Source organism: Scyliorhinus canicula, chromosome 4 (genome assembly GCF_902713615.1).
Source record: "Scyliorhinus canicula chromosome 4, sScyCan1.1, whole genome shotgun sequence".
In the NCBI taxonomy this organism is placed as follows: domain Eukaryota; kingdom Metazoa; phylum Chordata; class Chondrichthyes; order Carcharhiniformes; family Scyliorhinidae; genus Scyliorhinus; species Scyliorhinus canicula.
Window position 1 is genome coordinate 199,503,049 of NC_052149.1, and position 126,294 is coordinate 199,629,342.

The window sequence follows — 126,294 nt, forward strand, 5'->3', positions numbered from 1 at the left end:
TTCATTCTGAAGATAGATTGGAGAAGTTGGGACTATTTTGCATGAAGTGAAAGCTCAAAGGAGATTTGATAGAGGTATTTAAAGGCATGAGGTGTCTGAGCAGAATAATGAGAGGGACAATTTGTTTCCACTTGTGAAAATATCAAGAAGGAGAGGGCACAGATTCAAACTAATTAGCCAAAAGTGATATCAGAAATAACTTCTTCATACAGCAAGTGGCTAAGCCTGGAATACACAGCCCGAGTATGTAGTGAAGGCAGGTTCAATCAAAACATGCCTTTTGAATGCATCTGAAAAGGAAGAATATTCACGGTTACAAGGAGAAGACAGAAGAATGGTAATAAGGGAATTGCTAATTCAGAGAGCTGGTACAGACACAATGGGCCGAATGGCCTCCTTCTGTATGGTAGCAATTCGGTGCTTATTGTTTCAATAAACAAAATGGTGTCAACTTGAAGAAATGGGTGGGTCAGCACGGTGGCGCAGTGGTTAGCACTGCTGCCTTACGACGCCGAGGTGCCGGGTTTGATCCCGGCCCCATGTCACTGTCCATGCAGTTTGCACATTCAACCCCATGCCTGCATGAGTCTCACCCCCACAACTCAAAGATGTGCAGGTAGGTGGATTGGCCATGCTAAATTGTCCATTGGAAACAAAAAGGAATTGGGTACTTTAAATTTTTTAAATATTGATGGCGGGTGAGTGGGGTGGGGGAGGGTAGGGGGGTGGAGACAGCAGACCAAGGTTGATAAACGTTTTGCACTTTTGACTAATGTTGACGATCTTTCTTGGATTTTGTGGAGTAAAGGTCCATGAGGAGTGTAGCTCAATTCGTCAGCTTTGACAAAGAGTCTTTAGACTCGATACGTTAGCTCTTTTCTCCCCCTACAGATGCTGCCAGACCTGCTGAGATTTTCCACCATTTTCTCTTTAGTTCAGTTACAAATTACAAACATTTGACTATTCCACATTTTGCTATCTCAAAACACAAAAATAACTCAAGCAATTAGAAAATTATTCCGTTTTTGTCTTAGTAAGGAAATCTCCCGGGTCTGGGCCACAGAGGGACCTGTTGGGCCAACTGGGCTGTTTCTCCGCCGTAAGTACAATTTAATTTGAATAAATGCACACACTAGATTATTTCACAGACGACACACCCACAACAGGAAAAACAAGACTGGCATATTTCAAGGCTGCTTCACTTGAGTAGGCAGTCAAACAATATGCCAATGTCAGCAATAGCCAGTATTTTAGAACAAACGGAGACCTAGAAATCCGTCAGACTTGATGCATCAAGCGTATCAAAATAAAACTCTGCAACTGAAACTCCAAGTCCCTTTTCTGTTGGAATGGAAACCAGTTACTGACAAGTACAAACTACAGTTCTGGCATTGTTAGATGTGTACAGCTTTTATCATCAAAAAGGGCAGCACAATAGTTGTTCAGGGGCAGATCTCTTTATGATATACACAATGTCATTTGTGGAACAACTGGCTTTCTACTAAGTTGTCCACTGAGTTAACCCAAGAAAGGCAAAGATAAATCTTTTTTAACATTACAGCAATTAATTACCCACCTTATACAAACATGTTCAAAGGCACCTTGGATACGGAAATAGTAGGAATCAATTCCATTTGTTCAACAACTAAGCTACACATTACAGAAATACTGGATATAGTGCTAAATATTGGAGTTATAGTGCTAAATATTGGAAATAAAGAAAAATATTGGAATTATACTGAAGTTCTGACCTTATCAGAATTAATCATTCTGTTCTGATGACGTGTCAGAATTGAAGCATTAACCCGTTTTATATTCATATTCGGCACATTCCAATTTCATAAAAGGCATTCTGTGAGGTCCAACATAAAATAATGCACATGTCATAGGCTCATGGAGTTGAGGGGTAAGATATTGGTATGGATGGGGAATTAAGTAACAGACAGGAAAAAACAGTAGGGATAAAGAGGGCATTTAAGGTTGGCAGACTGTGATTAGTGGAATGACACAAGGATCAGTGCTTAGCTTCAGATTTTTATAATCCATATGTTTGATTTAGACAAATAGACCAAAAGTAATCTATTGAAGATTTCTGATAGTACAGAAACACAGAGGCTGTAAATAGATCTAAACAGGTTAAGTGAGTGAGAAACAAGGTGGCTGATTGTGTAAACATCGCCATAGTCCCAGATGGCCATTTGCTGCGTTCCCCTTTGAGGGGGAGAGCTGACTAGTGGTGGTTTAACCCCAGGATCAGCACACTTTGGTCGAGGGACAAGGTTGAGAATACAAAACCTTCATGAATAACCTCAGCCAGTATGGGAATTGGATCCACGTTGCTGGCTTTGCTCTGCATCACAAACCAGCTGTCCAGCCAGTAAACTGGCCCCCTGACTCTGTACAATGGCAAGAAGTGGCAGGTCTCTTAGCTTTTATTTTAAGAATAGAAAAATAATATATTTTTTAAAAGGCATAAAACTTCTAAATGTTGATGTTTGGAGACATGAAACAAGGAGGCAGGTACAGCAAGCAATTGGGAAGGCAATTTACTGTAAGTGGAATGGAGCATTAGAATAAGGAAGTCTTGCTATAATTGTGCATGGTTTTGGCGAGACTACATCTAGAATTCTGTGCGCAGTTCTGGGGCGCAATTCTCCGACCCCCACACCGGGTGGGAGAATCGCGGGAGTGCCGGGTGATTCCCACCACACCGCCCTGGCACCCGCACGCGATTCTCCCACCCCCCCTAAAACGGCATGTCGCGTTTTACGACAGGCCGCTCGGAGAATCGCCGCTCGCTGTTTGTAGCAGGCGAGCGGCGATTATCCGGCCCGGATGGGCCGAGTGGCCTGCCTGATCCGACGGGTTCACGCCGGCGTCAACCACACCTGGTCGCTGCCGGCATGAAAAGCGCGTGAAAGCTGCGAGTGCGGTCTGTGGGGGGGGATGGAGAGGGAGGATCGAGCACCAGGGGGGCAATCAGTAGGGGTCTGGCCCGCGATCGTGCCCACCGATCGGCGGGCTGGCGTCTCTAAAGGACACATTCTTTTCCTCCGCCACCCCACAAGATCAATTCTCCATGTCTTGCGGGGCGCCCGAGGGGAGGACGGCAACCGCGCATGCGGCTGATGTCATTTGCGCGGTTGCCGTCCTCCCCTCGGGCGCCCCGCAAGACATGGAGGGTTGATTTATGTCATTTATGCGGCCACCGCTTTCACGCGGCACCAAGGCCCAGCTCGAGTAATTGACGCAGCGCCGCTCCTAGCCCCCTGGGGGTGGGAGAATAGGGGGCGAGGAGCGGCCTCCGACGCCAGAGTGAAACACTCTGGTTTTCACTCCGGCGTCGGCACTTAGTGTCCCGATGGGAGAATTTCGCCCGTGGTCTCCATATCTCAGAAAGGATACACAAGTATTGAAGGCTATATACTAGTTTGGCTCCTGGGTGGGTTGTCCTATGAACAGGCTTCGGAATGTGGCGACTAGGGGCTTTTCACAGTAACTTCATTTGAAGCCTACTTGTGACAATAAGCGATTTTCATTTCATTTCATTTAAATTGGGCCTATGTTCTCTGGAGTTTAGAAGGTGATCTCATTGAAACATGCAAGAGGTTGAGGGGCTTCACAGGATAGACACAGAGAGGTTGTTTCGTCTTGCTGAGGAATCTAGAACAAGCAGCGTCAGGGGATAATCATTTAGAACTGTAGTGAGGTGGAATTTTGTTACGCAAAGGTTTGTGAACCTTTGGAATTTTCTATCCCAGATGACTGCGGATGTTCAATCATTGATTATATTCAAGATTGAGATGGAGAGATTTTGCTCTCTCAGCAAAATCAAGGGATGTAGGGAGCAGGCTGGAAAGTGGAGTTAAGGGGCATCACGGTGCCGTGGTTAGCACTGCTGCCTCACGGCACCGAGGTCCCAGGTTCTATCCCGGTTCTGGGTTACTGTCCGTGTGGATTTTACACATACTCCCCGTGTTTGCATGGGTTTTGTTCCCACAACCCAAAGATGTACAGGGTAGGTGGATTGGCCACACTAAATTGCCCCTTAATTGGAAAAAAATGAATTGGGTACTCTTAAAAAATTTTTTTAAAAGAAAATGAAGTTAAGGCAGAAGAAAATCAAGTACGTGAGCTTTGAATGGTAGAGCAGGCTTAAGAGGGCACATGATCTACTCGTGATCCCATTTTTTATTATATGACTTTAGATTGCCAGCATTTTCTCCTTACTGTCACCATTTTGAGTGTAGTCAGGAGCATTAGCATAAAACAGCTCCAAATGCAATAATATAAATGTTGTAATTGTTTAAAGAATTTGGGGCACAATGGGGAATGAACATAATGCAAACAGCAATGTTCTAAAATCAGAGCTAAAGTTGAGATATATAAATAATTGATCTGAACTTTTTGTAGTGTTTTAATCCATTTTACCTTTTCCCGGTGACTAATCCCAGATCTCTAAAACATGGAATTGCACTAAGAGTCTGTATTTCAAAATGTTATTACAGTAAACTGGTTAGCCTTCTAAAGTCACATTCCACCAACGTTTACAGAAACATTTTTCATTGGGTATAATAGTGCGCTGACTAACAAATACACTTCGCAAGAGCACATTCCTGAAACCACAACCAATTCAAAAAAAAGTGATTTAAGTGAGATAGCCTAGTCCCAGACCACAGAAATGCCTGTTCACAGTGCCTTCAATCGCTCCTGCATTGTTATGCCAGCGTTAACATGCAAACTGCAAGCCCGGATGAACAAGCACCACCCAAAGCACAGCAGCTACTATGTCAATATTACAATGCAACAGAATACATACTGGGCACAGAAGTTCCTGCCATTCAATAACCTTAAAAATAATGACTAGTCCTTTTGAGGATTTCAATAGCAATGAAAACTTTCCTTTGTATCACCTAAACTGAAAAGAAATCACAGCAAGCATAAAGAAAAACAAACTGAAAATCCAAACCTAAATGAAAGAATGGTATGAATTATTTATTTGAAAACAATAATTTGTTTTTTAAATTTAGAGGACCCAATTCATTTTTTCCAATTAAGGGGCAATTTAACGTGGCCAATCCAGCTACCATGCACATCTTTGGGTTGTGGGGGTAAGACCCACGCAAACACGGGGAGAATATGCACAATCCACACGGACAGTGACCCAGAATCGAACCTGGGACCTCGCCGCCATGAGGCAGCAGTGCTAACCACTGCACCACCGTGCTGCCCCATTTGAAAACAGTAATAGGAGTGGATTCAGATCTCGTTTTCAAATTCATGGCACAGTCATTTATGATTCTGGAGCCTTGTCTGATACATGGGGCCTCACGGTAGCATGGTGGTTAGCATCAATGCTTCACAGCTCCAGGGTCCCAGGTTCGATTCCCGGCTGGGTCACTGTCTGTGTGGAGTCTGCACGTCCTCCCCGTGTGTGCGTGGGTTTCCTCCGGGTGCTCCGGTTTCCTCCCACAGTCCAAAGATGTGTGGGTTAGGTGGATTGGCCATGCTAAATTGCCCGTAGTGTAAGGTCAATGGGGGGATTGTTGGGTTACGGGTATACGGGTTACGTGGGTTTAAGTAGGGTGATCATTGCTCGGCACAACATCGAGGGCCGAAGGGCCTGTTCTGTGCTGTACTGTTCTATGTTCTATGACATGGAATCATCTGAATCCCTCAGTTTGGTGTTAGCCTGTAACCTACTCGGGGTATTTGTCAATCTTTCTATATGAATCACAAGGTTTCAGTCACACCCAGCCATCCAATATTCTCCCATTTATCAAATTGCTCTTGGTTCTATTTTGACTTTCCTCATTTGATAATTTTTCACAACATGAAGCCACCAACCTTTGGAAAGCAAAATGAAAATACCTTTTCTTTTTTAAAAGTATTTTTATTGGATTTTTGTCGTTTATATAAACAGTTGCAGAATAAGACAAAGACAAAATCAACACATGCTTCAAGACATTACAACACCATCCGTAGTTTCAATTATCATGCACAGGGTATGCAGTCTTGACATGTAAAACATATATTACAGGGTGCGCCTGTTAAGACCAAAAGAAAGCCGATAAAGGATACAACAGAAAATACAGAAAGAAAACCAGCTGGGTCAGGCTGGGGACAAGGAAGGCTCACTAGTTCCTGTGTGACTGATAGCTGGCGGTGTTCCCCTGATAGGGGGCTTTTTGTACGGTTATGGTTATGGGGGGGGGTGGGGGCGGCCTTGATGAGAGCCCCCAGTGGTCAGCCGTTACCCCATACAGCCTTGCCCTACCACCTTGGCTGTCTCCTGATGCTGAGCCCTGCTGGTGGGGGGAGAGGGGGTGTTTCTGCAGGTGTGTTCGCCACTGTGGTTGCTTCTACTTATTGTCCTTTGTCCCTTTTAATTCTATCCCTCTAAGTGCCCTGCATTTCCCTTGGTGTGCTCCCCGCCCCCCCCCCCCCGCCCCCCACCCCGGGCTCCCTTCCTGTCCTAACGGGAAAAGTTCCACCCCATCCCCATAACCCTGGACATTGTCTCAAAGAAGGACGTCCAGTACCCAACAAGTTTGGGGCAATTTTAGAACATGTGGGTATGGATGGCCGGACCTCCCAGGCATCATTCATACATGTGCTCCACTTCCGGGAGGAACCCGTTCATTCTTGTCCTGGTTAGGTGCACCCTATGCATCCTTTAACTGGTTTAGGCTTAGCTCTGCGCACGTAGAGGTGAAGTTTGCCCTGTCCAGAGCTTTGCTCCAGAATTCTCCTCTCATCTCCCTGTCCAGTTCTCCCTCCCATTTCTTCCTCATTTCATCGAGGGGTCAGTGTACCACCTCTGGTAGTCATCCATACATGCCCACATAGTTCCCGTCTCATAGTTGGTCTGCGGTCAAGAGTCTATCCAGTAGGAAGTGTCCTGGTGTCTGGGGGAATGTCATTGTCTCCTTGAGGAGGACATTTTTGATTTGTTTGTACCTTAGCTCAATCCCTTTTGGGAGCTGGAGCTTGTCAGTGAGTTCCCCCAGGATTGCTACTCTGCCTTCTACGTACATGTCTCCTACCTTCAGTTTCGTCCTGTTTCCACTTTTGAAGATGTCCATTATTGCACAAGTGCACTTGTAGTTTTTGCAGATGGGGTTCATAATAGATATCTCAGTCAGACCAAAGTGATGTTGCAGTTGGTTCCACGCTCTTAGCGTGGCTATTACCACTGGGCTTTTTGAGTATCTGGCTGGGTGGGGGAGGGGGCCATGAGAGTGCGGCCATGGCCAGTACTCAGAGGGATGTCCACGTGCAGGAGCTCTCCTCCATTTTGACCCATTCTGCTCCTGGTTTCTTGACCCATCTCACTTCTGCAGTAGCCACCCAGTGGTAGAACTGGAGGTTTGGGAGGGCCAGGTCCCCATGTTCCTCCTTCTCTGTTCTTCCTAATCCTCAGGCTCCTCGCCCGACAACAAAACGGCATGATTAGCAGGAGTGTGTCCCACCTTTGCAGGTCTGTTTTTACTTTTCCACCAGACACTGTTCCACTAGACGCATCAGGTTCTATTGTGGGATCCATGTCAAGTTGTGGGCTATTCAGATCCCCAGGTATCTGAATTTGGTCTGTGCCAGTTTAAACAGCAATCTCCCTAGCTCATCTCCCCCCACCCTTGGGATCACAGGACACAGTAACCAGAGGCGGCTCCAAACTGCCTTAGGAGTTTCACTATTCCTCCCAGGCTGGCCAGAGGGTTTGAGACACAGCGGAGCAGGTCATCCACGTAGACTAAAACTCTATGCTCTCTGTCTCCCCTATGAATGCCTCTCCACCCATTCGCTGCTCTAAGAGCGATCGTTAATGGCTCAATTGCCAGGACAAACAATAGCGGGGGCAGTGAGCAGCCCTGCCTTGTGCCCCTGTGCTGCCACAAGAATAAGTATCTAGTGCTGGTTTGTCTGTACGTTCACCATGGGAGCACTGTACAGTAGTTTCACTTCACCCACGAGGTAAACCCTGGCCGAAACCCAAACCATTCCAGTACTACTATGAGGTACTCCCATTCAACTTTGTCGAAGGCCTTTTCTGCTTCCAGGGAGATGATCACATCCGGTGTCTCCTCCCCTAGTGGAGCCATAATCATGTTCAGCAGACGCCTGATGTTCGCTGTTAGTTGCCTACCCTAAGCAAAGCCCGTCTAATCTTCTGCAATGACCTCCAGCACACAACTCTCCAGTCGCTTCGTCAGGGCATCAGTGTTTAGGAGTGAGATGGGTCTGTATGACCGGAAACTCCATTGGGTCTTTGTCCTTTTCAGAAATCAGAGATATTGAGACCTGAACCAGCATTGGTGGCCGGATTCCTCTTCACCGAGGGTCAATGAACATCTCCCGCAGGTGCGGGACCAGTGCTGGCGCGCGTTTTCTGTAGGGTACTCTTTCAGCTCCGCCCATTCCCCGCCTACACCGAGTTAATATTCTCCATGTCTTACCCAGTTGTAGTGTTACTTCCAGGCCCCTTTTCTTTTCCTTCACCACAACCGGCGTATCCAGTCGGTCGAGGAACCACTTTATCTCCAAATCCCTCTCCGGGGGCTCGGAGTTGTACAGCCTCGATAGAACGTCACAAAGGTGTCATTATTCTCATCTGATGCTGTGACTAGTCTGTCATTCCTGTCCCTAACCTGTGCTATTTCCCTTCTGGCTGCCTGCTTTCTCACCTGGTGTACCAACTGGCAGCTGGCCTTTTCTCCATGCTCGTAGAAGGTCACCAATGTCTGGCAGAGTTGACTTACTGCTCTCCCAATGAAGAGCAGGTCAAATTCCAGTTGCAGTTTTTCCCCTCTGCCAGTAATTCCACGGTCGGGGCTGTGGAGTACCGCCGGTCAACTTCCAGTATGGAGTCAACCAGCTGCTGCCTAGCTGCCCTCTCCTTCCTATCTCTTGGACACCTGTATGCTATAATCGCCTCTCTTATCTCTGCCTTCAGTGCCTTCCAGAATGCAGAGGGTGAGACCTCCCAGTTCTGGTTGCAGGTCACAGTCTCATCGATGGTTTGTGATATTTTCTCGCGAGGAGGGCTGTGTCCAGCCTCCATGGGGGGGCACTGGGCCCGCCCGTTTTCAACCCATATCCACGCAGTGTGGAGAGTGGTCGGAGATTACGATTGTAGAGTAGTCTGCCCCCACTACCCATGGAAAATGATTTTCCCACTACATAACCATCTTTGTTGCTCCAAAGGCCGTTCTCTTTTTGAGCAGTGTGGCCACCCACCTAGCCCTCATCCGCTGGAATGTCCGACCCACCGTCTTTCTTACCCTCAGTGGCTCCTTCTCCTACAGGTGTGTCTCCTGGAGGAAGATTACGTCGGCAATCAGGCTTTTCAGATGGGTGAAGAATCCGGATCTTTTCACTGGGCCACTAAGCCGCCTCACATTCAAGGTGACTATTCTGATGGGGTGTTTCTGCTCCCGCCCTTCCTGCGGGTTCAGTCATACTCACCATGTGGAAGTGCCCCTACATTCCATGGATCCCCTTTATCCAGGAGGCCATCCAAGATGGCCATCATTGCCTTATTGCCATGTGGGTTTGCACTCTGGGGTTTCCCTTTGGGGCCATCAAAATGGCCACCTATGATGTCTTTGTTCCTGTCGCCATATGCGACCATTTGCAAACAGCGTTCTTCCCTCCTCCCCCAACTCCTTCCCCCCCCCCTCCCCGGAGCCCATCTATTTCTCCCGATCCCTCCTGCCTGCGCCCCTGTGGGTTTCCCCCTGCTATCTACTCCTCCCGACCATCCCCCCTCCTTACTCTTCCCGATCATCCCCCCTCCTTCCCGCAAACTAGTGTTGTATCCCCCCCACTTCTGTTAGGCATGGGATACTTGAATGAAGCAACGAGCCCGCGGACCACCCACTGGCCCTACCCTACCCACGCTCCCTTCCTGCCTCAAAAAACTCAGAACGAATGGGAACATGTGGATACTGTAAAGAGTTTGCTACTTTTTGCTACTAAATGTCAGAAATGTATGTTCATCAGTTTTAGTAAATGTCACAAGTAAACTGATTCATGTCAGAAACAAAAGTAGACATCTTCAGATTAAAAATGTTAATTTAAGAGAATGCTTTTATTTGAAACATTCAAGTATGCTAGAAAATCACAAGTGTTATTTTCTCTTACATCCATTTGAATAAAACAAAATCAACATGAATCTTGCGTATAAAACTACATTATTGCTCGCGTCTATGAAAACTCATGCCATGCATGAAGGTATTTGTCGGAATGAGGGTACAGGTGTGTTTTTTTACATGGCTTTGACCAGTGCCATTGCACATCAGTGATACATTTTGGACCAACCCATGGAGCACAATGACCACAGACCACATTTTTGAGAACCACTGTTCTACGGTGTTTTAGACATGGTTTTATTAATGGAACATGTCTTCTGATTAAAACAAAATTAAGACAATTTAAACATTAATGTACCCACCAATGCTTTCTTCAGCCTAAGCATTTGGCAATGTTGAAAATGGCTAATGGCAAGTCATATAACTCCTCCCCACAGCAACATAGCTAAAATTGGTTGAGGAATTAAATGGTGCAAGAACCTATTTTCCATTCACAGCTTTGGGATACCTTTAAGCTGTCCTAATTTGCAGCAATCTTCAAGTAATGAATTTACTGTTTATCTTCCACAGCGTTGTACATGAAGAATCAAGACCAAGTGTTGTCTTCAGGCCACACAGAAGACAATTGGACAAGGATACGCAGATACACTTCCCATTTTGAACTCATACATTTGGTTTTTATTTTATATAATAGTTTGCTTTTATATTGTTTATAAATAAGCATCAAAATTGATCATTTGGCAAGCAATCTGCTCTGCAGTACTGAGCAATGAACTGTGCAATGCAAAACAGAAGTGCTAAAACTACCCAGCACAGAATTACAAAGTGAAGACAACTTTCATTATAATATCAACATAGGAACTTGATAATATAAAACGCATGGCAAAATTGTGAGAAAGGAAGTAAGTACTTACATCCAGGAAATGTGTGTCAACAACTAGGGACCCAAAACACACTTTCAAGGGGAGCTAAAATCTCCACCAAGACGTTTAATGTATGTTTTGGAGGAGATTCTCTGGCCTCCCCAGGGTGTATTTTGTGACGGGGAAGGGGGGGGGGGGGGGTAGCCCGCCATTGGACAGCAGCAGGATCTCCTGGTCTCACAGCTAGTCAATGGGAATTCCCAATGAATTCACGGCATGCCGTGAGGAAACGCGCGGTGGGGATGTACCATCGGTGGGACCAGAAGATCTCACGCTACGTATAGTTGGGGACGTTCACTTGACAATGGCAGATACTTCGCTTGCCTTTATTGTCCTGGCATTCTACAAACCAAACGCAACTAAGGCAACATAATGTTTCATGAACCAATGGCCAGCTCTCAGGAACAACGACAAGTCTGTTCGCGCTGCATTGTTAGGTCCAAATTTTCTCGTTACAAGCGATACTGCAGTGATCAGAGAATTGGGGACAACCAAGATCAAAAATAACTTTATGTTTCATCTGTGATCCTAGTCTTTAAGGTCATTTTTTTTTAAATTCAGGATTACCTATTCCATTATTGCTTCTAGTCTAAATGCTTCTCACCTATTAAAGTGTTCAGCATGTCTCCAGATTGCATCATATTTCATCCTGAAACTTTTCTTTTAAAAGAAAGCATAAAGATAACTAATTTACTGAAGCAGCTGCCTGTTCGATGAACTTTGCCAGCTTGACATCTTTTTTGGAGAGTCCACCACAGTCGTGTGTCAAAAGAGTTATCTGCACCTGGGGAGGAATGAAATGTAGAACGTTAACATGTGGGGCAAATTCACTTTTCCACCTGCATTTTACAGTGGGCGGAGCGAAGTTCAGAATCTCCTTTCTGCTTGTCTATTATTTTCGTAGGAGCTATCTCTTTTTACAGTCTTGCACGTGGACAGTTGTGGTTTTAAAAACTGGAAAAGAAAACAGAATAGGCGACGAAAGGTTGATGATGGTTTTTACTGCAAGCAGCAACAAGAGGATTCTCACCCAAAGAGAAAGAAAAAGACTGGAGAAATTTCTGGAGTAAGGAAATGAGGTCTGTATTAAAAGATCTAATTTACCTTTACAATTTTCTTTTATGCTGGAAGAGTTAGTGACCAATACTCTGCTTAATGTGGGTAAATGTCACCCCTTACAATCCAATAATTACCAATAAACAATTCAACTGATCTAGAGTAGGACAGAGAGGGAGCAGAGTGGGACGGTGAAAGGGAGAACACAGCTGTAACAAGTAGTTCTGCACAGCAAATGGAACCTTTAATTTGGAAGATTATATGGTTTTCCTGTCAATGTAAATATAGAAATAAGCAGCTATCTAGCCAGAGGCCAAATTAGCTCAATTGTCTGGGCAGCTGGTTCATGATGCAGAGCGAGGCCAACAGCATGGGTTCAATTCCTGTATCAGCTCAGGTTATTCAGGAAGGCCCCACCTTCTCAACCTTGCCCCTCGCCTGAGGGGTGGTGATCTTCACCACCAGTCAGTTCACTCCTCAAAGGGGAAAGCAGTCTGCGGTCATCTGGTACTCTGGCGACTTCAGTAACAGAGGGCATCTTTTTTTTAAACTAAAGGTTCAAGTCTGTGATTGTATCAGTATTAAATTGAATCAGTATTTATAATAAAAACGTGAATTTAATATATTCCAAATGTTACAATTTGTGATTATGATCCAGTGCTTTGGCCCAATTGCATCTAAGCAGTATTTGACCTTCAAAGCAAATATGTGGCTTCAAGCTCTATTCCAAGTCTGAAAATGAATTTAAATAACCTTTAATTTAAAAAGATCCCCTGCCAATATTAAAAGCAGGGGAATTTTCTTAATGGTTGTGCGTTCCAAGGCAAGTGATTCCCGCTTGTCGATGGGGATGTAGCATTTATTCAGGGAGGCTTTCAGAGTGTTCTTGTAGCGTTTCCTCTGCCCGCCTAGTGATCACTTGCCATTGCGGAGCTCAGAATAGAGCACTTATTTTGGGAGTCTTGTTGAGGCATGCGGGCAATGTGGCCCGCCCACTGCAGCTGGTCGAGTGTGACCAGTGCCTCAATGCTGGGGATATTGGGGAGAGGACACTCCTGTTGGTACGGCCTATCCTGCCATTGGACTTTCAGGATTTTGTGGAGGCAGCGTTGGTGATATCTCTCCACGGATTTAAGGTGTCTGCTGCAAATTGTCTGGGATTCTGATGCATAGAGGAGGGCAGGGATCACGTCTGCTCTGTATACCATGAGCTTGCTGCTGGATTTGAGGTCTTGGTGTTCGAATACACTGCTCCTCAGGCGTACGAAGACTGCTCTGACCCTTTGGACTCGATGTTAGATTTAGTTGTCAATGTCTGCTCGCACCGAGAGAAGGCTCCTGCGGTATGGGGAATTACCTACATTGTCCAAAGGCTCACCGTAGATCTGGATGGTTGGGGGCAGTTTTGTGTGGCAGGAGCGGGCTGGTAGGGAACCTTGGTTTCCCGGATGTTTAGTCTGAGGCCCATTCTCTCATATGTCTCGGTGAATGTGTTGACAATGGTTTGTAGCTTGGCCTCTGAATGTGTGCGCACACAGACGTCATCTGCTTACTGCAGATCATGAGGAACTCTTCAGCAACTCAGAGGAGGCAGTTGAAGAGTATTCTCGCAATGACCTTTCCTGTGGTGGCGAGTACGGGAATCCCTCTGTAATTTCAGCAGTCGGACCAGTCTCCTTTTTTGAAGATGGTCACATTTAAGGTGTCTCTGAGAGGTTGGGGCGGTCTTAGTTCTGGCCTGGAGGCAGAGGTTGAACAGTTTCCCGCTTGTCCGGTAGGTTAGCTTCACTCCAGCGGGGAGCTTCAGGGTGACGTGATACAGCGTTGCTGCAAGGAAGATGGAGCAGACGTTGGTGCGATGTTGCAGCCCTGTTTGACCCCAGTTTTCACACTTACTGGGTCTGTGGTGGTTCTGTTGGTGAGGATCAAGGCTTGCATGTCATCGTAGAGCAGGTAGAAGATGATGACGAATTTCTGCAGGCAGCCAAATTTCAGGAGGATGCTCAGCAATCCCTCATGGTTAACAGAGTCGAAGGCTTTTATGAGATTGAAGGCGGCCACGGACAGAGGTTGATGCTGCTCCCTGCACTTTTCCTGGATTTGTTGCGCGCTGAAGATCACGCCCATTGAGCCTCTTGTTGGGCAGAAGCCGCACTGAGACTAAGGGAGGAGCTCTTCAGCAACTCAGAGGAGGCGGTTGAAGAGTATTTTCGCAATGACCTTTCCTGTGGTGGTGAGTAGGGGAGTCCCTCTGTAATTTCAGCAGTCGGACCGGTCTCCTTGTTATTCTTCAGCTGTCGGATGGTTTTTGAGACGTCATAGCGAGCTGGGGTTGGGCTGAGATGGTGGTGGATAGCATGTTGCGGGATGGGATCGAGGATGCTTGTGTCGAAGGCTGTGTCTTGGTTAAGGAAGTCATCGAAGTGCTCTCTCCAGCAGGCATTGACTGCTCTCTTGTCTTTGATGCGCGCCTCATCACTTTTGGCTCTCACTGGGGTGGGCCCCTGGGTTCTCGGAAAGAAGATGGTTTTGATTGTGCTGAAGGTGCCATGCAAATCATGATTGTCAGCAAGTTGCTGAGTCTCCTGTGCTGTTTCCAACCATAATCTGTTCTTTAGGTCACTGGTTCTCTGTCGCACCCCGACCTAAGTTGCCTGTAGGCTTGTTTCTTCTCAGTGGAGTTTTGGTGGAGCTGCCCGTTCAGGACGCCTTGCGTTTGCAATCAAGCAGACCCTGGATTTCCTGATCATTCTCGTCAAACCAGTTTTGGTGTTTCTTGTTTGAGAGCCCGAGCGTCTCCTCGCAGGTGCGGACTATTGTGGCTTTTGAAGGGGATGAGGCGCTGTGGACAATCTGCGGCTCTGGCTCGGTGGTTCTTGTGAGGTTAGCTGTGAGGGGTCGGCTGAGTAGCTCTTTCTTCTTCGGGTCCAGCAACATTGAGTCTCCCACGGCAGAATTTCTTCTGCCTGTGTCGGTTTATGGCCGGAGTGATGAGATGGTATAGCGGATTGGTCGGTGGTCAGCAAAGCCATCGTCGGTTACGGTCGTGGCACAGGTCATGCAGAAGTCTTTGCGGTCTCTTGCCCGGACGATGATTTAGTTTATTAGGTGCCAGTGCTTGGAGCGGGGGTGTTGCCGTGAGATTTCCTGCTCGTCCCTCTGACGGAACAGGGTGTTCATGATGACCAGGTCATGTTCTAAACATTCTGTCAGGAGGAGAACTGCAGTTGGTGTTTGTTTTCCCCACGCCTTCGCTGACTAACTCGCCTTTCCAAAGGTTTGTGTCTTTCCCAACTCTAGCACTGAAGTTGCCGAGGACAATCAGCTTGTCTCCCTTTGGGATGGGGACAGCAATTCGTTGAGGAGGGAGTCGGCGTGAGGGAGTCGGCGTGAGGGAGTCGGCGTGAGGGAGTCGGTGTGAGGGAGTTGGTGTGAGGGAGCTCTCCTCAGTTTCCTGGTCAATATTTATATCTCAGCTAACATCATCACACTGACAATTGGAAACATGTGTAAATTGGCTATGTGTGCTTTCTTATTGAACAACAGACTAAAGATTCAAAAGCGCTTTAGGAAATCCTGAAGCCATGGAATGTGCTTCATTTTTGTGCTCTATCTATTGTACTTCTCTCACCTTTTGCCTTATGGCATTATAACTCCTATCATTTCTATACCTAATCTTTTTAAAGCTTATTATTTTTCTTTATTTGTATGTGTTCCTCACTTTCCTTACTCTGTTCCTTCTTATGCTTTTCATCTCGATCTCCTGGTTCGGATGAGGGACTATGCCTGAAACATTAACATTTGTTCTTTAGGGCAGCACGGTGGCACACTGGGTTAGCACTGCTGCCTCATGGCGCCGAGGTCCCAGTTCGATCCCAGCTCTGGGTCACTGTCCGTGTGGAGTTTGCACATTCTCCCCTTGTTTGCGTGGGTTTCGCCCCCACAACCCAAAGATGTGCAGGCTAGGTGGATTGGCCACGCTAAATTGCCCCTTAATTGGAAAAAATTAATTGGGTACTTTAAATTTATAAGAAAAAAAACATTTGTTCTTTCATTTCAGTCGCTGCCAAACTTTTGAACATTGAGGATTTCATGTTTTTACTTCGGATTTCCACCATGTGCAGTTTTATTTCTGTTTTATATTATAATTCCAAACTAAAAGTTATTCTTGGCAAAAATGCATCTAGTGCTTCCTGATTTATATATATTTAATCTACTCTGGAGGTTAACCACACTGATATCAAAGTAAATATAGGAAACAATAGTGAAAAGGTAATGTGCATAAGCGAGAAGTGACTGCCCAGAAGCACAAAAGTATAACCAAATGCGTTGGCTTGGTGAGGACAATGAGGACGGAAGGAAGAGGGGGGGGGATGGGGGGGATGAGTAGCGCAATGTAAAATGCGTTCCAACGTGAGCACTTACTCTGATCTCAGTTTAAATTGGTGATGGTCTGGATGGACTAAAAGCAGCATTAACTGCACACATAATGTTGTTAGCTACAGTGCTACTAATAGCTGAGGCTCTTTGATCCTCCTGTGCAGATCTCTATAACAAACATCAAAGGAAAGATTCAGGGCCAACCAGCAGTAGCACATTAACCAAGATAGCAATGCGTCTGAGAGCACACCAGTAAAGGTTTGTAGTAGTTTACAAGTTTTATAACCAGCTATATGTGTCTTTTTGCAACAGAAAAAATGACCACATTACTTTTGGAGTGCGGGAGACGTGTGGCGTGCCTGTACACACACTGCTAGTGATGCAAAAACTGGATTCACAAGGGTTACATGTTGCTGCAGACTGAATGATTTACACACACAGAACGTGCTACTTTTATGCTGTCAAACTCACCAGCATTCACATTACCTTGTGGTACACATTGAACCATTCAGGGTGATGATTCAGTTTCTCTGCCTGTAAGGCCACACGTGTCATAAATCCAAAGGCCTGGAAGAGATTTTATTTAAACAAAACATTAACACCTTCAAACAACTATCAACAAAGGGCCGATTGAAGATATAATTCAAGTTTTGATAACCTTCTGGCGAGTAGCAGGGCACTTAGGATTACCCTCCAAAATAACATGCCCAGTTTTTAGATGGACCAGATTTCCCACCGTGGCAAATGCGGTGAAGCTTGCCGCTGGTGATGACTGCAACAGCACGGCAATTCCCAGCGATTGGACTGAAGCAGAAACCTGGAAGTTTCTGAGTACTTCAGTGGGCCCCAGAGGAACACACATTCAAGCAATAGCGCTAGACACTGACTATTTGCCCACAACTTCCACCGATTTTTACTTGCAAGAAATTAGAGCCTCAAAATTTAGTTTTACATGGCAAAGGAATGAGGATGAAGCATTACTCCACTTATTTGGAGATTTTTTTAATCTGAGCAAACTCCAATAAACTGCAGACAGGAAAAATAAAATTACCCGGTCTCTTTTGATAAAGGCCATCTGGGGCCTAGTAATAATCCTAAACATCCCATCTGCTGGGGTCTGTCCCTCGGATATCAATGGCACAAAGCTCCTCTTCCCCATCCCCAACCAGCTCCTGTTATAAGAGAGCATTAAAAGTTTCTAACAGTTTTTTAAAAATGTGGCATAACTGTTGTAAAATATTTTTTAAAACATCACGTGCCATTGAGCTGAAGACTGACCTCAAGGGACAGGTGGTCAGCTCATGGCATCATTGGGTACTACAAATGCTGGACTTTATAAGACGGCAACTTTTTAAACTGCTTCCTTTGATTCAAGGTAAAATCAAAGGGACCCGGGACCTCCGAGGGAATCTGCCAAGAGACAAACCCATATGGCCCATGTTATGAAGACAGAAACTCAAATTGAAACTTATTCAGAAGTCGGTGCAAGCTTTAATACTTTGACACAAAAGGAGGCGGCAGCTGGTCATGTTGCTGCCGGAGCTTTCAGACTTTGAGTTGGTCGAATGAGAGATTTAGGAGAAAATGGCCCACATTAGATACTTCTTTGCCAACCAGAGAAAAGGACTGGTCTCAGGTTAACTACCAAGCAGAGATTTGGTGAGGAGGAGTACTCATTTTGAATGGGCAGCACGGTAGCACAGTGGTTAGTACAGTTGCTTCACAGCTCCAGGGTCCCAGGTTTGATTCCGGCTTGGGTCACTGTCTGTGCGGAGACTGCACGTTTTCCCCATGTTTGCGTGGGTTTCCTCTGGGTGCTCCGGTTTCCTCCCACAGTCCAAAGATGTGCAGGTTAGGTGGATTGGCCATGCTAAATTGTCCTTTGTGTCCGAAAAAAAGGGTTAGGTGGGGCTCTCCCCCCAGATTATTGTCGGCCTTTGGGGCCGTCCCCGGCGTCAAGCGGGGCCGGTTTGAAAACCGGTGAGGAACCCCGCGTGGGTGTTGGGCGGCTGGAGCTCAGGCGTCGGGCCCAGCGCGCGCAGAGGTCGGAGCAGCAGGGGCGGAGCTAAACGGAAGTCGAAGTGGCAGGCCCGAAGCCAGGGCGCGATGTTGGGTGGCTCACGCCTAGAATGTTGTAAGAAGACTGAAGTTTGGTCCCAGAGGAATTCTGGAGGAATACAAAAAAGAAGGGAAAGAAGTTTTAAAGAAACTTGGTGAAAGGTTTTTTTTCATTTTTTGAAGGAAGAATTTTTTGTTTTTCTATAAAATGAAGATTGAAGAAGGAAAGAAGGGTGGGAAAAAAAAAGGAAAAATAGTAAGTCATTAAAGGATGCAAAAAGCAGCGTCAAAGAAGGGAGGAAATGCGGGCTCATCGTTGAATGAGAGGACCAGCAATAGCGCTGACAAGATGGCAGATGCCGGACCGCATGGTGGGGCCGCACTACTTACGGTGGAGAAGATGACTGAGGTGATGGTGGTGGAGCTGGAAAAGCAGTTTGCGAGGCACAAGGAGGCTTTGAGGAAGGAGATGGCGGTCACATTGAAGTCATTGGTGAAGGAGGCAATCGCCCCGGTGAGGGTGGCGGTGGCAAAGACATCGGCCGAGGTGACAGAGCAGGACGAGAAGATGAAGGAAGTGGAGGAGGCCGTGTTGCAGCACAGCAACCAGTTCACCTCGATGGGGGACGAATTGCGGAGGGTGGTGGAGGTCAACAGAGGACGCCGAGCATAGCACGAGGACTTGGAGAACCTCACGAGGCGGCATAATCTGAGAACAGAGGGCCCAAGGCCAACAGAGTCCTTCGCTAAGAAGTTGGCGGAGTTGATGGGGGAGGGTGAGAACCCCTCCCGGTATGAGCTGGACCGAGCTCATCGGTCATTAAGGCCGAAGCCCAAAGTGAATGAGCCGCCAAGAGCAGTCATTATCTTCTTCCGTAAGTACTGCATGAAGGAGAAGGTGTTAAGCTGGGCGAAGCAGAAGCGCGAGGTGCAGTGGGATGGTGCTGGAGTTCGGATCTACCAGGACCTGACAGTGGAGCAGTGTTCGGGCAACTGAAGGTGGCACTGTACAAAAAGGGGATGCGATTTGGTATGGTATGCACGGCGAAGCTGAGGGTGACGTATGATGCCAAAGACTTTTGTTTTGAGACAGCAGAGGTGGCTGAGGCGTTCGTGAGGGCAGAAGGCTCGGGACAGACTTAAGGAGCGGAGCTGGAAGAGAAACTGTGGACTGTGATTGGGAAGCTGGAAAATGTATAAATGCTATATCTTTCTTTTTCCTGACGTGTGTTTTAATTTACTTCACTTCACATTGTTACACAGTTCAAGTTATTGGTTGGGTTGATGGCATTCTGTGTTGCGACGGTTACATCTTATTTTAGTGAATGGTATGGGTTGGATTGTTGTTTTTGTTTTTTCTTTCTCTGGGACTGGGTGTGAGGGGACGGTATACCTTGGCGGGGAGAGCCACCCACGCTAGCTAACTAAAGTCGGCTCATGAACGGAGGTGAGGTGAGAGGAGGGCTGCGGACATTGGAACCTGATTAGTAGGTTTCGATGGGCCTACGAGGCAAGCAAGGGTGGGGGGAAGGGAGTGATGCCGGGAGATGTGTTTTCGAGAGGAAATGTAGGGGGGGTCTTTGGGAGGGGGGGTTGGGATCCGACGTTAATAATGGATAGGGGCAGGTCAGGCTCATGGGCAGGGCCCGGTGGTAAGGTGATAAGAAGGGTGGGGGGGGGGGGGGGGGAGGAGGTTGAGAGGCCCCCAGTTAGGATAGTCACATGGAACGTGAGAGGGTTAGGAGGTACGGTCAAGAGGTCAAGAGTGCTTGCGCATCTTAAAAGTTTGAAAGCCGAGGTAGCAATGCTGCAGGAAATTCACTTAAGGGTGAAGGACCAGGTGAGACTTGAAAAGGGCTGGGTTAGTCAGGTGTTTCACTCTGGATTTGAGGGAAGGGCTCGAGGGGTAGCGGTGTTGGTCAGCAAAAGGGTACACTTCCAGATGGACAAGGTGGCGGCAGATCGGGGGGTAGATATGTGATTCTGACAGGGGCGCTGGAGGGGAGGTTAGTGGCGCTGTTAAGTGTATACGGCCCCAATTGGAACGATGTGGGATTCGCAAAGAAGGTGTTTGTGGCTACCCCAACTTGGACACACACGAACTGATAGTGGGGGGGGACTGGAACTTGGTGCAGGAGTCAAGGTTGGACAGGTCACGGCCGCGCTTGCTGGTCCCATCAGAGGGGGGGAAGGCATTGACTGGGCTAATGGTGGAAATGGGAGGGGTGACCCTTGGAGGTTTCTGCACCCGAGGGAATGGGAGTACTCGTTTTTCTCAGCAGTCGCGGATCGACTTTTTCATGGTAAGGCTTTGCTGGCTGGGGTTAAGGGGTCGGAATACTCGGCACTTGCAGTGGCAGATCACGCTCCGCATTGGGTGGATATGGTACTGGAAAAGGGGGTAGCACATTGGCCGGTGTGGAAATTAGATGTGGGACTTTTGGGGGGCCAAGGATTCTGTGACAAAATTGAAAAGGTAATTGAGGAATATGTAGGTTTCATCTGTACGGGAGAGGTGTCGAAGGAAGTTGTCTGGGAGGCTCTAAAGGCGGTGGGTGAGGGGTGTGGTGATTTTTTTTAAGGCCAGGGTCGACAAAGAAGAGAGGTTAGAGCGGCAGAGGGTAATACATGAGATGTTGGAGGTAGATAGGAGTTACGCAGAAGATGGGGACCCAGCGAAGCTGGAAAAGAGGAAGGAACTACAGGCGAGCTTTGACCGACTGTCCACCAGGAAGGCGGTGTGCCAACTGAGACGAGCAAGGGGTGCAGTTTACAAACATGGAGATAAGGCTATGTTAGCAGGTCAGCTCCGGAGGGAGGCAGCGGAAGGGAAATTGTGCAGGTGAGGGATAGGGCAGGGAAGTTGGTGGTGGCTCTGGATTTGATTAACAAGGTCTTTGAGGAATTTTATGAGAATGACGTACCATCAATTCGACTCAAGACACATTTAGGATCCGAACTGTGGCTTTAATCAGCTAGTTGTTAGCCCGGTGGTCGACTACAGAGAATGACCGACCGCCAGGAACTCTGGGTACTTATACCCCACCTCGGAGGCGGGGCCTACTTGCCTCTTGACCAATTGGAGAGCAGTCACATGACTAGTCCCAACCAATCGGACGAGAGGCACATGACCAGCCAGAGCCAATGGGAAGTCAGTGCTCTGCACCAATGGCAGTGCTCATATCCATACCACCACAGAGAGGTTGTACGCGTCAGAGCCACCTGGGGGAGACTGTGAGATGCAGGAATTTCTAGATGGGCTGGAGCACCCGAGGTTAGGGGAGGGGGACAGGGCTACATTAGAAGGAGCGACAGTGGAGCAGGAGATAAAAGATGCGATTGGGAGGATGCAGTCGGGGAAGGTGGCAGGGCCGGATGGGTTTCCGGTGGAATATTATAAAATATTCAAGGATAAGCTGGCACCCCTGATGGTGGGGATGTTTGAAGAGGCGATAGGGAAGGGGGTGTTGCCACAAACTTTGGGGCAGGCATCGATTTCCCTGTTGCTAAAAAAAGATAAGGATCCGACGGAGCGTGGGTCGTATAGGCCCATATCACGTTTGAATGTGAACGCAAAAGTAGTGGCGAAGGTACTGGCAGATAGGTGCCTCCTGCAGGTCATAGGTGAAGATCAGACAGGGTTCGTGAGAGGGAGGCAGATCTTTTCAAACATTAGAAGGGTATTGAACCTCGTTATGGCAGCGGCGGAGGGAAAGGAAACAGAGGTAGTTATGGCATTGGACGCTGGGAAGGCATTTGACCAGGTAGAATGGGGGTACCTGATAGCAGTTCTGGAGCGGTTTGGGATTGGACCAAGATTTGTGAACTGGGTAAAGCTACTATATAAGGAGCCGAGGGCAAACGTCCGCATAAACAACATCAGCTCGAGATACTTTTCTCTCCACCGTGGGACTAGGCAGGGATGTCCTATGTCCCTCCCTGCAGTTTGCACTCGCGATTGAGCCATCGCATTAAGAAGTTTCAGGGTATGGAAAGGAATAGTGCGGGAAGGATAGGGCATAGGGTGTCCTTATATGCCAATCACTTGCTGTTGTACGTGTCAGAACAGAGTGTGTCGATAGGGGGAATATTGGAGCTGCTTCGAGTGTTTGGGTCTTTCTCGGGGTACAAACTAAATCTACACAAGAGTGAGTATTTTGTGGTGTCTCGGCCGGGGGTGGGGGCAGGGGTGGGGGAGCAGCCATTCCGTAGGACAGGGACTCACTTTAGGTACCTGGGGGGTGCAGGTTGCCCAGGAGTGGGTGGGGGGTTGGGGGGGGGGGGGGCTCCGCAGGTACAACATTCCTAGTTTGGTGGGGAGAGTGAAAGCTGATCTGGCAAGGTGGGATGGTCTCCCTCTGTCACTGGTGAGTCGGGTACAGGCGGTTAAAATGAACGCGTTGCCACGATTTCTGTTTATTTTTCAATGCCTGCTGATTTTCCTGCAGGCATTGAAAATCAGCAGGCTTTTTTCAGGGAGATTGAGGGGAGGATTACCTTGTTCATATGCGGAGGGAAGGTGGCCAGAGTTAGAAAGGTACTGCTACAGAGGGGAAGGCAGGCAGGGGTTTAGGTCTTCCGAACCTGATGTATTACTACTGGGCGGCGCACGTGGAGAAGGTGCGCAGCTGGGTCAGAGGGGTTGATTCCCAGTGGGTCAGATTGGAGGAGAGTTTGTGCAGGGGGTCGGGATTGAAAACACTAGCAACAGCGCCGTTCCCGATGGCCCCGGGGAAATACTCAGGGAGTCGGGTAGTAATAGCTTCATTGAGAATTTGGAGGCAATTTCGCCAACACTTCGGATTGGGAGCAGGGTCAAGGGAAATGCCGATTCGGGGGAACCACGGATTTGAACCAGGGAAGTGGGAAGGAAATTTTCCGAAATGGGAGAAGGGGAGTAAGACACTAAAAGATTTTTTTCTTACGGGTCGGTTTGCAGGATTGAAGGAGCTGGAAGCGAAGTATGGGCTGGCGCAGGGGGAAATAGAACATAGAACATACAGTGCAGAAGGAGGCCATTCAGCCCATTGAGTCTGCACCGACCCACTTAAGCCCTCACTTCCACCCTATCCCCGTAACCCAATAACCCCTCCTAACCTTTTTGGACACTAAGGGCAATTCAGCATGGCCAATCCACCTTACCTGCACGTCTTTGAACTGTGGGAGGAAACCGGAGCACCCGGAGGAAACCCACATAGACACGGGGAGAACGTGCAGACTCCGCACAGACAGTGACCCAGCGGGGAATCGAACCTGGGACCCTGGCGCAGTGAAGCCACAATGCTAGCCACTTGTGCTACCGTGCTGCCCCCAAATGTTTAGATACATGCAGGTTCGAGATTTTCTCAGAAAGGAGATACTGAGCTTCCCGGTGGAGCCAGCCTCCACATTGCTGGAAGAGGTGCTGACGACAGGGGGACTGGAGAAGGGGGTAGTATCGGCGGTATACGGAGCTATTTTGGAAGAGGAGAAGGCACCACTGGAAGGGATCAAAGTAAAGTAGGAGGAAGAGTTAGGAGGGGATATGGAGGAGGGGCTTTTGTGTGAAGTGCTCCGGAGACTGAATGCCTCCACCTCACGTGCGAGGTTGGGGCTAATACAGCTGAAGGTGGTATACAGAGCACATCGCACGAGGGCGAGGATGAGCCAATTCTTTGAAGGAGTAGTAGATGTGTGTGAACGTTGCAGGGGCGGGGCCCGCTAATCACGTTCATATGTTTTGGTCCTGTCCAAAGCTAGAGGATTACTGGAAGGAGGTTTTTAGGGTAATTTCTAAAGTGGTGCACGTGAAACTGGACCCGGAGCCCCAAGAGGGCATATTTGGGGTATCGGAACAGCCAGGGTTGGAAACGGGTGCGGAAGCAGACGTTGTAGCCTTCGCCTCATTGATCGCCCAAAGGCGGATCCTGATGGCTTGGAGGGCAGCTTCTCCACCCTGTGTCCTGGTGTGGCAGGGGACCTGTTGGAATACTTGACTCTTGAGAAGGTTAAGTTTGAACTGAGGGGAAGGACGGAGGGGTTCTACAATTCATGGGCATTATTCATGATGCACTTTCAAGAACTGGATATCATCGAACATTAGTTGGGGTGGGTGGGTGGGTGGGTTGGGGGGAGGGGGGCTGTCTGTGTTAATGGCGACTATGGGTGATCCCTAATTCCTTTTTGTCATTTGTTTATGTGAACATGCGGGCTAATCTTTGGGGTTTGGTGGGAGGATGGGATCGTTGTTATCGATATGGGAATGACATATTTGTTACTGATTATTGTTTATTGTTGGTGGGTGTAAATTTGGGAGAAAATGTGAAAAAGGAGGAGAATACAAACTATTTACAAAATAAAATGAATATGGAGGATTTTTATTGCATAAAATGCTACATCAACATTTCCAGGCCTTGCCTGCTGCCACTATTGCAGGATTCAATTATTTTGATGCCGAGCTTCTCAAATTAAGCATTCATAGCTCAGTTGAGTGGGAAACAATATGACCCGGATTTTGCGGTCAGTGGTGCATCAATGGCATTTGTCCCTGATCATGAAAATCTAGCCAACTGTGGGGTATGGTTTCCCCTATTCAAATGGGAGCTTCGATCTAGGAGCAAGTCAAGGAATCTCCAGGCTTCTAGCAACAGTGATGTTATCAAACAGTACGTAACCAATCACACTGAAGGATTCTGAGGCAGCACATCAGAAAGTAAAATGCACCATTTAAAACAATATTAGAAGTGAAGGAGAGTGTGATATAAATGAATGGATTAAAGGAGAAACAAAAAGATCAAAAATAAACTTTAAAAGTATTTTTAAAACGAGGAATTTGTTTTCTAATAATGTTTCAGCTAGAGGGGGTTTCCAGCAGTAATTACATATTTAGTACATGTCCATTAATCCAAATTCACCTTATTCAACAAAGTTTAAATTTGTCAAACGTTTTGTGTCCCCCACAGCTGGACTAAGAGCATAAAATTGCAGGCTCTCATCAATTCAGTGATTTCTAATTGTTTGCAATTTACGAGAACTTCAACAGCTCGTCCTCTGGAGAAGTGCATAGAGGATACCTGACAGCAACTAATGCTCCCTCTAAATGTGTTTGCTCCCTCTAAATGGGTCCTCAAGCAGCTTGTGGCATTGTGCAGTTCCTTAAAGGGAACATTGCTATGCGCGTGCGTGTCTGTTTGTTTCCAGCACGGCACAATGCAGATTGCTGCACAGCCATGCACCTCGTAGCTTGGGAGGGAACACCAACAACAACATCAGGATTTCTGTGTTCAGCTGCTTATGCGCGGCCTCAACAGGTTGCTGCCAGGTTCAGCAAATGCTGAAAATTTCAACGTCATTACTACTGCAACGTCCCAGCCAATTTTACTGCCCACGTGATTGGACTAAGTCTAATATATATGCATTTCCAGCCTATTTGCACAAGGACCTGTTTTGCAGCATTAAAATATTTGAGAAGAAAACCCAGGATATTGACCAGTTCTGGTATGCTGACATCTGGTACAAATCCAGGGAAACTAATGACTATTTACAACTAAAAGCCCCAGTTGGTTGTTCACAGACCAATTTCTATGATTTGTCAACAGCACGTAAACATAGCTGGAATAGAGTTTCTGCTCGGGTTGCTCGCTTTCTAATTAGTGTCAGTGCCCCAAAATTGGTACAAAGTATCAAGGAATTTTAAATGCAAATTTACTTTCCATAATCACCTCTGCTAGTTTAAAAGGCGTCATGCTAAAAGCTGGCCATGTCCATAAACCTTGCCCTATATTTGATTAATCACCAGGACAGGAGTCTGCCAATTGCCTTTGAGGTGCTTTTAAAATTAGTCTTTTCTTCTTTTGGGCGTAAGGACTTCAAGAGACAAATGAGTTTGAGCAGCAAGTTGAGAAAAAAAAACTATTTCTCAAGATACTCCAGACAAAGCAGCCCACTTGCTCGGCACCACTTTCACCAACTTAAACAATCACTCCCTCCACCACTGATGCACTGACAGCAGTGTGTACTGACAATATTAGAAATGCAGGTCCCTTTAAGAGCAAACCAGGTCTTGCTTCAGAGGGAGTTCAGAGCAGGTGATGTTCACTGAAGCACATATTTAAGAGCTGGATTTTTTTCCCCACTTGGGGAGGCTCTGGACAGGGAGAGGATCTAGAAGGGTAGTGTGGAAACCAGTGTTTGTACTGAACTAAAAGTATCACAATGAAAGAGTTGTGAATCATCAGAAAGTCTTCTGCTGCCTAATTCGGTAAAACGGATATTCACCAGTAAAGCATGTACTGCATACAAAATGCATTGCAGAAACTCGCTAATACTTCATCAACGGCACCTTCCAAACCCACAATCTCTAGCAGGTGCATGGGAACACCACCACCTGCAGGTTCCCCTCAAAGCCACACACAATGCAGAATTGGGAATTGTGGCACCTTGAGACAATACACTGGAGACTTTCAGTAACAAAAGGACTTCACAACAGAAGGTAAAGGGAACTATATGCAGGTGCAGAGGAATGATGGTTAGGTCCGGACTCTCCAGTTCCGGGGTCCTTACTGCCCTGGTCCCTCTTCCCAGGGCCATGCGCTTTCTCTCTATTGGTTGGGGTCTGCATGCTCCCGTACGATTGGTCCCGAGCCAGTCACGTGGAATGCAAAGTCCACCCCCGTAAAGGGGCTGTGCGACCACACCCCTCCCCCCTTTACGTCTCTCATTACAATTTACAAAGTAAGTCATATACAAGGTCAAGTGACATAAGGGAAAAGAGTTGATCACAGAGTCAGTCTGTCCGGGGAGTCCTCGCAGACCTCCTTAGCCCACAGCCGACTCCACCGGCTCCAAGGTAGTCTTCTTGTCTGCAGAAGACAATGATTCAGGAGACACCACCTCTTCTGTAGAGCTGCTCACCTTGCCAACTCCCACCTGGAATTCTGCCGGGGCTGACTCGGAAATTCCCGGCTCCCTCAGCTCTGGAAGAGCCACAGGAACACCAGTGGCACTAGTCGGACCCATCAGTTCTGTCATTGGGGCTCCTCATGTGGTCGACATGGTTCTGCACAGTCCTTCCAGTGACATTTACCACAGACTGGGACACGATACGATCAGCTAACCAGAGAGATCCGGAGGCAACATTTCAAACTAGAACCAGGTCACCCAGCTGGAATGATCGATCACCCTTTTGTGAAGTTTTACTGTGAGGCCTGCCAAACCCTTCCTGCCAAATTTAGAAATATCAGGTGAAAAGGATTCTGAGGCAACTGCCCATAAGAAATTCAGCCAGCATGATCCCTGTGGTGGCATGGGGAGTTGTATCGTAGGTCATTGGCACATTGGCCAGCTGATGGTGCAACTGCCAGCCTGATTGCTTCCGGTATGGCCCTTTCCACCAATTCGTTGGATGCAGGGTGATAGGGAGCCGTTCTGGTATGCCAAATTCTGTTTGTTTAAACAAAGTGTTGGAAATCGTCCCCAGTAAAAGGAGTGCCATCATCAGATACAATTGCTTCTGGTACATATGGCAAAGATCCGATGTACGGCTTTCACAGTAGCTACCAAGGTCGTAGTTCCCATCTCTTGTATAGATACGCATTTGAATGAGCATCTACCAAGACAAGAAACATCCTGCCCAAGAAAGGGGCTGGATAGTCGACATGTACTCTGGTCTATGGGCAACCTGGCCACTCCCAGGGATGGAAATTGGCTAAAAGAGGTAATGATTGTTCAGCCTGGCAGGGGATGCATCACCGTACCTGTTCCTCAATAGCTTTATCAATTCCCGGCCACCAGATATAACTGTGAGCCAGTATCTTCATTTTTCTTTGGCCCAGATGGGCGCTGGGTAATTCTTGTAAGAGGGATTCTCGCTGGGGTGGAACAGCGATTCGAGAGCCCCAAAGTATTACTCCATCCTTGGCGGGAGTTCATCCTTGCGGTTAAACAGGGCCTCAACTGTTCGGATTTCATGTCGTGCCAACCTGTTTGTATCTTCCGTTTCACCTTGGATAATACTGGATCTCGTTGGGGACAATTTCATTTGAGTCCGGATGACACCAGCAAGGTTCAGCACCAAAATGGTTACTTGGGGTACCCTAGGTGGCACTAAGTTCTTTGGCAAGAGGTTTGGGTGCCAGGCCTGTGCTGAAAAGTATAGCTGTAGGAAACTAGCAGCAAGACCCAATGTTACAGCCTGCTGGAGGCATTTGGGGCATTGGCTTGTCCTCTTGCAAAAGACCCAATAGCGGCTCATGGTTAGTTATCATTACGAATCAACGTCTGTAAATCTATTGGTGGAACTTTTCAACACCATAGAGGACAGTTAGTCTCTCCTTTTTGAATTGAATGTAATTTCGCTCAGCTTCTGAGAGAGAGTCCTTGAGGCAAAGGCAATTGGTTGTTCTGATCCGTCCTCCATTTTATGGAGTATAACTGCCCTATCCTGCATAGGAACATGTCATATGCGACAACAATTGGTTTCTCCGGGTAGAAATGAACTAAAAGTTTTGAAGGATGCAGAGCTTGTTTTATCAAGCGAACAGCTTCATCTTGCTCCTTATAGCCAGGTTTGGTATGAACCTGCCATAATAGTTCATCATTCCCAGGAAACTCGGCTGCATTTCTGGGTGCTGGGACCTCTCGTATGTCTTTCACCTTTTTCTTCGGGTGGGTGTGGACCTGTGGCATCCACCTGGAACCAAGTATGGGGACATAAGATTTTTTTTTACCAGGTTGTAGGTTTAAGGCCCATAAAACATCCAAGTATCACCTTCTGCTTGTCTTCCCTTGATATTTCATTCAGTATGAAGAAATAGTGGAGCCATTCGATGTTCAGGCTCCCGTCTTCGGCCCCCTGATCGAACGAGTCTAACTTTCCAATCATTGGCACCTTCACTCACTTTTTGGGTGTGTTGCTCTGTTTATCTGGTTCTAAATATGGTGGTCAATATGGGCGCCTTTCTTAATCCTGATTATGTTTGCTCTAGAGTTGCCAGGTATCTTTCGATACCGCCACAAGGTTCAAACCCGAATACTGATCAAAGAACCAATGCACCAGTTAGTTCAAAGTCAATACTATTTATTTACACACACAGTAATATCGACTCATGCACAGATACTATAAACTAAACTATCTTTAACGCTAACACCTATACTTAACTTCGGGTGCCCACTCAGTCAGAGGAACAATGGCCGTTGTTCGGATCTGAGGCTGTTGGTTGAAAGAGGTAACAGGAGAACAGCTAAGGTTGTCCGTCTGATGGCGAGCGTTGACCTTGGACTTACTTGCTTCTGGTGCAGCTGGCGGACGGGTCTCTCCGCTTCGAGAGCCGAGTCCAAGAGAGCGATTCTCTCTCTCGAGGGCTTCTTCTTATACCCAAAGGGGCTTCGCGCGTTTTTGGGCGGGCCTTGAACTTGGCCCCAATTAATTGGACCGCATCTTGATCATCGGTATTGATCTCGACCAATAAAGGGGTGGGTGCCCTGATGGCTGGGTGTGTCTTTGGGGGCCGTTGGCCTTGCTTTGTTTGTGTCTTTCTGGCGCAGGGGTGTCTGCAATAGTATCGGTTACTTGAGTGTCATTCCTTTGATCCCGGAGATGGGCCATCAATATGCTAATTGACCTACAGTTTCAGTCTCGTCTGGGAGTTGCCTTCTCGACTGGGGGCTTTTCACAGTAACTTCATTTGAAGCCTACTTGTGACAATAAGCGATTTTCATTTCATTTCATTTCATTCCATCCAGGCTCTGTGCCAGCATCCAGCATCCCTGCCTGCTTTCTTAGCACTGTCCATAGTTTCCCTATAGTCTTTGCAAACATCCACTTTGTATTCTGGAAGTGGCCATCCCAGATGGCTACAGGTGCTACCATCGATGGTTCACGATTCTCATCTGTCTTTGGAGGCTTCTTCCGCCCCACCTCAAAGAAGACTAATTATCAAACCATTTACCGCGTCATCAAAGTGTTGGCTCAAGACAATACAGTAACTTCCAGTAACAACAAAGGGGGTTTATTAACCATGGGCAAAGACAACTGATGGAACCATCAATTCAGCAAACACGTGTAGTTGGATCTGAACAGAGGCTTTAATACACTTACAACAGAGCCAGCCTATTTGTCGTTGAACTCCAGATGAACTGCAGGCTGGTTCTAAGGCACCGATCTTTATACATCGGTCCCAGGGGGAGGAGTCCTGGGCGGAGCCAAGGGAGGAGCCCAGTACAAACTCTCGCGTACTCCCAGAGCGACTCCCCCTGGTGGTCGGATAGTGCAACTGCACTTACAATGGTGGATAGTGAACATATATACACGGAGTTATATTGGCAACTATATACAGCATTGATCTTACAACGGGTAGATAATGAACATATATACATGGAGTGATATTGGCAACTATATACAGCATTGATCTTACAGCGGGTAGATAATGAACATATAGTGATATTGGCAACTATATATAGTGTGAATCACATTCACTACAGCAACTATATACAGACACAGAGGAATGATGGTTATGTCTCGACTCTCCAGCTCCGGGGTCCATACTGCCCGACGCCCCTGCTCCCAGGGCCCCGCACTTTCTCTCTATTGGTCATGGTTCGCACTCTCCCGAGCAATTAATCCCGAGCCGGTCATGTGGACCACAAAGCCTGGCCCCTTAAAGGGGCCACACTATAACAGAAATATATCGCTGTTCCTTCACTGTCACTAGATCAAAATCCTGGAACTCTCTTCCTAACAGTACTGTGGGTGCACCTGTACTACATGGACTGCAGCAGTTCAAAAAGCTGGTTCAACACCACCTTTTCCAAGGGCAGTTAAGGATGGGCAACAGAATATTGGCCTTGACAATGGCTCTGACATTCCATGAAAGAGTTTTTAAAAAATGAGCCACCTGTACATTGAAATCAACAATTCCAACCAAAGCAGAAATTCTAATTTAATCTTCCCTGTTTGTCTACAAAGCAAGGAGCTTAATTAATTCTATCTTGGCAATCAAATTGAACCATGAGGTTAACTATAGGAATAACTTGCTCAGCGCACCAAAAAGAAAGGTAAATATTTTGACAACTTCATAGAATAATAAACAGGACAAAGCTGTTTAACCCTGAAAGCTTCAACCCTTCAAACATTGATCCAATTTCCTTTTAAGATATTAGTGAACCTGCTTTCCATCAGGCAGTGCATTCCAGATCTCAACATAATTTAGTGCACAATGTGCTGCCTCTGGTTCTTTTGCTAATTACCTTAAAATCAGAGTGCTGTGGTTATCAATGATTCTGCCACTGGAAACAGTTCTCCTTACTTATTCATTCAAAACTGTTATTGATTATGAACAGCCCCATAAAATCTCCACTTCACCGTTGCAGCTTGAAGGACAACAACTCCAGTTTCTGAAGTCTCTGCGTGTATCTCAAATTTTCTATGCCCAGCAACATTCTCATAAATCTCATCCACACCCTCTCCAAGACCTTGACAGCCTGTCTAAACAACTCACCCTAATATTCCAGCTTTTAAAAAAATTTGTTCATGGGACGTGGGAGTTGCAGGCTGTGCAGGCATTTATTGCCCATCAATTTATTGCCCGAAACAATGTATTATAAACGGTTCAACTTCTTTGCTTTTAAAAAAAAATTTGAGAACCCAATTCATTTTTCCCAATTAAGGGGCAATTTAACGTGGCCAATCTACCTAACCTGCACATCTTTGGGTTGTGGGGGCGAAACACACGCAGACATGGGGAGAATGTGCAAACTCCACACGGACAGTGACCCAGAGCCGGGATCGAACCTGGGACATCGGCGCCGTGAGGCAGCTGTGCTAACCACTAGGCCACCGTGCTGCCCTAACTTCTTTGCTTTTGTAGACAGTTCCTATTTTGAAGTCAAGGATCCTGCAGGTTTTTTCCTCCTAAGGAGCCTTCATAATTCGTCCTACCATGTTCAAAGATTGGTTCGTGTACGCCCCCAGGTCTCTTCATTGCAGAACCTCCTTTAAAATTTAGTTTATATTATGTCTCTTCATTCTTTGTACTGAAATGCATCGTACCTTTCAATGTTACATTTTGTCTGCCATGTATTTGCCCAATGTTGCTGAACAGCCCTGTATGCACTGATTCTCTCACCAGGGTAAACTCACAAACTCAATCAGTTTTCCTTCCAGCCATTTAACCTTATTAAGTAATTTCCTTGCACCACAAAATATCTTCACCCAATAGAGCAGACTGGATCCTTCTGAGATTGTTCCCATTGAGCCCCACCACAAAAAGTAGGCTAGGGTAAATTACCCTCTAATTTGTAAATCTGTGGGAAAATATGAACCCTCCCAACCAGCTTTATTCTAGTCAAAATTAGTTCACCAAAATTGGTTAATTTTGGTTCACTCAGACAATTGTTTCCCCGTTCAATATCACATTCAAAACAGCATTTTAGAAATAAAATAAACACAATTCCGAGGGAAAGCAAACCAAAAAAAACAGGCAATTTAACAAAACGGAAGTTGTAGTTAGAGGGTATTTGCAGCGATTTTAATTTGATTCTAAGACCACCTGCATGACTTCAAATGATTAGAATTTTATTATTTTTACCAGCTTAAATTGAAAATGGGCCTGAAAGTCAAGCATGCATTATGGACCCCCCCAACCGGGAAACCTTGGGTTTGCCATCAGCAGGACCAGAAGATCCCACCAGCAAGAATGGCCAGAATATTCCGGCCGACATGTCAATAATTGTAAGAAAATGCACCAGTGATTTTTCTACAGATGCACTACTTTACACCAGGAAATGGGCAACATACCCAAGCTCCTTTTTCACAATGTGGAGATGTTGGCGTTGGACTGGGGTGAGCACAGTAAGAAGTCTTACAACACCAGGTTAAAGTTCAACATGTTTGTTTCAAATACTAGTTTTCGGACCACTGCTCCTTCCTCAGGTGAATCACAAGACACATTTTTAAAAACAATTTGAAAGTAATGAAAGCATTTTTTGATGATATGTTCAATTTTTACTTAACCCAAGGTATGTAAACTGTTTTAATCATAGAATTTACAGTGCAGAAAGAGGTCATTCAGCCCATCGAGTCTGCACCTGCCCTTGGAAAGAGCACCCTACCCAAGCCCACACCTCCACCCTATCGCCGTAACCCAGTAACCGCACCTCGGCTTTTTGGGCACTAAAGGCAATTTAGCATTGCCCATTCACCTAACCTGCACATCTTTGGACTGTGGGAGGAAACCGGAGCACCTGGAGGAAAACTACGCAGACACGGAGAGAATGTGCAGACTTCGCACAGACAGTGACCCAAGCCGGGAATCGACCCAGGTCCCTGGCGCTGTGAAGCAACAGTGCCAACCACAGTGCTATCACGCCGCCCTTCATTAATATTCAATACTGCAATGACAACGTTTGTTTATACCTTTAAAGTAGTAGAACATCTCTAGGCACTTAACAGAAGCATTACCAAACAAACCGAGTCACATAAGGGGGCATTAGGACAGATAACAAAAACCTTAGTCAGAAGGATAAGTTATAAGGAGCATCTTTTTAAAAAAAAAAAATTTTTGAGTACCCAATTCTTTTTTCCCAACTAAGGGACAATTTAGCATGGCCAATTCACCTACCCTGCACATCTTTGGATTGTGGGGGTGAGACCCACGCAGAAACGGGAGAATGTCTAAACTCCACACGAACAGTGACCCGGGATCGAACCCGGGTCCTCAGCGCTGTGAGGCAGCAATGCTAACCACTGAACCACCTTAAGGAGCATCTTAAAAGGATGGAAGAGAGGGAAAGACACGGAGAAGCTCAAGGAGGGAAATCCAGCACTTAGGGTCTTGGCAGTTGAAGGAGCGGCCGCCAAAGATGGAGCGACTAAAATCGAGGATGCTGAGGACGCCATGAGAGAGGCGAGATGACAGCGATAGTGAAGGACAAGGCCTTTGAGGGTTTTGAAAACAAGAATTCCAAAATTGAGGTATTGCTTAACTGAGAGCCAATTCAGGTTAGTGAGCTCAGGGTGATGGGTAGTACATTCAATATTAAAAACTAAATTTTGATATCTATTATACTTCTGTTTTATGTTTTAGATTACTACACCAGTGATTTCTGCTTATAGTACTACAGAGTTAAATTATTACACACCGCCGTTAAGGCCTTATTCAGTCACTTCCATGTGACTGGAGTTATCATCATTGAAATAAAAGTACCTCGATCAAAAAAAGTACTTCCAACCAAATTAGCGCTTTTAGTTATTTTAATAACAGAAACATCATCAAGTACTAGAAGCTTTTCTGTCTTCATCCTGTCCCCTCAAATGTGGCTGCTGACTAGCTTTCCAGTGATTGCTGTGTAATTACTGGCCTTAGAACCTTCTGGCAATTACATTTGGATATGCAAGTATACTTTCAGGAAGCTTCAGATGTCCATGGAATCAATTTCAATGTTATAGCACAAACTATTCTTTGTTCCCAAAGTATAGATTTATTTTCTTTATGATACCTGGATCGAATTTCCATTCACTGTCAATGGATAGAAAGTCAAGTTCATTACTTGTCTCTATTTGTGCTAAATAAGCCATTCTGAGGTGGCAGAGATGGTTAAATCACAATCTGCTTTGATGACTGAATTACAAACAATTTGTTTTCCCATATTTCATTATTATGGCTATTACAGCTTCAAGGACTCCCTTAGGGACTCTCACAGGTACAGCAGTGCCAGTCACTGACTTTCCCAAGAATCTGAGCACCTTGCTTCCAATGTCTAACTATGTAATAACTTAGTCGTGCAACACCAGGGACTTCTTGTGATGTGAACTGGATATCATAGCTCGCCACATGCTACCTTGCACACTTAAAATTTGGAAATGCACCTTTGCTTCACAAAAAATCTGTGTTAAGTCAATTTACCTGCATTATTTGCATTTCCTTCTAAAGTTAGTGCACATGGCTAAAATGACATCAACAACTGATATTGGTTAATATGGCTTTAAAGTCTAAACAATTTCTAACTGCAAGACCTAGCCTCCTATGTTTTCGCTTCCAGGTCCAGTCTAAGGGCTGTGCGTCAGACTGTGCATCACTGTTCAGAGCTTAACAGCACTCTGTCATCCCCCAAAATAACACTTGTTATCTTCCTTTCCATTAATTTTGATACCAGGAATCAAGACAATAGGATATCATACCTCAATGTACAGGGAATTGCTAACACGTCTGTCAACCAGGTCATTTATCCATTCTCATAGTAATATATTGTCTGCAGACACCTTGCCATACCCACATGAATAGAATTACACTCATGACAGTCTCAGTGCTTTTGGCCAGCCTCAACACAGTTATAAATTATTTCACATCCCTGGCCACCCAAGGTGAGGGAGGAGACGGGATGGTTATAGTATCACTTCGGAAGAGGCAGAGTTATGCTAGTCTCAGTTCGGTTTGTCTGGCTTCAGTATGGATTGTTTAATACCTGCTACCTGTGGCCTTTATTTAAAACCTGTGCAAATTCAAGTTGTTTTAAAACATAACATGTCTTCCATCACATTTCAACAGATTTGACTAGCTGTAAAGCATTGTGGGACATTGCGAAAGACACTATAACTCAACTGCAAAATACTTTCCACGAGGAAAGTGATCAAAACTCTTTGCAATTCAACTTATTTGGTTTTAAAGTGTTTTCATAAGCAGAAGCACCAACGTAAATTAATGTCATGCCAACTGTAGGACACATTTCAAATAAGAGCTTTCCAAAACGAAGGGATTTCAGTCATGAAAAATGAGTCACACAGTACAAATGAAAACACATTCACAAGTTTTTAAAAGATAGTGAAATCCTTTCCCAAGCTACGCAATGCATTTGATTTCCATTGCAAATGTTGAGCAGCTGCATGATAAGAGGATGTATAGTTTTTGTTGGATTTCTAGGTTAGCTAATAACTACACTGTCGTTGTACACAGTTACAGTTACCATAGGTATATTGCACCAAAATCCATCATGTGGTGTGGGGCATTTTGTAAAACCATACAGTAAATACAAGCGGATGTGTTGATTAGGAAAGTACTATATGCAGATTTGCAAAATAATCATAATCAAACCACGGGTACGGAATGATGCAAAATAGTGGATTTGATGTAACTTTCTTCTAAAATGTTCCAGTGTCAATTCTCTAACCCAGCCAAATCCTGCACAAAACGGGCGCGATTCTCCGCACTCACGCCGGTTCGGAGAATAGCGGGCCGCGCAAATTTTCACGGCGACGCTGGTCCGACGCCCTCCCGCTATTCTCCGAACCCCGCACAAACTACACGTCGGCATTCCCAGCAAAGGCCTCGAACGCGCCCCCGACACGACCAGAATCGCTACTTATTGGTCCCCCGCTATTCTCCGGTCCGGATGGGCCGATGTCCCGACGTCATCACGCAATGTTTTCACGCCGGCCAACACACCTGCTTTTCAAGTTCGTCCAACCAGTCGTCCTGGCTGACGAGAGCTTCGATTAGGTGAGTGCACCGCTCAGCGCACAGCTCAGCGCACTGCTGGAGTCTGGCCACAACGAGGAAGGCATCCCCGAGAACGAGAACGGGAGGGGGACCAGAGCGGGGGGGGGGGGGGGGGGGGGGGGGGAGTGTGGGAGACGGAGGGGGGAGTGGGGGAGACAGAGGGGGGAGTGGGGGAGACGGAGGGGGGAGTGGGGGAGACGGAGGGAGGGGAGGGTAGGGAGAGAGTGAGCAAGTGACCCGTCCAACCCCGGTTTCAAAATGTCTGCCACCATGCCATGGCGTGCCGGTCACGAAGACACGGCCGCTGGTTGCCCTGTGGCTTACGGACACAGGCCACTGACGCACCGGTGAAGAGGACGTAGTTAACTGCCCGTTGGATGCAGAAAGTGACCAGGGGTTAGGCTGCCCGCGTGTCAGCAGCGCGACCAGGCCACCGGGACACACAGGTATCCCGTGGCAGGCGGCTGCCGAGGTGTCGACTAACGTCCGTCTAACATGTCCCGTTTCTCTGCCCCCACCACCCTTCTGTAGGTTAACACAATGTCTGTGAACAGAACGGCTATGTTCTGCGCAGTGGTTGGGGCCGCTGCACTGCATTTGCAGATGCAGCAGCATCCACACCTACAACCCGCAGTGGATGCAGGGCCAGCTGCAGCAGCAGAGGGAAGGGCCGAGGAGTTGCCAGTCGTCGAGCAGCATTGGGGGGGGGGGGGGGGGGGGGGAGAGAGAGTGAGGGCGCAGCCACGGCACCAGAGGCGACGACCAAGGCCGAGGGTGTACCGTGCCCGGGTCTCTTTCCTAACAATGACGGACATCACCTGCAGGAGGAGACTCCGGCTGAGTAGGGGGACGGTGATACATATCTGTCACCTCGTGGCGCACCTCGCCCCACGTGGAACGGGAGGAGACACGCGATCCCGGTTGCCATCAAGGTGATGGTCGCTCTTAACTTCCATCCGACCGGCTCCTTCCAGTCTCCGAGCGGGGACCTCTCCGGGATCTCCCAGTCATCGGTCCACAGGTGTATCCGGGATGTGACCGACGCCCTCTATGCCCATCGCCGATCGCTACATCACCTTTCCCGAGGACCGAGCAAGTCAAGACTCACGAGCTTGTGGATTTGCCAGTGTGGCCGGGATACCGAGGGTGCAGGGGGCAATCGATTGTGCTCACGTCCCCATGCGCCCGCCTGCAGGGGACAGGGACGTGTTCACAAACAGAAGTGGGACATAATCCATGAATATCCAGGTGGTATGCGACCCCCACATGAGGATCATGAACGTCTGTGCAAGGTTCCCAGGGAGTGTGCATGACTCCTACATACTGGCGCAGTCGTACATCCCTGCGATGTTTGAGGGGCGTCCCCCCCCCCGGCTGAGGGGCTGGTTGCTAGGCGACAGGGGTTATCCGCTGAGGTCTTGGCTGATGACGCCTATACGGAGGCCTCAGACCAATGCGGAAACACGATACAACGAGGCCCATGCAGCAACCAGGGGTGTGGTGGAGCGCTGCCTTGGCCTCCTGAAGATGAGATTCAGGTGCCTGGACCGCTCCGGAGGGGCCCTGCAGTACCAGCCCGACAGGGTCGCTCGCATTGTAGTGGTCTGCTGTGCGCTGCACAACATCGCGATGCAGAGGGGAGATGACCTGCTGCAGGAGGCGGAGGGAGAAGCCAGTGGCAGTGATGCCAGCACAGAGGAGGAGGAGGAGGAGGAGAGGGAGGAGGAGGAGGAGGAGGAGGAGGAGGAGGAGGAGGAGAGGGAGGAGGAGGAGGAGGAGGAGAGGGAGGAGGAGGAGGAGGAGGCTGGCAGAGTGGCGGGCGCAGCACGCAGACACGGCCCAGGTGCTGGTGATGTCCAGGAGGCGGCATGACGGACCCGGCGAGGACGGCGGGCACGCGACGCCTTGGTGGCAGCACGGTTCACACGTCGCATGTGACGTCCCCGCTGAACACCAAACCACCACCTGCATCGCTAGTCGTGCAGAGGGTCAACACACAACTGCCACAACAACAGCCCCCCCACCGCCCCCCCCCCCCCCCCCCCCCCCCCACCCCGTCTCAGTGCACACTGCTCTGCTTAGACATCACCCTTACCACTGGGTCCAGACGGTATGGTACAACATTGATGGCTGTGTCAGCGGGTGTGATCAGTGCCATGTGGAATGATGACAGCCCGCTCTGCGAAGAGCTGTGAGCTCAGAATCGTTAGAGAGAGTCTGACCCATGGCAATAGCTGAACCATCCACCTTGGTGGCCGCTGAGATCGTCACGGACACTCTATCACGTGCCCGCGTGGGCTAGCTGTGGGAGGGGGTGGGGGGAGGGACTGCACACCCGGCACCGATGTTTCACCACCCGTCACCCCCAGCGACACTCGGTCACCATCACGATTCCTGTGGCTGTGGAACAATCACACGGTATTACAAGTAAGGTGGAACAGTGCGTTTAATGTGAACAAACATTTACAGGTGCCCTAGCCCCTACAACTAAACTGTGCCCTTCACCCATGCCAACTTACTCAGTGTCTCTCTTTGTTGCCTTACGGGCCTAACCACTACGTCTAAGTGACTCCCCAGATGATACAGCAGGAGTGGAGGAGGACTGCTGCGAATCGCCCCCTTCGACTCGTTTCTCCTTGGCTATGCGTTTCCTGGGGCGACCCGGCCTTGATGGGCCAGGCTGCTCTGCGGGCGTCTCGGGTGACATTGTGCCACCCTGCTATGCCTGCTGGCCACCTGATGCACCAGGGATGGGACGGGGGGAGGCCGAGAATTCCGGGACGTCCCGTGATGGAGTTAATGGGACGGGCCCTGAAACCTCCTCCTCCCTCGGGGAGCCCGGTGGCTCCCGGGCCTCACTTTGGGACAGAGGTGCGAGCAGGGAGGTGCCCCGTCGCGCCACCGACACCTGGCGCTGCCAGTCCTGGAGGCCTGCAACGGTATCCACCAGGATCCGAAGGTTTGCAGAGACGGAGTCCAGGGAGTTAGACATTCCCGCCAGGGACTGTGCGACCTCAACCTGTGAGTGCACGACGTCATCCAGCACGTGTGTCAGGCGGTTGATGCTCTCCGCGGCTGACTGCTGCGATTGGGCCATGACCTGCTGAGATTCGGCCAAGGCCCGCAGCGCGCCGGCAATGTCGTTTTGGCTCTGGCGCATTGCTGCCTGTGAAAGGGCAACCCTGTCCAGGGCCGAGGATGACGCCTGCACGTGAAGCCCAATGTCTTGCATAACCTGACCCATGGCCGAAACCGTTTCACCCATTGCCTCCACCGAGGATGCCACCCGTGCGGTGTCGGACTGGGTTTCTGCCATGAGCGGCACCACTCCCTGCTCGTGGACGCGGTTCGACTCCTCTAACAGCGTCTGCAGAGTCTGGAAGACAGCCCTCATCCCGCCATTGTGTCCCTGGATTTCTTGATGCATCGGCTGTGCGGGTGGGTTGAGAAAGTCCAGGAACTCTGAAAACGTCTGGGAGCCAGCTGCATGCTGGGCCTGGCCTGGCCTCCGCCAGTCCGGGCCCTCGGCTGCTCCGACCTCCACCTACTGTACCTGCTCATCTGTGCTGTGCGACCCAGACTGTGACCCAGGAGCCTCATCACTAAATAGGCCCGCCGGGGTGAGTGTCTCTGGGATGGTGGATGGTGTGGGAGATAGCTGTGCCGCAATCTCGAGGTCGTCTTGGGTTGACGCCTCCTCTATGTCATCGGCCCGCTGAGAGGCCGCAGGGCGTTCGCGGGCCATTTCTCTCTCTTGGTCTGTCGCCGCCCTCTGGGCGTCCTGCTCCACAGATTCTGTTGGGTAGGATGGGACTCCCCGCTGAGCAGGCACCCTCTGTCGTGCGGCCCCGGGTGAGGTGGGGGCAGATGCCTGTGTCCGTCTGGAGCCAGACGGACCTGGTCGTTCGGCATCACGTCCTAGGGAAGAGAATGAAACGGGTTATTTAGAGACATTCGGCCGGGCGCTGGACGGTCCCAGTGGGCAGGGTGTGAAGGGACAGAGGATGGGGGAGGTGTTCCAGTGGGCAGGGTGTGTGAAGGGACAGAGGATGGGGGAGGTATCCCAGTGGGCAGGGTGTGTGATGGGACAGAGGATGGGGGAGGTATCCCAGTGGGTAGCGTGTGCGAAGGGACAGAGGATGGGGAGGTATCCCAGTGGGCAGGGTGTGTGAAGGGACAGAGGATGGGGGAGGTATCCCAGTGGGTAGCGTGTGCGAAGGGACAGAGGATGGGGGAGGTATCCCAGTGGGCAGGGTGTGTGAAGGTACAGAGGTTGGGGGGGGGGGGGGGGGGGGGTGTTTGTCATGCAGGGTTATCTCACTTGTTGCAGCTCCGCCAACCTCGCATTGCGCGATCTCCCGAGTAGCAGATCCGCCAACAAGGTCCAGTGCCCTCTGCTCAAAAGTGGTGAGGGGCCGCAGGATGGGCGAACCCCCTCCCGTCTTGTTCCGTTCACGGGTGTTGTGAGCGGTCTTGTCCTGTTGGGGGAGGGGGCATAGGTAGATTATTACAATACGGCAGGTATCAGCAGTCCGTTCAGATACTGGAACAGTTTGGGGGTCAAGTTGTAATAAGACCATTGCATCTCTCCACGGGGGCCAGAGCGCTGGGTCTGTGACAGCTTTGTGAACCACCCTCAACTCACTCTGCCACAATCCCTCTCCACCCCCCGTGCCAGGGGGGGAGGTGGGTGATTAAGTAAAGGGGGGGGGAGGGATCGTTGTGACCCGGGGGCACCCTCTTGGCACTTACCCTGGCAGCCCTGGTGAGGTCGTACATCTTCTTCCGACATTGGTCAGCTGAACGAGGGGTCTGCCTCATAGCACTGACGGCAGCAGCAACCTCACGCCAGGCCTGGCGCACCGCGCTGGCAGGGTGGCGATGCCCTCTACGCGGGCAGATGATGCCCCTCCTCTGCTCGATGGAATCGAGCAGCGTCTCCACGTCAGCCTCAACGAATCGCGGGGCTGCTCTCCTCAGCTCCGACATCTTGGCCTACAGTTTCTGTGCTCGCCCGCGCCTTTTTACGGCGTCGGGCGGCGTCACGTGGGCGTGTTCGTAGCGTCGCCGCGTTCCGGCGTCATCACGCACGTGATTGACGCGGCCCCGTTCCTAGCCCATTTCCCGGACGTGAATACCTCGGGAAATGGGTCTTGTCGGGCCGTCGCAAAACTCGGCCGTTTTCACGGCCAACTTTGCGATTTTCCGCGGGTGCGGAGAATCTCGCCCAACATACTATGCTGCTCAATATCAGTGCCTGGAAAGAGAGGTCAAGGGTGGAGAGGAATGCATAACCGTGGAACATCCTCCCCACACTGTAAACAAGGCCAGGAAAGAGATCAGCTCTAAATATTTTAAGCCAGTTACAGATAGTATCCTGCTTATTAACACCATAGCTAACTGCTAATTAACAGTTAGCACTGTTCCTTCACAGCGCCAGGGTCCTAGGTTCGATTCCAGGCTTGGGTCACTATCAGTGCAGAATCTGCACAATCTCCCCGTGTCTGTGTGGGTTTCCTCCAGCTGCTCCGGTTTCCTCCTACAAGTTCCGAAAGACGTGCTTGTTCGGTGAATTGGACATTCTGAATTCTCCCTCTGCATAACCAAACAGGCGGCAGAATGTGGCAACTAGGGGCTTCTCACAGTAACTTCATTGCAGTGTTAATGTAAGCCTACTTGTGACAATAATAAAGATCATTCTTTAAAGAAAGTACTCAATAGACTCACAGAATAATGTCGTAATCAATGGGTCAGACTGTCATTTGGCATTCACAACCATGGATGCTGCTGACACACAAAGCAAGTAAACTCGGGATTCTTTATTGCATTAACCTTGGCAAATAGCTAAACATTAGCCCAAAGAAGAAGATATGCTTATTGCTCACTTTTCACAAATAAAGGAACAGTAACGGAAAACTCTAAAGTTCCAATTTCTAATAGGTAGAGCTGCGGCAGGATGTCATATGTGGTACATTCTCTAAATATTCTCCGAACACCCATTTATCAAAAGTGCAAGGATATAGGAGAATTCATCTTCCCACCCACCCCCAGTCTCCATATAATGCTCAGGCTTCCTGCCCTGTAGAAATCTGAACTGAATTCACGCAGACGATCACGCTAACTAGGCATCACCGAGCCTCGCTAATTTGGGATTTACTTCATTTTTGCCCGTGTTTCAATTCGCTGGATGGAGAGTCTTTCACAAAAATAACTCCCACCAAGAAAATGAGCACCAGCAATTGAAAGACTAATTTCCCAAAGCAATTCTCATGGCAGTCTTAATTAATTCATGTTTAATATGCCTCAAGAAGGTACCTTTTGGCCAATAGACCCTGGATGAATTCCTACACTAATCAGGCAAATTAGAAGCCTATTATTTAAGTGGCGTCTTATTATCCTTTAAATATTTGCAGTGTACCAACATACTAACTTCATTGAGTGTAGCTGGCAATAAAAAGGAAAGAGCATTCAGATACAGTCCTGTACTTGCGTTTCATACTTAATGATGTTTGACATTTTTCACATCTTGTCATGTGATCTATCATTAAGTGTAATTACTTTGCATGGTATCTGTCTTGAGACCCAATTATAGTAATTGTAGGATTCCGGCAACAAGACTTCCTTAATTTGGCTGCAGCCTGTACTTCTTCAACTTTGATTAAATAAAAATTTAAGAAGCTATAAATTATTAAATGCTCAGTCATGGTGCATCAGTACCCATCTGAGGTACACCAAAAGGATCACATTTCAAACCATAAAGAGCTAAAATTTGGCTACCGGTCACTTGAAGATTTGTGATCAAAACACCAGCCAAGCAGCAAAACTGCTGATGTGGCCTTTTACATATAATTGAATCACCAAGATATAATTGAAGTAATTTGGGCAAGTTAATCAGACACAATAACTACAATGTTACAGAAACAGAGCTGTAATCAAAAAATTGCAACGGGGTGGGGGAGAATTACTGCAAGCCAGATGTATGTTACCTCAGCTTTGTTATGACATTATCTGGAACTTTTTATGATGGAGACACATAAACTATTATGACATTGCATAGCACACCCCAAAATGTGTCAAGATATTGGTTTCAAATCTATGATTATTTGCAGAATGTACATAGCCCTCAGCTGTGCTGGCAGTGTAACACCAGATAGATACCAGAGAAAGTGAGAGAGAGAGAGATAGATTGGAGGAGGGTCACTCTGGGACACCTTTTAAAAATAAAAACATGCCAACTAACAACCATTTCCAGAAAAGCATCGAGCAAAGGCCAGTTTCTCATGAGCCAGGAAATACTGCATGGAATTTATAGGAGAAAGGAATGGGAGCAAAATAAGCAAAAGTAGCAAGCAATTTGGTGTACAGCAAACAAAAGTTGGGAGGGGATTTTCCACACCGTGTTTCTCAACGGCGGGAGGCAGCCTGCCATTGGCCAGCAGCGAGATCGTCAGGGCCCGCTGCAGTCAATGGGATTTCTCATTGAATCCACTCCCACAAATCAGAATTTTTCCCACTGGGGAAAGAGAGGAGTTAAGGCACAGGGTATTCAGGATCTTAGTCAGGATAAAGTCTCTAAGTTGCAGATACTTCAAAAACAAAGTGTCTCGATTTGTCAAATTGTTGGCATAGCTGTTCAAAGGATGTCAATGAGCATCACTGAACATATCTCCCAGCCTACAAACGCCTCTATCTCTCCATGTATCAAATCCATGGTCCATAAAACCCAGATGGGACCCATGCTCTAAAAATATTAACAAAAATTGGATTTTCGCATCTAGCACCTGTCCTATTCCCATAAAATAACAAGACCTGCAAAGGGTAAACCGACTGATCTGCTTCAACATCGAGCCAAATGGAGGCAGGGTCCTTCCTAACCCAGTCTCTGACAAATCTAAGATGAGAGGCCAGTTGATATAGCCTAATATTTGGGACACCCACATCCCACTTGGAACCAAGGAGTTGCAGCTTGTAAACTTAGACTAGGCTTTTTCTTATTCCAAATGAACAAACTGATCATTCCATTAATCTTATTTAAGTTTATCACTGACAACAAGATTGGCAACATCTGCAAAGGGTATAGCAATCTAGGCAACACATACATCTTAATGAAGGCAATCCTGCCCAGCCATGAGACAGGTACGAAAGACCAAGGCATCAAATCTCACCTAATAGAAGCAATCAACTATGGAAAGTTAGCGCCATATAATGAAGGGCATGTCGGAGGGTAATTCTCATAGAATCCCGACAGTGCAGAAGGAAGCCATTCGGCCCATCGGGTCTGCACTGGCCCTCCAAAGGAGCACTCTACCTCGGCCCAATCCCCCACCCTATCCCCGTAATCCTGCACATTGATCATGGCCAATCCACCTGACCTGGACATCTTTGGGCAGTGGGTGGAAGCTGGAGCACCCGGAGGACACCCACGCTGACCCGCGGAAAAAGTACAAACTCTACCCAGACAGTCCAGGTCCCTGGTGTAGTGAGGCAGCAGTGCAAACTACTGTGACACTGAGCCTCCAATGGTAACACCAATGGCGAAATACCTGAAAACCCAATGAGGACCACCTAAAAGGAAAATTGGCAAGAGGGAGATTTACCCCTCAAATCTTCCACCGGCATAGCCTCCAATTTTGCAAAATTAATCTTATAACCAGAGAAGGCACTAAACCTATTCACCGCATCGATAAAAGTGGGAACCTAAGTATCCAACTTTGACACAAACAGTATTACGTCATCCGCATAAAGCATAATCTTATGCTGCTTCGCTCCGCAACCCAACCCCAATATCAAAGGGTTCCACCTAACAGCCTCGCCAGCGGCTCTATAGCCAATGCAAACAGCAAGAGTGACAGGGGGAGACTCCCGTCTGGTCCAAAGTTCTCGGACCTAAAACCATTCATGAGTACTGCTGCCAAGGGCCTACGGTACAGCACCTGAACCCACTTTATATATTTCTCACCCAACCCAGTGCTTACACCAGATAATTCCATTCCACACGATCAAAGGCTCTCTCCGCATCCAAGGAGATCACCAGCACATTTAGTGCCAGATTCTGGAAAGCGTGGCTGACATTCAATAACCTAATATTGTTACTGGAAAACCTACCCTTTATGAGCCCAGTCTGATTCTCCTGAACAATCATCGGAAGTATTCCCTCGAAACACCTCAGTAACAGTTTTAGATAAAAACTTCAATCTAATATTCAGAAGTGAAATTGGCCTGTAAGGGGCACATTCCTTCAGGTCCTTGCCTTTCTTCAAAATCAGGAAGATATTTGTGTCCCGAAGCATTGGTGGCAGCAGACCTGTTTCAAAGGATTAACACTACATACCAACCAATTGCTATATTAACAGTGCCTTAAATTCCCTGTAAACTCACACACAAAACCATCTGGCCGCTGGGCTTTGCCCAGCTGAAGTTCCTTGATGGCCACAGCCACTTCATGTTTAGAGATAGGAACACTAAGTGCCAACCATTGATCCTCCGAAACCACAGGGAGCTCGAGGGAAGAGAAGAAATGTACCACAGGTACCATTATATCACCAGATGGACCCAATTTATATAATTCAGCATAAAAAAAACCTAAATCATCCATTAATATCTTCAGTTTTCATTAACCTCCTACCTCCCCGAGTTCCACTCACAGCGTTCCTGTACTTCTCCTCTGCAACAGCCAAACAAACCTCCAATTGGCGGTGGTTGTCCAGCATTCTCCGCCTTCTGTTAGTTCTGTGAGAAATAACCAACCACCTAGGATAGGCCTTGCTGGGCAGCACGGTGGCACAGTGGTTAGCATTGATGCCTACGGCGCCGAGGACCCGGGTTCGAATCCCGGCCCTGGGTCACTGTCCGTGTGGAGTTTGCACAGTCTCCCCGTGTCTGCGTGGGTTTCACCCCCACAACCCAAAGATGTGCAGGTTAGGTGGATTGGCCACGCTAAATTGCCCCTTAATTGGAAAAATGATAATTGGGTTACCTAAAAAAAAAAAAAATTTTTAATTTTAAAAAAGGATAGGCCTTGCTGGTCTCCCACAGAGCGGAAGGAGTGACATTACAAAGGGAATTGACCAAGTAAAAAAACTCAAACTCCTTCTTAAAATATGAAGCAAACAATTTATCCACAAGCAGGGAGGGGTCAAACCCCCATAACGTAGACTAGGGGGTGGCTCAAGCAAAAATTCTAGGAAGATGGGACCATGGTCAGAGATGACAATGCCTCCCATATAACAAGAGGACATTAAATCTAGGATAGTCCTCGGCACAAAAGATTAGTCAGTTCTAGTGTGGCATTGATGAGGGGCTGCAACATGAGAAAAATCCCTATCTCTCAGGTGCAATATCCTCCACACGCCCATATATCCCATTACCTCACACGCCAAAGCCAGTGCTCTACTGCGGAGTGGGGGAATTTTTAGTAACCGGGAGCTTGTCCATTAAGGGATTCAGATGACAATTAGTGTCCATCCACAAAAGAGTTAACTGAGGCCAACTCCGCAGAGTCTGAAAAGGCCCTGGTAATACCCTACGGGGCATAATTCAGCGGGTCGTGTTGGACTCTGAAATGCTCTCTGAGATGGCCCAGCAAGCCATTCAGTTCTATCAAACCACTAAAATGTCTAAAAGGAATGAAACCGCATGGACCGCCCGGCATCAACTGAAGACGGGAAACAAAGGCAGCAAGCTCAGCCTTCTCGACCCAACAAACTCCTTCGTCCTAACATCTGAGGGCTTGTGCCAAAATTAAGAGAGCTGCCTCACAGACGAGTCAAGCAACAGCCTGACATGACTTTGGGCAGCACGGTAGCACCGTGGTTAGCACAGTTGCTTCACAGCTCTAGGGACCCAAGTTCGAATCCCGGCTTGGGTCACTACCTGTGCGGAATCTGCAAATTTTCTCTGTGTGTGCGTGGGTCTCCGCTGGGTGCTCCGGTTTCCTCCCACAGTCCAAAGATGTGCTGGTTAGGTGGATTGGCCATGATAAATTGTCCTTCGTGTCCAAAAAGGTTAGATGGGGTTACTGGGTTGTGGGGATAGGGTGGAGGCATGGCTTAAGTAGGGTGTTCTTTCCAAGGGTCGGTGCAGACTTGATGGGCCGAATGGCCTCCTTCTGCACTGTAAATTCTATGATTCTATGGTCACATTCACAGAATCAAACCTTACAGACGTAGGGTGGGATCCTTCGAGCCTCCGCGCCAAAATCGCGATCGACATGGGGCGGAGAATGGGTGTTGACGCCCAAATCTGACACAACGCCGCTTCCGCGACTGGAAAAGCACTGCGAATTGCACGTGTGGTCTATACGACGCGTGTAGGGGGCCATTGACAGAGACCCCCCTGGCGATTCTCTGACGGAAACTTGCCGAGTTCCCGACGGCGTGGTTCTAACCATGTTTTGCATGTTGGAAACATCCAGTGGCGGCTGCGGAGTCAGTCCCCGGCTGCACTTGTGGGGGGGGCAGGGGGGATCCTTCATCGGGAGCTTCATGGACGGCCAGGCTACCGATCGTGGGCCACAGATCCATGGGCGTTCGGGATCTCGGTGGGGGCGTCTATATTTTCGGGCCCGGTTTGTGGTGTGAGTCTGCCATGTCCCACGGGGCAGCACGAAGGCCGCTGCCGTGCGTATGCGCGGACTCCCGACCAAGGCCCCTTATCGGCGGCCAGAGCTGCGAGGAGTACAGAGCGGCGAGGAGTACAGAGATGCGAGGAGTACAGAGCCGCGAGGAGAACTCTGGAGCCCTGCTGGCGCTCTTCGGGTCGGAGAATCACTCTGGACTTTCTTCAGGACAATTAAGGGCAATTTAGCGTGGCCAATCCATCTACTCTGCACACCCTTTTGTGTGTGCGGGTGAGACTCATGCAAACACGGGTAGAATGTGCAAACTCCACACGGACAGTGACCCGGGGCTGGGATCAAACCTGGATCCTCGCCGGCATGAGGCAGCACGGAGAGCCTAGGAATCCTGTGGTGATTAACTCACCTCTGACTCCCAAAGCCTGCCCACTAACTACAAAGCACAAGTCAGGAGTATGTTGAAATGCACTTGCCTGGATGAGTACAGCTCCAACAACATTCAAGAAGCTTGACACCATCCAGGACAAAACAGCAGGCATCATTGGCACCCCTTCCGCAAACATTCACTCCCTCCACCACTGATGAACAATGGCATCTACAAAACTCACGTAGGCTCCTTAGGCAGTGCCTTCCAAGTCCATAACTCCTACCATCTGGATGGATAACGACAGTAGATACATGGGAGCACTATCACCTGGAAATTCCCCTCCAAGCCACTCACCATTCTGACTTGGAAAGATATAATAATCGTCATTTCTCCACTGTTGCTGGGTCAAAAGAAAATGTTTAAATAAATCGACTCTCAATCCTCTTGACAGCTATGTCAACACTCTCTGCTGAGTTGAATCCATTCATGGGGCTTGGAGCTCAGCCAAACATTCATTCTAGGATTCCATTACACAGTTGCATAAACAACGCTTCCAGAGCAGACTACTTGTCATTCAATTCAAAGGTTAAATCATTGGGTACGATTAACATAGTCAAATCTGAATATCAATACTGTTCAATACATAAGAACACTTTGCTGCAGTTCATTTCACCTTACAAAGGCAAGTAATGCAGATGCCACTCTTTGAGCACTCTTGCAGGTGCCAATGACCCATTTCAACCATTCAAATGCCCCCCTTCATATAAATTGGAATGAGGTGTTGGTTCATGGGTAGCTGAGGGTTCCATTCCATCACATGTCTGCCAACTGAGAAGGATTTTTGGAACTTTACTCATTTACTAAAGCTAATGCAAGAGGGAATTATTTAGATTGATTCCTTTTACAGGACAAAGGTTTATAGTTGGAAGTGCAATCCAGTGATCCATATAGGTTTTGGCGTTCTTCAGCCTCACGGTAGCATGGTGGTTAGCATCAATGCTTCACAGCTCCAGGGTCCCAGGTTCGATTCCCGGCTGGGTCACTGTCTGTGTGGAGTCTGCACGTCCTCCCTGTGTGTGCGTGGGTTTCCTCCGGGTGCTCCGGTTTCCTCCCACAGTCCAAAGATGTGCGGGTTAGGTGGATTGGCCATGCTAAATTGCCCGTAGTGTAAGGTTAATGGGGGGATTGTTGGGATACGGGTTACGTGGGTTTAAATAGGGTGATCATTGCTCGGCACAACATCGAGGGCCGAAGGGCCTGTTCTGTGCTGTACTGTTCTATGTTCTATGTTCTAACCTGGTGTTAGCCAAGCACTAGAGGCAGCGCCATTACACTTCCCTTTCCTCATGCAATTCTGGTCACATTTTTCAAAATGTATTTTATTCCAAACATATTCAAAAGTACAAAAACATTTTTAAAAACTCAGAGAACATTCTCCACATCCCACGGTTCACAGTTTTTCCCCTTTTCACTCCCTCCCCTCCATCCCTCACTTGCATATACCTGAATTTGCTTCCCTTCAGAAGCTCTACCCTCTCCCGAAACTCATCTATACTTACAAGCCTCTCCTCTTGGTACAGATCCCTCACCCTCATCCTTCTCCTATCTCTATGTGCCTTAAACAAGATAATCTCCCCCCAACAACTGCCTTCAATGCCTTCCAAAATATGGCCGCCGATACCTCCCGATTCTGGTTCAGCTCCACACAATCCTTAATCACCGACCGCACCTTATCACAGACTCCCTTGTCCGCTAAAAGCGCAGGTCTAACCTCCATCGCAGCCTCTGTTCCTGCCTCGAGCGAAGTCCAGCCTCCAGCCAATGTGGTGCAGAGTCAGAAATCACAATTCCAGCATACTCCACCCACACCAGCCTCACAAAAAAAAATCAATCAATTCTGGAGTATACCTTGTACACGTGCGGGAAGGAGTACTCCCTCTCCCCTGGGTTCCTAAACCTCCCACACCTCACTTCCGTTCACCAGCATTACCTGCCAGCGTGACAGCTCCTGTTTGAAGTATCCTCCTATCTAACCCTTCTCCCCACCTCGCCCTCTTTGGTCTGTGCAAATGGCTCCCTGCGGATCCCACCCTCCCCCACATGATCAAAGACACATCTAAAGCCACAGGTCACCTCCTCTGCAAGGGGGGGGGGGGGGGGGGGGGGGGGCTTACAAGCTTAATGCCCCTAAACAAACAATCACAACAAAACTACCCCACCCAAGAAGAAAACCTCCCCTCCCACCCCCCAGATTATCTGCATCTCCGTTGTCCCGACCCTTCCGTCTCCCATTAATGTTCAGTTCTCCCCACATTTATGATCTCTAATAAAGTCATTGGCCTCCCTGGGGTTGCGAAATAGTCCTCCTGGCATTCAAAAGCCACCCACAGTTTCACCAGGTACAGCACCCCAAACTTGATCTGCCTTCGGTAAAGAACCACTTTGGCCTTGTTGAACCCGGTGCACCTTTTCGCCAGCTCCACTCCAACGTCCTGATAGATTCGGATCCTGCTCCCCTCCCATTCACAGTTCCACTTCTCCCAGACCCACCACAAGATCTTCACGTTCCCCACAAACTTGTGGATCTTCACAATCATCGCCAGCGGCGGCTCTCTCGCTCATGGCTTCTGCCTTAGAGGCCTGTGCGCTCTGTCCACCTCTGGGGCCTTGTCCACACCCCTTCTGCCACCCAGCACCCCGTCTGCCACCAGCCCTGCCAGCATCCTCGAGACGCATCTGTAGCACTCCACACTTCCACACTTCAGGCAGGCCAATGATACACAGCTTCTGCCCTCTGGATCTGTTCTGGTCCTCTACCTTTGCCCTTAGCGACTTGCAAAGGTTTCCCAGGAGCCCCACCTCCACGTCCAATTCCACCATCCCATCACTGTGGTCGGACATCACCCTCTCCATTTCCTGGATCTGCGACCCCTGAGCCTCCAGGCACTTCTCAGCTCTCTCCATCGAGCCTTTTAAGGGTGCAAGTGGTCCTTCGATGGTCTTCGATCGGTCTTCCTTTCGGCATTTACTTTCGTTGCTGGCAGAACGCCGCTCTGATAAACGGCATCAGCTGCTCCACCTGGGATTTTCCAACTGTTGCAGCACAAGGTCTCTCCCACTTCCTTGGCCAGGTCTGATAACCATCAAACGTGCCACTCCCGAGGGAAACCTCTCCTTCACACCGTCAGCTACACTTTCCTGTCAAAATTCCCCCGCTTTCGGGTAACACAAGCTCAAGTCAACACCTTCGAGCCGGAGCTGCCCTGTGTGCGACCACTCACTCTATGGCTGCCACCAGAAGTCCATTTTGATCACAAATAAGTATAACATGTTATGAAGCAAACCAGAACACCAAACAGGGCCAGCATTCTGGCCAAAGAACATTCATCAACAAAGGCAGGGAGCCAGCAAAACTGCACCCCAACCCAAAACCTACCTTTTCTGCAATTTGTACATTGGAAACATCCTCTCCAGTCCAGAAATGTTTGGCCTACTAAGAGATATTTGTCCTTTTTTTAAAAAAACAAGGTGTTAGGGGACAGGTACCTCCTTCCATTTACATAGAATTTACAGTGCAAAAGGAGGCCATTCGGCCCATCGAGTCTGCACCGGCTCCTGGAAAGAGCACCCTACCCATGGTTAACACCTCCACCCTATCCCCATAACCCAGCAACCCCACCCAACACCAAGGGCAATTTTGGACACTAAGGGCAATTTATCATGGCCAGTCCACCTAACCTGCACATCTTTGGACTGTGGGAGGAAACCAGAGCACCCGGAGGAAACCCACGCACACACGGGGAGGATGTGCAGACTCCGCACAGACAGTGACCCAAGCCGGAATCGAACCTGGGACCCTGGAGCTGTGAAGCAATTGTGCTAGCCACAATGCTACCGTGCTGCCCCAAACTCTTATTTTCTACTCTTTTTCTACTCTTATTCACCAAAGGCATGGATTCATATTCATTTCCACCGGTGCCTACAGTCCTGATAACCTTAAAAGTGACCGTTCTTGATGTAAAACCTTCAGCAGTTACCAGTCTGATCCTCTGCTCAACTAACTTGCTCACAGATGTACTGTCCAGCATATAGGGAACTATTTAGGAGTCGGATTTGAGAATTGCAAATGATACAGCCGAAGAGTGCATGGGTATTACCAGCAACTACAGGCCAGCTAGTTTAACCTCTCAAGTTGGGGAAGCTTTTACAAATGGTAATGCAGGAAAAAAATTGAGTGTCGCTTGGACAAGTGTGAATTAATTAAAGAAAGCCAGCATGGATCTGTTAAAGGCAGACCATGTTTAACTAACTTGATTGGAGATTTTTGTTCAAGACTGTATCAGAGAGGGGCTGATGAGGGTAACCTGATTGATGCAATATATTTCAGCTTCCAAAAGGCATTTGATATCATACCACATAATTAGTTTGCCAGCAATGTTGAAATCCATAGAAAAATGGTCAACATGCGGCGGATGAAATTTACTGCAGAGAAGTGCAAAGTGATATATCTTGGGCAGGAAGAAAGAGGAGAGACAATATAAACTAAAGAGTACAATTCTAAATGGGGTGCAAGGACACAGGCCTGGGTACATGTGCGCAAATCACTGAAGGTGACAACTGGGAAAGTGGTTAAAAAGGCAGAGGGAATCCAAGGACTGGAGTGAAAAGCAAGGAATGATAAACCTTTATAAAACACAAGTTTGACTACAGCTGGAGTATTGTGTCTATTTTTAGACAACACTTTGGAAAGGATTTTTAAAAAAATTCACCCATATATGAAAAGAATATTGCTGGCATTGCCCATCCCTAATTGTCTGTGAGAAGATGGTATTGAGCCACCTTCTGTATCACTGCAATACATGTGGTACAGATACACCCACTGTGTTGTTAATGAGGAAGTTCCAGGATTTTGACCTAGTGACAGTGAAGGAACGCTAATATATTTCAAAGTCTGGCTGATGTGTGACTTCAAGGGGAACTTGCTGGTAGTGATATTGCCCTTGTCCTTCCGAGTTATAGAAGTCACGGGTTTGGAAGGAGCTGTCAAAGAAGCCCTGGCGTGTTCGTAGAATCATAGGATTGACAGGGCAGAAGGAAGCCATTCGGCCCATCGAGTCTGCACCGGCCCGTGGAAAGAGCATCCTACCTATGCCATGCCTGCACCCTATCCATGTAACCCAGTAACCACACCTAACCTTTTGGACAGTAAGGGGCAAGTTAGCATGGCCAATCCACCTAACCTGCACATCTTTGAAGTTACTGCAGTTCATCTTCTAGATGTTAAACGCTGCTGTCACTTGTGTGTTCATAGTGAAGGCAGTGAACATTTAAGGTATTGGATTGGTTGCTAATTGGATGGTGTCAAGCTTCAGGGTTGTTGGAGCTGCACTCATCATAGAACAAAAAAAGGTACAGCACAGGAACAGGCCCTTCGGCCCGCTAAGCCTGCGCCAACCATGCTGCCTGTCTAAACTAAAATCTTCTACACTTCCGGAGTCCGTTTCCCTCTATATATGTATTGTCAAGATGCCCCTTAAATGTCACTATCGTATCTGCTTCCACCACCTCCTCCGGCAGCGAGTTGCAGGCACCCAATACCCTCTGTGTAAAAAAACTTGCCTTGTACATCTCCTCTAAACCTTTTCCCTCGCACCTTAAACCTATGCCCCCTAGTAATTGACCCCTCTACCCTGGCAAAAAGTCTCTGACTATCCACTCTGTCTATGCCCCTCATAATTTTGTAGACCTCTATCAGGTCGCCCCTCAACCTCCGTCGACCAGTGAGAGCAAACCAAGTTTATTCAACCGCTCCTCATAGCTAATGCCCTCCATACCAGGCAACATCCTAGTAAATCTCTTCTGCATTCTCTCTAAAGCCTCCACATTCTTCTGGTAGTGTGGCGACCAGAATTGAACACTATACTCCAAGTGTGGCCCAATTAAGTTCCATACAGTTGCAACATGACTTTCCAATTAGTATACTCAATGCCCGGCCAATGAAGGCAAGCATGCTGTATGCCTTCTTGACTACCTTCTCCACCTGTGTTGCCCCTTTCAGTGACCTGTGGACCTGTACACCTAGATCGCTCTGACTGGCAATACTCTTGAGGATTCTACCATTCACTGTATATTCCCTATCCGTATTAGACTTTCCAAAATGCATTACCTCACATTTGTCCGGGTTAAACGCCATCTGCCATCTCTCTGCCCAAGTCTCCAAACGATCTAAATCCTGCTGTATCCTCTGACAGTCCTCATCGCTATCCGCAATTCCACCAACCTCTGTGTCGTCTGCAAACTTACTAATTACACTAGTTACGTTTTCCTCCAAATCATTTATATATACACTACGAACAGCAAAGGTCCCAGCAGTGATCCCTCCGGAACACCATTAGTCACAGCCCTCCAATCAGAAAAGCACCCTTCCATTGCTACTCTCTGCCTTCTTTGATCTAGCCAGTTCTGTATCCATCTTGCCAGCTCGCCTCTGATCACATGTGACTTCACCTTTTGTACCAGTCTGCCATGAGGGACCTTGTCAAAGGCCTTACTGAAGTCCATATAGACAACATCCATTGCCCTACCTGCATCAATCATCTTTGTGACCTCCTCAAAAAACTCTTATCAAGTTAGTGAGACACAACCTCCCCTTGGCAAAGCTGTGCTGCTAAGTAGAATGTATTCCATCACACTCCCAACTTGTGCCATGTAGATGGTGGACAAGTTTGAGAGTCAGGAGGTGAGTTACTCACAACACAATTCCCAGCCTCAGTCCTGTTTTTGAAGCCACTGTATTTGTTTGGCTTTATTTTGATGTTGGGGTTTCAGTGATGTTAATGCTGCTGCATGACATGGGCAGATAGTTAGATTCTCTCTTTGCGGAGATGATCAGAGCCTGGCACTAGTGTGGCACACATGTAACTTGCCATTTATCAATCCAAGCCTGAATGTTGTCCAGGTTTTACTGCATGTAGACACAGACTGCTTCAGCAGTTCCTGAGTAAAGAGTGGTACGTTGGCAGTCCCTCTACATTGCGGATAACGTCCATTAGGCTCAGCAGGCATTTAGGTGACTGAGAAGCCCAATTATCGATCCATACGTTCTTCCACCCTGAGGATTATGTTATTCCGCGGGATGTGGATTTTGCAGCCCCTAGAATTCCCTCTCCTTGTGCTGCCGTTCTGCCTCATGGTCAAGTTGCTGATCCTCAAAGCAGCTTGCACTTTGATGTGGTCCAGGTGGAGCCATGCCAAGCGATCCTTCTTCTCCAAGTCAGTGGTGTTAATGCCTCCATGCTCCAGGGTGACCTTGAGTGTGTCCTTCTACCTTTTTCTTTGGCCACCCCTTAGAACGTTAGCCAATGGAGAGCTGGGAGAAGAAAATCTGCTGAGGGAGGCGTTTTCCGGGCATCTGGATGCAATGGTCCATGCATTGGAGTTGGTTGCGCAGGAGCAGAGCTTCCTATTTCTGACGTTATCTTGGAGGGAAGAAATTGATGAAACAGCTGAAAATGGTTGAACCAAGGACACTATGTAAAAGAATGCCTGCAACGGTTTCCTTTACGACATTTGAGAATGCAGAAATCGCTTCCCAGGAGAGGGGCTTCAGTTGCATGGAATGATGGGAAAATCTGGGGTTGTTGTCCTAAGGGAAGCTTGAGAGGAAATTTGAAACAAGTGTTGAAAATCAGGAGGGACTAGACTCAGAAGATAGAAAGAAACTATTCCAATTGGCAGAAGGATTTAGAACCAGGGGATACAGATTTAAGGTGTTGACAAAAGAACCAGAGATGGCATGAGGAAAACGATTTACACACAGTGAGTGATTATAACAAGCACTACTTGAAAGGGTGGCCGATTCAACTCAATCAGGGCTTTCCAAAGGAATTAGATAAGAACTCAAATGAAAAATAAAATGCAAGGCTACGGGGAAAGGGCAAGGAATGAGACGAGCTGAGTTGCTCTTTCAACAGCAGGCATGGACTCAATGGGCTGAACGGCCTCATTCTGTGCTGCAATCATTCTATAATTTGATTTATGGGACCCCTAGCTAGAGTTACTGACATTCCTGTTGTATGGAGAAAAAGAAAGTCGGAGATAATCTTACACAGAAATTGCTGGGGCGAAGTTCGCTAAAACCTGATCATGGGGTGGTATCTCAGAAAAAATGTTACGGTATCTCTGTGGAGATTTATAATTTATAAGGGAAAAGTATTGTTAAAATGTTATTCACCACCTATGAAACAATTCAATAACGAAAGAGCTAAATTGGTAATCAGTTCTACAAACTGCTTTAACAGATAAAACAACATTTGATATCATTCCATGTCGAGAACAGCTGTAACTTAATTCAACACAGTACGATATCAAAACGTCCATGTGGAAAATGCATCATAAAGTGCATATGGTGCAAACGGACAAGTGATGTCGTCTCAAGTTACCCCTGGAATGCATTTAATAATCTATTACCATAGTTGGAAATAGGTTTCAGCTAAACCATTCCTTATTGTATTGGTAAAGTAGCAAATTTCTCTCTGCCTTGAGAAGGTATTTAAATTTAAGAAATATGGCATGCTGCTAGTTTGAAAAGTACATTTTAACTCTGAAATACAATCAAGTCAATCAAATTTCTGAAAAGCAAGCATTGCTCGGTTGTAATCTATGTTCTTGAACACCATTGGGTACGGTATGACATGTCGGCTTTGTGTTCTCATTTATGCCACTTCCAGTTAATGCAACACCTGGCAGCAATCACAGCAACATGCCAGTATTATGTGCTCCATTTTAAATTGAATGAATCAGCAAGCTAAGTCTAATGGTGGACACTACTGAAAACTCAATCAAGCTAAATTAACTTGTAGAAATTGAGGCAATTTTTAGATTTTTTTTCTTTTCTTTAAAAAAGAGGCACGTTGGGATATTGACTACTTTTTTAAAAAATAAGCAGTTTCAGTTAGTTTGATTAAAACCAGCTGGACTAGTTCCAGTCTAAAGCAGCCAGTCTCTGCAGGTTTAATCTATTCTCCACCGTATTCTTACACATGATCTCGTTTTTTTAAAAATGACTTCTTTCAAGCATGTCCCAGTCTCTGTTCTATCTTTCATTCCCAGCAGACCTGAGTTTTGCTAACATGGCCTGATTTCAATATTGCCGACTTTCGTCCCTATTCCATCTCTTGGCTTCCGTCCTGGTAATTCAGGCTGTGAATAAGGCTTACTCATACAGATGGCGCTGTAACCTCAGAAGGGGTGATTCAGCTGCAAGAGCAGATCATGGGGGCACTATAACTAATTTCAATGTGACAAACTCGAGAAATCAAAGGGTAAAAGAATACGAGTACCGGTACTTGCTCTTGATTGCTTAGTGGCCACTTGAAAGAAAAAAGTGAACGTGGTAAAGAAACAGCCTGAGAAATGTAGTGGATAGATTGGCGCACCTGCAGTACAGTACCCCAACATGTGTGCCCACTTTAAAACACGGGGAAAGAGGAGACAATTTAAAAATCATGTGATCACATTTAGAAATGGCTGAGATTTGGCAAAATCAATGCTAAAATGTTATTTCATGTACTGCGCACAATTGAAAGCTTTCAAGAAGTGGAGATGCCGGCGTTGGACTGGGGTGAGCACAGTAAGAAGTCTTACAACACCAGGTTAAAGTCCAACAGGTTTGTTTCAAACACTAGCTTTCGGAGCACTGCTCCTTCCTCAGGTGAATGAAGAGGTATGTTCCAGAAACATACATATAGACAAATTTAAAAATGCCAGACAATGACTAGAATGCGAGTATTTGCAGGTAATTAAGTCTTTACAGATCCCGAGATAGGGGTAACCCCAGGTTAAAGAGGTGTGAATTGTCCCAAGCCAGGATAGTTGGTAGGATTTTGCAAGCCCAGGCCAGATGGTGGGGGATGAATGTAATGCAACATGAATCCCAGGTCCCGGTTGAGGCCGCACTCATGTGTGTGGAACTTGGCTATAAGTTTCTGCTCGGCGATTCTGCAATATCGCGCATCCTGAAGGCCGCCTTGGAGAACGCTTACCCGGAGATCAGAGGCTGAATGCCCTTGACTGCTGAAGTGTTCCCCGACTGGAAGGGAACATTCCTGCCTGGTGATTGTCGCGCGATGTCCGTTCATTCATTGTCGCAGCATCTGCATGGTCTCGCAAATGTAACACGCTTCGGGACATCCTTTCCTGCAGCTTATGAGATAGACAACGTTGGCCGAGTCGCACGAGTATGTACCGCGTACATAATTAATTACCTGCAAATGCTCACATTCAAAGCTTTCAAAGCAGAGACGAAAGGGAAAATGCTGGAAAATCTCAGCAAGTCTGGCAGCATCTGTAGGAAGAGAAAAGAGCTAGGAGAGCGGTGGTGGATGGGAATTGTCCAGGTCTCTTTTCGAGAAAGAACCGAAGAGCTCTCAGGCCATCCTGGTGTGGGATGGAGGTGTAGAGGGATTTCACATCCATGGTGAATAGAATGCGGTTAGGGCCCACGTCAATATGACGCAGGGCACAGAGGAATCCCGGATGTAGGTGGGGAGGGAATGGACCAGAGGAGTGAGGATGGAGTCAAGAAAAGAGGAAATAAGTTCGGTGGGGCAGGAGCATGCTGACACAATGGGCCAAGTTCGTATTAGCTCTGACTCAATCAGCCTATGATTTGATAAAGGATCTCCAACCCACAGGTATCTTCCCCTCCCTGTACAATGTGCTGGAGCATGGAGCAACAAGGCACAGTTTTGTGTCAAAACTCTGCTGGTGCAGGCTAAAGCACCAATCATGAAATTGTCAATTTCAGGTCAATGTTGACAGTTCTAAGGAAGTAGCATTCTGGTGTCTACATTGTATTTCTGTTATTTAGTGTAGTTGTCCTTTTAAAAAAAAAAATCTCTATGCAGTGAAGAATTTCCGATAAACACGTTTACACATTTTTGCATTATTTCTTCCCCACAACAGCATAATTTCAAACTCCAAGTCAGCCTAAAGCTGCTTTGACTTTAGAAAAGGGAATTGGCCATAAACAAAAACTACCAACTCAAACTTCAACTTCAAAGGAACATGGCTTTGCTTTTACCTAATTAAAATGGACAAGAAATGTTACAGTCCAGCAAAAAAGTAAAGCATGCTTGGCTACATGTCATAATTGGACTGAGAGCTTCTATAAGAATCAGCCAAGAAGTGTCTCAATAGAGACTGAAACATCATTGCACTCGCCTACGCACTGCTCTGAAAATATCTGTGCAGGGAGCACGGCAGAGTGAAAGGTTAAAATGGGATTGTGATTTCAAAAAATAAACCTGACTGTACACAAGAGTGCGTTGAATCTCAGAGTTTGGAATACTTCCTCAGCAAGGAGAGGACAAGATTTTTTTTTTTTAAAGTCAAACCTTTTTAAGTAGAACTGAGAATCCGTAAAAAAAACATTGAATCCTACATATAAAGGATAATCATATTTTTTATTATTAGTCTGTATAATTTAACCAAACCTTGATTAAAATTAGTGAATTTATTTAGTTTACCGTGAGGGGTCAAATACCATCCATGTGGGTTACACCTGCAACCAATCATCACCCAGCCTTTGATAATTAGCAAGAGATTCACTTGCCAAGACCAAATTTGTCAAAAATAAGAGCCTCGTGATTTGGTTTCCTATCATAATGTAGCCATGCTGATCGCTCTGAACCATGAACAAGACACAAAATGAAAATCTTTAAGGTTTAGAGTAATATTCCTTTTTGATTTACAATTCTGAAGTCAGTAATTCAAAAGGCACCAATAGCATCTGGTAACTCACCCAGACGGTTATTTAACTGAAGATGGATGGCAGACAATTCACTGATGCCCGTAGAGATCAGGCAAAAGTTACTAAATGGCAGTCAGGGCAAAACTCTGGATTAGGAAAAATCAAAGTCAACTGCAGCACCCCTCTGCAACCTCAAGTAACTCAACACAGACCAAGGATCAAACTTGGCCCTTTCAGCTCTGTGTGCTTCAGCACCACCCCACACTGGCATGTATTCCTTGAAACAGGTTTTACCAGCCTGATCATTGCTGTGGTGTTCTGTTAGGAGAACAGATTTAAAAATGGAGAGGATAGGAAGCACCTAATTCCATTAACAGGCAGATTAACATGGCCTAGGTTTAAGGCCGATTAAATTGGATATCCAAAATTAAAGAATTGGGTACTTTAAACCACAGTCCGCTCCAATAAGAAGCCTGCAGAATATCAGACTTGAATCCGAATATACAGAACTCAGACAGGCTGCCGGGCCATGTCCGGAGCATCCCCTGATAACCCATCAAGCAATCATCGCTCCTCCTAGGGTGGGCTCAGGTGCCCTGTCAACAGGGCATCAACTAGATCATTGGGTGCTGAGACCCTCCCTCCCGAGACTCCATTGACAAAAGGCCAAGGGCAGGTGGAAGAGGAGATGGGTGACGACAGGGGGATAAAAATAGGCATTCCGGACATCTAGGAAGTGAAGACTTGAAACAGAGACTCGAGTCGGGGGGGGGCGGGGGGCATCTAGAGTAGACCAGACCAGACCAGGAAGGAAGGAAGGAATAGCCAGCGAGAATCACCTTCGCAAAGAGGAACCAGAGGGACTCAGGGATCGGATCTACAGCACACCAAACCACTTTCACGGGTAGTATTTTCAAAATCGCGGTTGCGACCGGCGGGTGGATCGCGGGCGGGTGTTGGGAAATTTGCGCGCAACAGCCGCTGCAGTCGGCTTTCAACAATGCCGGTTGCGAGCGGCCTTCAAAATGACATATGAAATGGCCTTCATAGAGGCGCACGCGCAGACCAACTATGTTTCTGCGCATGCGCACCAATGAGCAGGCACGCATGCACAGTGCACCCGCATTTTTGTATATGGTCACGACCGTCATTTTGAGGCTGCTCACAACCGGCATTGTTAAAAGCTGGCTGTGGCACGCAGATTTGTGCAATCGGAGACGCAACAGACGATTTTTAAAAAAATTTAATGTAATGTTCCTGCCTGAAGGGAGGCAGAGAGCAGATCACGTCCCCCAAAGTCAACGTCACGTGCTTTGGGCGCGATTCCTCCATTTTGTCAGCAGCAAACAAGGTAAGAGAAAATGGTGGGTCGCAAAGGTCAGCCGGCGTGGGTTGCGAAGGTCGGCCGGCGGAGGTCGCGAAGGTCGGCCAGCGGGCGTTTGCGAAGGTCGGCCGGCGTGGGTCCCAGTGGTCGGCCGGCGTAGGTCGCGAAGGTCGGCCAGCGGAGGTCGCGAAGGTCGGCCAGCGGGCGTTTGCGAAGGTCGGCCGGCGTGGGTCCCAGTGGTCGGCCGGCGTAGGTCGCAAAGGTTGGCCAGTTGGTAAAAATGAGTCCCTGAAAAATGTTTGATAAACACTGGTATAGCGAATCTTGGGTGTTTCTTGTATATATGGTGGGTAATTTACGGGTTAACTACTATATTTAATAAAGTGCGTTGTATTATATCTGTGTCCGTACTTTGTTCTCCTCATAAATAAAGACACCTGGGTAAACTTTGATGAAGGAGCTGGTTGAAGTTTCTGAATTGGACAGATACAACATGTACAACTAGGGAGCATAAAGTTAATGCAATTGGTAGAAGGATTAGAGGGAAGTCGAGTCAATCTTTTTCACCCAACGTGCGTGATAGGATATTAGAGGCAGAATACTCACTGCATTTCAAGCAGACTTGGAAATGCACTTGAAGGATATGCACTCGAGGACTACAGATTGAGAACTGAATACTGGAATTAGGGTGGATAGCTCTTTTTTGGCCAGCACAGACAACAGGCCAAATGGCCTCCTTCTATATTGTGAACTTTCTATGGTTCTAACCTATAAGCAATTTTGATACAGCCACCTTATTGTTCTCTGCATGGGACAATATTCAAGAGCTGTTTTGACCATTAAAAATAATATATTTTGAAATTTTGCCGTCATCACACAGACTGCTTTTGTCTGGAGAGGAAGGGGTGACTAGACTACATCCATCTCAAACTGTCCCATCAATTTCAGCCTTAAATCAATAAGCATGTTGAATCATTGGGCGCAATCTACCAGCCCTGTACACCGGAATCTGGGTGGGACATGACCAGTAGATCCCGGGAGAGGCTACCCCGGATTCCCGACGACCATTACGCCTGGTGACATCTAACCAGATCTTGCGAGACATTACGATCTGGACCCCACCCAAGAGTTAATGGAGTTTAAAGCCCACTTAGCCGTGCTGACCTCTATCGAACAGCCACCTGGCATCTATTGGCATCGCTGAGGAGAGCCCGGCTGAGCCCTGATTAGTACTGGTCCCCACAAACGGGGACCAGGAGTACCAGCACTTAGGGGGGTCTCTCAGGCGATCGGAGTCCACCGGTGGTCGGCCTTTGGCCAGGCTGGCACTATGCTACTTCTGGTGCCACCCATGCACCACGGCACTGCCAGCCTAGCACTTCCAGGGTGGCAGTGCCAAACTGGCATTTTGCCAGCACCAGGGATCAGGCCCAGGCGTGCCCTGCCGGTATGTGCTTGGGTGCAGGATGGGGGGGGGGGGCTTAAGGACTCCCCAACAGGTGAGTTTAGGCAGTGGGGGGCGTCCGGGGTTCTGTGATCAGCGCACCATTTACAAAACAGTGTCCTGATCTCTACCTGCAGCGAGAAGCTCCACTCGGCGGAGCTGCCCAGTGCAGGAAATGACGCTAAGTGCGGCCATGGGTGAGCGTTCCCTGCTGGGCCCAAAACAGCAACAGAGTGCCGTTAAATATTGGGGTTGTTCCCAATGCGACCCCGCTAATCCGGCCCAGAATAGACTGATTTGTTTTTTGGTTAGATTGTGCATACAGAGTGCATTGCGTGTGATTCTCAAACTAATGCTGTTTATGGGACCTTGTAAAATGTGTACCATCCTTACCCACATTACAGTCATGACAGTATAAAGTAATTGACTGGGTGTGAATCATATTAGAATATTAAGGCAATATATAAATACATTTTCTTTCTTGCCACATGTGCAGGTGGAGACTAAAACTAGTTTTCATGTTCTTTACACAGTACAAGAAATCCAATGCATTCCACAGATGTATAGCTTCGACTTTTACTCACCGGCACCATCAACATATAGTAAGTGTTCTACTTCAGCGGATAAAATTATATTTATGGTATTCACAGCAGTTTCCTGCAAGCCTAAGATATTTATTTCCGATCACAAAAACCTGAAACAATTTGCCATGGGGAATAAAAATCCAAGAACACTAATCCTTTTGAAATTCCCATACTTGCAAATGTCTGACTCTGACTGATAGCTTAACCAGCGATAGTGATCAATTCCCGTACCAGCCTCCCCAAACAGGCACCGGAATGTGGCGACTAGGGCCTTTTCACAGTAACTTCATTTGAAGCCTACTTGTGACAATAAGTGATTTTTCATTTCATTTCATGTTCAATTGAAAGAACCGTCAAGGCAAAAACTTTATCCGATCAAACTATCAGACGTGGCTCAGCCGGTAGCACCCTTGCCTCGGAGTCACAGGGGTCATGGTCCAGGCGCAAAGTCCAAGGCCGACATTCCAATCCGCTGTCTCTTGGATCAGAAGTTAAACCCTATCTGCCAGCTCGGGTGGTGTAAAAGATTCCATGGCACTATTTCAAAGAAGGGAGTTGTCCCCAGTGTCCTGGCCAATATTTAGCCGCCAGTGAACATCATCAAACAATCATCAAAGATTATCTGGACATTATCACATTGCGGTTTGTGGACGTTTGCCGTGTGCGAATTGGCTGCCAGGTTTCCGACATTACAACAAACGTATTTCATTAGCTGTCAAGTGCTTCAAGATATCCAGTGATCCTGAAAAGCATTAGATAAGTGCCCGTTTTTCTTTTGTAAGCCACATAAAAGCCATTATGACACTGAAGAAAATTCCTCAAAGGCATAATCGAAGCTTGCTACCATTAGGAGTCGACTGTGTGAAAATTCTTCCATCAATAAAGAAACTCCAACCTATCCCGAACTGATTCACAAATTATCTGCCTTTTATCCAAGAAATGCAACAGATTTTAATGAATGCTTGGTGGTAGTATACAAGATATATAACCACGCATACCTACAGTAGACTATTGAAGGAATCTTATATTATTCATTCATGAAAGCATGCATACTGAAATATTGAGTGCAGAATAAACATTGTTGAAATCCGTAGACCTAAATAACTTTGAAAAAGATATCTGAATTTCCACTTGCTGACTGCAAAGACCTCAACATTTTGGGCGCGATACTCTGGCCTCGTTTCGCTCAAGCAAGAGCGCAACAAGACTGGTGAATAGTGGGAGAGGCCGGAAATGAGAACCACATCAGGCGCCAAACAGCTTGCGATGCAAGCGGCCCGCTCCCAAGGCCAAAATCGGGATCCCGCCACAGAGTGGCAAGAAACCAATTATTACCACTTAAGCCCTATTTCCATACAATTAACAGGAGCCACCCCATATCCAATGGCATCCCGCGATCCAGCAAGTGTTCACGCTGGCGCCGAGCAGTACTCCTTTTGAAAAACGTGAACTTGGCATATGGGTGGCTGCAGGAAGCCGAGGTGAGCAACCATCTTCGCTCACAGGCAATGAGCCTAAGGGCACTGGGCATGCTGTCCGAGTGCTCTGGATAGGGTGGGGGGAGGTGCAGACCCGGTTTGTGGTGGGCTGCCATGGAGGGCTGCGGGTAACAGGGCTGGGTGGGAGGGGGGGGCTGAACGTGCACAGGTCCTCCATGCCAGCCCCTGGACCATGTGTTCCCATTCCAGGGGCAACCCTAGTCCCTGCCTGATGGCCCACCGACCACCCATAACTCCTAGTGACCACGGAGGCCTCTGGCCTTGAGGTTGAAGACTACTGCGAATGGGAATTGGCAATCGAGGTTAAGTGAGCACATCACACATCACAAGTGGATCTCCATGGGTGGACGGGCCATGTAGCATGTGGAGCTCATTGCCTAGCATCTCAATAACACCTTGTGCATGGACACTGTGCTTGAACACTTCGTGAGGCAGCACCACCGACGCAGTGGCCAACCTTCAAACATGTCCGCAACCGGATGTTTGTGGGCAGGGCATGTCAGGTGGGAGGCACAGGAGAGGGAGGACCCCATGTCTGGGGGGGATGGAGTACGGGATTGGTGGTCGGCCCACATTGCAGATCAAAGTGCCAGAGGTGTCATTCTGGTTCTGGTGAGGGTATTTTGATGTTCCAGGTGCAAGTGTACACCACTGCCCGACTCTCCCGATGGTGCCGCTCCGCTATCCCACCTTCCCCTCCAAAGCTCCAACGCATCCTCCCCCCCAACACACTCCACTCCTTTACCCCCCCACCTATCCCCGACCCCCAGTGCCCTCTCAGTGATCCACCATGTGCTTGGCCTTCCTAGCTCTCGCACTACATTTAGGTGTATACCCAGGATGCACATCAGAGGTGGAGGCAGCCAGATGCTTACCTCATCCCTTGGCCTTCGATGCCCCTAGCGAGTGCCCTCTGGGAGCTCTGGGGCCAGAGGGACCACCACACTTATCCGCAGCACATGTATCGCCGTGCCGCCCTGTTCCGGGTGCTGGCTGCGATATGAAGCCTCAACAGAGGGGTGGAGCACCGGGAAACTGGTGGCCACTGTCGTCAGACCATAGGATGGGTCCGGATTGTCACCCTGCACCCCCTCTTCCCACTCCATGCCCTTTGGGCCTGCAGGTTCACCTCGGGACGGAGGGGCAGCTGTATTGATCCCTGGCTGCCCCTGTGACATCTGTCCCTACCAGCCTTGGCGGCATCTCATTGTCTGCGCTATGGTGTTGATGCCCTTGACGATGCTCCTCAGTGATTGGGCCATGTTCTACAGCCCCTTGACAATGCCCACCTGCAACTGGGACAAGCTTTGCAGCACCTCGGCCATTCTCATTGGAGACCAGGCCATGCCCCTCAGAGCCTCATCAAGGTCAGTCTGGTACTGGGCCACACCCCCAGCGGTCGGACATTCTGCCGATGCTCTGAGTCATGGCCGGCAACGACTGCACCACGCCTTGGTCACCTCCATTAATGCTGCCGACGTCGTGCACCAGGCTCTCCACTGCGGTCGCCAGCTTAGTAGTGATGGCCTCAGTGCCACGCATTGCCGGCGACATCTCCTGCGCACGTAGCCTCTGGGAGTCCTCCAGTCGGCTAGGGACCTACTGGAGTGTCGCTGATATCTCCCTCTGAAAGTCCCGGCCATTCCCCAATGTCTCCATCTCCGGGATAGCCTGTTCCAGAGGCTCAGCATCTGATGGGACCCAGGTGGGACCTGGGATCCAGCAGGGATCTGTCTCCTGTCTCACCTGGGCGTTACTGCCTCCACCTGATGTGCATCAGCGACTGTGTGGTGCTCACCAGATTGTGCTCCAGAAGTCTGTCCGCTAATGTTTCCCACTGAGGTGTATGGCTCTACGCTGGTGGAGGGTGGGGATGACAGCTGTGATGCATCAATTGCGGCATCCTCGGCGCTCTCCTCCGAGTTGGTCTCATGGGAGGCAAGGGAGGGTACCACCCGGGATGGGCCGGCACCGTCGGCTGGAGGACCTGTGGGAGAATGAACATGTGGTCAGCGGGAGGATGGGTGTCGCTCTGTCCTTGGCCACAGCCGTCACCTTCGGGGCCCATTCCTCAAAGGTCAAGGTCATGAGGATTCTTATGTATGGCACCCCTCTGCCAGTTTGGATCCTCTCCCGACGATTGTGGGACAGATTCTCCTGCGGAGACGGAGATGGCATTGTTCGCCACACGTGCAGTTCACATTGGTGAGGGGGGTAGTGAAGGAAGGGTTGCGAGGGCAAATGGACGTTTGCGGGAGTAGGGGGAAGCTGGCCACGTGGGGGCAGGATGGTTTCGGGGGGTGGGGTGGTTGTCAACTCACGCGTGCAGCCCGGTGTAGGTCGTTGGCCTTCTTGTAGCACTGGAGGGCAGTCCTCCTGGTCACGCTTCCCACTGCCACTTCGTCACAGTGGCACTGGCTGCCCTGTAGCTCACTCTCTAGGACCCTCGGGGGAACATGACATCCCTCCTGGCCTCAAGCGCATCTAGAAGCCTCCCCTGGTCCGTGTCTGCAAACCTTGGGGGCGTTATCACGGCTCCATGGCTGTGAGCTAAGTGGGATTGGCTGTGCAAGTGCTGTTTAAGTGTTTCTCGGCCTTGTTAGCAGGGCCGAAGTGCCACCGCTGGGAGGCCTCTCCCGCCGCCGAGGTTTGAACCACATCTGGTGGCAGCGGGATCGGCGTCGCGACCGGGCCCCCGTGTCCTGGGGGGGGGGGGGGGGGGGGGGGGGATCGGACCCCGGGGGTTGCCCCCACGGTGGCCAGGCCCGCGATCGGGACCCCCTATCAGGGGACGGGCCAGTGCCCTGGGTGCACTCTTTCTCCTCCGCCGCCGACACGGCCTCCGCCATGGCGGAAGCGGAAGAGAAACCCACAGCGCGCATGCACCGGTGGTGACCGCCGGCGCATGCGCGAACCGGCGAAGGCCTTTCGGCCAGCCCCACTGCCGGGCGGCGGGCCTGAAAGGCCGTTGGTGCCGGTTTTTGTGCCAGTCGGCGTGGTGCCAACCGCTCCGGCGCGGGCCTAGCCCCCAAAGGTGCGGAGAATTACGCACCTTTGGGGAGGCCCGACCCCGGAGTGGTTGGCGCCACTCCGCTATGCCGGGACCCCCCCGCCCCGCCGGGTAGGGGAGAATCCCGCCTCAGAGACTGGCAGCCTCTATTCTCTGCTCTCTCCTCTCAGATTCATGCAGACTGGCATATTTCTTTCAGTTTCCAGGTTATATCTCAGATAATCCTGTAATCCAAGACTACAAAAGCTTGCCATGGACTCTTTCTTTCTCAAAGCCCATCTCCATGGCAAGGGGAACCACATGGGTCTTGGATCCAGATAGAATGCTAATTAGCTATCCTTTAGTCCCAGACTCTATGTTGAAATTAAATAGACAGTTCAAAGTATGGCCGTTAAGAAAAGCCTGACATTCCGAAAAACCCCCAATGAAATTTAGAGACCAACGATCCACCCGCAGTAGGGAAGCACGGTGGCGCAGTGGTTAGCACTGCTGCCTCATGGCATGAGGTCCCAGGTTCAATCCCACTCTGGGTCACTGTCCGTGTGGAGTTTGCACATTCTCCCAGTGTTTGCGTGGGTTTCACCCCCACAACCCAAAGATATGCAGGGTAGGTGGATTGGCTATGCTAAAATTGCCTCTTAATTGGAAAAAATGAATTGGGTACTCTAAATATATATTTAAAAAAACAATCCACCCACAGTCAGCACATATATTCCTGACAGTGTCTGCAGGTGTGAACATCTTGCATCTTCCATTCAGTAAAACAATCTGGGACCCACCCCCACCCCTTTAACCTGAACAAGCCATCCATGCTTGTTGTCGGACAAGATTCTGAGTAAGTGCATTTTACCCTAAATTAAAGAGAAAGCATAACTATCTTATAAACTTTGTATGTGTAACAGCATAGAAATCAGCATCACTAATTTAAAATATAAAGTCAGACTGCAGTGTTACTGCAATCAGGAATCCCAGGTGGCCAGGAACGTTTCACTGGATCCAAGAAATGGAGGAGAGGGGTAGTAAGCAGTATAAAATTTACAAATCCCAACATCTCTTTCGTGAAAATCAAGGAGACAGCCCGAGAGAAGACAGAGGTGTACGAGAGCAGTTGATGGAATTAACTTACTGGAATGTGTACATTTGTGCAATTCAGTTCATCTGACCCAGCGAATCAATTTCAGCAGCTTTAAAACTTCATTCAACTAGAAACATGAAAAGATTGCGGCACAGAAGGAGGCCATTTGAACCATATCTTTGCCAGCTGGGAAAGTTATCCAGACTGATCTCATTTTCCAGTTCTTGGTCCATAGCCCAGGGCCAGGTAGAGAAATCATGGGCCCTGGTGCTTCTCCTGTTTCAGAGCCCCTAATTCCCCCCACCACACTTGTAACCCTCCCCCTAGGTTCCCAGCATTGGGAACTATCGTCACAGTTGGTTCAAGCTGTTTTACATAGGTTTCGCAGAACCTCTTGGCTTTTGTATGCCAAGGTTCTATTTAGAAAGCCGATTGAAAGCTCAGGTTTCAGTATGTTACACTTCACAACCAAAGCTCTGCACACAACCTGGTCCGTCATATTTTGCAACCAGCTCTGTTTCTTCGAACCAAACCCTATTCAATAGCCAGACCGCAACATCCAAAAGACTTGAACATCACAAGGACTGTAAACAACAATCCTATGTACAAATGAGAATATCTTGAACTAACAGTGACACATTCTACTGGCCCATAACTCCTGGTTTTACTTCCAAACTTCAAAATGGCAAACATTTCCAGCAAATAAGCAACCAATGTTAACAGAAAAATTACATTTTACATTGAGGGATAAATATTTTCTCATTTGAAACTCAACCCACACTAGGAAATGCCCAGCAAGGAGCATATAATAGGGGAACAAAGTATTGCAGGTGTTGGATATGTGAAATATAAACGGAAAATGTTGGAAATACTCAGCAGATCAGACAGTATCTGTGGAGAGAGAGAGAAACAGAGTTAATGCTTCAGGGCCAAGATATGCACCAGTTCTGACCAAGGGTCGCTGTACTGTTTCTCGCTACACAGATGCCGAGCATTTTCAACACTTCCCATTTCTATTGGAATAAAAATTAACCGATTTTGCCAGTCTCCTCATGAGCCTCTCATTCCCCTTCAGCTAGAAACCCAGCAGTAGTCGCCAACGATCTGGTTTGCACAACATTAAACATGAACTACAAAAAAAAAAGCTACGATATCAAGACAAGATATCTTGCTCAGCCAAAACTAAAATCAATATCAATGCAGCAAGAATCACAGAATTGTCAACAGTACCGAAAGAGGCCATTCGGTCCGTTGAGTTTGCACTGGCTCCTTGATTTTCACGAGCCTAAGAAACCCTGTCATGTCACTGACCCAAACACCCAACTTTGGAGGCCCCGCATCCGAAAATCCCTGGATGGCATCCAATTCTTGAAAGTGCACGGTTAGCAACGGCCATGAATTGTAGAACCCACCTATCCTCCCCCTCAGCTCAAAACTTCACCTGCTCGAGTGTCAGAAATTCCAGCAGGTCCCCCCGCCAAGCCAAGGCACAGGGCGGAGAAGCTGGCCTCCACCCCAGCAGGACCCGCCTCCGGGCACTCAGCGAGGCACCCGCCTGCAGCCCCAGCCATTCTGACACCCCAAAAATGGCTTCCAGGTGTCCTGGCTCCAAACTCACACGTAGTACACCCAAGATGACCTGAAAAACATTCCTCCAATACACCTCGAGCCTCGGGCAGGACCAAAACATGTGAACATGGTTTGCAGGGCCCTTGGCAGACTTCATATGAAAGGAAGAAGGTTGACATTCAACCTGCATTTTCTTCCCTTCCCTGCCTAGCATGGATAGATTTTTGGGGAGGAGGGGGAGAGGCAGGGTGTGTGCATGCCCCCACACCAGAGTGTGCATGTCTGTTCTGTACAGTGTTGAAATAGTACTCAGCTTTTCAGTAGCTATGCCTACTGTTAGGATCGCGGACGAGAACCCTATTTGTAATTTGTAAAATTGTGATGAAATGTTACGGAACCACAGGAGCGATAATACAGATTCATAGATCCCTTAACAAACTTGAATTTAAACAACAAATTAACCACACTAACAAAGAAATAGCTTTATAGTTAAGTTACAACATTCCTTTAGTAAAATAGAAAACCTTAACTTACTTCCTCAACCTACCACTATATTCCAATTAAGGACGTCAATATATTTCAAATACCACTCACGAATAAAAGCTAACAACCAATTTCTAATTGCTTTCTTTGTTCAGAATCTTTAAGAGAGAGAATGTTTCAGGACCAAACTGAAATGCTTGTTTAGATGAGAATTATAGGGCCAACTGCCTTTTTAGACAGGCCTGGCTCCTCTTATCAACTGCATCCTCTATACCCAAAGCATAAGGCATTCTTTTGCCAAATGGTTCTGACCTATTTAGCCAGGACCAAACACAATATCCCTCACGAATTACCTACACCCAGGGTGTCCTTCAAATGTATAAAATATACCATTAGCTATCTATCTGTAAACATGTAAATGGTTCTCAAGATCTATTAGGAGAACACTTCACCTGAAAATCAACGATTACCACACTTTTATTACACCTTCATCACAGCTCTCGTAGTCATACTGTCTGTATGCATCTTAACATTAGTAACATTACGGCAAAAAAATATATAAAATTTGACAATTTCTTATATTCATCACACTCCAGCCTTTCTCTTCCAAGCCTTTCCGTTGCATGCAAACTACCTGCGGTGGTTTCTGTGCCAAATTAAATTGTCATTGGACACCTGGCAGAAGGACTTGCTGACACAGCCAGCACACCACAAGGATGATATATCCAAGTCGGGAAAAGCTCTCAATGATGATCAGTTTACCACCTTTTGCTCCAGCTAAATGCAAGGATCTTGAAGGCAGACTCAAATTCCATTTAAGCTGCCTGAGTCAGTTGCCTCGGGCCACCACCACTCTCTTACCCAGTGTCCCAGAACCCACCATTTATTGCTGTGGTAACCAGCCAGAGGCGGGAGGAGGAGAGGCAGAGGGAGTCGGCTTTGAAACTCAAAATGGTCCCGGACCCAGGAGCTGGTTCTGGTGAATTGAGGCTTTGAAGTAGGGGATTTGAGCTTGAAGGAGCAATCCACTTGCCTGCGCTTTCAAGGGAAATCACTGGGGTGATTGTGAGGAGAACCTGCTTCAAAACAACCGTCATCAACTTACTTGTGCTCCAGCCAGGTCTGAAACTTAAGGAAGCAGCACCCTGTGACGACCAGGCCCAAACATAAATCTATGAGGCGAGAAAGAAATTTGGCATGTCCTACTTCTTAACAAGTGATTGCTGTTATTCAGTGAACACAGGGCGCTATCTCCAGCCACTTTACATCTTGGCGTGCGGCTGACTTCAATTTTTTTCTGTATCTGGATTCATACAACTTGGACCCTGGTTATTTTGCTGGATGCAAATTCACATCAGTTTTTCTTTCACGCTGTATGACCCTAACAGCTGTCCAAAGCTCCGAGTTTACAGAATACACCAGTATCAGTTTTCAGATACATGACATTAACAGGCTTCAGCGCTGCTTACAAGTGTTACTGCAAAGTAACTTGAGGCAGAAACTTTAAAATAACTTCCGTTAATCTCATCATGCCTATGATAAAGACTTCTTGTTGTGTTCCATTTTATACACACAAAATACAACAATATATTTAATCAGCCGTTTCCCTTTGTATTAATAGCGCATTCAGAGTTCCTAAAATATGAATGTCTATTAATGTGATTGCCAAACACTTGGCATACTTTTCTGGTTTGGTTATGATGAGACATGGAACTTGAGGTGTGGCCCCAACCTTCTCCAATGCCCTCCTCCACTTCTCAATTGGAGATTGTAATGTTTTGCCATTAGACTATTTATTAGTTACAGAATACTGAGGGAAGGCTAAAGTAGCCCCTTCATTCCTGGTACAAAACACGGAGGTTTGTCTGAAGTGCAAAACAACATTTCTGTGCTGCAGCTCCAGTTGTTTTTTTTTCCCAATTAAGGGGCAATTTAGTGTGGCCAATCCACCTAACCTGCACATCTTTGGGTTGTGGGGGTGAGACCCATGCAGACACAGGGAGAATGTACAAACTCCACATGGACAGTGAGCCGGGGCCGAGATCGAACCCGGGTCCTTGGCGCCGTGAGGCAGCAGTGCTAACCACTGCGCCACAGTACCACCCAGCTCCAGTTCTTTCGGACCAACATCCCAGATAAGTCTTTTGACAAATTTGGAGATGGCATAGGCTGCCATGGAACAGTCCAGCTTCATTCAGTCCAACTATCGGTGCGACTTTGGACTGTACAGAGTCCAGGAGCAATTAGTGCCAAGTTAGAGACATTACCATGTATGTCACATGAAAACTGAATTAAGGCTTCCCTGAACCCAATTCAGTAATGAAATGGGATGAAAGTAAATTACTGCGGATGCTGGAATCTGAAACCAAGGAGAAAATGCTGGAAAATCTCAGCAGGTGTGGCAGCATCTGTAGGGAGAGAAAAGAGCTTACATTACGAGTCCAGCTGACCCTTTGTCAAAGCTGGTCTTGACAAAGGATCATCTGGACTCAAAACGTAAGCTCTTTTCTCTCCCTACAGATGCTGCCAGAGCTGCTGAGATTTTCCAGCATTTTCTCTTTGGTTTCAGTAAACGCACAACTAGCAGAGAAAGGAGAGGTTTTATAAAAATCCAATTTTTTATGGTGTCCTGTCCATTCTTCATAAATAACCTAAACAATTAGCTTATTTCACTCACTTTGTGTAATTAGAGCTGAGTTCAATTTTCCTTTGTGCCAGATATTTGCATACCCTGTTCTGACAGGAACAGTATAACCACCTAGATGCATTTGTCCCCTCCCATCACAGGAACCCCGATGCTGGCTGCAGCACCAGTTGAGGTTAGCTAACTCTGAAATAGGTGAAGGATCAAAGGGCATGACAAGTTCAATTGGGTTTCCTGGTGGCCCATGAGCCAATGAGAGGAGATTTTCATCCCATTGGTCCGCACTAATTTTACATCCAGATGCTAGAGGTCGATAAGCCGGGCTCTTTGGCAACAAACCTCTCAGCTACAAAGAACTTCCTCCCAGCAATTTTGCCACGGAAAAATCACAAGTAAAAACACCTCCTTTCAGACTTGCTTTTTTCACTGAAATTATCAGGAGGACTTTCAGGCCCGCACACTCTCTATACAAGCCTTTATTCATTTAATTCCAGTCATTATTGAACAATTCACTGATGAAGTTGTTCAGAGGGACTTACAGAAACCCCTGGGGCAGGATTTTCCGGCAGCCAGGATGATCCGGCCCATCCCGCCTCGAAGGGGGCCAGAAAATCACAGTCCTCATTTCTGACATGGGGCGAAATTCTCCGACCCCACGCAGGGTCGGAGAATCGGCCGGCAGCGGCGTTATTCCCGCTCCCGCAGGGTTTTTAATTCTCTGACCGGCCAAAAACCGGCGCTGTGCAAATCCCGCCGGCAGCCTCTGAAAACAGCTGGCGCCGGCGGGATTTCATTATATCTTTTTTTTCCACAAATCTCCGGCCCGGATGGGCCGAAGTCCCGCCGACGTGGCCATGGGTCACGTCGGCGAAAATCACAGTACCTTTAAAACGGCGTCAACCATTGAAGATGGTTGACGCCGTTCAGTGTCGGGGGGGGGGGGGGGGGGGGGGGGGGAGTTGCGGCATCGGGGGGGGGGTTGCGGCATCGGGGGGGGGGTGCGGCATCGGGGGGGGGGTGTTGCGGCATCGGGGGGGGGTGTTGCGGCATCGGGGGAGGTTGCGGCATCGGGGGGGTTGCGGCATGGGGGGGGGGGGTTTGGGGGCAGCGGCGTGCAGAGAGGGGGGGCGACGGATGCCCGGGGCCAACGCACCGTCGCCCCCCCCTCTGTACGCTGCTGCCCCCTACCCCAACCACCCCCCCCTCACCACCCCTACCTCCCTCCAACACGCCTACCCCCCTCCCCACCACCCTACCCCCCTCCCCACCACCCCTACCCCCCTCCAACGCCGCCCCCCATCTCTCACAACGCCGCAACCCCCCACCCTCAACGCCGGTACCCACACCCCGTCCCCCTCCCTCTGAAGGCCGGTACCCCACACCCCCCCCTCTCTCCTCCTCCCCCCGTCCTTCCTCCTCCCCCCCTTCCTTCCTCCTCCCCCCTTCCTTCCTCCTCCCCCCTTCCTTCCTCCTCCCCCCTTCCTTCCTCCTCCCCCCTCCTTCCTCCCCCCCCTTCCTTCCTTCTCCCCCCCTTCCTTCCTCCGTTGGGGGGGGGGGGGGGGGGGGGGGGTGCGGCGTTGGAGGGGGGTAGGGGTGGTGAAGGGGGTAGGGGTGGTGAGGGGAGGGGGTTGGGGTAGGGGCAGCTGCGTGCAGAGGGGGGGGCGACGGTGCGTTGGCCCCGGGCATCCGTCGCCCCCCTCCTCTGCACGCCGCTGCCCCAACCCCAACCCCCCCTCACCACCCCTACCCCCTTCACCACCCCAACCCCCCCTCACCACCCCTACCCCCTTCACCACCCCTACCCCCTTCACCACCCCTACCCCCCTCCAACGCCGCCCCCCCCTCAACTCAACGCCGCAAACCCACCCCCCCCCTCCTCTCAACTCAACGCCGCAAACCCCCCAACGCCGGGTCTGTCTCTCTCCTCCTCCCCCCCCCCCCAAATGCCGGGCTGTCTCTCTCCTCCCCCCCCCCCAAAATGCCGGTCTGTCTCTCTCCTCCTCCCCCGCCCCCCCCCCCCCCAAAACGCCGAGTCTCACCACTTCCGCAGCTGGTGAAACTGACGCGTATCGCGTCAGTCAGCTGCTGGCCCCTCCGGGAACGGAGAAAAGCTGCCTAAAACAAGGCCCCCACGCCGGAGTCATCTACCCCAATTTTGCTCGCTGGAAATCGGCGTTACGACGGTCTGCAGAGAATTTCGCCCTCGGGCTTTACACAGAGGGAAAAATGTACACGTCTTTGAGCAGATTATTGCCAAGTCACAGTAACTATTTATAAGATTACAAAATACTGCACCTGGTTAAAATTCTTGAATGAAAATTCTTTAAAAAGTGCGCCTCTGTCGTCAACTTCCTCCCACCCAGCTGCTTTTAGTTCTGGTAGAAGCTGTTCCCTTTCCTCTGGGGATAACCACTGGGTCTGTGACGTCTAAAAGAACATCAAGCACAAGACATTAATGAACCTCACATAATTTCAAGAAAATCAACAACATAGGCATTTATAAATATGGACATTATGATAAATAACCATATGTTTAGTAATGTGAACTATCTAGGATTGCGTATAATTAAGGAGGGAGAGACATTCAATGGCATTTCACTTGAACCTTAATGTCATGTTTTGTTCTTCTGTATGACAAGGCATGCATGACCATGGACAAGGAACTAGAATTCTCTCACTACACCCTAACCAAATATCCACACATAAAATTAACATATGTTCTATAAGGGAAGTAAAGCTAAGACATGCAGGGCAGCTCCATTGAGTGGCATGTGTGGCCTGTAATATGTGGCTACTGGTATCCTATACGGTCATATGTACAGGAAGTGCCGCCAGCTGCAGAAACTTGAGCTCCGGGTTTCAGAGTTCGAACGGCAGCTGGAGTCACTGTGACATATCCGTGAGGCTAAGAACTACTGGATAGCACACTCAGAGAGGTGGTCAAACTGCAGCTTCGGAGCCTGGGGTCAGAGAGGAAATGGGCGACTGCCAGGCAGTCCAAGAGAACTAGGCAGGTGGTGCAGAGAAGTCCCCTGGGTTCCTGCTCACTAATTGGTTTTCCAAATTGGAAGCTGATGAGGGCACTATTTCTCAGAGGAGTGCAGTCAGGGCCAGGTCTGTGGCATGACAAAAGGCTCGGCTATGCACGAGAGGAGGATGAAGAAAGACAGACCAATTATGTTAGGGGATTGGTTAGTGAGGGGAACAGACAGGTGTTTCTGTGGCCTTGGATATGACTCCAGGATTGGATATGGTCTCTCTGGTGCCAAGGTCAAGGGTGTCTGCAGGAAGATTGGGAGAAATAGGAGAAAGTGCAGGTCAGCAAGGACTGGTATGATGGCTGGTTTGCATTAATATGCAGGCAGCAAGACTTTGGATGCATGGATGTTAATCAGGATGGAAGACTAGCCTGAAGATCATCAGAATAGTCAATCTTGAAGTTGGCAAAAGAATGGATGAAGTTTTAACTGCAGGTGAGTTAAAGCAGTGGTGGAGGGAGGTAATCACACAAAGGTGAAAGTAGGCCTCCAATATGATGCAAAGGCTGTGCGATCTGAGCTCAGCTTGGTGTTGATTGGGATGCAAGCAATCTGACTCAGCCAGAGAGCCACTCGGAAGAAAAGTAGCTGGTGTGAATATTTCTAGCACAGGATAGGAGCAATGGTTCAATTTCCCCATGTTTAGTAGAAGGAACTTATAGCTCCTCTACAACTGGAAGTCAGACAAACAATCTGACAGCAGACGCATTGGAGGATCAAGAGGGGCTGGTTTAGCTCAAGGGGCAGGTTTAGCTCACTGGGCTAAATCGTTGGCTTTTAAAGCAGACCAAGCAGGCCAGCAGCACGGTTCGATTCCCGTACCAGCCTCCCCGGACAGGTGCCGGAATGTGGCGACTAGGGGCTTTTCACAGTAACTTCATTGAAGCCTACTCGTGACAATAAGCGATTTTCATTTTCATTTTCATTTCAAAGTAGTGGCGAAGGATTGAGAATAGCGATGGAAAGGTGCTGTACAGGGTTATAATACGCTTGAGGAAACTAGCTTCACGTCTTTGGATGATGCTGCTCCGGGGAAAAGATGTGGCTGAGGACGAAGAGGGATCAAAAGGATAAATCCTTGGCTGGATACTCCAGCAGTGAACTGGAATTGGAAAAGTGGCTATCGCTGGAAATACTCTGGTTGAATAGATGAGGTACTTTCGGTGGCGGCCATGGAGTGAGCGGTCGCACATTTGGTGGCTCTCGCTGAAGGCAGATTTTTTCGGTCTATTTCCTGCCCAAAGGATGAAGCATGAGTGCAGGGGGAAGGTCTTACCCCTCTGGTATGGCTGGTGGATGGATCCATGAACTAGGAGTGGGGCAAGAAGAAAAGAGCTGCTGTAACAGGAGAGTTTTTGTGGTGCACCACAGGATAAGATGGCGGAGGGCAAGGGGGCTGCTCTGTCTGCCCTGGGGTCAACGGAGCAGTTAATAAAGTTCCTAAATGGAAAGTTCAGTCAGCAGAGGAAGGAGGCCCTGGAAGACCTAGCCAAGGTGGTGGAACCGATTAAGTCAGGGATTGAGAGAGTGGAGCAGCAGCTGGAGTCCCAGGGTTGAGCGATCCAGAAAGTGGAGAAGGCGGAGGGGGAGCACGAGGAACTGTTGGCCTTGTTGGTGGCTGAGGTGAGGGTAATGCAGGAGACCCAAATGGGGCTGAATCAGAAGGTAGAGGATCTGGAGAATCGGTCCAGAAGACAAAACCTTAAGATCGTGGAGCTGCCCGAAGGCATTGATGGTGTGGAGGCTGCCTTGTGCGTTGTCAATATGCTGGAGAAGCTGATGGGGGAGGGAGCCTCTGACCGGCCCCTAGAGGTCAACCGAGCGCCCAGGGCGCTGATGAGGAGGCCGCAGGCAGGTGAGCCGCCGAGGGCAATGGTGGTGCAATTGCACCACTTCCTGGATTAGTAAGAGATTCTCCAATGGGCGAGGCATAGCAGGAAATGCACCTGGGAAGGGAACGAGCTGCAGGTGTACCAGAACCTGAGAGCAGAATTGGTGAAGAGGGAAAAGGGAGGGGTAGTTTGGAGAACTGTATCCAGCTCGCCTGTTAGTGACTTTCCAGCTGCAAGAGTACTATTTCTGCATGTCAGAAGAGGCGATGGGGTTTATGAGGGACAATGGACTGGGAGGAGAGTGGGGACATTGAACTTTGGAGTTTGAGTGTTTTTGAAAAGTTTTTTTGTAAGTTTTTGAAGGCGGGTTTTCTGGAGGGCAGGTTTTTCATGGGGAAACATCGAGAGTGAGAGCACCTTTTGTTACTCTTTAGGGGAGTATTGTTGGGGGAGAGGGAAAGGCAGTTGGGGTGGTCTGGAAGTAGGAGGCCTTGGGTAGGGGCCACTATGCTAGAAGGGCAGGCTAGTTATGGGTGTGAAGTGGAGGGTTGTCAGGAGGCAGGCACCGGGGGTACGGTGGGGTTGGTGTTTTGTTCGAAGGTGGGGTGGGGGTTGTTGACAAGGGTGGGGTTGATTTGACGCAGTTGGAAAAGGATCGATGACGATGGACGTCCTAGGGTGGGCCTAGAGAGTCAAATGACACAGACCGGGGCTGGCATAAAAAGGGATATGGTTGATCGGCAGGGCAGGGGGATGGGGAGCTTTGTGGCAGATATAAGGGGGGAGGATCGTGATGGTTATTGGAAAGCTGGAGGGAATGCTGGCAGCTTTGGTAAACGTTTATGTCCCAAATTGGGATGATGTCGATTTTAAGAGGTGGGTGTTAGGGTAGATTCCTGACTTGGGCTCGCGCCAGTTGATAATGGGGGGTGGGGGCTAATATGGTTATAGAGCCGAGCTGGACCGATCGAGCCCTAAGTCAGCGAAGGTGTCAGCAGTGGGGAAGGAGCTGAAGGGGTTTATGGAGCACACGGTGGGGGTGGGCCTGTAGAGCATTTGGAGGCCGAGGGTGAAGTAATACTTCTCCTACGTGCACTGGGTATACTTCTGGATTGATTTCTTTATGTTAGACAAGGCACTTGCTTGCGGGGGTGGTCGACTTGGGGTACTTAGCAATTGTGGTTTCTGACCATGTGCCACACTGGGTGGATTTGTGCGTGGCCCGGGGTGGGGGGTTGTTGGCGTTGGATCCAGAGAAGGTGAATGCCGTGTTTGACACATTCTCCAGAAGTCTATATGACTGTATGAGTCTGAGACCCCCCCAGCCGGGGGTTTTATAAGAGGTTAGGGGCGGACCTGGGGCCACTGCTGGTGAGGGTGTATAATGAAGCAAGGGAGAGGGGGAATCTCCCCCCTACATTGTTGCAGGCTTCCATCTACCTGATATTAAACAAGGACAAGGATCGGGAACAGTGAGGGTTGTATCACCCGATATCATTACTGAATGTGGACGCCAAACTGTTGATGTTGGTGTTGGCCTCGCGAATCGAGGACTGTGTCCCTGGGGTGATAAACGAAGACCAAATGGGATTTGTAAAGGGGAGGTAGTTGACGGCAAATGCGAGGAGGCTGCTTAATGTAATCATGAGGTCTTTGGAGGGGCAGGAGGTGGAGGTAGTGGAGGCGATGGACACAGAGAAGGCATTTGGTTGGGTGGAGTGGGAGTATCTGCTGGAGGTGTTGAGGCGGTTCAGGTTCAGGCAGGTGGTGTTTTTTGGACTGGGTCTGGTCGCCGTACAAGGAACTGGTGGCAAGTGTGAGGACAAACCAAGTGAACTCGGGGTATTTTGAGCTGCATCGCGGGATGAGGCAGGGGTGTCCGCTCTCCCCGTTACTTTTCACCTTGGCGATAGAGCCGCTGGCAATGGCGCTTAGGGCATTGAGGGATGGAGCGGGGGGGCCTCGATCACAGGGTCTCATTGTTTGCGGACATTGGGCTGTACCGGGGACATTATCGGGATTTTGGCCAGTTCTCCGGGTACAATGGGAAAGAACAAGGTGGTCCAGACTGAGAAGAGAGGGCAGAAGGGGAGATTAGGGGAGTTGCCGTTCAGGGTGGTGGGGGCGAGCTTTAGATACTTGGCCATCCAGGTGACTCGGGGTTGGGTGCAGCTGCACAAGGTGAACCCGACTCTGCTGGTGGAGCAGAGGCCCTGCAGAGGGTGAATACGTCCTCGTCGTGTTAGAGGCTCAGCCTCTTTCAGTTTAAAGTAATACATAGGGCGCATATGACCAAGTCCAGGGGTGGCGATATTTGGGGTGTCAGAAGACCTGGGGATTCCGGGGGTGAGAGAGGCCGATGTTTTCATCTTCGCCTCCCTGATAGCCCGGGTGGTGGGTCTCAAGAGCCCCCAAAAGCGGGAGTGTGGGTGAGCGACCTGGCGGAATTCCTGAGGCTGGAGATGGTCAAGTTCGTCTTGAGGGGAGGGGTGTTGATGGATGGGTTCATTTAGAGGGGGAAGCCATTTATTGATAACTTTAAGGAGGTTTGAGGGATCAGCGGGGCGTGAGGGTGGGGGTTTGGTTGTTCTTCTGCTTTTGTTTGTTTACATGAAAATGTCTTGAATATGTTTTTTTAAATGACTGGATAGGGGAGAGATGAACACAGCGCGGTTATTCTCAGCCAAACAATGGAGAAGAGGCACTGATGGGGGATTGAGAGGTCAACTGTTTCCGAAGCTGAAGGAAGGTCCAGTGAGTTGAGGAGGTTCAGCAGATTGCTGACATTTCAGTGCTGTGACAGGAGTAAAATCCTGATTGGGGATATTTAAACAAGGAGTTGCAGGAAAGAGGGACATGAGTGTACAAGGTAGCAACTTGTTCAACAGTTTTCGAGAGGAGAAGGTCGGCAATAAAGTGATCATTTGTAAGGATAGCGGGATCAACTTCTGTTATTTTTAAAAAGGAGAGTGATAATGGAAGCACCCAGTGCCTTAGGACAAGGACTATTCCAGAACTAGCATACATTCAGATATTTTGTATTCTACTAAAACTAGATGAATTCATGTACAATTCTATCAATGAATAAAGTTTGGAATTTTTATGTATGGTAGGTTTGAGGCAGCACAATGGCACAAGTGTTTAGCACTACTGCCTCACGGCGCTGAGGTCCCAGGTTCAATCCCGGCTCAGGGTCACTGTCCATGAGGAGTTTGCACATTCTCCTTGTATTTGCCTGGGTTTCGCCCCCACAACCCAAAGATGTGCAGGGTAGGTGCATTGGCCATTCTAAAATTGCCCAAAATTGGAAAAAATGAATTGGGTACTCTTAAGTTTATTTTTTTTAAATGTATGTTAGGTTTGAAAGAGCATGCAAAATGCTTCAGCGGCAAAAGTTTTTTTCTGCCGCAGTATCTTAAAATCACCACAAGATGGCAAATCATCTCGACGAGAGACCAACTAACAAATTTCTAAACTTTATAAGTATCAATTTTGCATTTTTGAAATTGTCAAATGAACTGAAAATTTTAGACCCTTAATAAAAAGTGCATCACAGGAAATCTAATATGGGTGCTAATTTTTCATAAGTATGTCCGTACTGAAGTCACTTTTTTAAAATGTTTTTTCTTTATAAATTTAGAATACCCAATTCATTTTTTTTCAAATTAAGGGGCAGTTTAGCATGGCCAATCCACCTACTCTGCACATCTTTGGGTTGTGGGGTGAGACCCACGCAGACACAGGGAGAACGTGCAAACTCCACAAGGACAGTGACCCAGGGCCGGGATCGAACCCGGGTCCTCGCTGCGAGTGCTGGGAAACACGCAGCTAAACGCGCTCACTATGGGACTTTGTCCCCATTCAGTTAAATCGCTTCCTCTCTTTTGAATCCTGTTATGTGCCACAGAGTTCTGCTCATTTGTTGGTGGAGAAATACAAAGGACAAGTGACTTCCCACTGGAAAGTCCACCTTTGTAATATCAGAGTAAGGTTTACAAAAGTAACCAGTAATCCTTCACACATAAATACTGAGGATTCCTTTAACTTACATAAAATAAGAATGTGGCGAAATTCACTACTCAGACGTATGTTTACTACACTGTGTTTTATAAGCATTTGATTTGTATCAATCCATTTCTTTTAAGAAGCACAAGAAAACTACAACACCGACACTGTTCAACAACAGAACTTGTATTTCTCTAGCACCGTTAACATGATAAACCACTCAAGGCCCCTTCACAGGAATATTAAAAAATAAAGTATGACACCAAGCCCGACTACCAAAAGGGTAGGTTTTAAGGAGTGAATATTTGAAGAAAGTGAGGTCGAGAGGCAGGGAGGTCATTCCTGAGCTTGAAGCACAGAGAAGTGAAGGAAAAGTTCCAGAGATGTAGAGGAAAGGATTGCAAAGATGATTCTGCATAGGAGCGAAATTAACAGGGTAGTTGTTATGGGGGACTTTAACAATATTGACTGGAAACATTATAGATCGAGTACTTTAGATGGGTCCGTTTTTGTCCAATGTGTGCAGGAGGGTTTCCTGACACAGTATGTAGATAGGCCAACAAGAGGCGAGGCCACATTGGACTTGGTACTGGGTAATGAACCAGGACAGGTGCTAGATTTGGAGGTAGGTGAGCACTTTGGTGATAGTGACCACAATTCAGTTATGTTTACTTTAGCGATGGGAAGGGATAGGTATATACCGCAGGGCAAGAGTTATAGCTGGGGGAAAGGCAATTATGATGCGATGAGGCAAGACTTAGGATGCATAGGATGGGGAAGGAAACTGCAGGGGATGGGCACAATTGAAATGTGGAGCTCGTTCAAGGAACAGCTACTGCATGTCCTTGATAAGTATGTACCTGTCAGGCAGGGAGGAAGTGGTCGAGAGAGGGAACCGTGGTTTACTAAAGTAGTTGAATCACTTGTCAATAGGAAGAAGGAGGCTTATGTAAAGATGAGACGTGAAGGTTCAGTGATGGCGCTCAAGAGTTACAAGTTAGCTAGGAAGGACCGAAAGAGAGAGCTAAGAAGAGCCAGGAGGGGACATGAGAAGTCTTTGGCAGGTAGGATCAAGGATAACCCGAAAGCTTTCTATAGGTATGTTAGGAATAAAAGAATGACTAGGGTAAGAGTAGGGCCAGTCAAGGACAGTAGTGGGAAGTTGTGCGTGGAGTCCGAGGAGCTAGGAGAGGTATTAAATTAATATTTTTCGTCAGTATTCATGCAAGAAGAAGACAATGTTGTCGAGGAGAATACTGAGATACAGGCTACTAGACTAGAAGGGCTTGAGGTCCATAAGGAGGAGGTGTTAGCAATTCTGGAAAGTGTGAAAATAGATAAGTCCCCTGGGCCGGATGGGATTTATCCTAGGATTCTCTGGGAAGCTAGGGAGGAGATTGCTGAGCCTTTGGCTTTGATCTTTATGTCGTCATTGTCTACAGGAATAGTGCCAGAAGACTGGAGGATAGCAAATGTTGTCCCCTTGTTCAAGAAGGGGAGTAGAGACAACCCCGGTAACTATAGACCAGCGAGCCTTACTTCTGTTGTGGGCAAAGTCTTGGAAAGGTTTATAAGAGATAGGATTTATAATCATCTAGATAGGAATAATTTGATTTGGGATAGTCAACACGGTTTTGTGAAGGGTAGGTCGTGCTTCACAAACCTTATTGAGTTCTTTGAGAAGGTGACCAAACAGGTGGACAAGGGTAAAGCAGTTGATGTGGTGTATATGGATTTCAGTAAAGCGTTTGATAGGGTTCCCTACGGTAGGCTATTGCAGAAAATACGGATGCATGGGATTCAGGGTGATTTAGCAGTTTGGATCTGAAATTGGCTCGCTGTAAGAAGACAGAGGGTGGTGGTTGGTGGGAAATGTTCAGCCTGGAGTTCAGTTACTAGTGGTGTACCACAAGGATCTGTTTTGAGGCCACTGCTGTTTGTCATTTTTATAAATGACCTGGAGGAGGGTGTAGAAGGATGGGTGAGTAAATTTGCAAATGACACTAAAGTCGGTGGAGTTGTGGACAGTGCGGATGTTGCAGGTTACAGAGGGACATAGATAAGCTGCAGAGCTGGGCTGAGAGGTGGCAAATGGAGTTTAATGCAGAAAAGTGTGAGGTGATTCATTTTGGAAGGAGTAACAGGAAGACAGAGTACTGGGCTAATGGTAAGATTCTTGGTAGTGTGGATGAGCAGAGAGATCTCGGTGTCCATGTACATAGATCCCTGAAAGTTGCCATCCACGTTGATAGGGTTGTTAAGAAGACGTACGGTGTGTTAGCTTTTATTGGTAGAGGGATTGAGTTTTGGAGCCATGAGGTCATGTGCAGCTCTACAAAACTCTGGTGCGGCCGCATTTGGAGTATTGCGTGCAGTTCTGGTCGCCGCATTATAGGAAGGATATGGAAACATTGGAAAGGGTGCAGAGGAGATTTACCAGGATGTTGCCTGGTATGGAGGGAAGATCTTTTGAGGAAAGGCTGAGGGATTCAGGCTGTTTTCGTTAGAGAGAAGGTTAAGAGGTGGCTTAATTGAGGCATACAAGATGATCAGAGGATTAGGTAGGGTGGACAGTGAAAGCCTTTTTCCTCGGATGGTGATGGCTAGCACAAGGGGACATAGCTTTAAATTGAGGGGAGATAGATATAGGACAGATGTCAGAGGTAGGTTCTTTACTCAGAGAGTAGTAAGGGTGTGGAATGCCCTGCCTGCAACAGTAGTGGACTCGCCAACATTAAGGGCATTTAAATGGTCATTGGATAAACATATGGATGATAAGGGAATAGTGTAGATGGAATTTAGAGTGGTTTCACAGGTCGGCGCAACATCGAGGGCCGAAGGGCCTGTACTGCGCTGTAATGTTTCATGTTCTATGTTCACCAATGTTGGAGCAACTAAAATCGGGGAAGAACATGAGGCCTGCTTCAGAGAAGTGCAGGTATCTCGGAGAGTAATGGAGCTGGATGAGATCACAGAGATAGGCTGGAGCGAGGACATGGAGAAATTTCAACACGAGGATGAAAATTTTAAAATCAAGACGGCTAAAGGCATCAAATAATAATCTTTATTATTGTCACAAGTAGGCTCACGTTAACACTGTAGTGAAGTTACTGTGAAAAGCCCCTAGTCGCCACACTCTGGCACCTGTTTGGGTACACGGAGGGAGAATTCAGAATGTCTAAATTACCTAACAGCGCACCTTTCGAGACTTGTGGGAGGAAATCGGTGCATGCGGAAGAAACCCACGGAGACACGGAGACAGTGACAGTGACGCAAGCCGTGAATCGAACACGGGTCCCTGGCTCGGTGAAGCAGCAGTGCTAACCACCGTGCTACCGTGCCGCCCAGTTTTGGCTGACCTCATGTTTATGGAGGGTGGAATGCACAAGACTAGCCGGGAATACATCGGAAGAGTTAAATCAAGAGGTACACAAGGTATGAAAGAGGGGTTTCGCAGATGAGCTGAGAATAGGACAAAGTTGAGCAATGTTAGAGATGGAAATACATGGTCTCAACAATGGCAAGAATATGAGTCAGAAGATGATCTTGGCGTTGAACATGGCACGAAGGTTGCAGACAGACTCAGCTGGTTGCCAGGAGAGAGTTGGCAGCTAGGAAATGGCATCTGGAGCAGGGACAGAAACAATGGCCTCAGACTTGAAAGCATTCAATTAGGATGAAATTCCTGCTAATCCAATATCTAACGCTGACAAGTTCTTAACTGCCTCAAAATACAGCCTCAGGCCAAAATCATTTTCTAAAAGATAAATCATTCTCCAACTCCAAATAAATTCAGAAGAAAAGTGCCAATTCTGTTATTAAACAAAGCCAAAAATGAAGTGTGCTATGAATCAGCACAGGAAAGGGGAGAAAACCTTCAAAATGTGATTACACAGTACACACAGTTAGTCAATTAACATCAGCCTCTCTGCATATCCTGTTTCTGCTTCATTGATGAAAAAAATCTCAAAAGCTCTGTTACATTTAGTAGATTAGCTAAACTTCAAATTTGGTTTAAGTATTTTCAAATTGATTATGATTAACACAAAAATTACAAATTTACCATGACACAAGATGTATTCAAACATTTGCAGCAACATTTTTAGTTTAAAATTGTACAAAATTGTGCATGATACCATCATAATGCAATAATTAGGTTGTTCGCTTAGTCCCAATAACTGATGCACAAAAATGCCCAGCTAATTAGAGGCTAAAGGTAGGTCCATGTGAGCTGTGCATCAGCAACCCTCCCTCCAAATTCCTGGTCATGATCAGACCACTTTGGTCGGCTACTGCAAGTGATAGAATTTAATGAGTGAAACAAAGAATGACAAATATAAAACATGTTCAAACCACAGTCACCCTCCTGCAACACTTTAGTTACCTAGTAATCAACACTTTAGCAGTCGAGAAGGCATAGGGCATACTTGCCTTCATTGGTGGGGCATTGAGTATAAAAATTGGCAAGTAATTTTTTTTTAAACACAGAGGGTGGTGGGTGCCTGGAACTTGCTGCCAGAGGAGGTGGTGGAAGCAGGGACGATAGTGACATTTAAGGGGAATCTTGACAAATACATGAATAGGATGGGAATAGAGGGATACGGACCCAGGAAGTGTAGAAGATTTTAGTTTAGACAGGCAGCATGGTCGGCACGGGCTTGGAGGGCCGAAGGGCCTGTTCCTGTGCTGTACTTTTCTTTGTTCTTTTTTGTGTGTCTATTTTCCCTTCCCACTTAGTTAACTATTTCCGGAGTACGGTTCAACAGCTGTTAGCCACCCTTTTAGCAATTCACCCCAAAGCCCATTCCTCACGTGAACAAGTTAAATGAGGACTGGGGCCGCACGTGGCGCAGTGGTTAGCACTAGGACTACGGCGCTGAGGACCCGGGTTCGAATCCGGGCCACGGATCACTGTCCGTGTGGAGTTTGCACATTCTCCCCGTGTTTGCGTGGGTTTCACCCCCACAACCCAAACATGTGCAGAGTAGGTGCATTGGCCAAGCTAAATTGCCCCTTAATTGGAAAAAAATAATAATTAGGTACTCTAAATTTATAAACAAAAAAAAAGAATAATGAGGGCTGGCAGTGCCAGCAAGTCTAACCCAATATCAATACAGATACACTTCCAGTAGAGGATGTTAATCAATAGAAAGGAGCCTCCCCAGTTCTCGATACCCCAGCACAGAGATGCAGTTATCAGTCATTTATTGCAGGCTAAAAATCAAACCTGTGTTTGGGTCTTTGCTGTTCACCGCCTTGATCAGCTGAGTCACTGTTAATCCTTTATGATGGAAATGGCTAACTCCAAGTTACGGGGGAGTGGGAGATCCCCAGTTTGGTTGGTCACCTGCAACACACGGGGATTGGGGGGCCCAGTGAAAAGGTTGAGAGTTTTCTCCCACCTAAAGGATGAGGGTTGATGTGGTTTTTGCAGGAGATTCGTCTGCAGGAGAGGGAGCAGACCAGGGTTCAGCAGGAGAGGGAGCAGACCAGGGTTCAGCAGGAGAGGGAGCAGACCAGGGTTCAGCAGGAGAGGGAGCAGACTAGGGTTCAGCAGGAGAGTGAGCAGACCAGGGTTCGGCAGGAGAGGGAGCAGACCAGCGTGCGGAAGGAGAGGGAGCAGGCCAGGGTTCAGCAGGAGAGTGAGCAGACCAGGGTTCGGCAGGAGAGGGAGCAGACCAGCGTGCAGCAGCAGAGGGAGCAGACCAGGGATCAGCAGGAGAGGGAGCAGACCAGGGTTCAGCAGGAGAGGGAGCAGACCAGGGTTCAGCAGGAGAAGGAGCAGACCAGGGTGCGGTACGAGAGGGAGCAGACCAGGGTGCGGTAGGAGAGGGAGCAGACCAGGGTGCGGTAGGAGAGGGAGCAGACCAGGGTTCAGTAGGAGAGGGAGCAGACCAGGGTTCAGCAGGAGAGGGAGCAGACCAGGGTTCAGCAGGAGAGGGAGCAGACCAGGGTTCAGCAGGAGAGGGAGCAGACCAGGGTGTGGTAGGAGAGGGAGCAGACCAGGGTTCAGCAGGAGAGGGAGCAGACCAGGGTTCAGCAGGAGAGGGAGCAGACCAGGGTGCAGCAGGAGAGGGAGCAGACCAGGGTTCAGCAGGAGAGGGAGCAGACCAGGGTTCAGCAGGAGAGGGAGCAGACCAGGGTGCGGAAGGAGAGGGAGCAGACCAGGGTTCAGCAGGAGAAGGAGCAGACCAGGGTGCGGTACGAGAGGGAGCAGACCAGGGTGCGGTAGGAGAGGGAGCAGACCAGGGTGCGGTAGGAGAGGGAGCAGACCAGGGTTCAGCAGGAGAGGGAGCAGACCAGGGTGCGGCAGGAGAGGGAGCAGACCAGGGTTCAGCAGGAGAGGGAGCAGACCAGGGTGCGGAAGGAGAGGGAGCAGACCAGGGTTCAGCAGGAGAGGGAGCAGACCAGGGTTCAGCAGGAGAGGGAGCAGACCAGGGTTCAGCTGGAGAGGGAGCAGACCAGGTTTCAGCAGGAGAGGGAGCAGACCAGGGTTCAGCAGGAGAGGGAGCAGACCAGGTTCAGCAGGAGAGGGAGCAGACCAGGGTTCAGCAGGAGAGGGAGCAGACCAGGGTTCAGCAGGAGAGGGAGCAGACCAGGGTGTGTAGGAGAAGGGAGCAGACCATGGGTTCAGCAGAGAGTGAGCAGGACCAGGGTTCAGCAGGAGAGGGAGCAGACCAGGGTTCAGCAGGAGGGGCAGACCAGGGTTCAGCAGGAGAGGGAGCAGACCAGGGTGCGGTAGGAGAGGGAGCAGACCAGGGTTCAGCAGGAGGGAGCAGACCAGGGTTCAGCAGGAGAGGGAGCAGACCAGGGTTCAGCAGGAGAGGGAGCAGACCAGGGTTCAGCAGGAGAGGGAGCAGACCAGGGTGCGGCAGGAGAGGGAGCAGACCAGGGTGCAGCAGGAGAGGGAGCAGACCAGGGTTTAGCCGGAGAGGGAGCAGACCAGGGTTCAGCAGGAGAGGGAGCAGACCAGGGTGCAGCAGGAGAGGGAGCAGACCAGGGTTCAGCAGGAGAGGGAGCAGACCAGGGTTCAGCAGGAGAGGGAGCAGACCAGGGTTCAGCAGGAGAGGGAGCAGACCAGGGATCAGCAGGAGAGGGAGCAGACCAGGGTTCAGCAGGAGAGGGAGCAGACCAGGGTTCAGCAGGAGAGGGAGCAGACCAGGGTTCAGCAGGAGAGGGAGCAGACCAGGGTTCAGCAGGAGAGGGAGCAGACCAGGGATCAGCAGGAGAGGGAGCAGACCAGGGTTCAGCAGGAGAGGGAGCAGACCAGGGTTCAGCAGGAGAGGGAGCAGACCAGGGTGTGGAAGGAGAGGGAGCAGACCAGGGTGCGGAAGGAGAGGGAGCAGGCCAGGGTGCGGAAGGAGAGGGAGCAGACCAGGGTGAGGCAGGAGAGGGAGCAGGCCAGGGTGCGGAAGGAGAGGGAGCAGACCAGGGTGCGGAAGGAGAGGGAGCAGGCCAGGGTGCGGCAGGAGAGGGAGCAGACCAGGGTGAGGCAGGAGAGGGAGCAGGCCAGGGTGCGGAAGGAGAGGGAGCAGACCAGGGTGCGGAAGGGGTGGGTGAGCCAGGTTTTACATTTGGGCTTCGAGGGCAGGGCCCGGGGGGGGGGGTTGATTCTATCTCGCCCTCCATGCTACGGGAGGCCGTAAAGACTGTGATTAGGGGAGATACTATATCGTATAAGGTGCATCTGGTGTGGGAGTTAAGGGCCAAATGGCAGAGGTTGGTGGATGTGATCCTGGAGCTGGACCACAGGTACTCGTGTGATCCTTCCCCGAAGCTTCTGGCAAGCTGGAAAAAGCTGCAGACACGGTTTGACCTGTTGTCTATGGGGAAGGCAATGAGACGGTTGCAACATTCAAGGGGGTCTTTTATGAGTATGGAGAGAAGGCCTGCCATCTGTTAGATCATCAGCTGAGGTGACAGGCAGCCTCCCCAGTACAGTTTTTGATAGGGCTTCTTGGCTACTGTTCATACCAATACCTTTAGTTCAGAGGACTTCCATTTGAAAAGGGGGAATCGACAGGGATGTCCGATGTCTCCCTCTTATTTGCCTTAGCGATTGAGCCTTTACCCATAGTTTTGAGGGCTGCAAGTGGAAGGGGATAAAGAGAGAACGGGTGCAGCATAGGGTGTCTCTGTATGTGGACAATCTGCTGCTTTATGTTACAGACCCGGCCCCCACCATGGGTGATATAACGGAGCTATTGAGGAGCTTTGGTTCATTTTTGGGCTGCAAGAATCCCCCCACCCCCTCACGGGGATGGAAGCCAATTTGGGGATATTGCCTTTTCACTTGGCCAGCTCTAGCTTCAGATATCTGGGAGTCCGGGTGACCCATGATTTGTCCTGGTTGCATGAACTGATCTTGGAACCCTGGTGGGACAAAGTTAAGTACGATTTGTAAAAGTGAGACAACCTTCCTCTGTCATGGGGGGGGGGGGGGGGGGGGGGGGGGCAGATTCCAGTCTATCAAAATGAATATTCTTCCAAGGATTTCGTTTTTGTTTCAATATCTTCCTCCCTAAATCTTTCTTTGGGAGGGCGCATAAGTTGATTTTGTCTTTTATATTGGCAGGTAAGTCTCCGAGGATCCGTAGGGTAATTCTTCAATGGCATAGGCAGTTGGGGGGCCTAGTACTGCCGCATTTTCTTTAGTGGCCAATACTGAGAAGGTGCTGGGGTGGTGCAGTGACCCAGGTTCCATATGGGGACAGAGAGGTATGGTCATGTAGAGAGACTAGTCTGGGGGCGTTGGTAACAGCCTCGCTTCCTCCAGCTGGGTACACCTCAAGCACAGTGGTTGTGTCTACTTTAAGGATATGGAGACAATTCAGGCAGCATTTTCAGCTTGGAACGGTGTTGAAGCTGGCTCCTATCTATGCCAATCATTTATTTGAATCGTTGAGATTAGACGCTACATTCGGGGTGTGAGAAGGGATGGGGCTGGAGAGATCCGGGGATTTGTTTATAGGGGGATGGTTTGCCAGCTCGGGGGAGTTGCCGGTGAAGTTGCGGGGGGGTTGGGGCACTCGTTCAGGTACCTCCAGATAAGGAATTTTGTCCGGTCGGCCTTCCTAATATTTCCCGAGGCACCGCGGACGCCTCTGTTGGAAAGGATACTTCCGTTGGCGAGGTCCGAAGAGGGTAGCACGTCTGGTATTTATGGGCGAAGTGTGTCTGAGGACTCGGACATGTTGGATGGAGTGAAGTGAAGGTGAAGTGCGAGAGGGAGCTGGGGCCTATAGTCGATGATGAGGTGTGGAGCGAGGCCCTGCATAGAGTGAACTCCAGATCTTCTTGTCTGCGGCTTCGTCTAATCCAATTTAAGGTGGTGCACGGGGAACATCTGACCAAAACTAGGCTGAAGGGTTACTTTCCAGAGGCAGAAGACAACTGTGAGTAGTGGGTCGGCCAAACTCACACATATGTTCTGGTCTTGCCCCAAACTGGCAAGCTTTTGGGTCTCATTCTTCAACACCGTGTCGACGATTCTGAATATCGAACTGGAGCCTTGTGCTCTGGTGGCCATTTTCTGGCTGTCGGACTTGCCGGGGCTGCAGGCAGGAATGAAGGCAGATGTCCTTGTCTTCGCGTCACTGATTGCCCAGAGGAGAGTTCTGCTGGGGTGGAGGTCTTCATCTCCACCAGTGCCTTGGTATGGTTGGGTGAACTAATGGAATTCTTGTATCTGGATAAAGTCAAGTGCATCATTAAGGGGTTGGATGAAGGGTTCTAGAGGTCTGAGTTATTCACTACCTACTTTAAGGAATTAGTCACCGTCAGTTGCTTGGGGGGGGGGGGGGGGGGGATGTTTAGTTTATTTTGCTAATTTTTCCACGTTTTTTTATCTTGGTGGATGGGATGGGCATGATTAGTCGGGAGTTTTGGTTATGTTGGTTTCTGTGCATCATCTGCTGTGGTAATATGGGTTTTGTTATAAAATTGGAAAATCGTCAATAAAAAAATATATTTTTTAAAAAGTGCGTCCAGTGGGTTTATTGCAAGAGCCACAACGTTCATATACTGGTATTTCTATTTGCCTAATATCTAGGAAAATACACGAGTGGCTAACTGAATTGAACCAAAGGAAACTTTCAGCATGAAAAGCACAAAACATTACCAAGTTATTTAAAAGATCCAAACTCACACTGAAAATTCAAAACTAATTTCAAAATCAAATAAAGGACAACATCTCATGTCAGCATTTCACTAGATGTCGAACCTAATCATGTGTTAACTATAATCTTTAACTCTTTTGTGGAAAAACAGAAATCTTCCGCATTCAGACATTATAATGGCAAAATTACTAAACTTCCACACTGAAGTCCCCATCAATTTCAAGTAATAGCCACATTCAGGCTTACTCCAATGAATGAATGAATTAAGAGTCCCGGATAAGAAGGGGATGCAAAAGGAAGGAAGGCAGTGTAGTCAAACAGCCCTTTTGTACTATCCAATTTCATTTTCTGCTAAGATAAACACGCAAATCAGACATGACTATGTTCTTGGGTTCCATGCACTGCTAATCAAGAAGAGTGGTGCACAAGACACGGCATAGAATTAGATTACAAAAATGTAATTGTATTAAAAAGATCTACAAAATTACATTGTAAACAGAAAATTTAACCAGTATTTTAATTTTTGAATCAATTTGAAATTGAATGTGGTTGCAATCCTATCCTGACAGTAGTCAAATCATGATCATTGTATAATTCATTTACTTTGAAAACACAATATTTGCAGATGAATTCTACAAATCGAAAGACAAGGAACTTTGCAATTGACCTTTCTAATATGCAAAAACATAAGATGCATTGTGAAGCATGATCAAACATAGCATGATCCAGAACATTATTACTTTTGGTTCAGTTTGTTCAATCCACCCAAATCGCCAATGAGGGAATTCTTGCTGGAGTGCAGTTAGACAACTGCAGCCCTCTACTGCACTACTGTCTTCTTTTTTTAAATTAATTTAAATTACCCAATTATTTTTTCCAATTAAGGGGCAATTTAGCATGGCCAATCCACCTACTCTGCACATCTTTGGGTTGTGGGGGCGAAACCCACGCAGACACGGGGAGAATGTGCAAGCTCCACACGGACAGTGACCCAGAGCCGGGATCGAACCTGGGACCTCAGCGCCGTGAGGCGGTTGTGCTAACCACTAGGCCACCGTGCTGCCCTATTGCACTATTGTCAATGACAACCTGCACTTATATCGCACTCTTCTCCCCAGCACTGTCCGAAAGCTCGAAACAGGTTCAAAAACAGATAACGGAGCCAACAAAGGGAATATTAGCAAAGACTAAAAGATTTGATCAAAGATGTGGATTGTAAAGGTCATCTTAAAAAGAGGCAGATTAAGTATGGGACTCTCAAGAGTATGGGATCAGTCAGCTGTTCGCACAGCCACCATTAGTGAAGCAAAGAGGGAAAGTACATGAACAGGAGGTCAGAGTTTGGGGAAGGGGTAGGGCAGATACAGGGAGGGAATGAAAATTGTCAGGGTGGTGATGGGGGAGCAGGACCTGGTGCTGGATAGAAGTGGAGTAGCAGAATTTCAGATGAGGTGGGGGGGGTGGTGGTGAGGGGAATGGGGCGAAAGCATTGATGCATCTTTGACTTTGTCTATATATATATGTTTCTGGAACCTACCTCTTCATTCACCTGAGGAAGGAGCTGTGCTCCAAAAGCTAATGATTAGAAACAAACCTGTTGGACTTTAACCTGGTGTTGTAAGACTTCTTACTGTGCTCACCCCAGTCCAACTCCAGCATCTCTAAATCAAGGGGCAGGCAGATGAATTTACAGGAGTTGCAGTAGGCAGTGATGTAGAACATGGGGTCAGAAATTCAACATGGGGTCAAATGGAAAACCAAACTGCAAACATAGTCCCAAGGGCTGCTGGAGAGTGATAGAGTCAGTCGCAAGGCCACAGAGTTTGAGGCAGGGGCCAAAGAGAATAATTTTAGTCTTTCCAACATTTAGGGAAATGGGAGTTCACACAGACCTGGATGTCAGGCAACCAGTCCCCTAACACAGTAAGCAGTGAATGGGTGAGGGCAGGAAGTGGACGTGTAGAGTTAGGCATCATTTAAATCAGCCAGGGTGATCACATGCCTGCAGATGATGTCAAGCTTACGAGGAAGGGTCAAGGATACATCCCGGGGGGGGGGGGGGGGGGGGGGGGGGGGGAGACGGACGGATTCTAAAGGGCTGCAGAAGCGTGGTGAATGTGGTGCTCGATCAATGACTCTAGAAGTTAGATTGGACGACAATTGAAGGCTTTATTGTACTAGATGTTTCCCCCAGCAGCGCAGGTACAGAATGCAGCTGCTGGGGAGACACGGGCTCTTATACTCCGCCTTACTGGGTACTAACCAGCCAGGCACTATTCAGCTGCTCTCTCAAACTGAAACTAAAAGCAGAAGCGAGCTCAGTTCCCCCCATCCTCTGACATCACTTCAGTAATATGAGCTGCTCTATTTCTTAAAGGTACATTGCTTAAACATCCATTTCTTAAACGTACTCTCACATGACAACCCCCTGTTAAAAAAAAGAGTCCAGCAGGGTGGTGGTCTCAGGTTATACAGTGGTAGAGGTTGAGGTTATGGTGGTACCCGGTATACATTAGCACAGTGTTTTGCCTCGTTACATGTCACAACTATTAACAGTATTTATTTACAATCAGAATGAAACAATTAGTCGATCGGGGGCCCTGGTCATCCTCTGCGATCGTCGTAGCTTCAGCGGTGATGCAGGCGCCGGCTCGGGCATCCGTGCCCTGGAGCATGGCTTTGGCTTCTTCGGCAGCATCATCACCCCTGGATGGGACCGGTGGGAGGACCGATCCACCTGGGAAGGGGGTGGCTGTGGGGTGCGCCGGTGGGAGGGAGGGGGGTGGTGGTGGTGTGGGTGGGGATCCAACAGGCATCAGGTCCCGAAGGGAGACCGTATCCTGTCGGCCGTCGGGGTACGCCACGTAGGTGTATTGAGTGTGAAGGAGATGGACCCTCTCGACCAATGGGTCCAACTTGTGTGCACACACGTGTTTGCAGAGCAGGATGGGTCCAGGAGCTGCCAGCCAGGTCGGGTGCGAGGTCCCGGAGGAGGACTTCCTAGGGAAGACAAGGAGACGTCCGTGAGGTGTTTGGTTGGTCATGGTACACAGCAGTGATCGGATGGAGTGGAGAGCATCAGGAAGGACCTCCTGTCAGCGGGAGACTGGGAGATTCCTGGACTGTAGGGCGGTCTTCCAGACCGTTCCTTTCTCCCTCTCTACCTGTCCGTTCCTCGGGGGTTGTAATTGGTTGTCCTGCTCAAGGCAATGCCCTTCCTGAGCAGGAATTGACACAGTTCGTCACTCATAAAGGAGGACCCCCTATCGCTGTGTATGTAGGTGGGGAAACCGAACAGTATAAAGATACTGTGGAGGGCTTTTATGATGATGGCTGCTGTCATGTCGGGGCAGGGGATGGCGAATGGGAACCGGGAGTACTCGTCAATCACGTTCAGGAAGTACTTGTTGCGGTTGGTGGAGGGGAGGGGCCCTTCCACACTGAGGAATTCAAAGGGACGGGAAGCCTTTATCAGGTGCGCTTTCTCTGGCCTGTAGAAGTGTGGCTTGCACTCCGCGCAGACTTGGCAGTTCCTGGTGGCGGTCCGGACCTCCTCGATGGAGTAGGGCAAGTTTCGGGTCTTGATGAAATGGAAGAATCGAGTGACCCCCGGGTGGCAGAGGTCCTTGTGGAGGGCCCGGAGTCGGTCCACTTGTGCATTGGCACATGAACTGCAGGATAGGGCATCAGGAGGCTCATTTAGCTTCCCGGGACGATACAAGATCTCATAGTTGTAGGTGCAGAGCTCGATCCTCCACCCTAAGATCTTATCGTTCTTTATCTTGCCCCACTGTGCATTACCGAACATGAAAGCGACCGACCATTGGTCAGTGAGGAGAGTGAATCTCCTGCCGGCCAGGTAATGCCTCTAAGGTCGCACAGCTTGTACTATGGCCTGGGCCTCCTTTTCAACTGAGGAATGGCGGATTTCTGAAGCGTGGAGGGTGCATGAGAAGGCCACGGGTCTGCCCGCTTGGTTCAGGATGGCCGCCAGAGCTACATCGGACGCATCGCTCTCGACTTGGAAGGGAAGGGATTCATCGATTGCATGCATCATGGCCTTTGCGATGTCTGCTTTGATGCGGCTGAAGGCCTGGCGGGCCTCTGCCGACAGGGGAAAAACCGTGGATTGGATTAGTGGGCGGGCCTTGTCCGCATAATTGGGCACCCACTGGGCATAACATGAAAAAATTCCCAGGCAGCATTTCAGGGCCTTGAAGCAGTGGGGGAGGGGAAACTCCATGAGGGAGCGCATGCGTTCGGTATCTGGGCCTATAACTCACTACGTAGCCGAGGATGGACACGCATTTGTCCTTGTTGTAAGTTAGGTTAAGGATTTTTGCGGTATGGAGGAATTTACGGAGGTTTGTGTCATGGTCCTGCTGGCCGTGGCCGCAGGTGGTGACGTTATCGAGGTACGGAAACGTGGCCCGCAAACCGTACCGGTCAACCATTCGGTCCATCTGCCGTTGGAAGACCGAGACTTCATTTATGACACCGAAGGGAACCCTTAGGAAGTGGTAGAGCCGCCCATCTGCTTCGAATGCAGTGTACTTGCGGTCGCTAGGGCGGATGGGGAGCTGGTGGTAGGCGGATTTTAAATCCACCATGGAAAAGACCTTGTATTGTGCAATCTGGTTGACTAAATCAGATATGCGGGGGAGGGGGTACGCGTCGAGCTGCGTATACCTGTTGATAGTCTAACTATAATCGATGACCATCCTGTGCTTCTCCCCGGTCTTTACAATCACTACTTGAGCTCTCCAGGGGCTGTTGCTAACCTCGATAATGCCTTCCTTCAGTAACCGCTGGACTTCTGACCGAATGAAGGTCCAGTCCTGGGCAGTGTACCGTCTGCTCCTGGTGGCGGCGGGTTCGCAATCCAGGGTGAGGTTTGCAAACAGGGAGGGGGGATCGACCTTGAGGGTCGCGAGGCTGCAGACAGTGAGGGGGAGGGGGAGGGGGGGGGGGGGGGGGGGGGGGGTATAGGGCCGCCGAATTTAAAAGTTAAACTTTGGAGGTTACATTGGAAGTCTTACCCTAGGAGCGTGGCCGCGCAGAGTTGAGGGAGGACGTGGAGGCGGAAATTTTTTAATTCCATTCCCTGTACCGTGAGGTTCGCTACGCAGAACTCTTTGATCTCTACAGAGTGAGAACTGGAGGCCAGGGAGATTTTTTGATTAACTGGGTGGATGGGAAGAGAACAGCGCCTTACCGTGTTGGGGTGTATGAAGCTCTCTGTGCTCCCAGAGTCGATTAGACAGGATGATTTATGCCCATTGATGAGCACGGTCGTCGTCGCGGTCGCGAGCGTTCGGGGCCGAGACTGGTCCAGGGTCACCGTGGCATGTCATGGCAAAAGCTGGAAATTTTCTTCGGGCGATGAGTGGTCATCCGAGTCGGGGTCCTGAGAGTTCAGCCAAGATGGCAGCGCTCACTGGTCGCACATGGCTGGGGGTGTGCAAGATGGCGCACCCACCCGTCGCACATGGTTCCTGGGGAGCAATTTATGCAGCGCCCGGGGCCCACACGTGGCTCTGGGAAAGGAAGATGGCGCCGCCCACTGGCTGCACGTGGCTCGTGAAGAAGGTTCGGGTGGCAGGCCCGGGTCACCCCCGGAGACGGCGGCGACTGCCCGGGCCTGGCATACCGACACGAAATGGCCCTTTTTCCAACACCCTTTGCAGGTGGAGAAGCGGGCCGAGGAGAGCCGCCAGGGGTGCTTGGCTTGCCCGCAAAATTAGCATCGGGGCCCCCCGGGGTTGCCTAGTATTTGTGCCGCACAAGCTTGCGGGGGGACGGAGGAATACATCGGAGTCGGCCGCAGGGGGGGTTCCACGCTGCCCAAGGGGCTGCCGCGCAGTCAGGGACGTACGCGCGGGCGTTTTTAGGGAGGCTACATCCATGGAGCTAGCAAGGGCCCATGTCTCCTTGAGGCCTAGTGTCTCTTTCTCCAGCAATCGCTGGCGGATTTGGGAGCACAGTATACCTGCAACAAATGCGTCCCAGATCAAAAGTTCTGTGTGGTCGCCGGCTGAAACTTGTGGGCGGTCACAGTTCCTACCTAGTACCAGAAGCGCACGGTAGAATTCCTCCAGCGATTCCCTAGGGATTTCTCGCCTCGTCGCTAGCAGATGTCGGGCGTAGACTTGATTCACTGGGCGAATATAGTGTCCTTTCAACGGGGCCATCGCGACCTCGAAGTTGTCCGCATCCTCGATGAGGGTGTCGATCTCTGGGCTCACCCTCGAGTGAAGAACTTGCATCTTCTGGTCCTCTGTGGGTGTAGCTGTGGCCTTCCTGAGGTACCCGTTGAAGGTCGCCAGCCAGTGTTTGAAGGTTGCTGCTGCGTTTGCCGCGTGGGGGTTGAGTTGCAGACACTTCGGCTAGATTCGGAGCTCCATTCTTTAAAATCTAGTACAATAAATTGATGCTCGATCAATGACTCCAGAAGCGAGATTGGACGACAATTGAAGGCTTTATTGTACTAGATGTTTCCCCCAGCAGCGCAGGTACAGAATGCAGCTGCTGGGGAAACACGGGCTCTTATACTCCGCCTTATTGGGCGGAACCAGCAGGCAGACTTCACCAATGATACAACAGTCTCAAGCACCTCCTACACCAATGGTCTTACAGTATTGTCCAGGGTACCATAATACCCCTAATACCGACTACCACAGAATGTATTTCACCGAATGCATGAGCTGTCTGTACTGTCTTTATAATGATGTGACCCATGACCTGGAAGTGATGATACGGGCTACTTCCAGGTACTGTACTGGAGCCCCGGTGGGCTCTGCCCTCACCGGGGCCATATATAGTCTGGCACTCATTTGTACAGCCGATTCTGGCAGGCGAGTTCATGGATATTAAAGCCTAATGTTCACACGTTCTCACAGTGAATTGATGGTATAACAATTTAATATCCATCGACAGCATCATAGAAGCCGCTCTAAAGCCAGAAAGGCTCGAACTCGACGCACGCACGTCAGAAGCCAAGGAGATCTTTGAACATTGGCTTCGCTGCTTCGAGGCCTACCTCAACTCTTTCACAACGCCTCCCACTGAAACCCTCAAGCTGCGACTCCTCCACGCTCTGGTGAGCCATCGAATCTCCGTGATGGTCGAGAAAGCGGCCACGTACGAGGCGGCGGTTGCAACCCTCAAGGCGCATTTCATGAAGCCTGTAAATGAGGTGTACGCCCGACATCTCCTCACAACTCGTCGTCAACGCGCTGGGGAATCGCTAGGTGAGGACCTGGAAAAACTGACCCTACTCGCGAGGAACTGCAGCTATCGGGATGTGACGGCAGAGGAACAAATGAACCTACAGATCCGGGACAGCTACGTGGCTGGGGTCCAATCGAACTACATCAGGCAGCGTTTGCAGGAAAACGGGACCACTAACCTGCGGGACACGGTAAAGCTAGCTAGTTAGAGATGGCCTACCAGGGCCTCAGTGAGTTCCCCGGGGACCCGGCGAACCCCTCGTTGACACCATCGTCGCGCCCCCGGTCGGACCCGACTACGTCACAGGCCTGTGCCGTGCGGCTGCCAGTCCAGCCCGGGGATCCGCAGTGCTACTTCTGCGGTCAGGGTCAACACCCCCGGCAGCACTGCCCAGCCCGCAGAGCAACGTGCAACAACTGTGGCAAAAAGGGACACTTCGCCAGAGTCTGTCTGGGCTGACCTAAAGCCTGGCTGCGTGCCTGCCCGAAACACCCCCTTCCGACGTGTCATCAGCCTTGTGCGAATCGTGGGTACTGCCATCTTGCCCACCGGCTCCAACACCGAGGGACACGTGCGCCTCGTGGGGGCCGCCATCTTGGCCGTCAGCTCCGGCAGCGACCGACACGTGCGACTCGTGGGGGCCGCCATCTTGGCCGTCGGCTCCGGCACCGACCGACACGTGCGACTGATGGGGCGGCCATCATCGAACCAGCCAGACATGTGCGACTCGTGGGGACCGCCATTTTGTGATCCCGACACCGCTTCCATCTTGGCTAAAAACTCCACGGCCTGTCCTTCTCTGGAGGCACAGGAGGAGCCATAAGAAGCAATTAGGCAAAATGCTTTGGCCACCATCAGATAGGCAAGAATGGAACAAATGGATAGCAGAAGAGGTACTTGAGAAGGATGATGTGTTTGACAGAATCCAAGATTGGAGGGAGATCGAGGAGGATCATAGACAAGTTATTCGTCTCTGTCAGTCTGCATAAATAATATTCACAGGCGAGGTAATGTCAGCACATCACAGCCAAGGTCGAGCACACCCTGGCGTCCTAACGCGCGTTTTTTTTTTAATGCGGCGTCCGAGACAAGCTGGAAGAGGGACAACTTTTTTTGCTTCGAGTTTCCGAGACTAACTGTAGTGTTCATTGGCGCTGCTTTGGCCGCATAGCAGCTAAGTCGACAAAGGCTGGGTTGCATAATGTTTTCGCATTTGATCATGTAGGCAGTGCAGTGCCCCTTTGACGCCGGTAGGTAGAAGCCAGCAATGTAATCTAATTACTTGCTGCCCACAGTAAAATGAAAGTTAGAGAAAAGACGAGGCTGCAGAGAAAAAGGCTTATTAACAGAAAAAAAATAATCTACTGCATTTTCTCTTGAACCGGGTTCACGGGGGCATTCTATTCCAAAGCCTCTGCATGCCCCCACCCACAGTGTGTGTATGAGGCCCCTGTGCTTTCTCTGAGTGCACTGACTGGTTACTGGCAAGTGTTGCGCTCTATCCGCGTCTTTGCAACACCGAGCGCGCTCTGCGTCAGCCCCGCACCTACCATTGTTGAGGACAGTCTGCAGGGAGCAACACTCGAATGCACGGAGAGGAGAGCAAACAGCGCTCTGGGCCCCGGCGTACGGCTGAACATTAACCAACTCATCGTCCCCCTGCTCACTCCTGGCGCTTTCTGTCTTCACCGAGCAAAGTCCCTCGGGTCGAGCGGGCACGTCCAACTGCCTTAATCCAAAGCATAAAATGGAGAGGAAAAAACCGGCCTTGGCTACCAACTGCACATAATAAAATACTTCATTTAAAAACAACAGCCGGGCTTGTTTTAAAGAAAGGTGTACCGAATTCCCGTCCCACTAGAGGGAGTACTTTGCACATTATGCCCCCTTTGGTGTGTTGGAATAATTACCATAGAATCCCACCTCTCATTAACAGGCAGGGTAGAGCATGGTTTCCAAACCTCACTACAGCCTTTTGACCTCCCAAAGTACTGAAGGAACCCCTGAAAAAAATTCTTATTGTGTTGAAGAGCCAAACCACCAAAAAATGATGTTTTTTGAACAAGGGGTACAAACATATAAAAGCCTAATTTATGGAAGTATTTCCACTTCTTACATGTTTTACTTATAAAGTCACAATCGTCCCAGATGATCATTAGCTGTTTTCCCCTTTATGGGGGAGAGCTGACTGGTGGTGATTTAACCTGAGGATCACCAGTCCTCTGGTGAGGGGCAAGGTTGAGAAGGAAAATAATAACCTCAGACTGTACAGGAATTGGCTCACGCTGTTGACCTTGCTTTGCATCACTAACTAACTGTCCAGCCAACCGAGCCAAACTAGCCCCCGCTTATATATACTCACATTGTGTATAATTAAAAAGTTATCTTATTTAAATATAGACTTGTGTCTTACTGTTGTCATTTCTAATGGAAGGGGAGTGTAACTGCTTCTTTGGTTCAAATGGAAAGAGAACTGAAGGTGCCTCATATCGACACACACTTTCCTTTCACACACACACACTTTCCTTTCACACACACTTTCCTTTCACACACACACTTTCCTCATACACACACACTTTCCTCTCACACACTTTCCTCTCACACACTTTCTTCACACACATTTTCCTCTCACACAAACTTTCCTCTCACACACACTTTCCTCACACACACACACACTTTCCTCTCACACACACACGCTTTCCTCTCACACGCACACACTCCTCTCTCACACACACACACTTTCCTCTCACACACACACATACTTTCCTCACACACATACACACTTTCCTCTCACACACACACACACACTTTCCTCACACACACACTTTCCTCACACACACACTTTCCTCACACACACACTTTCCTCACACACACACACACTTTCCTCACACACACACACTTTCGTCTCACACACACACACTTTTCTCACACACTCACCTCTCTTCAGCCTGACCACTCCAGGCCTGGGGCCCTGACCGCTCTCCCCCACCCCCAGGCCCTGACCGCTCTCCCCCACCCCCGGGGCCTGACCGCTCTTCCCCACCCCCGGGCCCGCTCTCCCCCACACCCAGGCCCTGACCGCTCTCCCCCCCCACCCCCGCGCCCTGACCGCTTTCCCCCCCCCACCCACGCGCCCTGACCGCTCTCCCCCACCCCCGCGCCCTGACCGCTCTCCCCCACCCCCGGGCCCTGACCACCATTCCCACTCCCGGGCCCTGACCGCTCTCCCCCATCCCCGGGCCCTGACCGCTCTCCCCCCCCCACCCCCGGGTCCTGACCGCTCTCCCCCACCCCCGCGCCCTGACCGCTCTCCCCCACCCCCGGGCCCTGACCACCATCCCCACCCCCGGACCCTGACCGCTCTCCCCCATCCCCGGGCCCTGACCGCTCTCCCCCACCCCCGGGTCCTGACTGCCCTCCCCCACCCCTGCGCCCTGACTGCTCTGCTCCACCCCCCCCCCCCCCCGGGCCCCGCGCCCGCTCTCCCCCCACCCCCGGGCTCTGACCGCTCTCCCCCACCCCCGGGCCCACTCTCCCCCACCCCCGGGCCCTGACCGCTCTCCCCCACCCCCCGGGCCCACTCTCCCCCACCCCAGGGCCCTGACCGCTCTCCCCCACCCCCGGGCCCTGACCACTCTCCCCCACCCCCGGGCCCTGACCGCTCTCCCCCACCCCCGGGCTCTGATGTGTTGGGTAAGCTGGGTCTATGTGGACTGCGTTTACTGCAGTGGTGAGCGAGACAGGCTTCCAAAACTTGAAGAAATACAACTCGATTTTATTGAACAACTAACTATAATACATGCTTTAACTGTGGGTTGACACTATGCTGACTTGACTGGAGACCTGAGGATAACCTGACCAGACTATCTTACTACCACATGGTGTATGTTCTAGTTGCAAGGTAAATGCAACATTCTGTCTATAAATTCAGTCTCTGTGGCGGGCGACGAATTCTGGTTGACCGCCTCAAGGGTGGGTCAGGGGCTGCCTGCACTTGAACGGACGGAACTGCCTCCAATATAGAGGTCGGTAGAATAACTGGCAGATCAGTGGCCTCGTGGAAGGGCGCGTCCTGAGGAAGCAGTGTGCGAGGCAGGACATCACGGTTAGGTGGCGGGCGCGGAAGTCGACGCAGTGCCCGCCTATTACGCCGAAGAAAGGAGCCATCAGGCATGTGAACGAGGAACGATCTTGGAGCCACTTCCTTGACCACCACAGCTGTGGCAGACCAGCCACCGTCAGGTAGCTGAACACAAACTCAGTCAGCAGGGACCAGGTCGGGGAGATCTGTGGCATGGACGTCGTACGGTGACTTGCATTGGGCCCGAGACTGTTGCATCCTCTGTTGGACCGGGAAGTTGTTAAGGTCCGGAATGTGGATAGCCGGCACCGTCGTTCGCAGTGTGCGGTTCATTAGGAGCTGTGCTGGGGAGGGCCAGCGGACAAAGGAGTCGCCCTGTCGGCTAACAGCGCCAGGTTGAAATCAGAACCCGAGTCAGCAGCTTTGCACAACAGTCTTTTAACAATGTGGACCCCTCTGGCGGGTAGGGTGCAATCCATCAAGATAACAATGCTCCCGAGATTTCTGTTCCTGTTCCAGTGCCTCCCCATCCTTATCCCAAAGGCCTTTTTCAGGCGGGTTAACAGGAGCATTACGGGATTTGTGTGGGTGCACGGGACCCCGAGGGTGAGAAGGGTGTTTCTGGAGCGGGGCTGGGATAGGGGGGGCTGGCGCTGCCCAACCTCTGTGGGTATTATTGGGCTGCCAACGCAGCGATGGTGCGTAAATGGGTGATGGACGGGGAAGGGGCAGCATAGAAGAGGATGGAGATGGCGTCCTGTTTGGGCACGGCCTGGAGGCGCTGGTAACGGCACCGCTGCCGCTCCCTCCAACGAGGTATACCACAAGCCCGGTGGCAGCGGCTACCCTCAAAGTTTGGGTGCAATGGAGATGGCACAGGGGGGAGGTGGGGGCCTCGATGGGATCCCCGATACGGGAGAACCACCGTTTTGTCCCAGGGAGGATTGATGGTGGGTTCCTGAGCTGGCACAGGGCAGGTGTCAGGAGGCTGGGGGACCTGTTCATAGACGGGAACTTTGCAAGCCTGGGTGAGCTGGAAGGGAAGTTCAGGCTCCCCCCGGGGAACACCTTTAGATACATGCAGGTAAGAGCGTTTGTCAGGCGGCAGGTGGCGGGGTTCCCTCTGTTGCCGCCACGTGGGGTCCAGGACAGGGTGCTCTTGGGGGTGTGGGTTGGAGAGGGGAGGATCTCAGCAACGTACCAAGTGATGCAAGAGGTAGTCGAGGCCTCGGTGGAGGAGCTGAAGGGTAAATGGGAGGAGGAGCTGGGTGAGGAGATTGAGGAGGGGACATGGGCGGATGCCCTAGGAAGGGTGAACTCCTCTTCTTGTGCGAGGCTTAGCCTCATACAGTGTAAGGTGCTGCATAAGGCTCACATGACCGGGACAAGGATGAGCCGGTTCTTTGGGAGCGAGGACAGGTGTATTAGGTGCTCAGGGAGCCCAGCAAACCATGCCCATATGTTCTGGGCATGCCCAGCGCTGGGGGAATTTTGGAAGGGCGTAGCGAGGACGGTGTCGAGGGTGGTAGGATCCAGGGTCAAACCGGGCTGGGAGCTCGCAATATTTGGGGTTGCAGTGGAGCCGGGAGTGCAGGAGGCGAAAAAGGCCGGCATTCTGGCCTTTGCGTCCCTAGTAGCCCGGCGGAGGATTCTTCTTCATTGGAAGGATGTGAGACCCCCAAGCGTGAAGGCCTGGGTCAATGATATGGCGGGGTTTATTAAATTGGAGAGGGTGAAATTTGCCCTCAGGGGGTCAGTGCAGAGGTTTTTCAGGAGGTGGCAGCCATTCCTAGATTTCCTGGCAGAACGGTAGAAAAAGGCCAGCAGCAGCAGCAACCCGGGGGGGAGGGGGGAGGGATGTTTTCTTTCTTTTGGGCTGAAGGGACGTGTATATTTGTTCTTTGCTAATGACGGGCGTTAATTTATTATTTTTTGTATACATGGGGGGGGGGGTTGTTCTTTCTTTTCCTGATATTTTTTGTTATTGATATTTTGCGAAAAGTTGAATAAAAATTATTTTGTTAAAAAAACAATGTGGACCCCTTTTTCAGCCTTCCCATTCGACTGGGGGTAGTGGGGGCTGGATGTGACGTGCAGAAAATTGTACAGCCGGGCAAAATCTGTCCATTCCTGGCTGAAAAAGCAGGGGCCATTGTCACTCATCACCGTGAGTGGGATGCCATGCCAGTCAAAAGTCTCCTTGCATGCCTTGATTACCGTTGCTGATGTGAGGTCAGACAGTTTGACCACCTCGGGGTAGTTGGAAAAGTAGTCCACTAGGAGGACATAGTCTCGGCCCTTGGCATGGAACAGGTCAACACCAACTTTGGACCATGGCGAGGTCACCATTTCATGCGGCTGTAGAGTTTCTTTAGACTGAGCCAGCTGGAACCTTTGACACTTTGGGCAATTGAGGACCATGTTGGCGATATCTTGGCTGATGCCTGGCCAATATACTGCCTCTCGTGCTCGACGGCGACACTTTTCAACCCCCAGGTGACCCTCGAGGATTTGGCCGAGGACTAACTCTCGCATGCTCTGTGGGATCACAGTTCTGTCAAGTTTTATAAGGATGCCGTCTACGACCGTTAGATCGTCCTTGACATTATAAAACTGGGGGCACTGCCCCTTTTGCCAACTATCTGTGAGGTGTCGCATGACCCGCTGGAGTACAGGATCCATGGCCGTCTCCTGACGAATTTGCACGACCCTTTCATCAGTGGACGGAAAGTTGGAGGCACAGAATTGCACCTGTGCGTCGATGTGACAGACAAAGTCAGTCTGCTCACACGGTGTGATGATAGATCTAGAGAGTGCATCGGCCACATTGAGCTCTTTGCCCGGGGTGTACACCAGGTTGAAATCGTAGCGGCGGAGTTTGAGGAGGATACGTTGTAGCCGTGGCGTCCTATCATTGAGGTCTTTCTGGATGATGTGAACCAATGGCCTGTGGTCCGTCTCGACCGTGAATTTGGGGAGTCCATTCACATAATCATGGAATTTGTCGATCCCTGTGAGGAGGCCCAGGCATTCTTTTTCAATCTGAGCGTATCGTTGCTCAGTGGGCGTCATGGCTGGAGAGGCATATGCAACTGGGGCCCAGGAGGAGGATTTGTCCCGCTGGAGGAGTACTGCCCCAATGCCAGCCTGGCTCGCAGCGGTGGATATTTTTGTTTCCTTGGCGGGGTCGAAAAACGCCAGCACCGGGGCCTTGGTGAGTTTTGCCCTGAGCTCACGCCACTCTTGCTCATGAGCGGGAAGCAACTGGAAGTCCGTAGTTTTTTTAACGAGATTGCGGAGAGCTGTGGTGTGTGATGCAAGGTTGGGGATAAACTTCCAAAGTAAGTTGACCATCCCCAGGAAGCGGAGGACCGCCTTCTTTTCCTCCGGAGTCTTCATGGCATTAATCGCCGACACCTTGTCTGCATCTGGCTGCAGGCCGAACTGCGAAATGTGGTCGCCAAAGAATTTGATTTCTGATTGACCAAATGAGTATTTGGCTCTGTTGAGTCGGAGGCCATGCTCGTGGATCCTGTGGAACACCCGCTTGAGGTGATCGATGTGCTCCTGAGGAGTTGTGGACCAGATAATAATATCATCGACGTACACTCGCACCCCCTCGATGCCCTCCATCATTTGCTCCATTATGCGGTGGAACACCTCCGAGGCGGAGATGATGCCAAAGGGCATTCGGTTGTAACAGTAGTGACCGAACAGGGTGTTAAATGTGCACAGCTTTCGACTGGTCGCGTCCAGCTGTATTTGCCTAAACCCCTTGGAGGCATCCAGCTTCGTGAAGAATTTGGCATGAGCCATCGCGCTGGTTAGCTCTTCTCATTTAGGTATAAGGTAGTGTTCCCCCATGATGTTACGGTTCAAATCTTTGGGGTCGATACAGATTCGAAGTTCCCTTGACGGCTTTTTGACACAAACAATGGAGCTAACCCAGTCCGTGGGTTCCGTGACCTTAGAAATGACACCCTGGTCCTAGAGGTCTTGCAGCTGCTGCTTGAGGCTGTCTTTAAGGGGTGCCGGCACCCAACACGGTGCATGAACCACAGGGGTGGCATTTGGCTTCAACAGGATTTTGTATCGGTAAGGGAGTGTGCCCATACCTCGAACACGCTATGGTATTGCGCTATGATGCCATCGAGTTGGGCCTGTAAGTTAACATCTGGCGAGGCCGTTGCCTCTGCGGACGACATGGTGTGAACCCGCTGCACAAGGTTCAGGAGTTTGCAGGCCCGAGCACCGAGCAGGGAAGCTCTGTTGGTTCCTACAATTTCAAAACGCAGCATTGCTTTTGAAGAACGATGGGACACCGCAAGCTGGCATGAGCCACTCGCAGCAATGGCATTGCCATTCTAGTCGAGGAGCTGGCAGGCCAGTGGAAGAATGCTTGGCTTGACGCGGATGGTGTCAAGGTCAGACTTTGAAATGAGGTTTGCTGAAGCGCTGGTGTCCAGCTTGAAGCGTATGCGAGCCTTGGTTTTTTTTTAAAATAATTTTTATTGAAAGTTTTTTACAAAATATATAACAAACAGTAACAAACAGCAATAAAACAACATAATAAGCATAACACCCCCAAGACTGTAGCAACGCATATACCGAGCCCCCCCACACCCCCAAACCCGGTAAACAAGAGAACTTGAAAATAAATAAAATAATAAAATAAATATAGTCAACACCCCCCCCCCCCCCCCCCCCTCCCTCCCTCCCCGGGCTGCTGCTGCTGCTGACCTAGTTCCCTATCGCTGAGCCAGAAAGTCGAGGAATGGCTGCCACCGCCTAAAGAACCCTTGTACCGATCCCCTCAGGGCGAATTTGACCTTCTCCAGCGTAATAAATCCCGCCATGTCATTGATCCAGGTCTCCACGCTTGGGGGCCTCGCATCCTTCCACTGTAGCAAGATCCTCCGCCGGGCTACTAGGGACGCAAAGGCCAAAACACTGGCCTCTCTCGCCTCCTGCACTCCCGGCTCTACCGCAACCCCAAAAATCGCGAGTCCCCAGCCTGGCTTGACCCTGGATCCTACCACCCTCGACAACGTCCTCGCCACCCCCTTCCAGAACTCCTCCAGTGCCGGGCATGCCCAGAACATATGGGCATGGTTCGCTGGACTCCCCGAACACCTGACACACCTGTCTTCACCCCCAAAGAATCTACTCATCCTAATCCCGGACATATGGGCCCGGTGCAGCACCTTGAATTGGATGAGGCTAAGCCGCGCACATGAGGAGGAAGAGTTAACCCTCTCCAGGGCATCCGCCCATGTCCCATCCTCGATCTGCTCCCCCAGCTCCCCCTCCCACTTAGCCTTTAGCTCCTCTACTGACGCCTCCTCTACCTCCTGCATTACCTTGTAGATATCAGATATCTTCCCATCCCCGACCCAGACCCCCGAAAGCACCCTGTCCCTCACCCCCCTCGCGGGCAGCAAAGGGAATCCCTCCACCTGCCGCCTAGCAAACGCCTTTACCTGCAGGTACCTGAACATGTTCCCCCAGGGGAGCTCACATTTCTCCTCCAACTCTCCCAGGCTCGCAAACCTCCGGTCAATGAATCAGCTTTTTGATGCCCACTCTTTGCCACCCCAGGACCCCCCCATCAATTTTCCCCGGGACGAACCGATGGTTCCCCCTTAGCGGAGCCTCCATCAAGCCCCCCACTTCCCCCCTATGTCGCCTCCACTGCCCCCAAATCTTGAGGGTAACCGCCACCACCGGAACGTGGTTTACCTCGTAGGAGGGAGCAGCAACGGCGCCGTTACCAGGGCCCCCAGGCTTGTGCCTCCACATGACGCCATCTCCAACCTTTTCCATGCTGCCCCCTCCCCCTCCATCACCCACCTGCGCACCATCGACACATTGGCCGCCCAATAATACCCCGAGAAATTGGGTAACGCCAGCCCCCCACCATCTCTGCCCCGCTCCAAGAAGATCCTCTTCACCCTCGGGGTCCCATGCGCCCAAACAAAGCTCATGATGCTGCTAGTCACCCTCCTAAAAAATGCCCTAGGGATAAGGATGGGCAGGCACTGAAAAAGGAACAAGAACCTCCGGAGCACCGTCATGTATGCGGGCCTTGTTGACCGTAAGGGTGGCACACCACTCGTCGTCCGGATCAATGCTCATTATTGGGAGTTGTTTCACTATCGTTGGCAGCGTATGCTTGGTGATGATGCCCACCCGGAATGGGGATGTGAGGCCCTCAGTGTCGGGACCTGGTAGACTGTCGGGGTCGGAGTCTATGACGGATTGCTGTACAGACCGGACACTCCTGCGCTGTGGCTGGGATCGCTGAGTGTTGGGCAGTGGAGCAGATCTGCAAAGGGCTGCGTAGTGGCCAAGCTTGCCACACTGGAGACAGCGTCGAGATTTTGCGGGATATTGCTGCTTTAAATGGGCGGAGTCACAGTTTGAACACGTCATGGCGCCGCCATCAGGACGTTCCATGCACCACCGCGCATGCGCAGTGCAGTCGAACGACGTGCGCAGTTGCGCGGTTTGGTCATCGGCCTCGCTGTCCCCTCGGTCATGGTGCTCATGCGCTGGAGCCTGGGAAAAGTGCGCGAAATGGTCGCCCTCATCCAGACTCAGGCCCTGCATTTGTTTGATGGCCTGCACCCGTTCTGCATCGTGGGGGTTTTGCCGTGCCGTTTCTGCCGCCTTGATATGGGAGTACGGGTTGTTAGCGTGTTCATGGAGGACACAGGTCTCGATGGCGATGGTAAGGGTGAGCTGCTTAACTTTTAGGAGCTGCTGGCGAAGGGGATCGGAGTGGACCCCGAAAACGATCTGATCCCGGATCATGGAATCAGAAGTGGAGTCATAGTTGCATGACTGCCAGTCGTGGGAGAGGGCAGAAAACGGGATCTGGAAGCACCACTAGCACTGGGAGAGATCATGGAGAGCATTAGCTCCATGCAGACAGGGAAGGCGCCGGGACCGGACGGATTCCCGGCGGACTTCTACAAAAAATTTGCGACAGCGCTGGCCCCGCACCTGCGGGAGATGTTCACAGACTCGCTAGCTAGGGGCACACTGCCACCCACGTTAGCACAGGCCTCAATCTCGCTGATACCTAAGAAAGACAAAGACCCAACGGAATGTGGGTCATACAGACCCATATCTCTGCTGAACGCAGACGCCAAAATACTGGCCAAAATCCTAGCCAAAAGGCTAGAAGACTGTGTACCTGAGGTGGTCACAGAGGACCAGACGGGCTTCGTCAAAGGTAGACAGCTTACCGCGAACATCAGGCGCCTGCTGAACGTGATAATGACCCCCTCCGGGCAGATAAAGGGGCGCCCTCGAGGAGGCAGGTCGCAGGTCGGATCGCTCCCGCCCGAGATGGGCAAACGGACCTTTGTCAACGGACTTTTTAGGGACCTGGCAGCCTGAATCGGTGGAGGAGACGATAGGGAAGAGGTTTCCTTTCCGGGGTATGGGCAGCTGGACCAGAAGTGGTCGAGTGGAGCGGCAAGGATCGAAGCGGGAGCAGCGGGGAACCCAGGCCGGGCGGCCAAGCATGGCGGACGGCGGGGACCGGGGAGCGGAGGCTCACTGGCCAAGGGAGGAGCAGATGGAGTTCTTCAAGAACTGCTTCGCCGAGCTGAGGAGGGACACGCTGGACCCGATGAGAGCGGTGATGGACCGAATGGTCGAGACACAGGCGGCCCAAGGGAAGGCGCTCAGGGAGGTCGAGGCGAAGCTCTCCAGTCAGGCGGGCACGGTAACGGAGCTGGAGCACGAGGTGGAGGAGCTGAACGCCCGTCAGAGGAGGATGCAGGAGCAGCTTGAAGAGCTGGGGAACAGAGCCAGGAGGCAGAATTTACGAATCGTTGGCCTCCCCGAGGGCTGCGAGGGGTCGGATGTGGGCGCATACGTGACGGGTATGCTTGAGGCGCTGATGGGACCGGAGGCCTTCCCTCAACCCCTGGAGTTGGATAGGGCACATAGAGCCCCCGCAAGGAAGCCCAGGACGGGCGACCGACCGAGGGCCTTGGTGGTCCGCTTTCACCGGCTTGCTGACAGGGAACGTGTGCTGCGATGGGCCAAGGCGGAGAGGAGCAGCAGATGGGAGAACTGCGAGGTGCGCATATACCAGGACTTGGGAACGGAGCTGGCCAAGAGGCGTGCAGGATTCATCAAGGTAAAGGCAGCCCTCTACAAAAAGGAGGTGAGGTTTGGAATGCTATATCCTGCAAAGCTTTGGGTTACGTTTGAGGAACTCCACTACTATTTTGAGACACCAGGACAGGTTTGGACCTTTATTAAAGACAAGAAGCTGGACTTGAACTAATGGGCACTTAGTTCTTTCAGTGCTGTACAGTGGCGGCGGCCTGTTAACTCAAAATTGCTCTGATTAGGACTTTTACTAAAAAAAAGAAGCTGGACTGGAACTAAAGGACTTGGGGCTCTCAGACATTTTGTGTGGCGGCGGTTTGTTAAACTATCCTGTACTGTAATGTTTTATCCAAGATTGTTTTCAGCCTGGACAGAGAGTGGGGGCTGGAGGGCGCACTGTTTAGGGTCCTTTGGGGGGATTGCAATGGGGGGGGGGGCCTGTGCTTGGTACCTTTTGGCGCGAGATCGGGGCCTCTGATAGAGGGATGGGCTAGGGGCTAGTCACGGGACTTGAAAGGGCTCGGTGGGATACAATTAGGTTAATGGGTCCCTGGCGTGTGGGGGGAGGGCCTGAGCGCTGGGACGGGAGACAATAAGGCGCCAAGGGCAGGGGTCAGTGTGACTAGCGTAGGTCAGGGGGCACCAGGGAGATCGGAGGGGGGGGGGGGGGGGGCGGGCTAGGGCCAAGCGCAGGGCTGACCTGGCAGGTCAGGCCTTGGGGAGTAGGGGAGACCAGGCGGAGGGGGGACGGGGAGGGAGAAGAGGGTTAGGGCCACGTTAGTTTAGTTGAACACGTGTGGCATGGGCAAATGGAAGGATCAATGGCCTTATGGAAGGATCTTTGGCATCAACACTTATTAACATGTTTATTCTTTCCCACTGTTCGTTTTCACTATGTTAAGGCTCTTTGCACAGGGCCATTTTTCTCTCTGTAACTGTTACAAATTTGTGTTAAATAAAAAACTTCAAAAAAAAAAAGATAATGACCCCCTCCGGGGAGAGAACACAAGAGGTGATCGTCTCCCTGGACGCAGAAAAGGCCTTCGACAGAGTCGAATGGAAATACCTCATAGAGGTACTGGAGCGGTTCGGGCTTGGAACAGGATTCACCGCTTGGATAAAGCTCCTGTACAACACTCCCATGGCGAGCGTACGGACCAACAATACCAACTCCCAATACTTCCAGCTGCACAGGGGCACCAGGCAAGGATGCCCACTGTCCCCGCTGCTGTTCGCACTAGCAATCGAACCGCTAGCAATCGCGCTCAGGGCAGCAAAAAATTGGACGGGGATTCGAAGGGGAGGCAGAGAGCACAGAGTCTCACTCTATGCCGATGATCTGCTCCTCTATATCTCGGACCCACAAAGCAGCATGGACGGAATCATCGCGCTCCTGAAAGAGTTTGGAGCCTTCTCGGGCTACAAACTCAACATGAGCAAAAGCGAGTTCTTCCCAGTACACCCGCAAGGGGGGGGGGGGGGGGGGGGGGGGGGGGGGGGGCAGCACTAAAGGGGCTTCCGTTCAAACAAGCCCGACATAAATTCCGCTACCTGGGGATCCAAATAGCCCATGACTGGAAAGGGATCCACAAATGGAACCTCACCAACCTGACGGAGGAAGTTAAAAAGGTCCTGCAAAGATGGAACACACTCCCGCTCTCCCTCGCGGGGAGAGTCCAGACGATCAAAATGAACGTACTGCCCAGGTTCCTCTTCCTGTTTAGATCCATTCCGATCTACATCCCCAAGGCCTTTTTCAAAGCGCTGGACAAACTTATCATGGCGTTCGTATGGGGGGGTAAAAATGCTAGGATCCCAAAGAAGGCCTACAAAAAACAAAATCCGGGGGGGGCTAGCCCTCCCGAATCTACAATTCTACCACTGGGCGGCAACAGCCGAGCGAGTAAGGGGATGGATCCAGGAGCCAGAAGCCGAGTGGGTGCGTGCGGAGGAGGCCTCCTGCATGGGAACCTCCCTCCGGGCCCTCGCCACGGCAGCACTCCCATCCCCACCCAAAAAACACTCCAGCAGCCCAGTGGTGACAGCCACCCTCCAATCCTGGAACCAACTGTGGCAGCAATTTGGCCTGTACAAAATGTCGGACAAGGCTCCCATCTGCAACAACCATAGGTTCAAACCAGCACTGACTGACGCCACCTTCAAAAGGTGGAGACAGGACGGGGGGACACTGACAGTCAGGGACCTATACACGGACGACAGGATCGCAACACTGGACGAACTGACAGAGAAATTTCAGCTAGCCGGGGGGAACGAGCTACGATACCTGCAGCTCAAAAACTTCCTACGAAAGGAGACAAGGACGTACCCACAACTGCCACGACAGACACTACTGGAAGACCTACTGGACGCAAGCATCCTAGAGAAAGGGAACTGTAGTGACATGTATGGCCGACTGGTAGATAGGGACGACACCGTACTGGACGCAACAAGAAGGAAATGGGAGGACGACCTGGGGATGGAGATAGGGTGGGGACTCTGGAGCGAAGCACTGCATAGGGTCAACTCCACCTCCACGTGCGCAAGACTTAGCCTGACGCAACTAAAAGTGGTACATAGAGCCCACTTAACGAGAAACCGTATGAGCAGGTTCTTCCCGGAGATGGAGGACAGATGTGAACGGTGCCAAAGAGGCCCGGCCAACCACGCCCACGTGTTCTGGTCTTGCCCCAGACTTGTGGATTACTGGACAGCCTTCTTCGAGGCTATGTCCAAAGTGGTGGGGGTGAGGGTGGAGCCATGCCCGATAGTGGCGGTCTTCGGGGTTTCAGACCAGCCAGATCTATTCCTGGGGAGGAGGGCGGACGCCCTTGCCTTTGCCTCCCTGATCGCCCGCCGTAGAATCCTGTTTGGCTGGCGGTCAGCAGCACCGCCCAGAGCTGCAGACTGGCTGTCCGACCTCTCGGAATCTCTCCAAATGGAGAAAATCAAATTCGCCATCCGAGGGTCGGACGACGGCTTCCACAGAACGTGGGAGCCATTCATGCAACTGTTCCGGGACCTGTTTGTGGCCAACGTACAAGAGGAAGAATAGTCGGGTGGCCAAGAATTAGGGGAAAATGGACGGGAATCGGGGGAGGGTAGCCGGGGTGGGGGGGGGGGGATTATGGGCTCGTTATGGGGGTTTGCTGGCAAGCCAAGGCCCAAAACCAAACTATAAATAAATGCCTATAAACATGTGCCTCGGCCATATTGGGGAATGTAAAATATGTATGCTGGCTAAAGGGGGCGGCCACAATTGTTGTTATGAAGATGCTTACCTGTAAATATTCATGCTAAATTTTTGTGTTTTCTTTTTTTTTGTCTCTCTAATAATTTGTCATATATAAAATATGAAAACTCAATAAAAAACATTTATAAAAAAATAGTTGCATGACTGCGCGAGGATGCGGAGATGGGTTAAAAAGGACTGAAAAGGTTGATCCTTACCCTGAAGCCTCTGCTGGAAAACGTACTGTTCAAAGCTCTCATTGATCTTGATGTGACAGTGGTTGTCGAACTTCAGCAGGACGGTTTTAAAATTCGTCTTGTCCTTGCCTTCAGCAAAGGTGAGGGTGTTGAAGATGTGGATAGCGTGATCCCCGGCTGTAGAAAGGAAGAGAGCGATCTTCCTGGCATCCGATGCGGCCTCGAGGTCAGTGGCTTCAAGATACAGCTGGAACTTCTGCTTGAAAATCTTCCAGTTGGCACCGAGGTTGCCGGCGATGCGGAGCTGCGGGGGAGGACGGACGCTGTCCATGTTACCAGATGGCTGATCGCTGGTCAAAGGCAGATTATCTCAAGGTAGGTCCGTCAAACTCGAGCATAACTCACTGGTACCATGATGTGTTGGGTAAGCTGGGTCTACGAGGACTGCGTTTACTGCAGTGGTGAGAGAGACAGGCTTCCAACACTTGAAGAAATGCAACTCGATTTTATTGAACACTTAATTATAATACATGCTTTAACTGTGGGTTGACAATATGCTGACTTGACTGGAGACCTGAGGCTAACCTGACCAGACTATCTTACATGGTGCCTATTCTAGTTTCTGCTCACGAGCTCTGACTGTCTCAGAGGCTGGATCCCAAGAGAGCGGGAAAACTAGTGCCCTCTGGCTTTATAGTGGCAGTGTCCTATCTGGTGATTGGCTGCTGTGTTCTGTGTGTTCACTGGTCATCCTGTGTGTCAATCACTGCCTGTCTGCACACCATCATAAACCTGGATGTATATTATGACAGGCTCTTCCCCGCTCCACTGTCATTCTGATCTGTACAATTTGAACTTCAATCAATGGGAGGAGTTGGAAACAGCACAAAACTCAAACTATACAGCTCTGCCAGGCCTCCAGCGGAACACAATTTGGGAACCTCTGGGATAGAGAATCTCTGGCATCTTACAATGCACTAAGAGAAACGTGGGAAATCTGGTCAGGCTTTAAATGAACATGAAACAAGTACACATTTCAATTAGCATGTGTTAGGTGTTATATGAATTCAAATCTAACAGTTAATAAGATAGCAGTTATGGCATATTCCTTTCCAGGCACAGCAATACCTTCGTCTAATATTCACAGATTAATTTTTCAGCAGGCAGACAGTGGACAAGAACAAAAATCACAAATTAATTTTCCCTTTCTGAAGTTTAACTTGCTCGTATAAAGTGCTCATATTCCTACTAGCACTTGGGTGAGATCAGCTAATCTGTTACAGACCAGAGTCCAAACCTGCAGCTTTGTCTTTTAACCACAAATACATTTCATGGTACTTACTGAAAAAAGTTCAAACATTTCTAAATGCTGTATCATTCCACCACAACAGAAGAGTAATGTATCGTCACTTTGGTTACCTCTCCCAATTTATATGGTGGAGAGTTCATGGTGCATGTGCACTTTGTATTGCTCCACTGGAATCCAGATTAGGACTGTTGTTTCATTGGCATCATGGATTTGAACTTAAACCCAATGTGAAATGGTCACATTTACAGCTAATAGTAAATCAATAGAATCAATGGAAGTAAAAGAGACATCTCCAAAATTATACCAAGAGTTGGACTGAAAGTACTTTTTTCTTGGCTGCCTTCAGTCTCATGAGATGATGGGTTGTGATGTGGTGATCAACTCTGTGTTAAACATTGCCAGGTGTGACTCAGGACCGTCTGGTATGGCAGTCTGCTGCATTTGCTGCAGACGAAGGGGCAGGATGAACTGGCCTGTTTACTCTGGGCCCTCTTATTGGCCAGCTGAGTTTTCTATGTCTATACACCTCTTCCAATGTCCTCCAAACATCCAGCCTCCAGAGGTCATAGGTCACCAGTAGCAGTCTTCCAGTTGTTCGCATCAATTTTCATATCGTGCTTGCAGGTATGATTGTAGCAGAGGTAATGATGTCCAGCAGATCATGACACAGTGGCTAGTTCACTGTACAGAAGGTCTTTGGGAATGTGGCCATCATCCATTTGATGAATCTGGCTGAGCCAGTTCAGACATTGTTGGTTCAGCAATGAGTGTGCACTGATGACAGTAGCGCACTCCAGGTTCTCTGTTGGTGACATTGTCCTGCCAAGGATACCTCCCTCCGGAACAGGGAAGTTAGAAACAGAAAACTTATACATGGACCGAAAAATGGCAGATTAAATGTAATACGTAAAAGTATAAAATATTCCACATCAGAAGGAGAAATGGATGACTCATAATATAATAACCTTTATTGTCACAAATAGGCTTACATTAACACTGCAATGAAGTTACTGTGAAAAGACCCTAGTCGCCACATTCCAGTGTCTGTTCTGGTACACAGACGGAGAAATCAGAATGTCAAATTCACATAATAGCACACTTATGGGACTTGGAGGAGGAAACCGGAGCACCTGGAGGAAACCCACATAGGCACAGGGAGAACGTGTAGACTCCACACAGACAGTGACCCGAGCCGGGAATCGAACCTGGGACCCTGGCGCTGTGAAGTAACAGTGCTAACCACTGTGCTATCGTGCCGCCATGTACTGTGTTATCCAACTAACTATTAATGAAATTAAATAAGACATTGGAGTCCTGGTCATTTCAGCAATTTAATGTCCAATCAACACAGCAGTGAATAAACAAAACCAGCAAACTTTGGAACTATATTGTCAAAATAATTGAATATATGTTATGTGGGAATTCTGTCCTGCTCTTGTCAGACAGCACTTTGACTGCGCCCAGTTCTGGCCATCAAGGCATAAAGGAGACATACAATAGAGGCATTACATAAAAAGTCACAAGACTGATCTTTAGTGGCAAAGATCCGAGTCACTGAAAAATTGCTCGAGAAATTTGAACTTTTAACACTTGGAAGGAGTCTTGATAAGTCATCTTGCTGTCGATATAAGATAGTGAACATAATAAAATAAATAAATCTAGACAATTTATTTCAATTGTGAAAGACTAATTTGGAATTCATTAGAGAAAGTTCTTCACACAAAAGTGATTAATACATGAATTGGACTTTCAGATTGAGTAGTGGAGATGAACTGCTGAAATAAAGAAACAATTGGATGTTACAATAGGGGAACATCAGGGCTATTCTGCAAGGTTGCACTAGAGTCGATCATTTATCACTAATTCATGGGATGATACAGCACAGAAGACCATTCGGAAAGAGCTAATTAATTCGTTTCCCACCCCTGCTCTTTCTCATAGCCCAGGATTTTTTTTCCTTTTCAAGTATTTATCCAATTCTCTTTTGAAAGTTATTATTGAATCTACTTCCACTACCCTCTAATGCTCATTATTCCAGATTACAATAGCTTGCTGCTTTTTACAAATCTGTTGTCATTTAAATAGCCTTTTGAACTTGTTCTACCACTTTCAAAGACTTGTGTATATGCATCTCTCGGTCTCTCGGGTCCTGCGCCTCTTTAGAAATTAAAATTATTAATTTATATTGCCTCTCATCAGTCTTCCTAGCAAAGCTTTGCATTCCTCTGCATTTTATTTCATCCACCAAGTTTCTTCCCTTTTCACCAGTCGTCTTCCTGAATGAAGCATGTTTCAGTTCTCAGTGTTCGCTACATTACATTTCTGAGTTTCTCATAATTTGCAACCTTTAAAATTATGAGCATATAGCCAAGTCCAAACCTTTCATATACATATTAAAATAGCAATGATCCAAACAACAATCCCTGAGGACACCACAGCACACCTCCCTCCAGTCTGAAAAACAACCCTTTGTCATTACTCTCTGCTTACAGTCTCTTGGTCAATTTTGGAACCATGCTGCCACGGCCCTTTCAAATATATAGGCTTCAATTTTGCTAACAAGTCTAGTATGCACCTAAAACAGATGAATTCTCTGCAGTGACATGCTACTTGGGGATGATCTCCTCGCTTATGATTTATCATGCAGTCCAACTTGACAAATACCTGATTCCCTGAGTAGAACTTTATGTGAAATGATCTCCTAGTATTTGCCATAATTCCTGGGTTAATAGTCCATTTTTCACCCTAACCCCTGACCTCCGACTACAATCCTGCTCCTCTGACCGTGGTTGAACTTCCTCTGTGCCTGTCGACCTGGCTATGCGCCTTGCAGAATTACCGCCCCAGTTGGTTTATCTTGCCCTCTTGCAAACATCGAAGCTCTGACATGTCCTTCTCAGTGCATTCAATGGCTTGGGCTACTTCAATCGCCTTGTCAAGGGAAATCTTTGTCTCAGCCAGCAGTTTCCTTTGCACGTTAATATTATTGATGCCACATACTAAGCGGTCGTGCAGCATGTTGCTCAACGCCGTGCTGAATTCACAATGTTCGGCTATTTGGTGGAGTCTGGCAATGAAAACTGAGACCAACTCTTCAGGTTCCCCGACAGCTGAATTAAACTTGCACGCTGTAGTATGACGTGAGGGTCCGGGGTTCAAGTGCTCCTTCACAAACGTCACCAATTTGTCAATTATGTATTGGGAGCCTCTGGGGTTGTCAAATATCTTATGAGAAAGTATTTCTGGGGCCACAAACCATTCATAAAATAATCTTCTGATAATCTTCTGTGATTTAATTGGAAATAAAAAACCGGAGCCGCTTGATATAGTAGCTACAATCTTCGACACCCTGATCGAACGGATTGCTTTTCCCAATCATAGGCATGATTTTCTTTTCACTCACTGTTTTTCGATGTAACCCCTTCACCCACAAATTCTGAGATTAGCGATGACTTGCGATCATTGTCCGATTTACGCTTGTCGTCAATGGTGGCGCAAGGCAATACCGCAGAGGCGTTTTGCATAACATAAAGGGGTTTCTTGAGAACGAGGAAAAGGTTAACTATATACAGGCACAGAGCTCTCAGAAATGGGTCTTCACTTTACAACTTTCAGGTCCACACTGCCCGGCCTCTGCCCTTTCCCCATTGGTCGGGTTTGTGGGCTCATGCATGATAGGCCCTGAGCCGATCATGTGGACCATGCGGAACCAGCTTTAAAGGGGTCATAGAATCCACATTATCCATACAGTACAGAAGGAGACCATTGATCCCATCGTGTCTGCACAAACCCTCTGAAAGAGCTCTCTACCTAGGCCCATTCCCCTGCCCTATCCCCGTAACCCAAGCATGACCAATCCACCTAATCTTTGAACAAGAATAATTTAGCATGGCCAATCCATCTAACCCACACAACCTTGGGGAGAACATGAAAACTCCACACAGTCCCTCAAGGCCAGAATTGAACCCGGGTCCTTGGCGCTGTGAAGCAGCAGTGCTAACCACTAAGCCATCATACCGCACCCCCACAGTCATCGATGTCCATGATTGAACAGGCATGTGAGGAATGATCACTTGTAGAGGGTAGCTAGATTACAGTTGATAATGAAACCATACTCTTGTATTCAAACAAGAGACTCTTATTATCTAGTATACAACTGTGTTCCCACCACTATTGCCACATTTGGTCAGGTTTGAAATTGTGCTCTGCAAAACCAAGTCTAGGTGATTAACATAGGTCAAGAAAAACAGTGATATTACTACTGGCCCTTGAGAACCCCAGGAGAAAACCTTCCTCTAGTCCAACAATCAGCCATTTCGCTCTAGTTTCCTGCAACCCAACCAAATTTATTTCCATGTTGCTACAGCCTTATTTAATTTGTGGAGTTTTGCTGGCACATTTATTATATGGCACTTTGTCAAACACCTTTTGGAAGTCCATTACAACACGTAAACTGGATAACCCCCATGAACAATTAAGTTCAAGCCTGTGTGGAATTTCCCCCGACAGTGACAACATTTATGTCATGTTTGCAAAGTTTCACAGTTGTGTATTCACAAGTTTTCAGTTTTCTCAGCATGTTCTACAATGTAAACACTGTGAATTGGCAGAATTACAGTTAAAGTGATTGATGATTTTCACTTCTTGATGTTCATACCCCAATCCAAAAGCAACGTTCACTGCAGCAGAGTTTAATTAACGCAGTCGAAAAGGACCTGACTAAAAGTAATTCCATATTTCTTCGGCAGGAAAGTCTTAAGTCGTGATTGAAGGAACTTCAGACTACGTGGGACAGATTTTGGAGTTTAATTGAACATTTGTTCTCATCAAACATGCAGTATATTTGAGATAATCAAGCTATTTGAGGTCCCTCAACAGCAATAATGGCAAAGTCTTCATTTTGTTGTGGGTTTTGGCACAAAGCAAAATGTTGTCAAACCTAATTGTTAAAGATTAAATCTTCGGAAGGCCTTCACTACAATTAAGGATAGGTGAAGTGAGTTAATAACTTAGGGGGGCATATTTTAAGTCCTTCACCAAGAGAACAAAGGGAAAGGATTAGAATTGTTTTCTTATTTTAAACCAGAGGATTTTTCAAAAAATTGTTCATGGGATGTGGGCGTCGCTGACTGGGCCGGCATTTATTGCCCATCCCCTGAGGGCATTTAAGAGTCATCCACATTGCTGTGGATCTGGAGTCACGTGTAGGCCAGACCAGGTAAGGTGACAGATTTCCTTCCCTGAAAGGCATTAGTGAACAGATGGGTTTTTACGACAATCGACAATAACAGAATGGCTATTGATGACATTTGTGGAAGTGAATATTTTCTTTTTAAATTCCAAAATTAAAAAGGTATTATTGAGAAGAATAAGGGGTTAGGACCAAATGTGGAGGAGACAGGATGAGCTGAATAGTCTCCCTTTGCACCATAAAATCCTATCAATTCTTTTGGGGAGGAGTGCACTCATGGTTTAATGATTTGCAATAACGTAGATGGAGAAATTATTACTTGCGGCAGAAATAACCAACATAAGTCTCATAATACCAATACATACTTTGCACTTATATAAAATTATTAAAAAGTTACTGCTTCCCCTCCCATATTTCTCCTATTGAATGATGAGTACTTTTGAGGAATAGTCACTGTTTTGGTGTAGGGAATGCAGCTGCTAATTTGCACACAACAGCAATGTGATAATGACCAGAGAATATGTTTCATTTAATCCTGTTAAAATGGATAACTTTTAACCAAAACACCAGGACATCTTCCCTGGGGCTTTGTGGGCGGCAACAGTGCCACAATGTTGGTCGCACTTCTTCCTCACAGCGCCAGGGACCTGGGTTCGATTCCGGCTTTGGTGACTGTCTGTGTGGAGTTTGCATGTTCTCCCTATGTCTGCTTGGGTTTTCATCAGGTGCTCTGGTTTCCTCCTATAGTCCAAAGGTGTGTGGGTTAGATGGATTGTCCATGATCAATGAGTGGGGTTATGGGGATAGGGTGGGGGAGTGGGCCTAGGTAGTGTTCATTTGGAGGGATGGGGAAGCCTCAATAGGCCAAATGGCTCTATAAGGATTCTATGGATTCTATTAACTTTTACATCCACCCAGGCAGGAAGATGTTTTATTTTGCATTTGAAAAATGGTATCTCTAAACCTCAGTAGTGCACTGGAGTGCAGTCTTAATTTTTATGCTCAAGCCCTGGAATGGATCCTTGTAACTCAGACTAAAGTGCTACCAGATGAGCCATGGCTAACACTCAAATGTGATCAGTGTAAACTGTGTGGTCAAGTGGATGTTGGGATGACGTGGGTACAAAAAGATCATGTGTCAGGAGCACAGGAGTTCTCCCAGAGTGCAAGCAGAAACACAGCATGTAAGAGCTGCTCAGTTACTATTAATAAACATCTGATGTTATTAGTCCCTGGTCGCAGGTTATTGGAACCCAAAACTTCTGCAATCAGAAATTATAACATTGGTGTTGGTATGTAACCAGTTAAAAAAGATTTAACAGAAAATCCTCATGACAAAGAATAAGATACTCTGGCACAAACAACAAATAGTCATTTTCAACAATTGTATATGGTTGAGGCCGAACACTAATATTTCATCTGCACACATTTTGTTCATATTTTTCTGCAAGAAAATGTAGACGCTGAATCTTCAACAAATTAAAATCAGAAACAATGACCAGAAGCCCATTTTCTGCACTAGAAAAAAAGAAAGAAACATGTTTCCAGTGAACACCCAATTATGTATGGCCCGCACTTTACACTCCCCACTGGCGTGTTTGTAGACAGGGGAAGAGGGTTGCTGAGCATAAAATTCCTCAGATGGGCTTTCCGTCCACCCTGACATCTCTGCAATTTAACGCTGGGGTGGGTGCAGCCTCTGCGCTTGCCCCAGTTAGGTCCGTAATTGGCAAATGATTGAGCACATAAGAGCGATTTCCCACCCAGCCTCAATTTTTAGGTTTGTGGGAGGAATTCACGATAGCACAGTGGTTAGCAACAGTTACTTCACAGCTCCAGGGTCCCAGGTACGATTCCCGGCTTGGGTCACTGTCGATGGCGATGTGGGTCTAAGAAGGGTGCTCTTTCCAAGAGCCAGTGCAGACTCGATGGGACGAATGGCCTCCTTTTGCATTGTAAATTCTACGTTCTATGTATGATAACTCAAAATAATCTGGTTCCAGCTGTGGCTGGAATATAATTTTTATTGTCACAAGTAGGCTCACATTAATAGTGCAATTAAGTTATTGTGAAAAGCCCCCAGTCGCCAAATTCCGGCGCCTGTTTGGGCACAGAGGGAGAATTCAGAATGTCCAAATTACCAAGGGGGTTCACTTCAATCAGAAGCCTGCTCCCCCCCCCCCCCCCCACCCCCCCCCCCCCCCCCCACCCAGGTCTAGCAACTGCAGGGTCTCTATTCCCCCTCCCAGCCCCTCTCCTGACACCCCAAATCCCCTCTCTGCCCGAAGTCCTCCAAAACTACTCACCTTGATTCCTGGGTCTTAGGCTTCAAGGACTGCATGCAGTCCCATTCCTGTCCACTGCAGCATCCGGCACTGCAGCGTGTGAATAGCTGAAGACCAGAGTGTCCAGCAGCTAATGGGGTATTTCCTCCCAAGTGAGGCAGATGGCGGGATGAAAAACACTGCCATCCTAAACATCCTGGCCTAGCCTATATATAACAAAGAAAGTAAAATTGGGAGATTTTCGTACTTGCAATCAAAGTTGCTCCTTCATAGTAAGCTTGATGAGGAAACCTATATCCAGAATTACTTTGGAGTTGCTCCCATTCTTCCCCCATTAACACTGACTGTGCTATCAAGATTGATTTTCTTAAGGATGCAAGGCCCCCGAGTGTGGAGACCTGGATCAGTGACATGGCGGGATTTATAAAATTGGAAAGGGTCAAATTTGCCCTGAGAGGATCAATACAAGGGTTCTATAAACGATGGCAGCCTTTTCTGGACTTCCTGGCTCAAAGATAGGTAGCTTGGTCAATAGCAGCAGCAACCCCGGGGGGGGGGGGTTCCTTATTGTAGTTTCTATTCTGTAACTTTATATTGTGTTAATTTGCGTTGTTGTTAAAATGCTGTGTTGTTCATGGAGGTGGGGCGAATGTTCATGATTGTTAATATTATTATTTTTGGTATTTTACTATGGTGCGTTATTGTTGTATAAATTCAAAATTTTTCAATAAAAATTATTTTTTTTTAAATTGATTTTCTTATAGTTTTGGATGAGTCACAATTTCCTCATGCTAAACATGGGAAAGATTAAAGTCACCATCTTTAGCCCCCTGCCACAAATTTCACACCCTAACCCCAACTCTCAGGCTGAACCAAATGTTTACAACATTTGCATTGTTTAATTCCGAGATGAGCTTCCATCCACTTTCCCTCATTCACAAAGACTGTCCACTTGAGAACAATGGGCTGGATTCTCCATTTGGGAGACTAATTGTTCCCGCCAGAACGGAATCATGTGCAATTGTTGGGGGCGCTATTTAATTTGAATATAATCTGAAATTCAGGGGCTACAAATAGATCCAGCTTCCCAAGGTCAGGCAGAGATTCAAGCCCGCCCTCCTGAACAGCACCTGCAGGGAGGTGGCAGAGGCAGTCAGTGTTGCCAGCATCACGAGGATAAGCATGCAATTCCAGAAGATTACTACTTATCTCTTTAGGCCAGACATCCTGGTTGGCCTAGTCGTGATTGAAGGTAATGCAGTCCGATTCCCGGATGCAAAGGGCATCCGTCACAGAGCAGATGCACGTGTGCGCAGACGTTTGCAATATCCCACACAGATCCCCA

General features: G+C 49.0%; 1 protein-coding gene across 2 annotated transcripts; it reads right to left on the reverse strand.

The window, feature by feature from the left end:
• Window positions 1–10,069: 10,069 nt before the first annotated feature.
• Window positions 10,070–102,389, reverse strand: LOC119965302 (pterin-4-alpha-carbinolamine dehydratase 2-like). Of its 2 annotated transcripts, XM_038795850.1 has the most exons (4): window positions 102,078–102,389; window positions 76,600–76,731; window positions 16,937–17,017; window positions 10,070–11,798 (listed from the first exon to the last, which is right to left on the reverse strand). In XM_038795850.1, exons 1-4 carry the CDS (start codon window positions 102,177–102,179, stop codon window positions 11,700–11,702), a joined length of 414 nt encoding a protein of 137 aa, XP_038651778.1. In that variant the 5' UTR covers window positions 102,180–102,389; the 3' UTR covers window positions 10,070–11,699. The 2 variants fall into 2 exon arrangements, with proteins under 2 accessions (XP_038651778.1, XP_038651779.1); XM_038795851.1 differs by lacking the exons at window positions 10,070–11,798; window positions 16,937–17,017 and adding an exon at window positions 18,301–18,617.
• Between the last annotated feature and the right edge of the window lie 23,905 nt (window positions 102,390–126,294).

What these genes read in the sequence shown, in the direction of transcription:
- LOC119965302 (XM_038795850.1), bottom strand. Translation starts at nt 102,179, where the DNA reads ATGAGTTGGTTAATGTTCAGCCGTACGCCGGGGCCCAGAGCGCTGTTT. An exon ending in GCAGACTGTCCTCAACAATG is followed by an intron (nt 76,732 to 102,077) that starts GTAGGTGCGGGG and finishes ATGTTCTTTTAG; the next exon opens with ACGTCACAGACCCAGTGGTT. An exon ending in CATTCAAGAATTTTAACCAG is followed by an intron (nt 17,018 to 76,599) that starts GTGCAGTATTTT and finishes AATCTCTTCCAG; the next exon opens with GCCTTTGGATTTATGACACG.